This window comes from Neopsephotus bourkii, unplaced genomic scaffold (assembly GCF_033783945.1).
Source record: "Neopsephotus bourkii isolate Nb327-2 ecotype Australia unplaced genomic scaffold, CSIRO-AGI_Nbou_v1 NB_1783, whole genome shotgun sequence".
NCBI lineage: Eukaryota > Metazoa > Chordata > Aves > Psittaciformes > Psittacidae > Neopsephotus > Neopsephotus bourkii.
This window is the reverse complement of record NW_026902257.1, coordinates 716,270-838,165: the sequence shown is the minus strand read 5'-3', so window position 1 is coordinate 838,165 and position 121,896 is coordinate 716,270. Positions and strand designations below refer to the sequence as shown.

At 40.4% G+C, this 121,896-nt stretch overlaps 1 protein-coding gene across 1 annotated transcript; it reads right to left on the bottom strand.

Annotated features, from left to right (window-relative positions):
- Window positions 1-2,221: 2,221 nt before the first annotated feature.
- On the bottom strand, window positions 2,222-113,298 carry ZCCHC24 (zinc finger CCHC-type containing 24). The gene is made up of 4 exons (XM_061380044.1): window positions 112,657-113,298; window positions 95,365-95,565; window positions 14,108-14,272; window positions 2,222-3,597 (listed from the first exon to the last, which is right to left on the bottom strand). Exons 1-4 carry the CDS (start codon window positions 112,894-112,896, stop codon window positions 3,484-3,486), a joined length of 720 nt encoding a protein of 239 aa, XP_061236028.1. The 5' UTR covers window positions 112,897-113,298; the 3' UTR covers window positions 2,222-3,483.
- Window positions 113,299-121,896: the final 8,598 nt, after the last annotated feature.

The window sequence follows — 121,896 nt, the reverse complement described above, 5'->3', positions numbered from 1 at the left end:
GGTGCAGAGAAAGTAAAATAAATCATCTACAGTTTTTAATCAATCTCTTTTTTCTTTTTTGAAATAAAAATTCAGAAACTTCCCTTTTGTGCCATTAACAAAACACCAATGGTCATAAGCTACTGTATGTTACGCATGTGGATGTGTTTTCTTTCCAGCAACCCACAAACTATATACAGACGAGCATAGAGTAAATGCCCAGAGCTGAATGCTACAACCCTACAAGCAAAGCTCATGCAGGGAGGGACAGAAGAATGCTCCCCTCTCATGAGCTTGGCACTGCTGCTGGCCTTTAGGGAGATGAGGCTTCAGCCCTGTGCAGCCAGGACTGAAAACAAAGGGATGCCCCAACACAGCTGAGGGGAAGGCAGAGCTGAGCCACATGGTTGCATGGGAAGCAGGGTTGTTGCTGCTCCCCAGGGATCTCCAGCCACTCTCCCCCCACACCCCACTTTTGGCAGGGATGACAAGGCATGCAGGCAGCTTCCAGCCCTGGGGTGCCCAGGGTATCACATCCGCATCCCACACTGGGATGAACTTGCAGTCTCTGAATTCGGCAGAACCAACTACAGCAGTGTTGCTTCTTGCTTTTCCACGTGTTTTGTTCTTTACCTGTTTTTCCCCAGCATAAGTGCAGGGGAAAATCTACTCTTTATTTCAAATGTGCTAAGTACTACTTAAAGACTTTTATGTCTGCTGCCTAGGAAAATATCAGTGATATAAATATTGAACTCTTACAAATATGCTCTTAAGAATTATTATTCTACACCTATAGATATTGTGTTAAAGTAGTTCACATGTATTTTTAGTACAACCTAAAAATCCATAAGCTAAAGGCATTGCCATCTAGTATTGAACCTGGATAAATAATTTTTTAATTGGGCACTGCCATGAATATAGCATGTAATGGTATCTTTTAGTTGGCCTTTGTTCAGAACCTGGTTGTGTGCTGTATGCTGATGTAGCTGCATCAAGGGATGTGTTATTTTACTGATCTAGTGGTTATCACAAGATGGGAATTATTTCAACACGGAAAAAAAGGATGATAGCAACATCTTGGTTTCAGGGAGAAAATAAAAAACATTTTCCTTTATCTTCATTTAAGGGGGTTTCTCTACATGTCCTTTAGCTGGATGTGAAGCATCAAGGTGTTTTGTTATGTACTATTAAGTACTGAAGAGTAAAAAACAAACCTGGTTTAGTATGTGGCTCTTCCAAAATTACTTGTGCTTGAAACAAAATATTGATGTTAATTACTAGAGGTCAAGCTTTGAAAAATCTACCCCTAGATTTGCCCATGTATTTTCGTATATGTATGGGCAGATTAGTATTTTTGTAGAGTTTGTCTCCAAGGTAATTTCTGAGTTTGTGCAAAAGAATGTGTTTCCATGCAGTAATGCTAAAACTGCATATATTCACTGAGGCAACTATACTGTTATTAGTGTTAACTTTCAATAATAATATTTTCAGCTATTTTAGTTGATGGAATTGCTGGCTGGACAAAACTAGTTTTGAAGTCATTAATTTAGTTAATACTGGTTAAGCATTACGTAGCATTTTTCATTCAGTGATGTCAAAACACTTAAGAGATACTAAGTGAACCTCACAACTCTCCTGTGAGGTAGGTATACTAAAGTATTATTATCCCCATTTTGCAGCTGGGGAAACTGAGGTTCAGGAGGATCTTGTGACTTGCCCAAAATCAGGGAGCTTATGGAAGAGCTGTGGTCAGAAGCTGGGAGTTCCTATGTTTACTCATTGCTTCCGCCAGTAGGTTGGGTCATTTGGGCTACTCATAAATAATGACATTTGCAAGATATGTACGTGACCACCTGAACAAGCAGGAACCAATTTGCCCTGCTTATAACAAAGCAAGTAAATGGCAGAAGTTGCACCCTAGAGCAAACTTGTGAAGAGATTCACATTTCCTGTACAAATGCTCACTAAGTTTTCAATTAGCTTTACAAAAGAGCTTGACTGTACATCCTGTTATCAACTGGCATAAACCCTCTGGTGTCTTAATGTTCTGGAATTAATCCTCAAAGTATGTTTAATTCCTATCAAATTATTTAAAGTATTTCCACTAAGTAGCATTCACATAAATTGATCTCTCTAAAGGAAAGTTCATAAAAATAGAAATTGTTGATTAAAAAAAAACACAAACACCAAAACACCAAACCAAACAGACATCATCCCTGTAAGTTTCTTAGTGAATGCTGCAAGTGAATTGCTTGTTGTGTCCTTTTGCCAATGTACTCTTACGTAGATGTACAAACAGGGTACTGTCTCGAGGTACTTTCAGTTCATGATATTTCCAGTCCCTGATGAGATACTTCTTTGCAGCAGGATGCCCCTGTACAAAGTTCTCCCTGAAATGGGACAATGAAATATAACTCCTATATCTCTCCTCAGGTATGTAGGTGCTTCAGGAAGACAAAGAGGGAAAGTTAAGGAGTGTTCTCCATGCCTCAAAACACTAACTATGGCTAACAAGTTTTATAATAAATTTGTACAGTAGAAAACAGGACATAAAAGTATTTCCAGAAAGTGGCTTTAAAACTATTATAAGTTTGGCTAATCTTTCAATTAAGGGCTTTGGGGACAGCTTGAAGTGTTCTTATCCCCCCTTATTCACAGTAAATTTAGTGTCCTTGTGGCCTAATAAGCAACCCATACACATACAGGGACCATTTCAGTGGGATTATATGACAAGAGAAGGATCAGTTAGTTGCACAAGCAAGCCAGTTTTGTCTCCTCCAAAACCTCTTGGAATCCTTCCTGATGCTCTGGGTCCCATTATGGCATTCCCTTTCTACCCAACCCACACCCTCAAACAATTGTTCACTTTTTTTGCCACATTCTGCAAAAATGATTTTGCCTAGGCCCTGTGCATGCGATGGTGACAAATAGAAAAGGTCCAAGAAATCAGCAGCACATAACTCTCAGACTTTCTAAAGCTGGGAAAACATTTTTCCTTCTTTTATGCTGTGGCTTGTTTCATCTTCCTTTGTCTTGTCATATAATAGGAATAACGTTCATGTTGTGGGTGAGTGCTTGCAATTAGCGGCCCCACAGTTATTTAACCTCTGCAAAAGCCATACATATAACATATGTTCCTTGTGAATGTTATACCTTGCCTATTGAATAGTACTTCATTCCACCTGGCCATGATATAGGATCTGTGTAAACAATCGGCAGAACCTGCAACCGTGGTTCTGTTGTGAACACTATCAGTAACGCTTTATATATGTGTGTGTACATATATATATGTATCTATACAAATCATAGTCCCCTAAATACCTGTTGCATGTGTGCACATGCACAGGAGAAATGTTACATTCTATTAATGGTAAGGCATATTATTAGATAGGCAATATTGGCAATTATTTTAGCTTTTATCTTGATTTGTTGTGTTGCTGTTGATCGCATGCTGCCAGAGGATCTTCAAGGATGATGGGGATGGGAAGAGGCCACTTTGAAGGTTTATTGCACACGGCGGCAGTAGTAGCCCAAAACTTTGCACTTCTCACACAGATGCTGGGGGTGTTCTTTGCTTTGATCTGAAACATCCAAGCCATCCGGCTTTTCAAGGGGTCTCTGCAGTGAAGGAAAGGAAACAAGATTAGATCCAAAGTTTTGTCACTGTTACTCTTTATTATGAAGCCGACTTTATGCTTAACTGAGCTTCTTGCTAGTAATTATAAAGCTACTATATTTCTTCCCTGAAAGGATGAAATATTTTTTCAGCTCTGTATTGGTTCAGAGTTGCCTCACGGTTTAGTGTCATTCTTCACAAAGGTGATGGCAACTTTTTTGGGGACAAATTACTAAAAGAATGAATTGGGGTCTGTATTTATAAAAGCAGTTACACAGAAGAGTTTATTCTCTTGGCTCCAATAACTGAGATGTCCCAAATGCATTAACTCCTCAAGCATGGGAATCCCATTACCCAGCAGCGCCAGCAGGGGTTACCAATGTTGGGATTAGCTGCTACATGAAAACTTAACCATGCACAGATATAACTAAATGAGGTTTTCCCAATACTTAGTCTCATATTTCTGAGGCTGAGACATTTGAAGTACAGCAGCTGCAAAGCTATTAATTAATCAAAAAAAAACCCAAGCCCCCACACCAAAAACTCACCAAAACCCAACCCCAAACCAATTTCCCAACACAACCCTTTTCCCTGAATGTGAGTAATAAATTGAATATGTACTTTTAATAATATTTGTTAAATCACAGTTTTGGGGGGTATAATTGGTTAAACAAGGGAATGGAACTGCTTTGCTTTTAGTAGGTCTTTAATTTTTGATAACATGTAAAGGGTTTTCACAATCATTCTAAAAATAAAATACTCAAATCCTGCAGTAAGGTTAAGTGTTTGGGACGTCTAATAGCTAGAGGTGATAGAGACGTGAGGTAGAATATCATAAAGTGCAGCATTTGTTTGAAAAAGAAAACAAAAATGAACAAAAAAAATTAAATAACCCATAATTCTTTTTTTTTTTTCTTTTTTTTTGTGAACTGTGCTTGAAAGACTACTGCATTGCACAGTGCCTGCCCATGAAGATAGCGGTTGTTCTGTGGGACTGTGTTAGAGGCAGCAAGTGGTGTATAATCTGAAAACAAGTCATAAGCTTCTCACTGGTACCACAGTGATAATAGACTCTTGCTTATTTCTCCAAAATATGATTCCTATAGTAGGGAGTGCATAAATATAAATTACAAAGTTATGGCCATTTTTTCTTCATGCCTTTCCGAAGTCCTAAAGACTTTCTATTATCTGTAAAATCGTAAAGTACATCTGCCCAGGGAGGTTGTGAACGCTGCATCCCTGGCAGTGCTCAAGGCCAGGCTGGACGAGGCCTTGGGTGATATGGTTTAGAGCGAGGTGTCCCTGCCCATGGCAGGGTGTTTGGAACTTGATGATCTTAAGGTCCTTTACAACCTTAACTATTTTATGATTCTATGATCACCTAGGTTTTTATTTCTAAGTTCTTCATTCCAAAGCCATACACTTTAGAGCCTGTGGACAGGAAGAACAGACGCATTCAAAGCTTTTTCATTTGACTATGTAACACTGCAAGAACGCCTTATAATCCAGGGAATACAGGGGTTTCTCAGATTACTGAATAGCTAAAATGAGATGAAACATATTCTATTATCCTGAACAAGAGATGCCTTCAAATTCTTGCTTGTTTGTATTGGGTTATAAGTGCAAACATTTCTTATAGTGCACAGCTAGTAAAGACAATATATGGGAATAATTCAGTGGTGACTGTCAATGGTTTGTTACTTGTTCAACTTTCTTGCCCATGATGTTGTCCCAGGCTACCTATGTCTTTGAGTTTAATTTACAATTTAATTGCAAATAAAATTCCCTGTATCAAGCAGAGGATAAGGAAGGTAGATGGACCCCTCATTTGCTGTAAATCCTTTAGCCTCCTCCTGCAATCTCACTGAGGTTTGAATGACCTGTTGGAAATCAGGATGTTAGGACTTATGATCAGAACCAGCAATCCACTTTCTAGGCTTGCAACCCAACCACTGGTGAAGGCAGTGCTTCTGCCACAATACAGACAAGTTGAATAAACTGATCTGGTCAGAAAAACTGCCCATTTGCCTTTTCTACCACTTATTTCGCTAGCATCTGTCCACAAATATTCTTTAAGAACTTGTGTTTCATAAATGTAATAAAAAATGGTGTTCAGGTTCAGGAGTCCCAGGAGTTCATTTATGCTCCCCTATGGAGGATCTGAGAATTCTGAAATGCTACACTTAAAACAGGCTATTCTGCTCAGCTCTGATTGCTTGTACTGCTAGCTGTGCTCTGATTAAAGAGAAAAACTACGGCAGTTATCATGTTTATTGATATAAGCCAGATTTTTTTTTTTTTTTAATATGCAAGGCCTTGGGAATAGTTTTTCCTGGAAATAGTGCAAAGGACATTAGGAATGCCTTGAAGCGCCAAAAGTTTTTTGGATGGTTTTCAGAAACAATAGCTCTCCGTGGTTTGCTTTCCCCCTGTGTTGATTGAGCTCAGCTTTTTGGCCTGAGAAGCATTTTGATTTCAGAAATGTTATTGTTACCAGTGTATTACGACACAGAGGATGAGGAGAGAGGGGTTACAAATGCAGGAAAGCAGGTTGCCAAGGGCCAGCTGGAAAGAGTGGAGCTGAGCAGAGCCCAGGATGCATTTCTGGTGAGGCAGTGGAGGGCTGAGGCTTCATAGCTTGTAGTGTGCTTGCATGGTTTGTGTCCCCAGAACACTTCAGTCCAGCTTTTGCATAAAATGAAGACCATGGCATCTCCATTTGCTGTTTTCTCTTTACGGGTTTCTTGTAAGACAACCCTGTCCCCCCACCTCCAAACACCCTGAGAGGCAACTGTTCTTGTCAGGTCGCTCTCTGTAAATTACTAATTGTGGAGGACATTAAAGTATGAACCTCACATCCTTGCAACCTTTCTTACACCCTGCTAAAAGGGGAGGACTTTAGACAGCTGAAGAGCTGTGTGTCCATCAGGTTGGACTTCTGCGGTGCAGGCTGACCTCAGACAATTCTTGCCAGCTTTGGTGTGGTAGAAGCAGAGGGGAAGGTGAAAATGCCAATGCAAGAGGGGTGCGTAGGACCGGGCAGCTGGAAACGGTGTGCTAGATTTGGGCATTGCCTGAATTATGCAGAAGATCCAAATAGCTGAGGAAGCTGTAGGAGTTCTGTGCTGCTGCTGAGAGGCTGGTAGCATGAAAACTCAGCCATGTGGTTAGTGAGGGAGAGGAAAAGGGGACAGGCTATTTCGCTGTAAAAATAATTCCTTTCCTTAGCAAGAGATGAAATGGAGCTTGTAAAACAAAAACCCCTGCTATGTTTCTCTGGGAAAGGTATGCTTTTCTCCATTTAACAGAGATTTTAAATTTAATACTTCAATTTTCGTTGTCTTTTTAAAATGCAAGCATCCAGGATTTGGCAGTCTGTATTTTCAATAAAAACTACAGGCATGGGCACTCTTACATTCTTCTTTTTTGTCTGTCTGTCTTTAATTTTCTCCTGGTAGTTTCTGGGTGGAAATAATCTTGTGCAGCCCACCAGGAAGCATTTGGTGGTAGTGACTAAAGCTGTTGCCTCAGGGGAATGAAGCTGAAAGAAATTTATATAGTAATTCTTGTCATTCAAATTAACTTTTGATTGTGAACTACTGCTGTCCCAGTCTACATGTATTGAATGAACTCTGCGTTTCCCACAGGTCAGTTGAAACCCCCAAACCCTCAAAACAAAAAGCTCAACCTTATGAAGTGTTAGGTGTCAGAAAACACCACTAAGCCATCCTTGAGGAAAATTGCCTCCATTATGAAGCAGAATGGAACAATGTGGCTGCTTATGTTTGTATTTAGAAGGTTGATTATTTTTTTTTTCCTGAATAATGGAAACGTTTGATTGCACCACTGATGGGTAAAGGATCATATAAAAAATTGACATGCGAAACCCCACTTCTACATCATTTTCTGGACTCATCCTAATGAATCAAATGAGATGATTAAATGAGAGATTAGATATGTGAACAGAAATGGATTCTACAGCTATAGCTGGCAGGATAATCATTAGGTTAACAGTCTTAAGAAGCCATAGGTAGTTATGCTTCCCTCAAGATACAAATGCTATTGTGAATTAGTAAATTTTTAGTCTGATAAAAGTTACGCACTGGGGAAGAAGATGAAATGCAATGTACATTCTTGAGCAGTAGACCCTCTATGTTCTGTCTGTGGGGAACAAGAACATTAATGAGGCCCTCAGTTCTTGCTTGTGGGTCTAAGAGGCAGTGATAAGAAGGCTGCAGATCAGAGGCATGGTGCTCAGAGACAGCAAGCAGCCTCTGTCAACAGCATACCTCTGGGTCAGGCTAGCTACAAATGAATGATAACTGTATGAGCTAAATGGTGTAAGTCTCTTTTTAGACCTCAGAGAAGCAGCAGTCTGGGGTGATCTGTATTCCCACTGCTGGAGCACAGAAGTACAGACATGTGAGGGAGGGTTTATTAAATATAAAGAGTTAAAAGGTTGTAATTGTAGGCCTGAAACTGTTGAAAGGCTTACTGGGCTTGAGTGGTCAGACCCATCCATCCTCATACAGAGGTGGCTGTGGATGCACCAGTGTATGGAAATTGTGATGAGACCACTGCATTGCCCAGGGAAGTAATAGCTTGGATATTACAAAGAATGTATTTACATACCAAATTATTTCCAGTCCAACAGTAAATTCCTGACAGCTGGGAGAAAATAGTGTCCAAGAGGACAAGTCAGTCACCAGATGGCTGGTTCTGCACCAGTGCAACAGCTGTCGTCAGAAACAGCACTTGAGTTACCCACAAAGTCAGAGAAGCCTTGATAAGAGGCCAGCCAGGAAGCAACCACAGGCACAGATATTGCTGCTATAGCAGGCAGGGGAAGAAGATGAGAATTCAAAGCTTGGCATCTGGGCTGTTACGGTGCCAAGAACACTGATGAATGGCTACAAGAACTGGCTCCTTGCTGGAGCAGGGTAAGAAGGAGCATAAACAACTACAAAATCCAAATTCCTTGGAAGAATAAAAGGTAGGGTTAAGTCCAGTCTAAGATCCCTGGTTATGTTTAGAGTAGCTAAAGTAACTAGTACTAGTAGACATGGAGAAGCTTTGTCAGGGTAGTTCTTTCGTCTCTTACTCCTCAGTAAAGCTTGAGCTCAACAGGCCTCGAAGTTTTGCCCCATGTCCTGTGAATTCCTGTAAGCTGTTCCACAGGGAGGTTTACCACTTGAGGGACATGGTGGAAACACAGAAGGAATGGCACAATTTAGTCATGGAAACAAAAATGCACACGGAACTTCTTTGGGATAAGGAGCAGCTCTACAGCTCCGGTGCAAGAGCCACCTCATTCCGTGCTCCATGGATGAGCTGGGGAATGAATTGCAGCAGCCCTGTTATCAGGCTCTTCTGTTACTTCTTGCAATACATTCTCTACCACCTCTCTTAGACAGAGAGATTTAGAGCTGTATTTATAGAGCACTCTGAAGTATATACACAGCTGTAGAATTGCTGAGAAGACTTTTCCTGCCCCAGAGAGATTAAAAGCTCATTCTCACAAATAGGGTATGTGGAATGAGAGCACAGGGCTGAATTGAGACATTCCTTGTGGGGAATTGGCACGGCATCATTTCCTGAAGTGAAAAGAGCCTCCAGGAACAAAGAGCAGGTGGCAGGGAAGTATGGCTGCTTTCCTCTCCAGGGACCAACTAACGAAAGGTATGCATAGGAAATCAAGATTTGAGCATAGCTGCACAAGCCATTCACAGACCCAGCATATGTGCTTCAATGGCTACCCCAGAGCTATCCAGAGTGCAGACAGTTATCTTCAGTACTCTGATATTATTGCCTGAACCACTTACATGAGAGTATTCAGGCAAGAGCCACCCCTTGTGAGAGAATGTGGACAAACTCTGCAGGACTGAAAAGTCCACAGACTCAGGAAAGCAACTGGGGAAGATGAAATAGAGATGGAGGCCAGGACCGGAGAAAAGGGCAAGCCCGGCAACTGAGAACAAGCCCATAGTTCACTGCAATGAGTATCAAGCAATCCTGAAATAAGAATTTACATTTTTTTCCTCCTAAAATGGACAAAAGCATTCCTAATCTCTAATATTCACACAGCAAGGCTTAGTGGCCCATGTGGTTATAACCCAGCTATCGAATAGACTCTACAGAGGTAGATCTATTTGGTGAGAAACTAGAGGACTATAGAGATACTCACTTGGCCATACCAGAGGATGGGAAAGTATCCTTGGAGGTGGCTGCTGTGTCTTGTCTATATCCGCATTGTCCTGTGTCAGATGTGGATCAGAGGAGGTTTATCTGATCTGGTGTGAGTTTTCATGCTGTATATACTACTGTGAATGTAGACTTCTTTATAATATGCCCTTGCCAGGGAAATCTGTCATCTGAATGGTTTTAAACATGGTCAGAGTTGTTTGCAGCTACATAGGGTTTGTAGTTTTGCGAGTTGTTGTAACTTGACATAAGGATAGTTAATGTTGAGAAACAACAGTGACTTTCATCTGCTGATAAAATGACCATTAATTTTTTTTTTTAAATAATGTTCAAAATACCTCTTTATCTGTTAGTCACAATGATATATTTACTAAATGGTAGGGCAAAGAAAAAGAAAAGGAGATGATGAATTTCAACACATTGCAGAGAAGACATATTGACAAGATTGTTTGGAAGTAGAAATAATTTATTTCACTAGAGGTAAATACTGTCTGAGCTTGAATGGAGGTCAGACATCTTCTGTCTGGCCAGTTCATCTGGGTTTTGTTAAAGTGGAGGAAAAATATGATCATAGTGCAAGTAACCATAAAAGGATTATATTGCATAGTGTAGTGATTTGTAGTGAAAGACATTACAAAACAGCAACATCAATTTCTTTTTCTTGAATGGACTTAAAATGGCACAAGAGAAACATGGGTTCTATGGGAAGGCAGCATCTTTTCTTAGATAAGTTGTTTAAGCTGATAAAAAATGGCTAATGGAAGCTTCACATCAGAGTGAAAATACTCTCATACCATATAACAAAGTTGGAATGAGCCTGTAATTAGCTGAGGACATCTATTAATGCACTGAAGGTGGGAGAAGGGATTGCTGAAATCTTCTAGAAGTACATTGAAACTCAAACATGAATGAGAACTCTCCTATGGTAGGTGCAAAGTAATTCAAGTTATCAAAATCTAAAGAATAAATAGGAAATGTATGCAGAAAATGTTAAGGTGGTGTAGCAGTGCTAATTTAAAAAAACCTGGTAAAACAATCTTATGTGAACAATAAGATTTTTTTTTTGTGCTTTTAACTCTCAAACTACAAATACTGCACTTATTTAATTAAATATCTTTCACTGTAGATTAACAAAATATTATCATTGGTGTAAAAGTACTGGTGACTGGATACACCACATTTTTCAAAATGGTGCAGAATAACACCACACGGATAGATCTGACAAATGTTTACAGAGGGTCTGGTGCGGAGCTGGATGCTTGGACAAAAAACATGTATGGGTTAGCAAACACTAGGCTCTGTCAAGAAGCAGTGCTGACTTCATGCAGCCTGCTAGCTCTCATTTGCTGCTGGCTCTGTGCATAAACTGATGCTGTTTTCTTTACTGTCTGGCTATTGCTGGTATGTTTAATCAAAAGCAGCACAGGGCACCTCTGGAAGAATGAAAAAGACTAGGACGAATCACTATATTAACACTGAGAAATAGAGGCAGATGGGTATGAGGCAGTGACAATAGGATGTAAAGTCTTTTAGTTCAAGGTTGTTAAGTTCAGATTTTGGGAAAGACCACTAGCAACTGGCTGCAAGTTATTTATATCTGGAAGCCTAGCTGAGATGCATTCTTGTCTTGAAGATCTCGAATAGCTGCAATACATAGTAGTGGGACATGAACTGAGACATGTCTCAGATAGATAAGAAAAGCAAAGCTTTTCCACGTCCTGAGTTATGGTGTCTTTAAGGCATGGGAACACAGTGATTGTGGTCAGTTGTGGAAACCTGCACTGCACATGCTGCAATTATTATCTGGAAAACACAATGTATATGGCTTCAAGGTAAGCACAACTTATGGAAGCACTGTAGACCACAGTGCTTCCTCAGTATTTCTTTGACTTTAGTACTATTAGATTAGGCTCTTTTAACCCTGCCACAAGGGGCAACTCTGCCAAAGAGACTACTTTCAAACCTTCTTTACTACAAAATATACATACACCCCAGGTGATAATGCTTCTTGTGTAATATGGATTGGGGTACCTCAAGAGATTTCTTGTGACCCTTTGAACAGTACCATAAATGATGGAAAGAATTTAGAAGAACAAGGTAAATATTTATAGACGTGTGTTATAAATCAATGGTCTTGCAATTTCTCTCACCCTCAAGACCGTACTTCCATGCATGTGATAAATGACTTCATTGCTCTGCCTGGATTTTGGTGCAGTTGTCTACACAAGCTGTATAAACAGAGGCAAGGAACCAGAGATCTTGGAAGCTTTGAGACTGTCTCATATAAGTTAGTGAAAGAAAATTGCTTAGCTTTCCTTCCATATATATGCTTCCACAGAAGTACAAGGGGTCCTTGCTTTTTTTCACTTGCAATGCAGTCTCTAGTCACACTTTTGTCAGGGAAATTAGGCTTCAGTTTCTAAAGATGAACTCTTGTTTTCTGGTTTGGCACGAGTGGCATTAGTCCAGAGAGAGGGGAATGGTTCACATTTCAATTGGCCAACAGAAATGCAGATACTCACTGGCTCAGCCAGGGAATTGTACAAGTTCATTGTGAAGTAGAAAAACTCCCATGATAGAAAGAAGGAATGATCATCTTGCAGTGAAGTATATGAATTGTAAACTAATGCTTCTGCCACGAGTGTGGCAGGCTTCAAATGCTACCTTTTAACTGCAATTCACACTGCTTCAAGGTACTAGCAAGCGTAAGTCAATATTTTGGCTGCATATTGGAATGCATTGTTGCTGTAGAGACTAAGCCAAATCTTGCCCTTAGAATTCAGTGAATATGCACATGTCTGCAAAAGGAAGAAATGCAGCTGATTTGATGTTCCTGTGTGGGATAAAGCTTAATAAACTCTTCTTCATGTTTGCTGCAATGCATTTCAATATTCCTCTGTCTTTTCATCATAATAAAGTCACAGTATCTGTTTTTTTTCCTCCTGACACCCTTCTCCAAAATATTAGTAACTGGTATGAATGTTCCTTGTGAGCCCATGCAGAGAGCTTTTTACGGGAATTTTGGAAGCACTTAAGTAACTAATGAGATGCCTAAGGCTCCTGATGGAATTCCTTTGCACCTATTGTAAGTACATCTAAATGATCTGTCTACGGTTTCAGCAGTCTCTCTGAGTGTGCAGGAGGTAACTTGACCCATGCAGAGCTCTATTATTACTGAGATTTAGCTAGGATGAATTACACCTGAGGTAAATCACACCTTCTAAACTCTTTAAAATTAATTCTCACCTTTTCCATCCATAACACTTTTCTGCAATATCCCTCAAATTTTTCCTTGATGGACAAATTTATTTTTTCATGGGGTTGTCAAAGTCAAAAGTGACTTTCTGTTTTGAAAGTCTTTGAAAAAGAAAAGTCAGCTTTGACAGCCAGTCTTGTAAGCATGGTTTGTTGGGGAAACAAGGTGTATGAACTCATGCAGTTGGTCTGTCTGCCTCCCGCCAAGGACTGCTGGATTGGTTGACTGCTTGTGACTGGTTGCAGTGTGATACAAGGGGAAACTGACAGTCAGTTTTCCTATTGTGAGCTGGAAATGCAGGAAATTACCTCAAGAGATAGAGGAAACTGCAATCTGCAGGGAGCTGGAAAGAAGGCTGTGTGTACCATGTGAGTTACGGCTGACAGGATGGCAGACAGAGCTTTCCCAGCAGAGCTACTTCTTAGATTTGGCCCTTTCAGCTTAATAAAAGGCCTTCTCTTGACGTTCTTTGCTTGAGCGTCACTTGGTAATATGTAAACTGAGAAACCTTTAACTACGCTGTCTTGATTTACTGTCATTAACCAAAGAGTTCTGTAGGCAGGAGTCATCTCAGTATTGTTCTATTTTATCAGTAATCTTTATAAATAGATGTGATCCCTTGACCAAATCCAATCTTTTTTCACCTGTTGAAAAAAGTAGTACACATGGGAAATAGCTCCACTGACACCAGTAGAATGAAACGTTAAATTAGCGTAAGCATGAAGTGAGTCAGAAGAACTAGGAGGCCCATTGCTACTGCTGAACTTGGTTTACACCGTATTTGTTTATAAGGCCCCATAGCCTGTTTTTATAACAAAGGCATGTAAGGATTTTGTTTTGGAGGCATTTTTTCTCAAGGGTAGAACACTTGAATTTTGCAACTCTGACACCAGTCCAGGCTCCAAGGGCTGAAAATAGCAACTCATCTGGGAAACAAGCTTTTGTGACATGTTGTAGTCTGTGTCAAGTCCTGTTTAAGTCTTACCCATGCTTTACAGAGTTAAAAGCATTCTTAGTTGCAAGTCCGTATGCCAGCAGGTCTGCATTTCTCCTACCTGTTTGTGAGGATAAACATTAATGTGGCACTTGATACATTCTTGTCCCATGTTAGCCCAGGAGTTTCCGCTCATCCATTTTCTCTTGCATTTGGGGCACTTATATTCACCAAAGCAGCGTTTCTTGCCCTGGTATGGTGTCAGGCCTTCTCCTTTTGGACGAGCCTACAAAACAAAGGGAAGAAGCAGTGAATGATCAGTGAATCTCCCAGGGTGTGGGAGAGTAGTAGTAAAGTAAGTAGGGTTTAAATTAATTCTGAAGATTTGGGCAAAATATACTGGTTGCAGACATGAAGGTCGTATCCCCTCAATGGAGAATCTGTTGAAGTTAGTGTTCGAGTTCTGCAAGTTACTTCCGTAAGAAGTATTCAAACATTAAAGAAGACTTGTGACACTGAACATAGTATTTAGGAACATGCCTATACCCTTTTTGCAACGAATGGTTTTCATATCCATTTCAATATAAGATCATCTACTGAGTACATACTGCTAGTATTATGTATAGCATCTGTAGAAGTACATCACTAGTAAAGGACTATATTTCTTAACTAGATTCTTGTTTATTCCCTGTTAGAACCTATAACTAAGAAAGGTTTCTATAATTCAGCTTTGCACACTCTAAACAATAAAATATTGGCAATTTATTAGTATGCGGATACATATTATATGGGAGTGCACAAACTGGGGTTGATTATGAAGGAAAGATGTGGCTTTGATCAGTGGAAATCATTAATTTGAGGAACTTAATTTGGTTTCTTGTTCTTGGTAAATGTTTTCACTGATTTCTGCATCTTGAAGGAAATAGGAAGGGATTCTCAAATGGACTGTTGTAACACCTAAATGTTATACGTCCCCTGTAGAAAGCCTTTTTACCTAGGGAAGGTAGTAGAGTAAGCAATGACCTTATGCGAATACTAATTTAGTTTTTTCCTAAATGCACTCACTAAAACTGTTGTACTTAAAAATATAGTAAGGTACATAATATGCCAATAAGGTGAAGGTGAGAGTATTGCATACAGCTGTACTGAAGACAGCTGTAAAGATAAAGACATTTTCTGTAGTCTGTAACAGACACTTTGCCTGTGGCAGAATGGTATGATTCTTTTTTTAACATTCCCGGATGAAATTTAGAAAAATGAAATGACCCATCCTGCTGGGAAAGGGTTTGTTTTTGTTTTGTGAGCTTGTATGATTTCTCAGTGTGTAGGTCCAAATTGCTTTCTATGTGAAAACAAGGGTTGAAGAAGCAGGTGGCTGGCAGAAGACCTGAGCTTGGCAGGAGCTCTGAGAGTTGAGCTCCCATGGCTGATGGAGATGGTGTACATTGTGTTACCTCCAGGGTTGCGTGTGGGGCCAAGAGGGAAAGGAACATTGAGGGTGCTCCCCCCTGCATGCTGACAGGCGGAAGAGAGGACATTAAACTTACTGTGGCCTTTCTTCCCTCCCTTCCCCCTATCTGTAGTGTCAGTAAACAACATTCTCTATTTTTCATGCTTATTCCTCAGCATAGTAACATTCTTTAACAGATCAGATGCGGTAGCAAACTCTGTTACAAATAGGTAAACATCTATAATAACTTGCTTCATGACAATCTGACAAGCCACTGTAAATATTCTGGTGCATAGTAAAGATGAAGCTGACAACGGGTCACATATATTTACAGAAATATTGCACAAAAATGATAATTAAAAAAAATAAAGTGAATTGGTATAATGAGAAACATTTGTACTTCTGTGACTAAATAAATGCTGGCAGGCACCTGGAATGTAACCCATGGTGTCCCTTGAAAAGGATGGGAGATTATAGTCGAATGGTGGGCAGGAAAACATCAATTTATGGAGACATCCTTGCTCTGGACACTTACCTTGACTTTGCCTCAGGAATTTGCACAACTCAAGTCAGCGTAAGAAGGAGCCACCTGAGAAATTTCATTTAGAAATTTGAAGGAATTGAACAGGAACCCTGTGTACAGACAGCTCCCATGATTCAGAGATGTTCCCCGTCCTCCTGAGGCATCAAGAGACTGCTTTATTTGTAGTTTCAGTTGGGGTTATGCTATTGAACAGAAGATGACTTATTTTTGATTCTCAGTTTCAGCTGCACTTGACTTAAACTCCTCCTGCAGTCGAACCTGGCAATGGAGCTCCATTGCCCTGCTAAGAAGCAGTCCTTTCAGAAAACAAGCAGGCCACCAAGTGCATTATTTCCAAAACTGAAGCACTGACTTTAGAGACAGAGGGTGTCTGAGAACTCTTGTAAATGTTTACAAACGGTGTTTAAACATAGCACTCCCACTGCAATATGTTATGCCAGCCATAAAGAGCATTTAAACATCAAACTCCCACAGCAGTATGTTGTGCCAGACACAATTTACTGGCAGGGGAAACTTTCAGGGATGGCCACTTTGAGCTGGCCGGTAAGTGTAGCTGACTGGAGAGACACCAATGGCCTGAAATGCTCTGCCCGCACAAATGCACAGGACACTGAAGGTGCTAGTCCGTGAAGTTGTCTGTGTGCATAGCTGGGCATCAGAAATGAAGGCTTTCCAAATCAGAAGTTACTTTTAAAATTTAGCTTCCCCAATTTGCTCAGTAAATCGGAAGCAGAACCAGGAAGAGAGTGGAGGAGCCCTGACTCTGGCAGTAATTTCCTGTTTTAATCACTAGACTAAACTTCTGATTTATTTTTATTTTGACTTTTTGGCTGTCACAGCTCTCTCCTCAGTCAGTGAGACGTTAATTAATTTGCTGGCAAAGCTACAACATACTCTGTAGGTGTTTCACTATTCTGCTTTATGGCTGTTTATACTTTGCCCTAACAGATATTATTTTCCTTCCCATATCTTCAGTTTCCCAAACTGTGCCCCACAGGGAATTTGGATTCTCAAACAAACAAGCTCATTTTCTCTAGTGAGAAACACCATTAGGAAGCATTGACAGCAGAGAAGGCAGCTTGCCAACTCCCTCCACCCTTCAGGTCCAAACAAAACAGAAATCTGACAGTATTTGGTGGAAGGCAAAACCTGAGTGAGATACACTAATGACCTGAGAGGTTGTCTTTCCCCTTTTTTAGGGTCTGTGGCTTCAGGAGCAGCACAGTTGAATTACATAAACATCTCCAAGAAACAGGCTGCTCCTTGGCGCAGCAGCAGCCAGCCCTGCCTGGCAGGGTGCTCGAGCACTCCGTCACTCTGCGACAGAGGTGTCTCAGTGCTCATCCAGCTGGAGGGCAGGAACTTGTTTTGACCCGACGTTTTTCTTAACCAAGTGCCAAAAAAAGAGCAAGAAGACACATTTTGCCTTTTGGTACTAATCTAAAGACTCTTACTAGGTATTAATCAAAAGACAAGTTTTTACAAAATGTAGGATTTGCCTTGTTTAAGCCATTAACCAGCTATTCTCACCCCGCCCTGGCTTGATCTGAATGGTGTTTAGTAATAAATCCTGATTGGTGTTTAGGTCCTGCAATTCCCTCCCTAAGCACTACTTTTTCTTACCCTTTCTGCAGATAGAGATTTTTTCATGTTCCAAGTCAACCTGGGAAGGTTATGTCACTATTTATAATGGCAAAATATTTCATTGTTACCATGTTAACGTATGCTGTCCTGTTGCCTTTATGCTCAGGTAGTTTTTGGCCTGGTTTCTACTCTTGGCTGCAAAAGCTTGGTGGAATCTCTGTCTTATCATGTTTGAAATAATATTCAAAATATATTACAAACTGTAATGTGAACAAGATTTTTACTTTTTCAGCATTCTTTTGTCTGGGGAGTTGACAATTTTATGCTTTAAATGCTGATTTGAGAGACCTACTCCGTAAAACCAAAGCTCACAGCATTTCTCCTGCTATATGTCTGTATAGCTTGCCAACATCTCTATGTCTCTGTCTCGTTCAGACATTTCAAGGATCATTTAATGCAGTCAGGACGGGTAGGCTTTTGGGGATGATTAAAACCAAACAGATTTTTCTAGAAGGATCAGAAACTAGCCATTACTTGAAGCATGTCTCAATGTCCAGATCTATGTCTATGCAACACATTTTTTGTGCTGCTTTGACTTCAGAAACCAGCAGGGAAATGCAGAAGTGAAGAGCCTTCCTTCCTCAAGGTACTGCTGGGGGTGGGAGCTGTGGTGGCTCAGAGCCCCTCCTACCTCATGGCCCTCAGTCACAAACTGAAGCCGGTCTTGGACTGGTGGTTTTAGTGCTGAGGCTGAAGGGTTCTCCCTCTGGATGTGAATTTGGAAAGCACCACAGATTCTGCAAAAGCCCTGTCTGGGCCCTCTGTCCACTATAGCTAGCCAAACAGAAGGTCCTTGCCCTCTGATTAATGACACAGTGATCCATCACCTTGGTGTTCTGGACAAATGGAATCATCTTTGCAGGTTTACTTAGCACATGCTTGCCTTAGCTAGATCCAGCATATGTACAAAGTCAGTATTTTTTGGGGGCGGCACTGCAATGAAAATGACATCAATGTTCCACCCTTCACTGACACCCAGCTGCCTCTATTTTTCATTCTCTTCCTTTCCTCAGCCAAATGCACAAATTGGCCATAATAAGATTTTAGAAGTCTTTTAAGTTGAGCTTTTCTGCTGGTGACTTGCCAGCCAAGTGCGCTCTCAACCTATCGGATTGTGCATCTCATGGAGGAATCTGACAAATCGCTTGGTAGTGATGGACATCATAAAGGACTAGGACTCTGCTTTCTCTAGACAATTCTCTCCAAGTATCAGTTTGCTGAGTCAGCAAAACCAAAACAAAACAACCCCCCACATGCCCTGCTTAAAGATTCATTATAAACAACAAAGGACAGATTTACTTCCTAGTGAAATGTTGAGAAACAATTTGGTTAACACTCTTTTTCTCCACATCTTCCCAAGTTTGTTACACAGCTGAAAGGCATACAGCACATGGGGAAGATGAAGTCGGCATGACACTGGTGAGTGGATCGCCTTCCTAGAAGAGGTCTGTAAGGGTGCTTCATCAAATAAAGCAGAAAAATGATAATGGCAAACAACAGCTTGATGTACTGACTGGCTCCCATGTGGTTTGCAGGAATGGGAGGGCCAGAGTTATATTTTGAAATGTCATCCCTCAGACACTCTCAACTTCAAGTCAGCACATGTAGAAGATGGTGTTAAAAAGCCATAGCACTCTGATTTTATGCTACTGTACGTACATAGTTTTGAGAAAGATGAAATGATGATGATGAGCCATACCAAAAATGTTCCATTAGAAAAGGAAAAATAAAGTATTAGGCCTGATTTGGCATACTAAGTGTCCCGGCATTGTAGTCCTGACTCTGCAGCAAGTTGCAGAGTGCTGGGAAATCCAGTGAAGTCCTTTGACCTTTCTCAGCTCTGTGTAGACTGTGCAGAGAATGAGGACATGCTTACCCACTTACGCCAAAATGGCACACAAAAGGGAATCCTTAATGGTAAATGATTTTCTTTGTCCTTCCTGACTTCCATATTCACATAAATCTGAGTATCAACAGAATATGTAGACAGAGAGGTTATATGTTCAGGAAATGAGTTCTAACATAGCTAGTCTAGTTTTCCTTGCTGTGTGTGGTCCATGTTGCTGGTGTATGATACTGTGTATGTGTGACCCTTTGGTCACTTTCAGAATATTAAATGAACTGTCACTACATCTTGAATTAGTACATGCAATATATGAAGAACATCTAGGGGATACAGAGACCAAATTAATACTTTGCTTCAGCCTTCTTGTTTGTAGTATAATTTTTGTATTAGTAATACGATGAGAACTATTACCTGATATGGGTCAGTTAAAGGAAAAGAGGGATAACAGTCAGAAAGCAAACTCTTTGTTATAGCATTACTATTTAAATAAGAACTTCAATTTGATTTAGTGAACAATAGATATTATGGAATTTCTACATGCATTGGATATTACAGACTAAGGATTTATGACAAGTATAATTATATCTGAGCAAGGCATGGCTGAAAAATAAAACTTGAAAACTTGTTCGTGTAGCTTAACAGAGGAGGCTAGTATGTGCTTTAGACTGGGGTTTTATTGAGTAGTGTGTTCTCCGCCACAAAACTTAGGGCTACTTCAGCCTCTGACTGGAGAGGGTACCGTATGGCTTTTATTGTCATTGGAAGTATTAAGAATTCACACCACTGCATTCGTAGAAACAGACTTGTTCTTCATGGTAGTTATTGCTGCTAACTTTCTATCACACTCGTATCACTCTTACTCCTAAAACCTGATCAAGGGAGGATGTGTTTTTGTATTGAGGTCCCAAGTAATTAAACTATGGCATTCGGGCATCTGATAAAGCTGGTAGGATTTCTCAGCACCTCTTCTCTAGGGCAGCGTATGTGTTGTAGCCTTCCTGCTCACCATCAGTACACTGAGCTGTGGAAAAGGGAACAGTGAGTTGATGGAGCTGATGCCTAGCCTCCCTAAGAGATGTAAAATTAGAAGCAGGTAAGGCTGCTTAGGCTCTCTGCGTGTCTGCTTGCTGCTCCTGTGGATCACCATATACAGTGCTATTCCTAATACTATATTTTATCACCTAATGTAGACAATAATTTCACAGTCAAGTGTATATAAAAGTTTGTTCCTACACACATTTTTCCTTTATTTCACTTTTATACCTAGTACTTCTACTGACCATAAATACAGTCCTTGATTTTCTTGGCCCTGCAGTCAAGTGTATTTCTAGTGGAGTGATGTTCAGAATGAAATATGATTCTTGAGGAACAGAGCATTAAAATGTGCAAGCTTGTGGCACACAATCCAAAACAACATTAGTCTTTTTATTTTACTTGAACAAATACCCTATTTCTGCTGTTAAAAACACTTTAATTCCCAAGTCTTGCTCTTTGGGAAACATGTAAAGGTATATCAATTATGCTGTGTCAAGGAACTTTTACGGGTAAATTTTGAAATGGCAGAAGACCAATTTTATATTGTCACTTTAATATATGAGGATGTATCTCTTGGTTGCGTTGAAAAATTAGTGTTGTCAGCATATTGTATGTTAACTGCAATTCTGATCTCGTTTCCACAAGGATAAACCAAAGGTAATATTTGGCAGTATTTGTTACTAATAACATACACATGGTTTCTGATGATGATTAAAGCAATAGGCATGGTTGTCATGGACATGCTGATCAAAGTCTAGAAATCCAAGAAGCTAGCTTGGCAAACATTCCAATATTTAAGTCAAAATCTGGTTTTGCAGATTTTTCAGAATCCTAGCTGTGCTTTTTGGAACACAGGCTTTTCTTCTGCTACAGAATGCCTTGTTGAGCTGATCATTAGAACCATCCTTGGGCCAAAGACACATAAAATTAATTTCTGTGCTAAGTCAGTTTGGAGCATATTTGCAGAATTGCTAAGTATTAGTTACTGTATCATGTGTCAATTACTAAACACTGAATGCTCAGAGAAGTTGATAGTGTGGAATGAGTTCTTTGTGAATCCCCTTCATCACTCCACAGACAGTATAGTGATAGAAAACTTGCAAAAGCTCAGTACTGTACCATCTGAGAAAACAAGTGTATTAAGTATACTATGTTGTTTTCATAGGCTGCTGTCTTAATGAAAAAAGGACTTCACACAAGAAAGCAGTGTAACAGAAAAGTATTCAGGAATTCGTGGTAATGTGGTGACAGGACTTGTGTTACAAGTCCAACAGCTGGATCGTGTATGTGGTCCTAACAGATTTCTTGTCTGGTCTTGGTCAAGTCATCTAATGAGACTCTACCTCAGCTCTTCGTTTGTGATGTGGAGAGATCCTTTTGCTGTTCCTTGTCATTTCTGTGGTTCTTGTGGCATTGTATAACCACTTTGGGCTATATATGGTAACATAGCTTGTGTAGCATAACAAAACCTTGAACTTCATCTAGGCCATCTAAGTACTATTATAACCTATCAAATAACGCTCACAGAACTTCCAGTCTACCTTTTTCATAGAAGAAATTTTGGGTGCATAGGGTATTGCACAGAAACATGCTGTCTCTAGATGAAGCCTGTTAGCAGAGTTTTAATAGAACATGAAACTCCCCTTGCATTGACAATTCTAACTAACCTCAGATATTTATTTTTTTCTGCATGTTGATATGACTTTTCCAGGTTCTAGAATTTCAAACAGTATACTTTTATATTCAGTTATATCATGTGTTATATAGAGGGCAATAGGCAGTGATCAAGCGTTTAATGTGTTTGATAGACTTTCAGAGCTACAGAGCTTGACTAACCCTACCACAAGGAAAGCTGCAAATAATTATCTCAGTTAACTGTACTTCAAGGACTTACTTTACCTGTGCATGCTGGTCTTTGCTTGTTGAATGGCTGTGAAAGAGCCCCCAAACTGACTATCTATACTTACAGCCAATCACAACTTTAATATGCTTGTTCCTGTAGGAACTTGAAAACAATGGAATTATTTGAGCATATAAATAGCTGCCTAATGAATCTTCTTTTGAAAGTGTTGCATAACTCAGCCTAACTCAGAACCTAAGATTTCAAGAACAGGGAAAGAATACATTTCCAGTCCTTACACATGGGAAGATAACCATCAAAATGTGAACCAAATGTTAACTCATGCAATGAAGCAAGTGTACTGAAAAGCATTATCTTAGGGAATTCTGTAGTGAAAACTGTTTTCAATATATTGTTTAATGTAATATGAAATAAAAGGGGGCAGGGCTAAAAAGTGGTGATGAATGATGTCTAAATGAACCTGAGTCTCTGCTAAGTATTGTGTATCATACAGAAAATAAGGATTTATATATCAAATTATGCATGTGGAAGAGTTAAAATTGCACTTGCCTGCTGGGATACAGTGAGGCACTTCTTTTCAGTGTTACAAGATCATATTCTTCCAAGCAGCTTGAGATAAAAGGAAGTGGTTGAAATCTTTCTTTCCCCTTCTCTGATACAAAATTTGCCATACTGAATTAATTATGAAGAAACTGGGAATGTATTCATTTTAATAGTTTCCTGATGTGTGGACTCTTTTGTCCTTCTTCATCTGTTGCTTGAAAACATACAATGGCAATACCCTCCTCCTCTTTCCCTCCCCCTTCTCCTCTGGTAGCACACTATATTTAATACGTTGGCACTTTTTTTTGCAAGTTGGAATCAGAGTTTTGGAGCAGTGAGGGTCACACCATTGTTATTTACAGGCATTCCCTTTTCTAAGCTGAGGTCAAGACCCATACTTTTGGACCTGTTTATTTGGTCCACCTCAGATGGCTTCATGTGGGTTTCAGATTTCTCCTAGGGTTAGTGTGGCACAGCTGGGGCACTGCTCTAGTGATGAACTGACAGGTCTAAAGATTATGATCTTCTGTCCTTTAAAAAGCAGTGCAATAGCTCTGGTGGACCCCTGGCCTCTTCACAGGTCATGGGATGCTTCCAGAGGCAAAACAGATAGGAAGGCAGACATTTCAGTGGAGGTAATTTTATTCCAAATCTGAGTGGCAGGTGCTTTTGAAGCCCCATTCAAAACATGGGATGTTGCCTTTGCTTCACTGCTGTTCAGAGATGTGCTTAATCAAAGTATCCAACTGAAGAGAAGATGTGGACTGAATTATGATGTTGAGATGCAGCTGCAGATCTCCAATTGAGTGATAGTTATACTTTCCTTAAGTGTCTAGGTAAAGAAACCCCATGAGAAGACTCTGTCCAGATTACATTGGGTGTGCCACTACTTGGTCAAAGCACATTTTCAAAAGAGGCTTTGGATAGGGAATTTTCTAATTCCCATGGGGCTTGCATTGCTTTTTGGTTTATGTTTCAGCTCAAAATCAGAGACTTTTTTCACATCAAACTACATGCAGAGTAATAGTGGTTTTCCTACTATTTTGAACTGCTTGTGAAAGCTGCATAGGAACTTTAATTGCAGACATGGCAATCTGCAAAACATTTAGTGCTTAGTTTTTGTGAATGACTGTAGCTTAATCTTATACTGGGTGCAGCTTGATTTAACTTTGGTGTGAATTTACAGAGCGGAGTAGAGAAAGGGCCTGTATTAAATATAAAGAGGACTGTAGGTGCTGATGGGAGGCAGCTTCCTTTACTGTTACAGTGGCTTTGTAAAATCCTGCTGTATGACTATCTGTATCTTTAGGGGCCTTTAACTTTTTATAAATCTGGATCTGTTGTGCCTTTCCTCCATGCCATATGTCTGCTGGGATACATTTGCTGACAGTTTAGAAGGGAATTTAATAAATCAGTGATCTTAAGAAGAAACCTCGACTTGGGAATCTGCTACTTCTGCTTGTTCACTGGAAACAGCCTGTTGATGTCCAGGGATCTCATGACAGACCTCTGCTTTATGCTGTTACTTTTTCCTCTGAGGCAGAGTGGTTTGTAGTACTTGGATGACATTAAAGAGGTAATTACAATAAACTATTATTATTATTTTGGTTAGAAGCTTTGACATAATTCATCTATCAAAAATAACATTAATTTCTTTGTGTAGTTTCCAAATGAAACTGCTTAATCCTAGAGCATCATCTGTTTTAATTCTGCCGTAACAATCTGTAGCCCACAGCAAGGTCAACCTGATACAACAGGTATTTTAATATCCTTAGTTAAGGCAGATAACCTTTAAAGAAAAATATCAAGTTCCCATGCAGTTTCTTGAATAGACTCTGTCCTGGGCTTTGGTGGTAGCCAAAGAATGAGCACTTTGCTCCCTGCAGATTGGGCAAAGGGGTATGCAGCAGGAGGTATTGCACTCTGAGGCTGAGAATGCATAGGGTGGGGAGGAGAAGGCAGTAAAACAGGTAATATTTTAATTCAATGCAACTGCATACTGCAGTAGAAATGCAACTTGAGCAGTGTTACCACTCACACAATGGCTTGTTTTGGTCTGCTTTGACTTTATGCTGCTTGTTGCACCCTCTGGACTGACACATTCTTGTTTCCTTCATATGGGTACGAATCATAATAATAATGTATTTCTTTTAGCCTGAAATAGTAATGCCTTTGCTCTTGTAAATGCTTTATCTCTTCAAAACAACTCTTGGAAAGCAAAGGAAATATTGTTAAGACGATAAGGATGAGTTTCAGGGGAAAGGATGTTTCTAGAAGAACTCAGCCTTCTTCCTTCCTTCTGCTCTGAAAGGGACAGGATCTCTTTCAACTACCCACTAAATCCTTAAGGATTCAAGACCTGGTTTGTGGCATATCCTGTGCACTGCATAAGAAGAGGTGTAACCACAGTAAAAAAAAATCCCAACAGGAGAGTTCATGTCACAGGGAGAAGAATGCAGTCTTGTGGTTAAGGCACTGGACTGGACCTCATTTCTAGCCTGGCTGCAGCCTCCTTCTGTGGGTTTGTGGGCAAGTTACTTGATATTTTTGTGCCTCAATTTTTCATCTAGAGTACAGGCAGTACTAGCATACCTCACATTCAGGGAATATAATTAATGTTTATTACTACAAAAGTAAGCAGTACGCATGAATCCTGAGTTATACAACTCCCAGATAAAGGTTTGGAACAAGGACTGCTATGAGCCTGTCACCAATGACCCTGACCTCACCTTTTGAGCCAGTTTTTTGAACACTCTGCTTAACAGATGTTTTCTTTCATACATTTTATGTTTTCTCTACAATGTGGTTCATTTAAGTAGTCAGAAATGTCATCATCTATTCATTCCTTGTGACATCTCCACTGGTATATGTTTTAAAAAAGTAAACAAAAAACACATGGCAGAAGGTAACTCAAGTATGTTTATTGTTGTTATAAGGATTTATAGCTGGGATATTCTTTATGCAAAAGATAAAGCATGGGCCCTCTTTAGAAATCTTCCCATTGTAACAGAAAATAATGCAGTGACTGTGCACACCTCCTCTCACCTCCCCACCCCAAAGCAGTGTAGTGGTGGAGGCTCCCAGGACGCTACCACACACAGCAGGCTGTGGCCTCTTGTCCTCCAAGATGAAATACCACAGCATTGGTGTCATTGCTCTTAGCTGAAATGGGCCCTTTGCTTGAACTATTAAGAAACAGGCAAAGGAAATAAAGACCAGATGAGCAACCACCCTCCCTTTCCCCACCTCAGCCTCCTTCCCTCCACCTCCCCCTGCCCCTCCATGCTGTCTACAAGATGACATACAAAAACACCGGCTGAGTCAGTCAGCCTGCTTTAATTACAGCATTCTTTTTGAGCCTGGAAAAAGACATGCTATGCATAGTCCAAAAATGAAACATGACTTCAGCTGCTGATGTCTAAACTACATAAATGTTTATCATGTTTAATAATGTGAGAGGGAAGTTTTTTTTTCTTGTTCTAGTATTCTTTCCCCTAGAAATATTCTGCCAGGTTACACATGAACATAATGCATAGAAGCAAGTTTCAGAAACCCACCCCTTCTGCCCAGAGCAGGCATGGGTAAGTCCATCTACCTCAAGAACCATCAAATCCCAGCTTTCTGACTTAGTTCATGTGCATGACATCACTTGAGAGCCCCTTGCTTACTCACTTGCTTTGGACCCATGTGCAGGTGCCTGTGAGAAACTCCTTGCTAGTTTTCTACTGTAGGCTCAGTCTCTCTCTTATGGAAGAGCAGGTTTTTAACATCTTAACTGAAGTGCATCAGAATCATAGGATCACAGAATCAGCTAGGTTGGAAAAGACCTTTAAGATCATTAAGTCTGACTGTTATCCCAGCACTGCCAAGTCCACCCCTAAACCATGTCACTAAGGGCTTTGTCTACACATTTTCTGAACAGTTCCAGGGATGGTGATTCCACCACTGCCCTGGGCAGCCTGTTCCTATGTCTGAGCACCCTCTCTGTGAAGAAGTTTTTCTTACTATTCAGTCTAAACCTTGCCTGGCACAGCTTGAAGCTGTTGCCTCTTGTCCTATTGCTTGTCTTTTGGGAAAATAGACCAATCCCTGCCTCACTACAACCTCCTTTCAGGTATTTGTAGAGTGCAGTAAGGTCCCCCTAAGCCTTTTCTTCGCCAAAGTCTTACTGCTTAAAATGTAAACATTGGTTTGTAGTGAAAACTTACAGGCATATGCACCTATACTTCAGATGAACTAAAGACAACTACTCTTTGGTGTGAAGTTTGTGATAATACAGTATGAATCTGCATTTTTAACCTCTTCCATCATTCCCTCCCTTCTCATTTTTCTCCTGCAGTTGTGTTTGTACTTTCTCCTTGCTCTTCTCCTGTTTTCTTTCCACTCTGTGCAAAGTTGTCTTGAATCATCTAAAGAATCACTTGTGTCATGTTACCAAAACAGCATCAGCAGCTGCCAAACTATGTGAACCATTCTGTAACATTTGTGGTGATTTCTGCAGTGTTACAAGAAGTTTGAGCATTTGACTGAAACTCTTGTGAAAAGGAACTGAGGCAAACAGGTTCCCTCTGTAATATCTTCCTTGATCACATGCAGAAATATGCAGTGCCTTGAAGATGAGAAAGGATGGAATACAATCAAAATGTCCAGACTGAGAATGCTAATAGGTATCTGAGGGGTGAGAGCACAACATAGTCAAAGCATTGGGTAAAGAGGGTATCTCACATCTGATTTCTGGCTAGACTGAAAGAAGTGGCATCTAGGAGATGACTGATGCACAGAAAATATACAGAATAAAATTAATAGCTTTTTAAGTGATTCAGATTCTGCCAAAATGGTAGTTAACTGACCCTCTGTCTTTTCACTACTAATTATTTTCTTCTAATCTGTCACAAAACAAGACAGGAGAAGGACTGTTATCTGAAACTTTTTGGGAAACAGAAAGGTCATAGGCTGAATCAGGCCGTGGATGTTGTGTGCCTTGGTCCATAACTGTGGTCTAAAGAGAAATAAAATCTCTCATGTGTTGAAACAGTAAACTCGCGTCTGACTCATCAGGCTGTCTGGCTGTACTGTAAGAAATTAAGTCTTTTTTGGACACCTATGTTTTTAGCTTGCTCTGTACAGCTGTGTAGCAGGAACTTGGAGATTCAGAAAATCATTGCTGTTAAAATTTTTGAATGGAAACTCCGTTTTGACCAGAGTACAGTCAGAAAAGTGAAACAAAATGGTACTCTAAACAAGTGAGTTCTAATCACCATTTCTTTTAATGAGAGTCTTCTATTCCAGTTTTTTCCATTACTCTTTTTGCCTATTCCTTTGTTAAAAAAGCAGAACTATTCAGTTGTTTGCAACCTTCACCATATGTTTGTACAGTGGTCTCAGGCCAGCGTTTTATTGTCAAAGACACTCACACACAGTGTTTCCTTATGGATACCTAAAATCTCACTTCCTGAAAGTCATTACTTTCCTGTCTGTGTACAGAGAGGTATTTGTCACCACAGGAGTCTCACACTAGGCTGCTCTGTGGACATGATGTTCGTAGTACCCCAGATCTGCTGCTGGAAGCTGACCCAAAATGGGTTAGTAGCCTGAGGTCAACTAGTAGTTCCATATTCTTTGATATATACTGACCCTAAGCAACATCAGGGGATGAACAGGGGGATGAACAGGCCTTACAGAGTAAATCTTTCTCCCAAAAGAAATTTGTTTCAACAAAAACACCAAGCCAAGGCCAAACCACCGAGTTGGGCATCACTTACTAGTGAAGAACATGCTGTCTCTCGTATGTGTTCTAGGATCATTTTTTTCTAAGGCTGGGCTTAAACCATGACAGGTACTGGTTCTATTTTACAGATTATATCCATCACCTTGTTAAAAATATCTGACTGCGCTTCTGTCCTAGCAGACAATTTCAATACCTGCAGGCAAGTAACGTGAAAAGTTCATTACCAAACAATAGGAAGGGTGAATGACTGCTCTAACGGAAACCTCATGAAAGCAGAGGATCCACCAAGGGGATGTAGGGCACAGAAGGCATGACAAGGCTTTGTGCTATGTTCAGCACTTTTCATGGGAACATGTTTGTGACCAGGGCCATCTTCAATGTGTCTAAAGTCTAAGGCAGCCTTCCTGACACAGACAGTGAACAGGCCACAGCAAATATCTTTACTGGATGCTGTCTCTTTGTTTGCTTAAGGCTAAGAAAATATTAATTTTTGAAAGGGTATTGTGCAAGAAGCATCTGTTATAAAATGCTTGCCATAGTGTTTGCAGCAGATGATGACTGGAGAGGTGGGATAAAGATTTGGGGAACGTGTGGAGCTCCCTATCCCTTTTGCTACTGGTTTCTCTTTCTTCTTTCACACTGATACTCTTTCCATCAAGAGACACTAGTCTAAGGACAGACTTGGGAAGCCTGCTCTGCTTGCAGAGATACAGTAATTTGTATCTCGGAGGGGAAGAAAACATCCCAAATCACTGAAAGAACCCTTATCAAGATTATATGATAATGTTTTTCATATTAAGTTACTTCTATCTGTTGCATGGGGCTTTTCAGCAGTGTTAATAACAGAAGAAAAAAGAAAAAGAAAAAATTAGTATGGAATGATAAAATAGAAGATGAACAGAAACATGTGTATCCCACCTGACTTGCTGGAAGTTCTCTAAGGGTGTTATTTTCCCAAATCAAGGAGTGCGATCAAGGCTGTGCTGTTCAGATAAGCCATGGATTCAGACTCTTGTGCGGAGGTTGGCACAGCAGCAAACCTCTTTTAGCCCCTTGATTTATTTTTTCCAGCCTTTCCAGGGCCCGGTTAACTTTATCCGCTCTGCGTTTCAGGGGGATGTGCAGTTCAGTGTGTGCCTGGTGAGAGGCTCATTATCCTCCACAGGCTCAACACAAACCCTCCATTTTTGAAAGGCGACAAAAGAGGCGGCCGGTCCCGGTTTCCGGTGCCCCTGGCCTAGCCAGTGTGCCGTGCTCCTCGTGCCCAGCCCCACTGCAGCTGCCTCTTTGTATGATCGGGCATAATGTGGAGGGCTCAGAAGGAAGCTGACACAGGTGTGCCACCGGGCTGGGGACTTGGCTAGGGACGCTGCCTCGAGTGCACGCGCACGTCTCCCCACACACAGGTCTTGTGTTCAGTCTTGGCCGCAGCCTTCAAGGGCCTCCTTGTCACAGCACAAACAACGGCGTTGCGCAGCCTCCCTTGTGAGCTGCCTCCTGGCCAGTGCTGACCAGAATAATCCCCTTTCTCAGGCCTAATACCACAGCAGAAATGTCATCCTTATTCTGTAATGCTGGCATTTGTCAACTCGATGGGAACAAAGAGAGCATTCATCGAGCGGGAGACAAGCGGAGGGCCTCAGGAAAATCCCTTGGAGGGGACAGAAAATGTTCTGTCATACTTTGAACTCCACCGGAGCTGCTGTTTGTCTTCAGGTCTGACCGGACTGGAGACAGAGGGCTGCCTTACGTTGATCATGTCTTCAGCTGGGGTTGCAGAGGAAAGTTACGTTTATCTTTTTAGGACAGCTGACTAGCAACAAATAGCCTTTGTCTCAGGGCAACCCCACCTCTCACAATTTTAGAGCTCTTCTGCTCAGCTGGGTTCATTCTTGCTTGGCAAGATCAAACCTATAAGTAACTATGGCTTTGATTTATCTTCACACATACTTTATCCACAGAGGCAGTTAGTCTAATATCAGACTTGGATCTCCTCTCCAACACATAGCAATACAAGGCCCTTTCCAGCAGTGCAGGACAGCTCTATCAAATGTACTAGTGACAGGCAGCAAGGCAAAGCAGAGGAAGCCTGCTCTTCCTTGGACATTTTAATAAGCCTGCAGGATGCCGAGGGACAGTAGACATTTCCACTGGAAACAAATATTTCAACAAATATCTCTGTGGAAGAGATGAGCCCTTTTGCCAGTTTGCTCAATGAGTCAGCAGACTCCTTAAAACAGCATGGTCTCCTATTGTCCTTGTTGTAGAATTAAAGTAGATGGCTTCAGGACACTACCGTGTAACCAAGAATACTTCACTCTGTTGAAAACAGAACCACTGGCTTTCTAAATATTCCCTAACCTGCTAGCTGAGCACAAGCACTGAGCTCACTCAGAAATCACTCTAATTAGAGTGATGAGCAGAGGTGGTTTGTGTTATGAAGGCTGCTGCAATGGCGGAAATCTGGGAAGGCTTTAATAATTTCAGGCAATCTTATCTATTTTAAATTACTCTCTAACAAGGCTGTTCTAAAACTTCATACCTCACTGGAGAGGTTGCTATGTTTTAGTGAAAAGTTGAATGAATTTTGTGGGCCATTAATAACAGACCCTGGGCTTTTTCCCACTTGCTCCCATTTCAGAGCACTCACCAAATTATACAGAGCATATCTACCAGTATGGAACCTCTGCGGCCTTTGTGGTGGAGAGCAGTACCAGTCTGCCCTTTGCATCTGTCCTGGATTCAGCTGTAACAGTTCCTTTTCTCCTTCTTAGTAGCTGGTGCACTGCTGTGTTTCAGCTTTAGTGTGAGAACAATGCTGATAACATACCAATGTTTTAGTTGCTGCTAGGTAGCGCTTACCCTGGCCAAGGACTTCTCAGTCTCTCATGCTCTGCCAGTGAGGAGGGGCACAAGAAGCCGGAGGAAGCAGAGACAGGACACCTGACATAAACCAGCCAAAGGGGTACTCCATACCACAGCACGTCATGCCCAGTATATAAACTGGGGGGAGTTACCCAGAGGGGACAAATGGCTGCCCAGGCTGGGCTGGGTATCAGTCAGCATGTGGTTAGCAATTGCACTGGGAGGGGCACCAGGATTTGAACCTTGCTGCAGTAAGTATCCTGAACTCCACCATTTCATGGCCACTGCAGCCAAGGCTGCCCTCAAGCTTCACATTCCCCACCTGTCCCTTCTGGTTGGTGAAAAAGTCTAGCAGAGCACTGCTCCTCTTTGGCTCCCCTATCACTTGGAGCAGAAAGTTGCTATCAATGCATTCCAGGAACCTCCTAGATTGCTTATGCCCTGCTGTGTTGTCCCTCCAAGAGATATCAGGGTGCTTGAAGTCCCCTGTGAGGGGGACAGGATGCATGGAGCTCCACCTCGGGATGGATGAGGAGCCAACTGAGAGCTTATGGGTCAGGAGGGCAGGGACAGGGGCCACTCCAGTTGGGGTCTGTTAGAGGCGATCCAACCAGGAAGATGAGTCCATCTCTAGATAGATAAGAACAGCCTCACTTTCACAAGCCCTGGTGAATGTTACAGTCCAAGTTTATAATAACATTATTGCTAGACGGATCAGCAGTGAATCTGTAGTTGACTAGCTTCATACTAAATTTTGAGAGCTGAGGGAAATTCCCAGAGAAGACTCTGAGATGGTGGGATGGTGTCTCAGGTGACCCTTTCCTAAAGGCTGGTGTAGCCAAGCGTGCCTGGGAGAAGGAATTGTGCTCTAAGCCATTCCAGTTCCTTCCTGAAGATAAAAGAAAGAAGTATGTGTCAAGTATGTCACTGTTAATCTATTCTGAGGGTTGTGGGGAGTGCTTTGGTTGTACAACCAGATGCTACAGCTGTCAGACTGGCCTGTGGGCAACAGTCTACGCTGCCAGAATGCGTTCAGGGAAACATGTGCAAGAAATCATTTTAGAGATTGCCCATCACCCGCTTCTTTTTAAGGATATGGTTCTGCACATGAAATCAGAATATAAACAGGAAGGGCCTCCTCCTTCCTCTTATCTGTGTATGCGTAGAGTCTTAGAGTGTCTTCACCTCTCTAAATCATCACAGTTAAGTGCCTTATTCCTAAACCATCCCTCAGGATTTGGGTTTAAACCGCATAAACTGAAGTCATGTCCTCAACATCAGGCAAAGTAGTACTTGAAAATCCTTTCCATTGCCTGTCCTGTGATCCCCACTGGATACAAAACAGTGGAGTGGATATTTTCTTTTTTTCTGCTCAGAAATATATGAAGAATGAGTAAGGAGAACTCTTGAGAATGCATGGACAGGGAATTTAAGGCTTTAAACATAATCTATTGAAGTCAATAGAAATATTGGATTAAAATAGAAACATAACAATGTGTTATGAAGGAGAGGTAAGAAAAAAGTGTGGAATCACATACTGACTGTAATTGGCAGCCTAGCAAGGACGCGGAGCGTTAATGCAAAACAAATTTGCATGGAAGTTGATGTGCCCATCAATCAGAAGTACATATCCATGCTCTCTCAGCAGCTTCTCCAACAGTCAGCAGTGTTTCCTGCTTTCACTGATTATTTTTTTTTCAGTAGTCTCTATTCTTCAAATACTACATATTAAAATAATGCTGCTTTTGAGAATGGGGGTGAAATGGTGACCATCCAGTGTTTTAAAGTGAAAGTCACTGATAATATAGCTCTCAGCTTTTCCTTCCTGTAGATGTTTGAAAACATCCTAGAGCCATTGCACACAGTGAATCCTTATTACTTTATTTAGGTTTATGAGCTAATAGCTTATTCAGCATATTAGGGTAGATGTATGTGAACTGGGAAGGGATGGTGCTCATTTTCTACTATGCTTGTCTTTGTGCTGTTTTTCTTAGGCTTTATCCAGGTTATTTAACATAAGGTTCTTCATAGAAAACTTGGAAAGCTTGATTAGCATATAAATATTTTCTGGAAGCAGGGGTAGTAGGTAGGGAAATACAAAAAATTTAGCCAAACCTTTTAATAAGAAATTTAAGTCTCTAAGTTGGTATTACTTTCCAATTAGTTTATATCTTTGACACCCTGCAGTTAGTGCTAGTTGTGTGATCATTATGACTAAATCTGTTAAACCAGAGGTTGGTTGGGTTTTTTTTTTTTTATGTCTTTGTTTTGTTTTGTTTTGTTTTTTTGTTTGCTAGAAGACTGTAACCATACAAGGACTGTCTTTCAGTTCTCTTATGAAGATGTTTCATTGCTTCGTATAGATGAACTAGAGTTCAGCTGGTTATCTCATAGGTTGGCCTAAAAAAGTGAGCATGCTGCTCCCAGTCAATGACTGAGAAGTGGTTTAGAAATGCAGCTTAACCTGGGGAAAGTGGCAGTGGTGAATAAGCAGCTTGGAGGGGTGCTTGGCAAGAAGGCTGGGGTGACAGTATATTTTTGAAGGCACCATGAAACAAAGATGTGTTCCAAGAAAGGAGATATGCAAAACAAATTCCAGGGCAGGGGAACAGCTGCAAGAATTTTTTCTGCCATTGTTTGATCTCTGATTTTAAACTGAACTGCTTTGTTTCACAGTGCCTGCAAACAGCTGAGCACTTCTAATGCCGCTATTCATACCTGTTTGTAGAAAAGCTGGAGCTATCTGCAGCCATCTCGGTGTGCAGATGGAGCTGCATTTAACATAACTTTAACCCAGGAGGACAGGTATTTCAAATTATTAGTTCAGATTTTACAATTGTGAACTCTGCAGGTCCTGTCACATCTCTCGATAAGCACCCACCATACATGGTGGAGCCAACAAGCACCCCTGCTTTGGTGCCACTGTCCCACAGCCAGACCAGGTGTGCACACAGCAGGAGGCATGCTATTTGTGACGCAGATGTCTGCAGCTCCTGATCAGGTAGCTGGGTTAGGCCACGGCAGCCTTGAGAGCTCTCATAAACGCTGGGTGGTCTGCTAACACGTACAGAACTTTGCAGCTTTTTGCATGGGATGCCACTTTCAGAAATAGTCTCTCTGTCTGTATTCACTGGCAACTGTTTTGGTACTTTGTTGAATGATACCTTTAAACACTGTCTAATGAGAACTGTGTTGAAAATTTAATGCAGCCCTGTTGCAGCAAAGTCAGTTTCGTAAACTTGCACAAAATATTGCTTTCAACCACAACTTAGCAGTAGTCTGTTGAAGCATGTGGGGCCAATTTGGGATTTGCATTCCCTCCCCCCAGCCCAAACCATTAGCTCAGCTAAAAATGGGTTATACAACAGGAGTTTAATCAAGAAAAAAAAAAAAGTAATGTTTCTTCTGCTAACCAATGGTATGGATTACAAAGAACAGAAGTAAAATTGCACATGAAGCTCCTGCCTGGCAGTGAAAGCTTTTCAAACTACAGTTCAAAACTCCCTAGAAAAGCAGTGATCAGGATTGCCTGGAGTTGAGCCTGCATTGCCTGTGTTATGCTCAGTAACAGCTGCTGGCTCCTGGCTGGGAACAGGACTGGCAGGGGGATGGGGACAGTGCAGGGCTTCCAGCAGCTGAGAGTAGGTCATTTTAGTATTTGTGATAGTGAATAGAAAGGACAGAAGAGGAGAGTTAGACCTTGCCAGTAAAAGGGCATATAAATAAAAGATGGAGAACTTTTCTTCTGCTCAGGAAATAGAGACTAACTAACCTCAAATCTGTTTACTACAATAACTAAATAAAAGCACTCATTTGAATATGATAACTATATTCATGTCATTCAGATTGAGATTAATATCCCTAAAAATAAAGGCTATATTCATTCCCTTAAATGGAGAGAGCTGAACAGCCCCTTACACTGAAGACAAGACAGAGTCTGCAGATGGAATGAAGCAACCAAGGTACACTTGACTTCTTATGGTTGCCTTGAAATTCCCGTACTAATGATGTACTACCATGGCAAGGTATGTAATAGGAGGGAAGGGCCTGTGCCCATTTTGGTCAGTGTGAAGATGAATTTCCCTCTGTAGTGTCTGCACTGTTTGCACATTTGCTTTCTGTAAGTCAAGCACTTAGTCATGTAAATATGTTTCTGAAAACAAACAAGCCTATAAGCTAGCTAAACTGGAGTTATGAGGTGGCACTGTTTAAACCAAGGCCCTAAATCCCAGTATATTCTGGTACCTGACTACAGAAGCAGCAAACTGAATATTGTTTTAGAATCATAGAATAGTTACGGTTGGAGAGGACCTTAAGATCATCTAGTTCTAACCCCCCTGCCATGGGCAGGGACACCTCACACTAAACCATGCCACCCAAGGCTTTGTCCAACCTGGCCTTGAACACCGCCAGGGATGGAGCATTCACAGCCTCCCTGGGCAACCCATTCCAGTGCCTCATGACCCTTACAGTAAAGAACTTCTTCCTTATATCCAATCTTAACTTCCCCTGTGAACCCGTTACCCCTTGTCCTGTCACTACAGTCCCTAATGAAGAGTCTCTCCCCAGCATCCCTATAGGCCCCCTTCAGATACTCGAAGGCTGCTATGAGGTTTCCATGCAACCTTCTCTTCTCCAGGCTGAACAGCCCCAACTTTCTCAGCCTATCTTCATATAGGAGGTGCTCCAGTCCCCTGATCATATTTGTGGCCCTTCTCTGCACTTGTTCCAGCAGTTCCATGTCCCTTTTATGTTGAGGACACCAGAACTGCACACAGCACTCCAAGTGAGGTCTCACAAGAGCAGAGTAGAGGGGCAGGATCACCTCCTTTGACCTACTGGTCACACTCCTTTTGATGCAGCCCAGGATATGGTTTTCTCCTATCTTTTCTCCCATGCTACATGCAATGTGTTATAACCTCTTTGTTTATTCAGTTGTTACATAGTAGAATTTGCAGTGTGCAGTATTGGATTTTGAAGAGAGTATTCTGAAACCTTGTGTTGCAGACCAAATGTCACAAAATAGATACAAAACGTACACTTGTAGATGGTAGGAAATTTGGTCAGCTAAATGTAATACACAAACTTTTTATTTCCATCTGAAGGAGAAATAAAGCTGTCTGAAATGCTGACTGCTTTTAAAGGCAGGTGTGACTTCGGTGCCTGTCTATCCTCAGCAGAAACAGTGTGAGCAAGGCAATGGCTTCTTTCAGCCTCACCTACATGTGTGTCCTTGAGGATCAGCTGCCTGAAATCAGTTCACTTCCAGAAAACACAAGAGTAAATGAGGTGGAATGACCAACGGATAGTCTGTGCTTATTAGTAATTAATAAAAAGTTCTCTCATGCTTTTTTCTCTTTCCTGCTATGACTCTTATGCTCTTTGTTATTCTTTTCTTCTTCCTTTCTCTTTTCAGGATCAGTCTTCTCAATGTTTAAAAACTTTAACAGTGGGGGAAAAACCAAGTATGTGTAAATCTCCTTTGAATTTGAATTATTCTTCCATGCAGAAATGAAGCACTCTGTGTTATCTACAAATGAAGCTTTCTTTCCAGTTACACCTCTCTGCCCTCAGCACTCTCCTCCATCCTGACTACTTGCTCCTTTTAGTCACATTATGATAAACAGACTTCTCTCTGTGGGGCTCAGTGGTTAGTAATAACTCAGCCCCATGAGGTAGAAGTATATAACTTTATAGTCTATGGGATCTATCAGAAGTGGTGATATATAGGACTGTACTGCACATAGTTGCAGGAAATGCAAATTATGGACCTATTTATTAAAATCTGTTGTGGAAACAGACAACAAACTGTAGTAATTAATGAAAAAAGTTGCAGAAATCTGACTGCATGCAACTTACAAATTATTTTTAAATACAAAATTGCACCAGTAAACTGTTTTAAATTAGTGTTTACCAGTCTCATTTAAAGTTGAGCTGGAAATCCCAACTCCATGTAGAAACTGCAGTAGATGGGAAAACGTTGCACACTGGCTTTGGGTTCTCCCGAATTTCAAACCATAAATGACAGTAGATGATGGTTTTGTTTATAATACTAACAACTTGCTGGGAACTTGAAAATTTGCCTTTTTATGTCTCTTACAACATCAGAATTGCAATCACTTTTCCAGACTTGACTGGGAGAAAAAAACAAAAAAAATGCTCCTGACTAATGGAAAAAGATTCTCTCTAACAGGAAGCAACCACAGACAAATATTAACTCATATTAAACATGTTACTAATACATGTGAAGAGACCAAGAGCTGAAAGGATCTGCTGATTCAAAACCAGCAGGAAGATACGCATCCTTTAGATGATGGAAGAAAATATCCTAGAAAGTTTGTAATCCCAGGATAATCAGTGTTAAAACCAGAGCACTTCCACACAGTACATTATCTCCCACCCTTCTTTAGTATGGTGGCTATCTTGCTCTAGATAGGACTTTTCATTTTTAAATATATTGTAAACATACATACAATACCAATACATACTTATTTGAAGAAAAGCTCAAAATGTGCACACCTTAGGGAGGCTTCTGGTAGCCCTTAATTCCAGTGCACCCTTACTCCTGAAGTCACATGCCCTCAATGAAAAGTTTGCAGTCCTCAGAGTTCAGTGCTAGTGAAATTGCTGGTGATTCTATTAGTACCTGGTATATAATTACCTGGTACCCTTAGGCAAGATGGCCCAGTTCACGAAACAACTCAAAGATGAGGATTTTATGGACTACATAATCAAAAGTATTTAGAATACTCAATGAAGTCAGTGCAAGTGTCTGTAAGATACCAGCATGTGATCCAGCCCGTACTTTTGTTTTGCAGAAAGCTGTAGAACACAATTGCTAGGGACACATGTTGCACTATTCTTGAATTTCCTTAATTTCCAAAGAGGTGTAGGCATCATATTTGGGTGCATAGTATTGCACTTAACCAGAGAGGTGAGGAAGATGTGAATAAACCAGGCTAGATCATAACCCATAAAGAGAAACTAAACTACAGTATTTGGAGAGGGGAAGAAAGACATTGAGAATTATAACAAGGTAGTCTCAGGGAGTAATACTATAATAGTCCTAAAAGAGTGACAAAATTTGATCAAGATTGAGATTGCACCAGTCCTAAAACATTTCCAAAAGCTTTCTCCTCTGTCTGCCAACATCAGCTCTTATTCTTGTTCAGCTTCAAGCAGCTGTTTTTTATCCATGAATTCAATTCACTCCACTAAATGTGGGCTCACTATGTAGAAGTGATATGGTTTGAGGCAATGAAAACCAGTTAGTGCTGTGTGTGTCACACATATGCATGTTGCTGGTATTTAAATGCAACCATCTTACCTAGTAAATGCAACCACACAGATACTGTAAGAGATGGGAGGGAAAACTGATTTTTGTGGGTGCCAAGTAAGGGAGACAACTGTTGGAAGTGCTGTTCCTGTTGAAGACTGAAGCCATCTTAACACATCACTCTGGTTGTCTGCCACCTCTTACTACAACAGCTGTATCTCATGGCCAACAGTGTCAAATGCTGAAGAGAATGGATATGTTCTCTCTTCATTGCCAGAAGGTCATCCATCAGTGCCATTATAGTGGTTTCATCTGTGTCCTGGCTTACATCCAAGCTGTGCTGGGACTCTTTCAGTTAGCTAAGGCAAACTCTCTTAACTCTTGTAAAACATATTTCTTGCTACAGGCAGAGCAAGCCTTCAAAGAACTGTATTTTTATCTATGCTTTTGTGAATATCTGTCAGCCAGACAAGAAGCTGTCCAAGACGTTCACATAGGGAAGCAGTGGATTGATTTGAACTTATGCCATACAAGTAAGCAATCCTTTCATATATATTAAAAGTATGCACTGTGCTGTTTAAGTTGCTACTGCATTATCTTAACTCTCCCCTTCCCCTGCCTGCTTCTGCTCTTTCAGCATCATGCTAAACAACTCTGTTGATATTTGTGACCAAAAACCACTGTCATAAAAGGGGAAAAAGCTTACCTAGTATTTCTGCTGAGCTAAAGGCTGGATCTGGGATTTCTTTTTTTTTTTTTAAGTATTTCTCCTAGTGGCCGCAAAATGGCTTAATGCCTAGATCCTGCAGTAGGAGTTCCTCCAGCAAACCCATTTAGTGGTTCATCTTCATCTCTCTTAAAAGAGATATAACTACAAAATTGTACACAAAATACACACTGCAGTTCATTCAAAGGGGAGGAAGATTCCAAGCATCCATCTCATTAGTCTTGGGCTCAGCAGCATCTCTTTAGCAAGTTTGCAGGTAACATTTTAAAGCATTCCTTGTTTATTTAGCCTACCCAAGTGTTCTGATTTGTTTGCCTTTTAGGTTTAAACTTGTCAACTTTCATGATTATAGTTGGTGTCTGCAGCTCACAGCAGATGTGTTTTGTTTCATATTGTTGGGTTGTGTTTTAATGTGAGGTCATTATAGTAATAATATTTTCTGTATATATCCAAAGACGGTAAAAAAAAAAATAATAATCTCCACTACTTGCTGAAAATGGACATAAATGGACAGGGTCCTAAGTTTCTTCAGATTTCTGTAACCTTAAAAGAAACTAGGTGGTATAGTTCAATATAGCACCTTGGAAGTTAATAAAGTGTGCTTAGCGCTTAGTCAAGATGTTAGGGCTTGAGCAGCTAACCCCCTGCAGGCCAGCCTTGCCAGCCAAGCTGTGGAGGTAGGTTGGTCCAATTCAGTGCAACAGCCCTTTCACAGTGGGCAATAGATTTGATCAAAATAGCAAACACTGTGAAACTGGTTGTTGTGAACAAGCCTCCTGAACATAGTGCCAACTTCCTAACGTTTATAGACTGATTTAACTGTCTTTGCTCACCAGATAAGCAACTTGTTTAAGGTCAAAGCTGATGAAGCTGAACGCCAAAATGCATATAATGCCACATCTCAGGATGCACTGCTAGTTGCAAGGTTGGAACTGCATGGCATGTCCTTGTTTTATTCCTGTCTTCTAGGTATAGCATTACATATGCACCTTTCTCTCAGAAATAAAATTATGAATCTGGGAACATGTATGATTATTTACCCATGAAATGCCAGCTGCTTTTCTTCTGTGTGTGCTAGAAATGTTCAGCAACTTTAAAGGTGATTTATAAATGAAGCCCTAAATCTCTCACATGATTCCATTCTGTTCAGCATCTCCACTTTAAGTTGGGATGTTAATGAAAGTAAACCACCCAGAATAAAATGACACATCTAAATGTAGTATAGAAGTCTTGGCTTGCGTGTGGTCAGTAACAGTGGACTGTTTCACATAGTTCAAATAATGTCTTTTGAAACAGAAGCCTGGAAAGAACAAGAACCTGTCAGCACCCCTGCCCCGTGACCACCAGCTTCAGTCTCGGAGCTAGCCTAGTTAATCTAGAGTGTTTATTTCACAGCAGTAGAAGGGGCAGGCCACCTCAATAGTCTTTAGTTCTGAGATGACTTTAGCTCTTTGCAATTGCCAGTATAGCACCTGCACTAGGAACAGATTTTTAAAAGTAGGTCACAACTGCACATGCAATTTTTGAGTGCACAAAACAGGCAGGCTATAAAAGTGTCCTGGTGTATCTGCTTACTTTAAGTGCTGGCACGCAATGTCAGGAAACCCAGAAAACATGGGACCACCTGTGGAGTCCTCATTGCAGTATGATCCTGTTAATACTCTTGAGGCTCTCTGCTGAGTAATACAGACAAACATTACAGCCAGCCAGGATTTTAATAAGCGGGACACTTTTACGCAGGGCACATGCCAACCCGAAGCTTGCTGTGGAAAGCAAGCACAAAAGCAAGCAAGAGGTTAAAAAAGAAAGCGTCTGGCTTTTTCAACAGCTGGGTTCCATTGTGAAAGGGTCATGTGGTGCCAAGGAAAACAGAGAATAGGAAGGCACACAGATTTGTTAGTTTGAAGTAATTGACCACATGGTGTCCAATGGTTTGTGTTCTCATGTTCTCCAGAGCGAGGTCCCACGGGAGCTGAGGCAGGGGTTCCAGTTCCTAGCACTCTATTGTTTACCCTGATGGTTTCCAGATGCTGGAGACAAGGACAGTGAAATCTTTGGGATGCTGCCAAAGAACAAAAAGACTAAAGAAAACACTAGGGTATTTTTCTCTTTTATTTTTAAAGAGACAGTACTTCTTTTCATTATAAGACCACCTTCATTTACAGTTCTCCTGCTTTCTCACATGTACATGCTGCTTCCCTCTCTGCTCCCCTTCTCTTCATTTCTCTGTCTTTTTGTATTTAAGCCACTCTGTAATACAACCAACCAAATGAAAGCAATGTAAGGCACTTTTTTCTCTCCTTGGCTTCTGTAGCTCGTTTAGCTGTAACATAGTGGATGTGCAAAAATGGTCAGAAAAACCCAGCAAAAACTTCATAGCAGGCAGATCACCAAAAGAGTGTCAGCAGTGATGGGAAAGCTTCAGAAGGCTATGAGTTCAAGTTTGCTTTGGCACTGGTGGAAGAAGTTTGCAGAATTCTCCAAAGCATTTCCAAACATCTGAACCATGGAAATTGGGGAAGGGCGGCATGAACAGGAGAGCGGTAGGCACTTTCACCAGCAAAGACAGAAAGCAGAGAAGAGCAAGGGAATGTAAAATTATGAAAAACCAAAAACACCACTCCCATCCCCCAAACAAGCCCCTACTAATAATTAATTCTCAGCTTCCAGAAAGATGAGGCCTAAGAGCAGAACTTCACTGTTTGGAGACCTGTAGTCCAGTCATGTTTAGCTGCTAGCACTCTGTAAGTCAGCGCAAGTTTCTACACTGCACTTCTGCATATATGTATGTACTTGGGGTTGAGTAGAGACTCTAGAAATCCATTAAAGAGTTAGTGCTGTTGCCTTCAAAAGGTGGTGGATGAGACAGCTATCCTGTTCAAATGTTAGAAATATCAGATTGTGCCTTTCCTTTTGTTTTAATGAAGGGTATCTGCTATCATCATGTCTTTGCAGTCTTCTGACAGTGCTTTTCAGCCGACACTGAAATTAAAAAGGATTTAAGAAAGTGACTTCTCAGCTGAGGCTGCAAACATGACTTTTAGTGTGAGAGTGTGCTTCAGAAACTGAGAGCAGGTTATGTTTGTACGTTGACTTGTACATGCCCCGTTCTTTGTATCACATGAGTAAAGGACCATGCTGACACGCATCTCAATGCACCCACTTGGTAAATCCATTTAGAATCTGAGGCACATGATGTAAGTTCATGTATGTTTGATGACATGCTAAAAACATTAACTGTCTTACTTTGTCAAATAGTTGTGCTACTTTCCAACTCTAAAACCAGATCAGACCATGCTGTATGCTAAAACAATGCAGCCTTTTTATTGACACCAATGCAATGAAGTAGTCTCAACCTTCATTTTCCTCTTTAAAAAAAAAACACAATAAAATCTAAATTGTATTTTAAAGTAAAAGGTTCCCGGCGACTCTCTAATTAACCTCTTCCTTTGTTCCCAAATAATATGTAATAAATGAGCTGCAAGCCTGTTTTCTTCTCCATAAACTGTAAATAATTTCTGAGGTTCTTATTATCTAGTATTTGAATCACATCTTGAATGATGCCTGTTATCAAAAACCAGTCAGGTGGTTCTGTGTCAAGAATTTGTTTTACAGCATAGCACGCCTAATACCTTATTTTTTTCGTTAACGTAGATCTGATGGTAGCTATGGGAACTGTATTGTCTTCTCTAGATCTGGACCTTTATTTATTTTTATTGTAACTAAAGGCAGTTGGTTTTCCTTCATTTAACAGCTGCATTTTGCAAAGGCGTGCATGTGTGAGAATTGCTGCACTGGGCCAGAACAAGGTGCTAGCCCAGTGCCTGGTAGGGCCAGCAGTGGATGTCAGAGGAGAGCATAAAACCAGCCTAAGCATAAAACACTATTTACTCCAATATGCTATCATAACCTCCACTGATGCGTGAGGGATGGATGTCCTGAGCCAGAGGTGGTATCTTTTTCCAAACTGTATTCTGACCTTGCTTCTCAGAAATATAATCTGAGAATACTGCATCTAACAGAGCAGGGCTGACAAAAGAATGAATTAATAACCATGTCGTAAACGTGATAACCAAGTGGCAGTGACAGGTTGTAACTCACTTCCACTGAAAAAATCACAAGTGACTAAACGCTCCATATTTCTTATTTCAGGGGAGATAATGAACAACATGACTGTAAAACACTATGTGGAAATCTGTACGCTTGCCATGCTTTGCCTTCTAATTTGACTGATGCAGATAGAATCAGAATGGCTTACAGTCAGCACAGAAAAGATGTTTTTGTTTTCAGTCTTGCACTTTTTGGAGGCTCAAATGGTATCAAGTAGATTAGCAAGAATGTTTTTATAAAAGGCTCTGTTTTCTCTGTTGAAGTGTCTTGGTTTAAACATGTTGCTTGTGTTGGTGACTTATCAGGACATGCTTTTCACTCCAGTTCCTGAAAGACAAACTCCTGCAGACAAAGGCCGTTATCAGAGCTCATTCTCTTCCTGTGCACTGATCTTAGAAGGGCAGAGAGAGGAACTGCAGGCAAGGTTCCCCTTGGATCTCGGCTGAGCATGGGGAAGAAGTACAACTGTGGTACTGCCACAGAGATTGTACGGTCTCTGAAGACAAGCAGAGGAGCTTTTCCCAGGGGTGGTCTCATGACAACTTAAACCTCAACCAGTTTTTAATCTTGTTACTATGATGTAAACAGAATAAAATACAGGAAAATTGCTTTGAAATAGAAACCATAACTTTTGCTTAAGTTAATACACTAAATTTGTTTGCTTATTCCCTTATTTTTACTTTTCTTTGAAGATTTGTTTACTGCAAAAGCACAGACAGAAAATTAACAGTTCTGCAGGGAGACTGTATCTGTTTCAGAGTGTACCTTGCCTCCTTAATGTTTTCTATCTTAGCAGACTTGAGATGAATAGGTGCAAAACTGAAATTAGTTCTTAGTATACATGCAAAGAATAAAGTGTGTTGGATAACAGATGATAAAGTGGACAGAGCTTAAAGGGACATTTAATATAGGATATTTTTTACTATTTATTTTCAGAACAATAGATTTGATAGAGACAGTTGAGCTCTGATCCTTAGCTAAGCAGATATATATGGGTAAATGAGGCTTGATGGCATCATAGCAGCTTCAATGAATGTAGCTGCTAGCATTTCCCTCTTAAGCTCTACTATGGAGATGAACTGTATGAAGGATATTAACTGTGATCCCCTTAGTACAGGTCCTGCAATTTTGACTAGCTTTTAGGTACTCCCTGAGGGGTATGTTACCAATGCCCTTGTACCGTCTGCTTTTTTGGTGAATGAGTTTCAAAAGCTTGGCAGGAATTAGTACACTTGGGGCTGCAGGTCTTTGCCAAAGCAGTATGACTATCTCACACACTGTTAAAGCTTAGCGGCAAGATAGGAAACCTTTCAATTCTATTGCACTTTCAACCACTGCCAACCTGGCACTGCAGCATGCAAGTTTTGAATCAAGTCTGCTGTATTTTTTTCCAGGCAGATATTTTCCTTACTGTAAAAGCTGACTGCTCTATTTTAGAATAACATTTCTTTTATGGTATGTAAAAGATGGCTTGAAAAAGCTCTAGGACAAGTCATTGGTGGCTTTAAAGAGGAAATAATTTCTCTTTGTCTATATAGACATTTTTGTTATTGGAGAGATGAGATTGAATCCTGGGTATTTATTTGCCTTTTCTTTATGTGTGCTACTGAAACAACAGAAATGATTTAAGTAATGAGCACAAGAAGGGGCACCAAATGCTTTATAAGCAACTAGTGCTTTGGTGAACCTCTGGATTGGGATGTTCAGTTTCAGGTTGACATACATTGTTTTCACAAAGTACAATTTATCAGTCCGTGTTTCAGGTGTTCAACACACTAAATTAGTATTTTATTTTTTTGTATCTTTACTTCCATGATACACTAGAAAATGAGAAGGATACAGTACAGAGCAAACTTAGTAACTACTGTCAAAAGTAAAGATAGTATTTTGTTTTATATTTTTTCTTTAATTACTATATCTTCAAATTCAAACATTTAAGAGTTTGAACTCTTAATCTAATGCTCTGCATCAGCATTGGAGATAGAACTCCAATCAAGACAAGAAATTTTAAATGGGATATATATGGATATATGTGTTTGTTAGATGGAAAAGGAGATATCTTCAACGTTTGCTGTAACTCCAGCATGCTAATGATGTGCTTGCTGCAAGCAGCTGATTCTCTTCAAGAACATCTGACCCAGCAGATGTCTTAAAGTTAGGGAGCTATGACCTCAAGCACTGGCTTATGGATAGGTTGGCTCCCAAAGAGGAGCTCCCAGAGAGACGGTCAGAGAGAAAAAATAAGAAAGAAAAATGGTTTTATTTGTTGCATCCGGTTAACCGGTAACAAAACAAACAGAAAAACATACACAATTATATCCTGGATTTCAAGAGCTTCAGTTCCAAACTTTGTATGACCTGGTTACTCTGGGCTGGCTTTAGAAAATGAAATGCTCTCTTTCCTCCTAGGCTTGAAAACTGTTTCCTGTCTGGGATTTATTGCTAGTGGTGGACCTCAAAGGACTGCATAATGTTCAGTGTCATAGGAAGCAAAGTAGATTTAGCTGTGAACACAAACTGAAAAGGGGATTATCAGCAGATTTCTGCAGCACTTGTGTCCATCACGTGCAGCAGACTCCAAGGAGTTTTCTCCCCTTTTCTTTTGGCTTGTTTATACTCAGTAAATTGCATGTCTGGGGATTGTATGCTGTGGTCAAAATGTCATCAGTTAAAATGTGAGCAGTTTTACTGCTCTAAAATATTCTACATTAAGATACTATCTTGTTCCCATACAAAATATGGATGCTGGCTATTTCTGCTGCAACTAATGCCTTTTTTTTTTTTTTTGAAGTTTGGGCCTGAAAAAAAAAATAGTGGTTTATGCTGTATGGCTTTTGAGCTGTGCATTTTCTTGTCTGAATGCATGAGCAGACTATGGTTCAGGCAAACCATGCTGATTATAATCTGCAAGGAAGTCAGATAGCACAGCACTGAATGACCCATGTGGTTTCAAGTCGTGCTTCACCAACAGCAGCAGAAGTTGCACTGTAGAAGTCGGTGAGAATGAGATATAGCTGCCATTGGGATGAGCATAAATAGAGGGGCAGGAACATTATCTCACAAGCTGTAGCTGGTTTGAGGAGAACTGAATATATAATGCTAAGAGGTTAAGAGTTTTAAAATGTATTGTAGCTAGAACTTTGTAACTGATACAGAACTTATCACTACCAGTAATAATTTGCATTTTTTGCTACTGTGCTTTCCTTGAAGTACTGTGCAAATATGACCTAGAATACCCAGTTCTCCTGTGCACACTGGAATAAGCCTACATCACAGAGCCTCAGCTCCTAGGAACTTGTGTTGTCAGCCCCTCCCAAAAGCCTGATTTTTTTGGAAGTCACTAAGCATCCTCCCCCAGACCATCTTAAAACTGTATAAAACAGGTCACTTCAGGGACAAGAAATAATCATTCAGAAATCATGGTCTCTTAACACTTTTAAGACAGTGGCAGCTGCCAGGAGGGAGAGGATGCAGCTTCTTCATGGTATGGAGCTGCACTGCAGCTGCTTGGGTAGTATCAGTGCAAGGCAGGTTTCAAGCCTATTACCCCTCCAGTAAAGTTGGGCCTGTGGTCTTGGTACATCATTAACACTTTGTTTGCCTCTTTCTTTTTTCGTGTCTATTCCTTTCTAGTGAGCCACCACTGTTTCTCAGGTTATATCGCAAAACAAAAGCCAAAACTTCTACTCTGAAAAAACTCCTGCAAAATCCTGAGCAACATCATTTCCTGCTTCTCTCCATAGACCTCTGCCTTCTTATATTTTTTTTTATATAAAGCACAAAATATGGCTGAAAAAGAACCTGAGTTAAGGGAAGAAAAACCTTTCCAGAGCTAGAACAGGAACCGAAAAGAAGATTTAATTCCACTATAGCATTTAGCACATGTCATCGCCTTTCTTATTCCTTGCATTTCCCCATGGATTACTAGTTACTCTTGGCTTAACAGGAATGTGGAAAGGCAGAGTTAATAATTTTAGACAATTCATATTATTGCAGTGTGTGTCAAACAGAATAAAAAGAGAGTGCAGGAACACAAATAGGAAAAATGAATTAAGCTCTGTTTCTGAACAAGAAAAGCTCTCTTTGAGCTTCAAGATTAAGGACTGCAGAATATGGCAAAATATTTGAGAATGTAAAGGCTGTCTTTGGCACCTGATACCTGAAGTTGTAGGCATGAGAGCTGAGATCTAAGTGTTTGGGTCTATCTTCTATCACAAGCTTAATCATCCAAGCAAGCAAGTTCTTAAATACGTATTTAACTTTGAAGGCACATGAAAAATTATAGTGAAAGCAGGTAAGTCTTGCTGGATTGTGGTCTTATGACTTCAGTAGTAAATGTAATTTGAAGGAACCTGAATGTAAACTGTTTCTTTTTCTTAAGGAGAAAAAAAACCCCGATATTCTTATCTCAACCCAGTTTCATTCCTCTGTGTGAGCTGTGTATCTAGAGAAAAGTTCAGTCCTTGTTACTTTTCCTAACACTCAGACTATTTTAGAGCAGACAAAAGAGAAGAGAACCACTGCTGAATGAGACTCTGTTTCCATTGCTTAAGATGGCTCTCATCTTGCTGTAGAAATACATGTGAAAGCAAAAGAGACAGCTGCGCCAAAGAGCCCAGTAACCCAGAAATTTCCTGTCCCATTCTTTCCTATTGAGAATGTGGGGATTTGGGAGCTCTTAAGACAAGCATGCATCTATATTCCCATATAAGATGCCAGTACAGCTGCCAAGATTGTAAGATGCCACAGAGTCTGTAACTGTTTCTGAGACAAACTGTGCTAGGAATGGATAATCCTGCCTTTTATTTATACATAAAAATACATTTAAAAAAGAAATCCCTTATATCCATTAAAGTCAAATGGATGCTAGGGTAAACAAACATGAAAATGGCTAATTCCTAGGCTCTCAACTGTTTCATTGAGACTGAGATTTTGTGATGGTTTTTGCTGTAGTGCTTTAGAATTCTTACTCAAATGCATGAGACACACCATCAGAAAAGACTGATTGGTGAGGGTGGGTATCATCTTTTTCCTCTTGCGATGCACATATAGAGTTACATCTCAGTAAACAGTTGTCCATCACTCAGGACAAAGATGTTTTTCTGCTGAGTTCACTTCAGATGCCATTAAAATCAGAGCTATGATACTGACTGGGATGAACAGTTGCAGGAGACCTATAGTGTTACTGATGTAACACAAGCTTTCCCGGCAGCTGTGGAAGTTAAGAGACTCTATACCTACGGTTTTGCTTTCATTTGGTTTGAGAACTGGCAGGCATCCCATTTTTTGCCCACGCAGCACCATGACGCCAACTGTGGGCTGTCCTCTGCTGCAGCCGCTGCTTCTTCTTGGGAGTGCTGCTCTCCAGAAGCAGTGTCTGTGCACAAACTGACCAATTTACTTTTCCACTTTATCTTAATTTTTAAGCTGTGAGAAAAACACAGCAAGTACAGAAAGCTCTTTCAAAGTGACATTTCCTCTTCTGATGTGGAGCGCTAGGGCATTGCTCTCTGAATCCTGACTAGAGATAAAACATTATATACAAGACTGACCAGAAGAACTCTGAATGTGCCTGAGTGGACTAGCCAAGGAAATCCGTTGCTTCTTTCTTTTTCTCTTCCTCCTTCCCCTGTACCTTTTTCCACTGTATGTCAATGGCAGAAAGAAGGAAAGTCAAAGAACGGAATAAAAATTAAAGCTCAAGGACACTGATATCAGACTAAGTGATCACTTTTTCCCATTTTATTTAAAATCCACGCATTAAAAATTTTGGAAGTATATGTCTGCTGGCTGCATTGATGTAAACTGAGCTACTTTGTTGTGACTTACTACTGGTATTTCTGCATGAGAATACTCCATCACTAGCATGGACCAGCTTGGCAACCAGTTCTGAGAAAACAGTGGTTTAAATATTACCTTATTAATACCTTGTGTTTGTCTTCATAGTTGTTGGGGTTTGGTTGGGTGGGTTGTTTTTTTTTTCCTTTCCTTTTCTTGGCAATAGAACTGCAGTGTTCTGATTTCTGAAAACATGTATTTTTTTTTTAAAGAATACTTAGATTCTACAATGGAGCTGCCCTCTGCCTTTCAGAAGTTAAAATCAGTCAGCTGGAGATTTTGTGGGGGAAAAAAATATAATATTAGGTTCCAGTCTTGCAGCTGGGTTCATGCAGCATGACCTGTAGTAGTTAGAAATTCCCCTAAAGTTTAGGGGAAATCTTCATAGACACAAGGATCATGACCTTGAATATGTATATTTTGTCACTTACTCTAAGATCAGAGCTGTAGCCACATGTCTTGATATCTGAAAGGGAATGCATTTAGAATTCAGTCGTTTTCCTTTAATGGAATATCTAATAATTTTTTAATTGGAATAAAACGTCAGCCTTTTCTCCTGTAAGTACTAAGGCAAACGTGGCCAGAAAGACTTGATCTTCCAGTATGAGGAAAAGAGGATAAATAAATTTGCTTTCTATTGTCTTGGGATCTTTTGTATCAGTAGAAGTACAACAAAAAAATATCCCTTCCACCATGTCTCCAAGAACCAGGCATGAATCCGATAGAGACATCTGTGACTGGAAAATGTGCTAAGCTCAGGCCAAGCTGCTTCTGCAGAGTGAAATATGGGGTAAGTGAAAGTACTGTCCTGGAAAAGCAAGTACTTGTAAAGCTATACAGATGTGAGAGAGAGGCTTCTCTTCTGCTCAGGGATACATCCTGCCAATGTAGGCCAGTGGAAGAGAGGAGAGAAGAAGAAACACTCAGGGATGAAAGGAAAATAAGGAGGAGAAAGTATCAGGTGGCAAATGAAAGACGGCAGAAAACACTATGAAAACAAGGCCAAAACCAGTATTTCTTTAGCATTCTTTTTTTTTTTCCTTACATTTCTCACTTATAACACATTTCTATCTTGCCCTGATATGTTGGCCAGCCAGCCACTCCTGGAGTAAATAACTGGCAAAAAGGAGAATGATGCATTTTAGGAATGGCTGAGCAGAGCACAGTGTCTGTATGGAAAACTATAAGGCCATCTTCAAAGAGCTCATTTAGTCTACACATTAAACAAATGCAATTAATATTTCCTCAGACTTATGACTGAGCTGTCCAGCAAAGATTTCCCTCTTATTTGGCAATATGTTTCTGGCAAATTCCTCCTGAGAGGGCTAAAATCTGCGTTGGCTATTCTGCTTGTTGTCGATTAGGTCTGTAGAGACTCTGCTATCCCTTGATTTGGGCTTGGCAAAACCAGAGAGTATATCCTCTTGAAAGCCACTCTGGGTACATGAAGGAGGTCACAGAGAATACTCAGAATGGATTTACTGACGGTACGTCATACCTGATTGCCTTCTATGATAAAGTAACTGGATTTGTGGATGAGGGAAGAGCAGTGGGTGTCAATGACTTGACTTGAAGCAATCTGTAGACAGGTAGCAATAAAATGTAGAGACTCAGAAGACTGTTACAAAGGACAAATAAAACACTGGGACTGTTTAGACACAATAATAGAGTACGTGACAGAAGTGCAGAATGGGTAAACTGGAAGTTCTAGCTTTTTTGCAGAGGAAGATGTTAAACTGAATTTGAAAATAACACACTGAAAAGGTTTAAAGAAAATACACACTATACCATGTAGAATTCCAATCTTTGGCACCCACTGAGTCTGAGAACCAAATTGGATTAAAAGCCATAATAAGGGATTTATAAAGAGTGAGAATAATTAAGTTGGGTATGGTAAAAGCTCTTCTGCCATTAATAAAAAACATTCTGCAGGACATCTGGCAACTACAATCTATAAAAAGTGTATCTTTGTCTCACAGTGTTTTGAGATTTTACATCCACTAAAGGGTTTTTAAAAACTGCTTGAAGTATCTGTTCAGTCACTGTTCTTTAATAAGAGTGATCTCTGTTTTGAGGTTGTTCCTGTCTATTAGTCTGAGAAAAGGTGCTGGTTATCTCCAGGCTTTTGTCAGTGTTGGCAGAACTTGCACAGCAGTAGTGAATCTGATGGCAGAAGATGATGACTCTCTGGAAAGGGTTAGAAGTGTGAATCAAGCAATACAGAGTACAGGGTGCCATGAGAGTATAGTTGCAAGCAAAAATTGGGTTGTAGAGAACTTGGTGAAAACAGAGATGCTTGTACGAACAGGACACTGACAAAGATGCTAGTGTTGGGTGAGGGACAGAAGAGTATGGAATCAGAATAATAGAGAGATCTGAACTCAACTAAAGTGGCATTTTGCTGCAGGCATGCTGCTATTTTAGTCCATCTCCTGGAACTGGAGGGTTTTTTACTGGAAATCTAGCCTCAAAATGCATTCTTTGTGTAATGCTCTAAGTAGGAAGCCACCCCAAGGGATGTGAATTACCAAATACTGTGACACACTGGTGTAGAACATAAATCCAAACAAACCAGGACTCTCAAAGGCCTATAGCTAAATATTTATTTCAGCGTCAATTTAAAAACAGAATTTTCATCCAGCAAGAGCACACAGTAATCCTGCAGGTCTGTCTTGGCTATGCTAATTGCTCATATTGCGTTCCCATCCTGAGCAGATTTTAATGTTCAAAGACCTGGTGTCTGCTGTGGGGTCAAATCCCGTCTGCATCAGGGCACTTTTCACAGTGTTCAACCTACTCAACACATTATGGAAACTAACCGTAACTAACCCAAGTTTGTTCGAAAAATTACATGGGACATGATTTATGATTTACACTAGATTTACACAGATGTTAAATAATTAAAATACCATTTAATTCAAATTAGGATTCCCCAGAATTCATCCATGTGGCAAACCTACCTTTCATGAATTTGAAAGATACTCTTACCAGAAATCAATCTGTTATTGACAAACAATTTTTAAAACATTTGGATTTCTTTAGGGAAGTTTTGTAAGTGTTCATTCCTCCCAATGAATGCTTCTTCATTCATGAATAACCACAAAGATGCAAATGCAATTATTTTTTGAGCATGTGGTCCTCCTGAATTTCATAGTTTATCGTCATCTGTGGGCACCAATAGAACTGTGGTGTCTAATTTTTCATACCTCACAGAAACTCTTATGTTAGATAAAAATGCCATGACAGCCTAACAGCTGACCTAAAGTCTGGAGTACCAAAGTAAGGAACAGTAGCACACACTTCTATTTGTGTAATTTGGTATTTACACAAGCAGAACTTTTGCTACAAAAGGCTGATCTCTTTTTGGCACAGCAGTTCAAGGATGAGCAGCTCTTATGAATTTAGTGGTGGAAATCTGTTATGAATTTTCTACATTAAAAAAGTATTAGGATCACAGTGAGCTCCCCAAGACTGGCTATGAGATTTTGGTCATATCCTTAATGCGTTTAGCTGGTTGTCAAGGAAAGTCAGTTGTAGGTGGCAGAGTTGGTAGGTTTCAATAATTTTTATTCTAAAGAAAGGCTTAAAAAAGTTATGGCTGATAGGACAGTCCACAGAGAAGGGTTTTTATGAGTCATTATAATAAGCAAACCCAGAGGCTGCTTTACAGAGGTGAATGTCACGATCCCCATTTTACAAAGGAGAAACTACGGCATGGAGGAACGGAAAAGACGTGCAGGGCTAGGCAGAGAACCCAAGTGTCCTTCCTCTTGGCTCAGCTCATGATTTTGGGTATTGTATATTTCTTTTAGACACAGACATGCAGATGCCTGTCCTGACAAATTGCTTCTTATGCCTATGTTGTCACTATTAATGCAACCCCAAGGCAGGACTCTTCAGTGCAAAAAGATTGTCTATTAAGTTCTCTACGTTTGGGGCCTGATTTATTTTCTATGAAGCAACTGCTTTTGTCTTCCTGTTAGGATTGCTGCCACATGGCCCTTGACACTGCTGAATCATCCCCTGATGCTCATATGCACTGGTAATATTTATTAAATGAAACACTTATGTCAACAATCAATGCTTGGTAGTGGAGAAAATATGACAGGCGGTATCTTTAGTATCAAAAGGGTTGTTACACAGCAGGATATACACACGCTGCTTGAAAGTCAAAGTTTATGGCTGTTGAGCTGCGTCTTTACTGATATATATCTAGAGAAAAGACCTAGATTATAGATAAGGGACCAATCTGTGTGTTAACATCCCAATCTACCCTACTTCTTTAAAGCTCTGCAGATTGTTGTAATCCTGTCTGGAACTATTATGTTCAGATATAAAATCAGCAGCAACTGCAAAAATGCACGTACCATTTTGCTTACTAATAAGTATTATGGCAGTACAAAAGATGTATCACTTGAATACAGAGAATAAGACACAGATGTGGTGGGCTCATAAACTGGAAGAACTGCAAGCTGAAAGCAAGACAGCTGTGGGCAACAGTAGGACTTGAGTGTTCAGTTCCCTAAGGTTCCTTCAGGAATTTTAGCGAAGTATTGGAAGTTTATTGTATGTAAGCATCATTCTGAAACCCGGCATCTCTTGGAGGCTTTGTGGAGAATATGGAGTACTCAGCTGCCAAAAACTAAGAGCTACAGGCTTTAGGCTGGGATCTGGGTTTCAGTCTTGTTCTCTAGGGAAAACCAGAAAGCCATGAAGCAGAGACCAACTGGAGAAAGGAAAGGCTATTTTAGCTACTTTAGGGTTTGGGTTTCCCCTCGGGAAGTGGATTTTCCCAGAGAAATGCTTTGTTTGAAGGGAGAAAATAAGCAACAAAATACCCCCCAATTCATTAATCTCACCACTTGGATGCAAAGCTCTTCTGTTCCCATTCTATCATGGTAAGCTTTGGTTCCTATTTTGCAGTCCTGGAGTCACAAAGTGACCAGGCTGCAAGCTCTTCCACACATACTTTTCTGTCCTATTTGCCTCCCACTTTGTTCCACTGGGATGATGAATTTTTGCTGAGAGGGAAGAATGTCACTGGTTATGTGCAAGATGAATTCAGAACCTGCTTGCTGGAGGTGTACACCTTAAAGATAAACATCCTGTAATTGTAAATCCCAGAACTGCCTTTTTTTCTTGGGCATGCACTTGGTATTTGTGGAAGAAACCTCTGGGTGCTCAGATCCAGACTCACTACTCAGGGCTTTGCTTAGTAAGCATTACAAATATTTAATAGCATCCCAACACTGTAAGTGAACACATGTGAGGAAAAACCCAAACCAGAATGTGTATATATAATTAGGAGTGGGCTTAGGGTAAAAAAAAACCCACTGCATCCAGAAATACTGAATGCTCAGAAGCTTTTGAGCATCCAGGTCCATGGTTTGGATTCTGTCCTTTTAATAACTGCAAATCCAGAGTTGGGCTAAGCTCAAACACTGAATGGTTTGCTCAGGAAGGTTCAAAGATTGTCTGGTATGGAGCTGGGGATCCAAATTATTTCCAAGAATAACTTACATTTTTTCCCCTTGTTCTCCAAGGGTCTAACCATATTGTTCTTGGCATATGGAACATGCATGCACATCAAAGGGGATTTTTCATAGTAAGACAATATGTATCAGACTTTACACAAAAACTGCAAAGAAAAAAGTCCTTTGTGTGTTTTTTTGAAATGATGATCTAAATTTTAGAGTGAATTCTCTGGATGTTGCAGACTGGTGCTGCTTGCTGCTCCACGCTGCAAGAAGTGAATGAATATTGGGTTATGTTATCCCTATCCTTGTTTACCCTATTTCATGGGTTTCAAACGCTATTTCCTGAAACTAGAAATCTAGCATAAGAGATGGGACAAAATCCAGAAACAACAGTGAAGTTATCAGCCATACCTTTCTCTCACATACCCGCACTACTTCATTCTAATGTTCAGCTCAGCCAGGCTGAGGTGACAGTGGTGAAGTGTAGTGAGACTGCAGAATTATTTTTGTTAGCTGCTAGGATATGGTGGATATGTGTTAGGCAGAATATATATTCTTCCAGGCATGTCTCAAAGGGCCTGCTCATAGAAGTGTTTACATGGAAACCACAACTCCCAGAGGAAAACAAAATTAGGAAAGAAAATTTCTGTCCCCTTGCTAGAATTTGCTATAACCTATGGCACCAGATTGTGTTCCAGAAAGAGGTGATTTTTTTTTTTTTTTTAATGATATATTAGAAGCTGGGGAAAGCCATGCATTTAAAGCACAGTCCTGTGCTAACCAGGTTTTCATCTCAACTGCAGGAGAGTGTTGTTCTGTTGGAATATATCCAACAGATCTGTACTCATTTGGAGTATATCTAACTGAAAGATACATAACAGAGACATAAAAAAGATACACCCATGAAGATGCATTTTAGCCAATGATGCAGCCACCCCGCTGACTTAAGTCAGTGCATGCAGCTGTTAAGAATGGGTTGCTTTTAGGTATCATTGCACAAGGGAGACATGAAAAGTTATCCTTTCCGGTTAGTGGAGGGTTTTTTCATACTGTGGAAAGAAAGGCAGAAAGAAAGGAAATCTCTTTTGAGTTCTCCCTCAAGGTGTTGTGTGTGGGATTAAACAGTTGTCTCTCGAACCGCTAGGAAAGCACACGCAGAAGTAGATGTTATGGGAAGTTCCTGGATTTTAGGGAAGTGGAAAGGGCTGGGGCATCAAATGTCTCCCCATCCCTTCTAGTGAAATGGCCAGTGCAAGAGGAAATTAGAGATTGAGCAAAGCCGCATACTGGTAGAACAACACTGGTATGATGGCAGTGACAGTAATCTCACATAGCTACTGAGCAGCAACTAGCTTGACTGCAGTTACAAGAGGGTTACACATATTGTAACAGCTGGCATTTTGGAACAGGGCCTACAAAATACACTGGTGAGTCGTCTCAAATTTCACTTGGACATTTTACGCGTTGATGTGCGCCCAAGGCAGGTTATTTGCTGTCTCCCATCTCCCCATCTGCTACAAAAACAAAGCCCAGTTGAATTTACCTTAGTCATAAATTTGCATACCTTCACATCCATAGTGATAGAAAAAGGTTAAGTCTACTGAAAGAACAGAACTAAACTGAGAGGGCTCACCAAACACACTGTGAACAGTACATCTCACCACCGATTACCCTGCTAATCTTCCAGGGCTCTGAAATGTGAGACTTGGTAAACTACAGCGAGATTTAGAGCTTGTGCATCAAGCACGACTTAGCTCCAGTAGAAGGGCCTGTTCTTCTGAAGATGATTCTTTCCCTCTTGGTTTTAATACATTTTCAGTTCTAATCACAATTAGAGCCCTCTTTTTCTTCCTGTCAGGCTTTCCCCCTTGACATACACAGATTAGGTTTACTTCTTAAAGCCTGGGAATATATATATAGACAGATGGGAAAGAAAAAGCCCAAGAAATAAAGCCCAAATCCAGCTTGAAAGCTCAGTTTCAACCAAAACAATGGTTCAGCCCTTTATAATGAGACCCTTAATTTAGAAAACCGAACTCAAGATGAGACCCACTGTTCATGTTTTGCAAGAACTCATACAAATAAGTTGAATGAAGGTTCTGTGCTTACATATAGTTTTAAAGAATTTCAAGACAGTTTTGTTCCTTCAGTTCAGGGCACAGAAGATAAATTTCAGTCTAGCCAAAATATTGGTAGGAGAGCAGTCTCTACAGAGAGAGTGATAAACTTACTCTCAGCATGCAGAGCTGGGTCCTGATTATGTATCTGGGTGCTAGAATCATTACAATGAAAATGAGAACCCCCAAAAGTCCTCACTATATAAAAGAAACATTGCAGAGTGCCATTTCCTGGAGCTGGCTTTGAACAAGAATCTCTCTTCTGTGGATGAGACTTTAAGAATTCCTTTAAACATGACTTGTATGAGAGGCATCTGCAGAGCATTAGTGCTCAGATCCCTAGACCACCACTTCTATGTTAAGGATAGCTTCAATGAATACACTGGCTTTTTGTGGGTTTTATATTCCCCTGATTTAATGTACCATCCTCTCTTCACCAAGGGAGTGGTTTCCTCATGAGTGATGTGGTAGCTTTTGCCAGTTTTGGAAATTCCATCTTGAAAAAACCCCCAAACCCAACACATCAGCATCTGCAACATGTTGCTATAATTATGTTTGAAACAAAACTGTTTGCGCATTATCTAGTCAGAGGGAAGTTCCTACTCTGATCTGCGACTGAACTTTGCAACTTGACTGGTCCGCTTTTTTGCATCCCTTTTCTATGCCAAGATCTTTTAGGGGAAACTAAAAGCTACTGGTACAGGATAAATGATGCAGCTAACTGCATGTAAATGGGGGTATTAGCAATTTATTTAAATGCACTTTCATACCTGACTCAGCCCCAGAAAAAGAAGGCATTAAGCTGCCCACACCACCATGTTCATATTAATGTTTGCAAGAAGGCTTCCTTTCCCAGGGCAGCCGCACGAGCTATGGAAAGAATTCCCTGGCTGGCAGCAGCCTGGGAGGCGGCAGGAAAACACAAACCAGAGCCGCTCTCAGCTGCATGGCCCCTCTCTCTGCAAGGCCCACTCGGTGCGCAGATAAAGTTCAGTGCCGTGCGGTTTCGCAACCGGGTTCACCGTGGGGACTGCTGTTGTTTACTTTTGGGGAAGATGGAGGCGTGCAAGGGAGAAGGTAGTCGCTGCTCCATGTGCTGCCAACTGCTCGACATCCTGCTGCAGCCCTGTTCCTAACGATTTATGCAGCTGCTGGATGGGGTCTGGTTTCAGGGGATGTGAGCTGCAGGAGCAGGTGGGACTCACAGACAGGGACTGCAGAGCCGGGACAAAACAGAAAGAGAAATCTGTCCTCTTCCCAGCATGGTGAGAGCTCTGACAAGGAAGTACTTTGTGAGTTTAACTTTCCCCATGATACTAGCCCCAAGGATCCATGCAAAGCCACCTGCCACTTCCAGGGTAATAGGAGCATGTGTAAAAATGCAGGAGAACTAGTCCAAAGTGTAAGAGCAAATGTTGTTGCACTGCTCAACATCCAAGTTAATTACTGCAGTAATTCTTCTGTGTGCTAGAAGTTCTTTGTTTGGGTCTGCATACATGCACATCCTTTCAACTCATCAATTCTGACATACAGCAGTTGCCAAGCTAGGATTTTATATCACCTCCCACATTAACTGTGGTATAAAGATGGACAGGATGCTCTTTATTTACTGTCATTCTGGGGATTCTTCTCCAGGGCTTGCTATCGATGTTTTTACAGTTTAAAGTAATTTGTTATTTAAAGCCACAATACCCAGGCCAACGATAACAACAGTTCTCCTGTTGAGCTCTGTGGAAGTTCATGTCCTCGGCTTTGTATTCCCCCTCTCTCCTGCCCGCACTTGATGCATTTTGCCAATAGGCTGATATCGGATGTAATTTTCAAAGAACAGAAGCTTCTGCAATATTCATTCAAACTGCTGTTTTTATTTTGCAGTGCAAGCTTAGGGGATATCATTCTGGGGCAAAAGAGATTGTGACTAAGGTTGGGACTGCAAAGAGCTACCTTCCTGCAAGACGCCTGGGACTGAAACTGGCTTCTCAGTTCTGACCCTACTCCTCTGCATGTCACTTTAATAGTCTGGGTCTGGAATGATGTGCTGCCCTCCTTGGGCAGGGGCTCTGATGGAGGTGAATGCAGATGGAAAGCCCTCTGTCTCAGTTTGTTTGGAGTCAGTGGGACCCTCACACATGTTTTGGGCTCTGTGACCCTAGGCCTCCACTTAAAACTTGCTGGTATCTTTTAAAAAATTATTCATTTTCCAATAGGGCTAGAGGCCTCCATGTATGACACATTCCTTTAAACCTGGAGATTTTAACTGTTTCTTTTGGAAGATTAAATGTTATTGGAAGGAAGTCTGGGCTCAGAAGGAAAAAGTGGAGAAAAAAGCTTTAGACCACAATTTCAAAGTGACCTCATTAGCTCCCCTCAAGTGAGCAGCTCTCCAAGTCATGGCAATGATAGACTGTAGGACACTACTAAGCGTCAGGCCTTCCTGGCCTTAGGCATGCTGTATATACTTTTCCCATAGCCTTTTCTGCACTCTGGCCAGGCCAAGATTTGTGTTTGGGAAAAGTTCTCAGGACAATTGGAGTCCACTTGAGGCCAGCTCGGAGCTCATCTTTGCTCTGTTAGTTTTGCTGACGCAGACTCTGGGGAAAAGCTGGCGTGAAGGTTACTGAATGAAACTTGTGAAAGGAGTGGCAGACACTGAGCAGTCTTTGTGTATGAACAGAAGTTGTAGCTCCTTTGCCTGCACTTATGCTGAAGACAGAGGAAGCTCTTAGCTTTATGTAGTAATTTTTCCCACCCATATGCACAGATACGGTTTGATTTCACTCTCAACCACTTCAAAGCACTAAAATTCCTTTTTTTCTCATGCTTGATGCACACCTGGTGACTGGTCCCTACTGGTGTTTAAGAACTGTAAGTTTTGAAAAGAATTTACCGTGTGTACATGTTACTCTGTTTTACGACCCCCTGCTAGCACTCTAGCAAAAGGGATAGGATGTTTGTAGCAAAGTTGTGCAAAGCCCTGAGTTGCCTGCAGGCATCTACACACCCTCATCTACAGGTTTCCCTGTTTAGGTGGGGAAATAAGTGGGACACGGGGGAATGGAAAACATGCCTCTGTCTCCAAATAGCCCACATTTGCATCATAAATATGATTTTTTTAAAACTACACATCCACCTGCACTAGTTATTTTCAAGACTGCAACCTAAAGGATGGGATCCTTTTCATACAAGAGCATTGAACATAGCGCCTAAGACTTGGAGTGACGTGGCTGGGCTTTGTTTTCCAAAATCAGGAAATCTTTTTGGAAACTTAGGTGCACGCATCCACATCATGGCTTCTTGCGTTTCACCATCCTTCTAAAGTCAGGTAATTCCACAAAAAACAGAAAGCAGAAATTCTTCACAGGCATCTTCCATGTGATAGGTGATTGGGTTTTGAATCAGTTCTTTGCATATATCTGGATTTCCTAGTAGAACACTATTTCCAGGTTATGTATTTTGGGAAGGGGATGCATATCAACAGGCACTTAACAGTTACTTCAATGAGCTAAGCACCTAACTAACTACTGAAAATTTAAGCTACAGGGTTTATAAGTAAACAGTTTCGAGATGCTATTTCTAAACATGCTCAGCAGCACATAAGCCTAGCTGCTGAGATTGTTCTTGGTCTAGTTCAATGACCTCCAACACCAGCTTTTGTTATACTGGTCTGTCTCGTGATTATCTTCTCCTCTTAACTTTGGAGTCCTGAGTATTCAGTTTGAAGATGACAAAAATGTCTGTTTATAGGACAGGCTCATCAAAAACAAAATTAAATATCAGAGTTGTGAATATCTGAAAGCTTTATATACTTTGGCCTTTTTCATGCCATGTCTGATTCTGCTCCCTAAATATGCACTGTCAGAAACACCATTTGAGAATTTACAAATTTTATTTCATGGGAATTTCATGCACAGTATCCGCACTGAGAACCCTGGAAAATGAGGTCTTTGCTTTATAGCTTAATTCCCTTTTGGTTTCCCTGGCAAGAAACATGCAAATCTGTTTTCCTGCTTGCCAGGAAGAAAACAAAAGTCTAGTTCCTCTCTTTTCTAGAAAATTCCTTACTACTCATCTCCTTCCATGTAGCACAAGCCATCTGAAGCCCTCTGATCAATAACGTAAAATATGTGCTAGATTAATCCCAAAAGCATCATCCCCTGCATTAATGGATACTTTTTCCTTTGCATCCCTCTGCTGGCCAGCCTACTGGCTCCCTGCCTGCTTTGCACATCAAATGGTGCAGAGGACCATTGGTCACTGGTGTAGTAGCTTGGTATGGCAGCAGCCTGGGCCAGGTGGGGAGGAAACTACTACTGGAGGATAATGTTTACATATTTTTTTTTCTTTATTATTTTTAGTACATTGAAAGTTAGGATTAATGAGGGTTTCATTCTCCCTTTTCCTGCATAGAGCAGTGAACTTGAATCTTTTTGATCTTTGCTTTCTTTGTCTTGATATATACTTGATCTCTGCAGTCAGATCATCTTCTCTTGAGAACTATTCACGCTAACGATGTGTACCTCAGGATTTTTTCAAGAAAAGGAAAAGGCAAAAAGAAGGGACTATCTCTTGCTTCTTCTTTGTATTTTAGTTCTGCAGCTAAACTTGTTCCCACTATTACTTGCTCAGACCAAGATGAACAGCACAGCCAATACATGTTGCTGAAGTTGAAGTATAGGCAGAATATTACCAAGCCTCCTAAGATTATGGGATAAACAATATGACCAATCAGGTCATTTCCAAATGAGCTATTTCCCATGTTTATTGCTTTTTAATATTTCCTTTCTAGCACAACAGAAATCTTGCTGCTCTTTGTCAGGCCAAGCTTCAAACAAAGGCAGAGAGATAAAAAATAGCCTAAATGTTTTAACCCAACACTCCCCCCTTGTTTTTGTTAGTAGAAAAGTCTAGCTGTGATGAAGAGACTGTGCTCCCATGCTAGCAGGACCACAACAGAGGAGTATAAAACAAGTGATCATCGGCTTTAGCTACCAAGCAACAGCATCATTCTCTTTAAAGTTTCCTTTTAAATTCAGTGATCAGGTATGTTGAGACACACAAACGGTATGAACATGAATAATACTAACAGCAGTAAACATGAAGCATTTCAGCTGAGGACTGAACGTAAGTCTCATACGCCAAGTGTAGCTTGAAGCCAGGGTTCAGTAATAATATCTCAGCCCACATAACATCTCTTCACTCAGGCGAGGCTTCAGATCCGATTCTGAATTGAAAACATTTAGCTCTGATATTTATACATGAGCAATGAGGGTGACACATGTCAAGAGAAAGAGCTGGTACAGTTGTTCTTCACTATGCTGGCAAAAGAGCATTTCATTCTGGATCACTGACATTCAAAGCCTTGCACAAGTGTTTTGAGGAAATGTAGATTGTGGCTCTTTCAACTCATCAGAAATGCATGGAAGCAGTTTTGTGTACATTTAGAGGGAGAAGCAGGGAGTGAAGCAGATCTGGAGAATCACTGTTACAAAGGCAGCTTCCACTTTTTGTGCACTATTTATGCTTCATGCTAATTGATTTTATTGGAATAAAAAACTGGATGATATTAAGGTTGTGCCATTCAAAGAAATGGAAAATACTTCTAAGCCACATCAAGTTCCTGAATTGCTCTTGACAATGGCAGCATAACCGTATATTCATCTAGCATCATTCAGATAGTATACTTGTTAAATAATATTATATAACCTAACATTGAGAGGGAAATTCTTTCTGAATTATGAAGTGTTGAAGATGATGCACTGTATTTATAGGAATTTTTCCTGTCTTTTAGTATGCTTTGTGGTTTGTCTGTGCTACCTGATTGGAACATTTATATCATTGAAGCCTTAGGGATATTGATTCTTTTTTAATGTGGCTAAAACAATAGATTTGCAAGTGCAAACATGATTAATAGAATAAATATATACTATAAAGAGAGAGTATTTGAACATAATATTTTAATTCTTGCAACACTGTCCATTAAAGTATGAATGTATTGTAACAAGCGCACATGTACAGATTATGTCTATTTAGTGTGTCTGATCCATCCGGGATTCACTTCAAAACCTGCTGGAAGCCAACGGACTTTCCATTACTCTTAGTTAGGCTTTATTATTCCTCACTGGTCGTTTAGTGGGATTATTTGTGTGAGTGGTAAGAAGTAACGTCCATGGCTCTTGTTTTTTAACAATGAACCTACCCATTTAAGATACGGGGATCTGGATTACATCCTTGCTGGCAAATCAACAATACTGATCCTGATTGATATGTTCCATTGGAGTGAATCTTTGGTTAAAAGTATAAATAGTCTTGACCCTTCTAGGAGGTGCATAGTAGTTAAGTGCAATTTTCTTTTTCTCCAGAAAGCCTGATAGCTACCTCCTTCCTGACCAACCATGATTGTGACTTGTATTCCTGAGACACAACTTGGGCTACTGCAGACATATCTCTCTGGCAGGCTGCACAGTGTTGTCAGTGTCAACTGGGATACTTTCTGGGTTTCTAAAGACATGGCCTGTAATAAATCACGAAGATCTGTCTTGTAGTACCCTCCCACATACAGACATCTCCTGAAAGGCTTTCAAATGTCCAGAGCCAGCAAAGCCCAGTAGCCAGAAAACTCCCATTTGTTTGTAGCAAAAGATAATGGGGAAGCCTCTACATGTGTTTTCAGGTCACCTATTTATAACTTGCCAGATCAGTAACAGCAACTGAGGAAACAAGGGTTGGATCCATGATCCAGGGACAGATCTTGTACACTACTAACACTGCCCTTGTACTGTAATTACAGTTAAGGTGGAGACAATGGTGAAAACAACACTCCCTACAAAAACTGTGTCACTGTCTAATCATCAAAAATTGAAAATGCAAGTTCCACATAGACTCTGTTTTTCACTAGTGGTTCATACTGTATACAAATAAAAGAAGAAATATCCATAAGTGATGCTGAGGCTTGCAGAGCCTGCATTCATGATTCAAGGACTTGCTTTGCCCTATAAAGCTAAGAGTGGAAGCTCTCTCTTACTCCCCCGCTTTGATGTCACAAGTCACATCACTGGATTTAGAAGACAATTTGTTGAGCTATATGTAGGAAAGGACTACTATATAAGAACTACAAGTGACTGCTTTGGGTTTCATGGTTTTGGGAGCTCTGTAGTTTTGTGTGACAGTGCCAGTCTGCTGGCAACCGCTCTCTCAGCAGAAGTAGCCGCTGGCCAGACTTCACCATGCTGTTCCTTAAAAGTGACATAGCCACAGGAATGGATTTGTGACAAGATGGCAAAAGAACAAATCCCACCATAAAAGAACAACAATGAAAGGCTGTAAGGGGCGGGGGGGGGTGGGGGAACGAATTCCAGAGTGGGCTGATGTGCTTACGCAAGACAATTTACACAATCACAGCATTGTACAAAGAAACAAAGATATTGCCTTGGGGAAGCCACTGCCATTTTGTAAGTAATAGTTAAAAAATGCTTGCACTGACTGTACCAAGAAATGCCTGTAGAGGCAGGGGCCCTAATAAGGAGCAGCAGGCAGCACCCCAGTGGGTAAACAATAAGACATGGCTCTCTGAGCTAAAGACTGGCCCCTCATAAGTACAAAAGGCTTTATGCAGAGTTGCATGGTCTGCTTGTATCTCTGAGCCATGCAGCCTCACACTGGCCTTGGCGTAAATACTTCTGGCCTGGATATATTCTTCGAGATGCACAGGACAAGAGGTTTCACAGCAAGAGCTTCCATCCTCACTTTACATTATTGTTTGCATCTCTGGTGCTTTGGGAACTCAGTGTGTTCAGCTGTGTTTTTAGGGCAAGTTCTTCCAGTATGGTTTCTTTGTTCCTATTCTGCGCCAATCTGCTTGTATTTAGGCTTCCCCAGCAGGGTTGGAAAGCTCCACAAGAGTCAGTGAAATATTAGGTTTTGCTTTCTTCTTTCAAGCTAAGTATCTAACAAATGATAAAAAGTGCTTTGGCAAGCAAGTATTGTGGGAAAAAGGTGTTTTTTTGCAGATAGGAATATAAATTATTGGTGACTGATTTGAGAAATTGGTAGCTGACATTTAAAACATGCAGTAGTTCCCCAAGGTCATCAAAGAAGAATGCCTGACTGGATGAAGTGGCTTTAGAGTGCTGCACAGAGTTTCCAAAATGCTGGTGATTAGGACTTCAGACCATGGAAATCCTAGTTTGATGAGATGACTTATGGCAAGATCTGTTAGTGGTCAGAATTTCTTTCTGTGTTAGCACAGATTAAGATGTAAGCAAAAAGGGATTCTTATAAAGTAACAAAACTTGGGAAAATGATGCATAAGGAAAAGGTTTTCTACGGGAGCCTTAATGTATCAAGTACTTGACTTCATGGAACTGCAGCAGGATTTGGTGGCAAAATCCCAGTCTAGATTATGTTTTGCTAATAAGAATATAAACTGTAGATTTCAGAAGTAGAATGATACTTCAAGTATCAAACACAAGTTCAAAGGGGGTGAATCATAGAATGGTTTGGGTTGGAAGAAACCTTAAAGATCCTCTAGTTCCAACCCTCCTTGGCATTGGCAAGGGACACCTTTCACTAGACCAGGTTGCTCAAAGCCCCATCCAACCTGGCCTTGAACTGTTTCAGTGATGGGGCAGTCGCAACTCCTCTGGGCAACCTGTGCCAGTGCCTCACCACCCTCACAGGAAAGAATTTCTTCCCAGTATCTAACCTAAATCTAACCTATATTATTGTGGGCAGTTGTAAGTGAAAGTGTCAGGCCACTACAAAGTAAGTGGTGATAGGCGTTGTTCTAGGTTTTAGTTTTATTATATGTGAGGCTTCAGTTTAAATGTCTAAGAAGTACAGCTGTCAGGACAGGAAATGGCAGACATGAAACTCTTTCACCTATTAAAAGTCAAACTGCATAGAGCACTTCAGAATACACTGCCTGAAACACAGCAGCACCAGTTGAGGAAATGGCAAAGCTAACTCAATCGGCTGTTCCATTTTTGGTTGTGACTGTCACTTCCTCCAACAGTATCCTTCTTCTCCATCCTGCTTAGACTTTGATTTACAGATAGAACGGTGGAAATATCTGCTACAGTAAAAGAGTGGGAAATTTCACATGTGTCTCTACTTTCTGATTTACTCACTGTCTAGTCAAAAGAGACAAAGACTTGCCAATGAGATGACAATGCTTCTCATGCTCTTAGCTGAACAAGATGTACAGTTATGCTTCTGTTCCAAGTCAGTAGGTTCAGCATCAGAGAGGAGCAAACCATCTTGACGTGGCTATGTTTTGTGAAGGTTAGGTGAGATTTAGGTTTATGAGACAATGTAAAAGGAACCACTAGTTTAATACTACCCGATAGCATTTAAGATAGCTACACTCATGTAGTCTTAGATCTCCAGCAGCTCCCAATTTAGCAAATGTCTAACTTTAAGCCACTGCTTTCTCAATGTGTCATCTTAAGCACAGAGCTTGTTGGCATGGTGCACAACAACATGAGGGAAGAGCACTGCTCTCCTGGTGCTCCGATCTCTATCATCTTCAGATTCTTCTGTGCTAACAGAATAAAGCTGTCTTTCAAATACACAATTCAGCCAAAACTGTAAATGTTTCTTCTCCACTGTGTTTTTTAAATAATTTGGTAGACAAATATTCCTGTGTCTCTGAATTTAGGTCACTTTATTACTAGCCTGCCTGGTAAGGTACTCCAGATTGTACCACTGACCACTTGATTACATATGGCTGTTTTGTTTCAGTTTTTGTTTCTTTCACTTGAGTGTAAATCTTCTAGGATCAAAGGGCTCTATAATCAGAAAGAGGTTCTCAAGAAAATGTTTCCATCTCTTCCTGCCATGTGCCTTAAGGCTACAAAAGCAGTTCTCTTTCAGCCATAAAAAGAAATAATAATAATAAAGTAAACTATGAATTAGAATGTGGAACTGACCAGTGTAAAGCATGGAAGCTTCATCACAGAGTCATTTAAAATGGGACAGTAAGGAAGGGAAAATCTTGCATTAGGAGAAGATTGCACTAACCTACAGGATTGAGCAGGCGTTCTCTGGCAGGATATCTAGGGTCTACTGCACAGCAGATCAGTAATAAACCCAGGAGGCTGTTGTACCAGCTGAAACATTAATGCATACCATGAATATATTGAAACAGATTATGTCCTCTGAAAAGAGCTTTCTGGGGGTTGCAATTGTTTATTTTTGTAATTCTGTAATGGGAATTTCAGGTTTGTGTATAAACAATAGGAAAAGTGAACTAAGCAACATGAAGGAGTATCGTACTTACTTTGGAGAAATCTTTTCTAAAGCTTGATGTTTACATGACAGTTAGCACTGTCCTCCTGCCAGAAGATATTGAAAACAAAGGAAATGAACTGTGCTGTCATTTACACCCCATGAAAAGACATTTGATAGCTTAGAAAGATTTCTTGGTTTCTCCAGTGACTTGTTTCTAATGTAAGCTTGCTGTCTTTATATTCTAGTCACGTACAGGGCCAAACAAAAGCACCACTGGAAAAAAAAAAAAGGATAAACTGTAGGGCCAAATCCACTCTAATGTAGCTTCACTGCAGTCAGTGGAGTCAAGCCAGGAGAGAATTTGTCCTGAAGACTTTGGAACAAAACCCAAGTATTAAAATGAAGCCTAATACAGCATTAGAGCTGACAAGAGTAACAGGAATTTATCTGCAATTAATTTTCACTCAGTATAAAGAAAAATGGCAACAGGAAAACTTTCTAAAGCTGCAATGAGCATGCACAACCTCTGCCTTCCCTGAAAAGGAAGCTGGTCTTTCCTTTAGGTTTCCATAAACATATCTCCCTATAAACTGTTATCTCCTGGTTTTGTCCAGTTAGGTCCGTGCAACTGCTAATTTTTAAAGCTGTGTCCTTGCCAAAGCTGTCTGTGCTCTCAAAGTAAAACAAAACATTGCACATCTAAAGAAACAACAACAACAAAAGTGTTGCTGATCAAGACAGTGATAGGAATGACCTACTAGGACAGATGCACTCCACATCACATAATAAATATATCGTTACTGCATATGGTATGACATCACAGATGTGCCTAAACACACTTCATGATTTAGTACCTTTTGCTGTGAGATAAAGCTGTGCCAGATGAAGGCAGAAAGCAACCAGGCAGCTGAACTATGAAATGCTTTCACAAAGACCATAAGTAAATAATTTAATAAAATGGTCCGTTCTTTTCAATATTGCATGTTCAATACTAAAAGACAACAGGTGCTCCATGATCAAAGATCTCCAGTTACAGAGATGTGTAGGATATAGAAGCAACACTCTGGGGAGGGGCAGGGGTTGTGGGTTTGGTGTTTGGGGGGTTTTTAACCCTATTTTTCTTTTATCTTGTGTCTCCTATCAAGAGGCTCTGGGCATTTAGTACAACTTCTTTCCATGCAATCCAAGCAATTTGCTTTTCTAGAAGAAGGATTCAAGAAACATTTAAGCTGATCCAGGGACAGAAGTTAACCTGATATTCTTCATTTTGATCCAGGCAACATTATTTCTCTTTTCTAATCACATTTGATAATGGCAGAATTTGCAGAGGTTCAGATAAACATCCACGGGTTTAGATTCCTACTAAAAACATTCTAGGCCTGCTAATGGGACCTGGACATATCTAGATGAAAGACCTAGCATCACCTGTACCCTGGCTGCATGGAATAAATCGATAATAACATTTCCTGTACTACCTGGCGTGCCTATTTCCTGTCCATCTGCAATTCAGCTTATCAAAGACCTATAAAAATGAAACTGGATGAGGAAAAGCCAAATATCCATACTCTTTCAGAGCTCCATAAAAGCTTAGCTGGGACTTGGTTCAGTAGAGTTTTGCAAATAGTAGTATTTTATCTGATTCAATTAAATCAACTGTTTCTAATTCTTGATGAGTATTCTCACTCCTGTGACTGAAAACAGTAATCTCTTGTGCTGTCTCCACAGTTAGCACCTAATGATGCATGAAAACAGCACTAGCTGTTGATTAGGCTACTAGTCAAGTTTGAGGCATGCAAATGCAAGATTACTCGAGCCTCCCTAGTTCTTTCCTAAATTATGATTGATGCTGTTGTCCTGCACTACTCCAATAACCTCTAGAGAGGGTAACACCTACACTACCTAGAGACATTTAAGAACAAGTACAGTATTTCCACTGAAACTGAAGTCAACTGAAAGCTTAGTTTCAGCATCTTCTTTTGAAGGTGTAACTGCAACATTTCTAAAACAGTACAAAAGGCTTATAAGGATGACTTCTATAGAAAGCAAATTCGTCAGTACTGGAATTAACAGGGCACTGTGCAGAGTATTTGCCTGTCTGCTCCAAGAACAGATGATGTATGTATTCTTTAGACTGGGTTCATCACCCTCTGCCCAGGCTTACCACTCTTACTACAGTACAGTTTTGCCATCCTACTCCCTTCCAGTTCTGCCCATTACGAACCCAGCTCTGAATGTGTGGAAATTCTTCTGCTCTTGCTTGATACAATAATTTGAGAGAGGCAAAGACCTTGAGAATATCAGCACTTGGAACAGAATAGTGCAGTGAACACGACTGCTTTGGTGAGTCCACCTGAAGCCTGACACAGTGATTAGTGTTTCGTGGTATCTTCTGCCCAGGCTGATGCCAGACCTGATTCCAGTTCTGAACTCCTCCTTGGGTGTATTGACAGTGATGCAAAACTGTGCAGTGCTATATTGTGCTTGTTTAATGGACAAGCAAGGATCAACCACTGACCTCCCCGCAGGCTAATGGTTTTGTCATGGCATGCATCTTTCTTCTATTAATGCATACTTAACAATTGAGACAACTGCAGTGTAGCATTCTACCCAGTGCAATTTGCAAACTCTAGAAAAGGCTCTAAAAAGATTTGTGAATTAATTGTCCGTTTCTTGCTTGTTCATTTTCCCCTCAACTTCCCCAAATTTTTGCTAGAAAGAAAACTTTACTTCACCCTTCCTTTATTCTGTATCTTATGGATCAGAACAGGATCTAGTTGTGCCTTGTTTAATCAAAATAGGCAGTGATAGTACCAGCATAGGAGCCTATTTTTGTCATCTGAGAAACAGCTGTAGTTAAAGCAAGAAATAAGTTGCAGGCTAAATGAAATTTCAGTGGTCCAGAGTATGGTTATCACCTGTCTCTGGAACACAGCCTGAGAACATATGCTATAGAACACCCCTACATGTGTTCTGGCGTGAGAATGATTAGGTGAGGACAATACTTTGTGATACTCCAAAGAAAGACTGAAAGACTAAGTCCCTGCATCTCCTATTCCCTCCCACTCCGTACTCCAGAAAAAACCACAAGGTTTCTTACTATAAATCCGCCAAATTTCAACTTTTGGTTTTGGCAGATGATTGCGCTGAGCAAGTGTTTGTAGATAAACAGGGTGAGAAAGAAATCAGGCAGGCATGCTGGCAGAAATGTCATTGTGTTTAGAGTAATGCTGCAAATAGACATAAGCAGGTTAGATAAGAAGTTCATGGGAACAGTGTTATCAGAAAAAATGGAGGGAGGGGAAGTGTGATCTTAACTTTTTTTTCTGATTGCTAGCCATACTCAAGACCATCTCCTTTGTCAAAGGGAAAATGCAGAGACACTCTGTTCATCTGGGTAGAAGCAAAGCTTCCTGGTAAGAGAGCCAGAAATCCTTTCCTATTAACCATCATGTGTTCCATGATTCATTCATTACATGGAGGGTAAAAGCTCCAGAGGAGGAAGGCCAGCTATTAACATTATTACTCAGTACTTGTAGAAAGCTGCCTGTCACACTGGGTCTGGTAGGAACTTGTAGGTAGAGGCAGTTCCTGTTTTAATGAGTTTATCCTGTAGATGATGACATAGACTGAGGACAGAAAACCTTGTAGGGTTGCTTTTGTTTGAAGTTCTTTGAGGTTTTAAGTCTTTGAGGTACCACAGTATCAGCTCTTGTAGTCCTGTTGGTGACTACAGTGGCTAAATCAAGTTTGCACTCAAGCCAGGCACACTGTTCTGGCACCAAGTGGGGAAGTTCTGGGATAAACTAGACAGTGGTGGTAAGGTAGCTTCAGGGTTGGCTTTACGTACAGCACAGTTTTCTCCTTAATTCAAATTTGTCTTTTTAAAGATTGAGACTGCATTTTATGCTTGGTGGTTGTTTTTTTTGGTTTTTTTTTTTTTCCTATGAAGAATGACTAAGTCATATGTGAGGCTGCAAGTTTACAGCAGCAAAGGAAGGAGGCATAAGTTAAAAAACATTTAGACCTGCAAATAACAGTTGGGCATAGATAAATATAAGAACGTGAATCTTTTTAAGCTGTAGCTGAAGATAAAACGCATTGAGAGAAATTGCTTTTTCCATTAGTGTTTTCACACGGCTCTGCCTCCAGGCTTCAGGCAAGACCAGAAGCAAAAGTGCCAAAGTATCATGAGAAAAGCTGCTCTTGCAAAATTTCTGGCCTGACCAGAAGTGGGAAAATCTCATGAAAGACTGTTCTCGTCTGCTTTCCAGCCCTGCTTGGCATGCCCAGGAGGCTAAACCAGGTTCCACTTGGAAGGTTTGAACCATATTTGATTTCTTCTTTGGTTTCTCATGCCTTTTGTAAATAGTACTCTGTAAACCCGTGGTATGTCAGCTGTGCTGAGACACTTATATCCAGACCTGTGCAGACCAGCAGTGATGAAGAGTTTTCAACCCTTGTCTGAAATTCATAATTTACTACTAAACAGAGATGCTGAGTCTATTGTAGTAGGAGCTGTACAAGAGGACAGAAAAATACTTTGGGCACAAGAGCTTAGAGTCTAATACGTAAGATAGGATTTTGCTGTAGTTCCTTATCTATAAAACACAGATAGACATTATCACCAACCCAAGTGCATACAACTAGTAAGCATTTAACCTAGATTTTTTGAATCCCAGTCCAGAGCTTAAACCATAAGACCATTCTCTCACATCCAAATGAATATGCTACACATTACAAGAAGTCTAAATGCAAACAAAAATATCTGAAAAGCCTGTTGTACAGGAAACTGGCTGGGATTCAGTCTGTCACCTCAGTGAGCTCACAGTCAGCCTAGCTTGCTCTGACCACATAAGTTTGTATCTTCTATCATTGTGCTTGTGGTACACAGTACGCAGACCTGATTTTAAAGTCAATATGCACAATGTCTGTGCTTACTAAAAGAAAAACCAATATAACTCCCAGGTTCTGCAAATAGTAAAATTAATGATGCCCTGCAGAAGAAAAAGATGTATCTTTGAGAATACATGTAAAGTTGAGTGCTGAAGCTACCAAATACAGTGAAGAAATTTGGAGAAGCTTGCTGACTAAGCAAGCCTTCATGCAAGTCAAGTTCTCCAGGAATTTGTCCATGACTTCATTAAAGCCATGTTATTTTGCTCACTTTAGAACTCACTATTTTGGTTGCTATAATGTAATTGAAGTAGCAATGTGATTCCCATTAAACAGCCCCCTTCCTCAATGCAATAAGCAGTAATGGTTGACTTTGATGAACCACAGATACTTAGTCCAGTCACTTTTTATATTAAAGAAATAACACAAACTCCCCATGCTGTTTACAACCTATATATTACAGTTACAACATGTAGCCAGTAGCAACATGCTGGACTGAAGCTCCAGGGACACACACATTTATCAAGGATGACCTAGCTATGATTTTGAAAAGCATGAATTCCTTGGGGAGATTGTGTGGGGTACTCCAGTGCCTCGGGGCAAAATGGTAGAGCCAAGGAATATATTTCTGACTGTGCTAGAAAGATGCCCCATGCAAAGTCCATTAGGCAGAACAAACACAGCTCTGTTTTACATGATGCAAATGGATTCTAAAGGCGCATTACCGCCTTCTTGTAAAAAAGGGTCTTCTTTGTGACCAAAATTCCTGAGCATGCTGTATACTGCAGCTAAACTGGGGAGGTCCACACACAATCTCTCTGTTGTATTTCTGTGGTGAATATGTGGTACCGCAAAAGACAATAGCAGATGGGACAGTCTTCATGAACAGTGAATGGGACTTTCTTTAGGCTTATAATATTTTCATAATTTAGCAGAATCTAACAGTCTCAGTTCTTATATGAAGCAGTATCAAAAAGCAGCTTCTGGACCAAAAGTATTTGAAAGTAGTCCACAATTTGGCCTGAAGATGCTGTGATGTAGTGCTCCACACTGATGTAGTACAAAGGCAAAGCATTGCTAGTGGATCTTATATGCAGGATGGCACAAAAAAGACCAGAGTTTGTCAAAGGAAAATGGAGGTATTTTAGGAAGGTTTCTAACTTTTATTTTCCCCTTTTTTTTTTTTTTTAATATAAAGTAGTTGTCTCTTCCACTGTTGCCATTTCCTATCCCTGAGACTAGGGACCTTTGTGACAACATAGAAGAACAATGCCTAGCAGAGTGAATCCAAGCAAGTGTCCATGCCATAAATAACTAATAGTCTTGTTCTGCTTCTAGATAAAAGATTACAATGGCTGCAGCAAGTTAAGGAAAAAAGAAAATAGTGTGATAATAGCTTTTGTTAGCTGACCAATGCATCCCAGTATGTTCTTTATTTCATCTAGTTCCTGAGGATTGCAACTTCTCTCCAAAGAAGTAACAAAGATCTAACTTTTATGGCAAAATAGCAAACCATTGCCTTCCAGAATCTTTCTTCTCAGTTGGTTAACCATCCTCAAGTGCTTTAAGCACATATTCTCTGAAGTAGAAGGGTCTTGATGGAAGCATATTTTCCATAGACCCATCATAGTTATCCACCAGCTGTGATTACTTTCTTTCCAGAAATACACCATTAACTAAAACTACATTATTAGTACCAAAACAAATTACTATTTGAACACTTACTACCACACCAAAGAATGTAACCAAATCCTTAACGGGCAGGACTGACACTAGTTTGAATGTCACTGCATCTCAACATGAAATGGGGAGCTTTGGGACCTCGTAGAAAGATGGGACAGCATTTATCTCATGTTTCAGCCTGGAACTATGCCATGTAAAAGCCAACCATGTTATCAAAGGGACAGGCACGCATGGGAATGGTGTAAAAGTACTTAGCTAGATTTAGTTGGCTGAGATAGATTAAATCACAAAGAATTGTCAGGCATCTTGCAAAACTCTTTGGATACATACAGAAACACATACAGTACATTGTAACTTGAGGATAGCTTCTGCAATACACAGCTTTTAGTTTTCAACCTCCTATCCTTAATGATGTGCATGGTAGTTTGTTACAGGCAAGGCTTTCTATATCGCTTGCTACAGCACAAAGAAAGACAATGTCTTAAAGCCCCATCTTGGTTGAGCTAGTTATTTTGAGAGACTAGACTAGTAGGCATATCGCACCCCATTTTTTATACAGTGCACCTTTAAAAGAGCTGGTGGGGGACAGTGTTTTTTCCATTCTTGACCTTTCTACTGAAGGTGTGAATAATGATGCCGCTGCCATACAACAGCCTGTATGTTAAGGATGCCGGCCCACAAATAAACGGACTTATAGCATCCACATTTATACCAAAGGCCATCAGACAAAGTGAATGCTAGTGACCCTCTTTCAAACTTGAACAATAACTTTGTATCTCTTTCACATCCACTAAGATTTTCAATGTTGTGTTTCAGTGTTTTCTGGTAAGATAGGCATTCAAGGGAGTTAATTTTTGGCTGCTGAGTGACAGCAAAGGGAAGTTCCCTGTTAGATCGGCAAACAAGAAGGAAGACTGCATTCCCCTGCACAGCTCCATGCAGCTGGCAGGAAGCCCCTCTCCTACTTTTATGTCTGATTTCCTTCTCAGGGAAGCTGAGAGAGCGTGCTCTCTTTCCAAGCATGGTTCCCTCAGCACTCCCTGCCCCCTCACCACCAGCCATCCACCCACATATGCGTGCAACACGTACACATACCATCTTTCTTTGGGTGTTGTTTGTTTTCTTAATTTAGATTTTAACCACTTTGACCTGTCAATAGAAGTATGAACAGAGCTGGGCTGTAAGGCAGTGCATTTGAAGGTTAAAGCTGGATGTCATGCAGCCACTGAAGCTTGTGTTTATGTAAACCATGACAGATGCTGATCCTACCAGACTGAATCATACGATATTTATGGCAATTTGTGCTAAAGAGACAATTATACATTCTGGGTGGTTATGTATCTTACTGGAAGAGAGCACTTTTTGCTGTTTCCAAGTAACAAAACACGTAATACGTAATCTGAGGCAGGTAATCAGGGTATGATCTTCCTTTTTATTTTGTCTTCTTGTGACAAGATAAGCATAATATTGATTTTATAGAAATTATAGTTGGATTTGAGCTCCGGATTTACCAAATGCCATAGACTGTTACATTATGCAGAGCACTAAAGATTAAAAGGAGGAAAACATCACTAATACAGTTGGTGAAGATAATACTGAGATTCTTGCCTACAGAGCAAGAGTTCCTTGTGTCATGTACCTCTGTTATGGGGGAATTCACGAGGACAAAGCCTGAGCACAGGACATGCAGGGACCTCTTCAACAATATAAAAGGACCAGCAGCTATTTTTAAAGTTCACCAATTCATTGATAACTCTAAAACACTTAGCACGCTGCTTCTGCTAACAGCAAATCAAAATAAGAAGTGAGGCATATCGTACAGAGAGGATTATTTGCCAGAAAAAATGCAGAGAGATGGTGCTTTAGAAAGACGGCTGACAAAGCCATCTATCAACCAGAAGTGAAAGTTGTCAGTGCAGCTTTTCAAAGTGTCCTTATGCAGGGGAGTACAACCTGCTTCCACCTCCTCCTCTACAGGTATTTCAGACTGCGTTTCACTAGAGGTATATAGTTATTTTTTCGATGTAGGAAAGATACTTTTGAGTTTTCTTGCTGTTGTCTTCCCTTCTCCATCTTCTTGTTCATTGAGAAGCATTACTTTGGCTCCTCCTTCCAGGAATCACAAGATAGGTCAATTGCCCCTGTTTGCATAAAGTCACATTGCAATCAGTGCTCCACACAAACAGAGCATGGATACCCTGATCAATCTGGTGTCAGGAAAAGATCTAAGGAAAAAATACTACTTTCTGGTGGACAGGAGAAACTGAGTAAGAACAGAAAATTATACAAGAGAAAGATGTTTGTTGTACCCAACTTTTCATGACATATCTGGCAAATGCTATTGCAGTGTGGTATAATGCAGGATGTCAAGGTTTTGATGAGAAACAGAATCTTAAAGCAAATAAGATACTGCTGCTTTGTAACACTGTCCTCTTTGTTCATTCTCCAGCCAGCATTCTCTACATGCCCTTGCTAAGGTTGTCATGTGTAACTAAGATGCACTACAGAAAAATAGCTTATAATGTATTTTGTCAAATGTTAACATACCCTTCCTCACTTTCCACAAAGATGGAAAGAACTTGCCCACACTCCTGGGCAGAACAACACTGATGCCCATTCTTTTGTTGACTCATAGAAAGGGTATGATCTTGTAATATGATGTCCAAAAAGTGAATGATTAGCTGCAAGAGGTGGATGGGGGAAACGTACTTTGACAGTAACTAGCATCTTTAGGCTGGAATTTTTCAGAAGTGGACTTCTGTCTTGAGACTGGTATCTTTAGAGACGTGCCAGAGAATAATAATCCGTAAGTACATACTGAACTTTGCTACTGAAGGTATTCCCTTTACTGTTGTTGATTATGGTGGTGGAGAGTGTCTTCTAAAGAGGAAAGATTATAAGAATCAGAATCACAGTAAAATGTGAAAACTCCAAGACAACATTTTTCCCATGGACTAAAGCAAGATTGTGAGGTTGACTTTAAGGAGAAATAAGAAGTTCCAAGACCAAAAGGGCACAAGAAAGCAGCATTTATTCAGACTACTGTTCAAATGCTCCTGCATCTGCTGCTTGTAATAGATTTTAGTTTTGCAGTCCATCAAGTTATCTGCTTTCCCTCAGACTTTGTCAGAACAGAACTGTATTTGCTACATGTTTAACTTCTCTTTCTGAGGTAGCCTTCTTCAGAGTGTAACAGTGTTAGTTAAAGATGAAGATAAGCGATGAAATAAACAGTCTCATAAATGTTACAGAAGAAATGAGCACCATGATACAACTCTTACCAAAATGATGTGCCAAAATATGGATGCTCAGTGTAACTGTTTCTTACTCTTTCCTAGTCCTTAGTTCCTATATGTCTTGACTAGCCTAAGCCACAGCTCATGAAAATACAAAGTTGAAAGGGAAGTCATAGTAAGGTTGATTTAATAGTGAGAGAGAAATTAGAACAGTGACAACAACTTTTGCTGGCATGTAGAAACCATTAGTTTGAGTGATGATATATACTTATGGGTGTAAAAGGTGTTCAGGATTGATTTGTAAGACTTAAAAATGAGATCTTGGCCTTAATGTAAGCCCACGAAGTGTGACTGAAAGTGTAAGAAGCAAATAGGAAAGGAGGAAACTTCTGTACCAGAGAAACTCCTCTACCAGAATAGCAAAATAACTAGCATCACATATTCAAACACCACTGGGTGACCACAAAAGCCAGTGAAATAACTTTTCTCAAAAAAATATCTGAATAAAAAACTGTTCCTAAAATAATTGTTGACATTATTTGTAAATGTTTCATTAGTTTGATAAAACAGAAACTGTTGTTTCATAAGCCAGTTTTTTTAGTTTTGATATTTTCACCACAGCATGATTTTTCATCAAATGCAACTTTGAAGTTATTTTCAACTAAAAACTTTTTTTGCAGAGGTTTTCCAGGATTTTTATTTATTAGTCTTCACATTTAAACCTTTAAGACATTATATTACCTGCTTGTGATTATACAACGTTCCTTTGGAGCAAGGGACCGTAAGCAGAATTTTAACTACACTAATACAATTTTATAGATATGGTTCAAAGCCAAACATTCAAATTTAAATAGGCTTTTATACTTTGGAAAAATACTAGAACAGCTTTGACTCTTACTCATAGTGATGACTAGTAATTCAGTCTCACAAATTCACCATTCCCTGAATCATCCCCATAGTTGAATTTGTTGTAATGAGGTGGTTTTCACACTGTCAAAGCAGTTTAGAGGTGAGCTGAATCTGAAAAGAAAAATTCATTATTTTTAATGTGGATGCTGAAGCAACATTTTTCTTTTCTTTCAGTTTCATAATTTTACATTAAATTGTACCCAAAAAGAGGAACAAAGGTAAAATAAGGAAGGACTAATAAAGCGTGCAGAGGACAGAGTGTTTGGAGTGTGGCAAATAATGAAAAGGCCAGCTAACTGATACATGTCCAAATATAAAATTAGAGGCATACAACGTGTTATCATAAGCACACGTTTCTTCTCACAAGAGTGATCCTGAAAATGACCTTGGACCACCACTGATAATCAGCTAAACTTGAGTTTCCAGCATGACGCTTTGAAAAAAACCTTTTCTTCATTGCTGATGGTCTTCAGCACTACAACAATGTCTTTTGGTTCGGTTTTTAATCAAGACTAGTCATTACAAAGAAAAATGCTCTAATGCAGTTCTCTGAGCAATTAGGTCAGCTGTGCAGAAGCAAACAGAAAGTTTACTACTTCCAAGGACCTAAGTGGGCAGTAAAATGCTGGGAACAGAGCATGCATCTGCTGCAGTCCAGCTCTGCAGCACTGCTGGTACATCTGATCCAGGGGTCTTGGTGTCACTTAAAATGCACGTATTCAAAATTTGTGTCTCCAGCCTTGGATGAGAAAGAAGCAGATAACTTTCTGATGAGAGGCATTGTACAGAATGAGAAATGTTTGGTTTATGTGGAAAGGCACAGAAAAGTACAAGGTACAATAAATGGTCAAGGCAGTTGCCTTGCCACTTCTGACTCGAGAGGCACATACCCATTGAACAATTTGAGTTCTTTTCACCACATAAATGCAACAGCTAAATAAAGTCAGAATGCCATGGCAGCTGAAATTCTTAACTAACAGTATTACCTGGCTTTTCCTGTTTGTTACTGTGGGCCAGATCATCCAATATTGCAGATGCATCCCCACAGATTTGAACAGAATTACACTCATTTGTCCTTGAGCACTGACCATGTTAGATTTGCATACCTTCAGCCTTAAGACCTAACACACAAAACACTGCTGAAAATTTAGAGGAGATTGTGAGGTAAAACTCAACAGAGAAGAGGGAGTAACGATTTTGAAAATCCTGGTCCTGTAATTCTGTTTAAAATGGAGAACTAATTGCAGACTTTCTAACTACAACACAAAATCTGCAGTGCAAAGAACGTTCCCTGGAAAAAAACTTGATAAAAATGCTAAACCCAGTGTAGCTTAAGTAACAAAACGTTACTTTGGTCATCTTTTCCTTCTAGATCATTACTTTTGCATGTTTTACTCCAATATATTCAGAGCTTCATTGCCACCAGCATCTGTAATGTACTGCCTGCCTCAAGAAAAACAAAATCAGCTCAAAGATTTGTCTTTCGGAGATGTACAGTGTGGTACTTCTTACACTGTCCAAACTCAGTAATTCATCCTGGCTAGAACTGCCTTAACTGAGAAGAAATTAGGCATTTTGTTTATTTTATTTTATTTTATTTTATTTTATTATCTTTTAGGAAGCAGTATGGAATACATCAATGCTACAAGGAGATGCTAAATATTTACTGCTGAATATTCAGTTGCTGACTGACAGTCTCACTTATGGGGTCCTTCTAAAACCTACTATGGGCTTTTTCAAGAACTTTAAGTTGCTCTTCTGTAGATCTAAATCTATAGATTTAATTCTTGGGGCTCGCTGCACTTTGGTTATGTTCCTTGTAACATAACCATCCAAGATGTGCTAAAAATATCCAGAGATGAAACCACTGTCTGAACTTGCAAGATGTGCTAAGCAGATAAACAACAAACATGTTTTCTAGTGTGACTGATAAAATGACAGGGATGAATGAAATGACAGCCACTGGAGATTAAAAGAGAAAAATATCAGAAAAAAGGTTGAGTTTGATAGATACCCAAGATAGAGACACAAGATAGATAAGGCTTGTGTCTCTGGGAACTGTCTACAAGGAATACAAGGGTTGTGCTTTGTGTTCCCCATTACATCTCTTTTGGTGTACCATATATCCATTCTTCAACCTTAATTCTCCTACATCAGTGGAACGCACCTTGAAAGGGAGACTGAATGGATCAAAATATTGATCTTAGATACTCTGGGAAAGGAGTGAGGGATTTAACTGTAGCAGCTGGATAAGGAGGGGAACTGACTGGGGAAGAATCTCAAGAATGGAGGTGAGATAGAGAGAAGGTATGAGAGGATACAGAAGGTGGGGTCAACAAGGTCAGACCCTCTGAACATGCTCCAATAATTCTTCTGGAGCAAGACAACAGCCTGCCTCTGAAGCCTGACCATCCAAAGTTGCTTATGTCTGTCTCCAGCTCCTACTGAAACAAGCAGGACTTTTCAACAGACATAGATGGGAGTTAGGCTAGGTCCTTAGTTAACTAACCTTAGAGTGATGCTGTACAGTGACTCCTCTGATTATTTTTCAACAGCTGGTAGTCTTCAGGCAACAGCTGTCTTCTCACTTCTCACACTTCCCTGACTCTTATCTCTACTAGCTTCTGCTTTTGGCCCTTATCAGCCATCAAATGTATTAGGGGCTTGTAAGAGAGAAGGCTATGGTGTAGAGAGAAAAGACATGGTAAGAAATGTTTATGAAGAGTGATGCTTTCATAAGATACTGGTCTTCCTCCTGAGATAGATGGTCACAGTCCAAGGGATTGCATCAAGATAGACTGCATCCTTTATGAAAAGGATCATACAGCCCTCCCCAAGAGCAGTGACTGATTACAGCTCTGCCACTGGACCCTGTTGTGGTTTCTGTGCACACTGATCCTGTTGAATCTCTGTGTACAATCACCAGATGAACCAGTTAAAACAACACAGGCTCTAATTCAAAATCTGCAGACTGCACCCAGCAATAACCATCCATCATCACAAGTAATCACCAATGTGAACTAGGGTTCAGATAAGACCAGCTCATGAATAATGAACAGCTCGATAACCTGGGCCAAATACATAGTAGTGAACAAGTACTTTGAAATGCCTGTAGCTACAGAGTGGTTTCTTTTGTAGGAGGCACAAATTTCCAATAGCTCTGTTCAGTCTGACAGCAGATTGCTCTGGAGTCTGCGCAGATGCTGAATTACCACTAAGCAGCACCCATGAGTAATTCTGCCATTTCCTGATGGTCGGAAGATTTATCTCTATCATAGTAGGTCTAACCACAGTCCTCCATGGAAAACAGTACAACATTCACAGATGTGAAGCTGTACCATTTGAAAATCCCAAATGTACAGAACACTGTATTACATCTCAACAAGCATGGTTACAGGACTTCTGAACTAGAAGTAGCCTGGGCCAGCTGGCTGAGAGCAGAGGTAGAATTTGCCCAGGTCTTCAAGCACTGTGGTCAAACATGTCTGGGAGAGGTGCACCCAGTGAGAGAAGGCTGCTTCCGTGGACTCTCTTCTTTCTGGCACAATAGAAGCTTCCTCCGGCGGAGCAGCAGTCACTAATAAGCAAAGGAAAGCTTTCATGGGTTACAAACTGAACTGAGATATGTTATATGCTCTCACAGAAACTCAAGCTCACCAGGAACCTCCTCACATACCTGGTGCAAGGTACATAAAGCTAAGCTCGTTTTCCTGATGTTTGGAAAATAGTTACTACACAGAAACAGTATGTTGCATGTGCAAGACTGACCGTGGGAAGTCTGGGAGAGCAAACCTCAAGCGTTTGAGAATGCTCAGATGCTAAATTACATGGAAGGGGAACGGAAGGGGAACAGAAGTGAACAGAACAGACCAGAGTGACTGAGAGGGAGCTTTCCTTCACAGTGAGGCCATCAACCACCACCCACAGATCGGGAAGTGCCTGTGTAGAAGTCTGCTGTTGCAACAGAGTTGGCAGAGCAACCTATAAAACTTTTCTCTATCTTGCCAATCTACAGGAGTGTGGCTGTGGAAACATAGATGCAAAAGTAGCATAAAAGCAACTTTGAAGCTTGTTTTTTAAGCCAAATAGAGCTGAAATGAGGGAAGTTCACAGTAACTCACAATCTGTGCCTATGGAAACACGCTTCTCAGAGTCAAAGCAAACCCTGACGCATCTAATGTTATTGGAAGTACAGAAGACACCACTTTTATTTCAATTATTCGCTTATTTGAAAATTACTGGGAACATTCCTTTGAATTAGTCACATAAAAAGCTTGGGTAAAATTGATTTTTATTAAGTATTTCCTCAAAAAATGAAACAAGTTTCTTTTTCCAATTGGCTACTTGCTCAAGTCTTTTGTACAGAAATTTCTCACCCCTTCGTCTCAGGCGTAAAGTGCATTAAACTTCAAGAATTATGATGCATTCCAGAAATGAAAAATAATACAAAAAGCTGAAAGCTTCAGTTGTAGGAAGTTGCTGTGTCTAAAGCTTAAGTTTATGGTCAGGGTAGACAGAAGGAAAAAGCCTAAACCCACAGTTCAATTTGGGCTGGAAAGAAGCTGCCAAAAAAGCTGAGGGCTGTGAAAAACTTGTTCCCTGAGGACAAATCTTGGTCTTGGAAAGGGCTTGGGCACCTTCTGTACAGCTCAACCCTAGGATGAGGGTTAGTTTTAAGGTAAGGGTTGAAAGAGAAGAAGCCCAGAGTCACAGCTGGGAGATTCTGTAAATAATCTTTGAAAGTACACTGGGGCTGATATAATTCCTCCACCCAGGCTAATTGATTCTCCATAGGGATTGGGACCCTGAAACAGCAAATCAAGACTAAACTAATTTTAATAATTTACATCACATTGGTCTTCACATTTCTGACTCAGAACTGCTATTTGTGATGCTCAGTGTAGCTTTTCAGTAGCAGCACTGAATTCAGGATATACTAAGTCTGTTTAGGGCTCAGAGTAACTGATAACATAACCACTCCGTTTCTCCTCACTTTTCCACCAAGAATCTTGACTTGCTATCAATTATACCTCCAAACCACCCCCCTGCTTCCCTCTGCTTTCTGAAAACACACCAAAATCTGAAGTTTCAGACATTCTAGGAATCTTTACTGATTCTTTTTTCCAATCTCTGCGAAACCTGATCCACCAGATGGGTGGGAGAGCTTATTGTTTTTTTGTCTGACATCTGGATTTCATTAGCAGACTCATGCGTGCTGAATCAGGAATGGAGCTCAGAAGAAAGCAGATGAGAGTGAAATTATGTTAATGCTAAAAAAAAGCCCCGTTCTCCTCTCCAACTTTGCAAACAAATACAACATGTGAGTCACGTTGTGAGCTCAGTATAAACAGTACAGCCCTTATTAGCTGTACTAACACTAATATTGGATATGTTGTGCTTTATGCAGCTATAGAGAACACTGTTATTTACTTACATATGTCAATGTTATTAAAAAAGAAAGCCTTTCCAATAGCTTCACATTAATACCACCACTTTTCATGTTTATAATAAGTGTCTCCTGTCTTCTATTTAAATAGATTCAGTATAGTGTGCAAGGAAATAATTTATCCCAAACCAACCATAAAATTACAGTTAAGACTTGCTACTCAGGAGACTGCCGTAAATGATACCAGAGAGACAATTTTCTTGAAGTTTAATGGGAATGTTAGCAGTGGCCTAAAAGTTAAGACTGTTATTAATTACCATAGCTTTCATTACTGAACAACAGAAATAGTAATACAAGCAGTAACTGTCTGTCAGTCCTGTATGTGGTGCTATGCTAACAACCTCTCTGCATGACTGTTAGGTTTCATCATGTTGTCTGCTGAAGCTGACAGTTGCAGGCATATAACATCCATCTTTACATTCCACCTTACCCTTTCTGTCCCTTCACAGTGCACAAGGACCTTTGGCTGTCAGATGATGACTGCCATGTTATCTAGCCCATCTTCTAACAGCACTAAGTGGAGGTGAGGAAATTCAAAGTATCATTTGTGACTGGGTCACACAAAGGAAGAGGGATCAACAAAAAGCTTTTGTCTGTGTTTTAGACGATCAGATCAATGATAAGGAACCAAACAAGATTACAAAATGGTGAAAAGCTGAGATGGCAGACAGATAATAAAGCAAAGCTGAATGTGGAAGCCAGGCCTTCACACCCCCCTTGCAAGCCACCTCAAGAAAACTTCACACATCACTGCACTAGCCCTCTGTCCCCCTCTTCAGAGCTTCAGCCTTCCATATTATATCAAATAGGACAAAACTGTATAATATGCTTAGATGAGCAGAAAACTGTTAGAAACTTTCAGTTGCTAATGCAAAAATGACTAATGCACTCTAAAACTGGAGTATGATCATTTCTTTTTGTGTAACAGCACTCTGTTCTATCTCAAGAGATACGCGTATCAGCTATCCTGAGAAAGTTATACTCCTATGACAGGTGGAATGCAGGTGTCACAGCTATATAACAATCTCAGGATAGGAATGAACCCCAAAATTTACATAAGTCACCATTTTCAAGGAAACCTGAAAATTCCTGGGCTTGATTCTCCACTTTCTCATGTTTTGTGTAAACACTTTTGACAAGTGGCAAGTGCAGCATAAAAGCCAGTGCAACCATTTTGGTGGTGGATTGCCCCCATGTAAAGTATACAGAGAATCTTTCCTAGGGACACCAGGAGGAGTTTTTCATAATTCTTGATAAGAATAATGAATACAGCAGTGCAATTTTGTCCTTAATCTATTAAATCATCTTAACTAACATCTACAGAAATCTTTTAAGTAGCAGAGCTCTAACTTGCAATAAGAGATACAGAAAATGCAGGTCTGGAATGAGTACTATTAAGTTTGGGAGTTCACTATAAATTTTTGGGTCTGTATTTAAACCAAAGCCACCTTTCTACTTTAATGATGAATCTTTTCATTTTCTAGTAAAGTCTTTTGGTTTGCTGTTTCTTTGAATGGAGCCTTTCTCTCCCGCACTTCTTGCTCTTCTAATTTCCTCAACTGTGTAATCAGGTGTTTCAGAGTAAGAGCTGTATAAACCATCTCAGAGGTTATCTCTGCTCTCATGAAGCCTTCTGAGGGTCTCCTCACCTACGTAAGACCCATGGTGCAGTGTTTGGGAGGTCTGAGTGCACTCGGGCTGGGTGTTCCTGGCTGCCAGATGGTGTGGGTAGGCTGGCTCAGGTGGAAGTATTGATTTGTCTGGGCTCTTGCAGAGTTTTATCTATAGTTGCACACCTGCAACATGCGCTAAAATTAGAAATGGACTTGAAACCAGTATTTTGTAAATGAAACCCTTGAACCTGGGAAATGTTCGGTGTTGCTCTGAACTCACGTCCAAAATTACAGCTTGAGACCACGTCTAAGTCTAGCTGAAATGTGCTCTTTCCTTGCCGAAGGAAAACAGAACTGTTTACAGGACTCAGTAACGTAAAAGATTTCAAGAGGTGCTGCTGTACTCCTATATATGTCTCTGCACATTCAGGGAATGGGTTAGAAACAAAAGGTAGCGAGTATCTTGCGACAAATCAGATGTAAAGATGAACCAATAATCAAGATTATGTAATTTCCAAAATGTCTGCTCTTGCTGCTAAAATCCCCAAATTCTTCAATTTAAGTGCCTGCCCATGGGCTTATTGCCTTAGCTGATAATTTTGCACTGACTGGGCTCTGAAACAAAAGGCTTATTCTTTGTTTTCTCTAATAACAATACAGACATTTTACCTTTTCTGCCCCTTCAACAAAATATGTAAGAAAAAGCTTTTTTTTTTTTGGAAAAAGAAAAAAACCAAAACCAAAACCCAAGCTTTTACAAACCTGGAAAATGTCTCCTTAAATAACAGTCTTTTTATCAGTAACATGACAGATACGTTCTAGTGTAAAATAGAAAACATTAAGGAACAAAGTTTACAGTAAGCTTATTCTGAGCTTGATGTCCGTAAGGCTGACATCTATGCATCATGCAGCACCCAGACTTGTGCTCCTGATGCATGCAGTCCTGCCTTCTCTTCTGCTTCTGATCTAACTTGCTCAGCCAGTCTGAAGGGTATAAAAATCCCACAAGGCATAGATGGGAGTTAGTTACCTGAGACAACTCATAGTAGACCTTTTTATAGATATAAAAAGGGTCGTATCAAAATATATGAGGCTCCTTTTACATTTATTGACATAAGCCAGATAAAGCACAATCACACAAATACTTGTGCTGTACCAGGGAAATGGAAAAGGGATTAATTTCCATTTAGTATCTTAATTTCCTGAAGGAAGTGATGTAACAGGAGGGAAAAGCAGGACTGACTGGACTTCTTGTCAGCAGGAAAATTGTGAGGGGCCCCCTGAGCTGGATTTGTGTCCTCACACACTACAGACCGTCCTGGGACAATCAGAAAAGCAAGCACAAGCTAAACTGCTGCTGAGAGTTACTGCCAGCAAAACTGCTGCTCTGCCTTTAGAGGTTTACTCTTGTTCTTCACCATCTTTGCTATCTGCTGGTTTCCTACACCGTGCAGTAAAAGGAAAAGGGAGGGAGGGACAAGGCAGTTCACTCTCCCATTTATGACACCACCCAGCCTCTGCTCAGACCTTCTAGGCTTTCTTTAACTTGGTATGGAGATTATCAGAAAACACATTTTCATTTTTGAGGAACAGGGAAATGAGATTCTGTTAGAAATGGGAAAGAGACCTTAAATATTAACACATTTGGCAGATGTGAAAATCTTAAGAATTTCAAACCAGAAATGCCAAGATACAAACATTCGTTTGGGTAAATGAAGCTTATGAAATGCTGCAAAACAAATTCAGTCCATTGCAAAGTGGTTTCCTCCACATCAGATGTCCACTTCCACCCTTTTTTTTGCTTTTTCAGCTTAACACCTTATTGAAATAGATATTTTTCTAGAGAAAATTCCTTTTAGGAAAAAAAAAAGTTATTTGATTTACTTTCTGAATGCAGTTTGAATTAAGCTACATTTTTACAGGAAGTGTTTCTGCATGGACATTTTGACAGGTGTCATTTCTGAGGTTTAAGGTCTTCTGTTTTCCATATTTGTTGTTGTAATACTGCCTGTTTGCTTTAACTTTTATGTTTTAGCCATATTGTATTTTGCAACAGCTTTCTATTTAAAAGCACAGTTAGAAAGGACTGTGGTAGACATTAGAACTGGGAGATACAGAGATCTTGAAGAACACTCACTGGTCGCTTATTGCAGAGCATGAAAATGTAGTTAATTATCATAGAATCACTGTATCATCAGATTTGGAAAGGATGCTGGGAGGTCACCTGTCCAACCTCCTGCTCAAAGCAGGACTAACACAGAGTTCTGGTCAGGTTTCTTAGGATTTTGTCCAGTCAGATATTGAACGCTTCCAAGTATGGACGGGAATTCCTGTATTTCACACTAAACCAAAATACTTTTACGAAGTGAGAAAACATGGTTCACTTAATCTTCCATAACGCCTTTCTTATCAGCGTGAATGAGCAATTGATAAACTAGTGTAGGTTTGACCTGGTAGTTCTTTCTCTACCTTATCTAAAAATCAGCTTATGGAGGGCTGGAAACCAGACCTTACTTTCCTTCTCCAGGGCAATGCTCACAGTGTCAATTCCAAGCTAAGCACTTAATTATGGTTTATCAGGAGGTTTACTGCAAACTAAGCAAATACCAAATTGTTAGTAAACAGAGTTCAGATTCAGAACAATGCAGTGACTATGTTCAGTATACTTCAACAGAGTTTATAAAAGTCTCTCAGTGATTTGCACAGGATTTGGATCTCTTTTTTAAATATAAATTATTCACGTTTAAGATAATGATTTGTATAATTAGTACAGGTATACAATAGTAGTAACATAAGGCTGGGAAATGCTTTGGGATGTTCTCTCGCTTATCCATGGACAGAATAAGTCATGAAAATCCTGATGTATGTTTATCTATACTGTTCTGAAAGTCTTCCAATGATCAAGAGTATTCCAAGGCACTTTATTTCAATGCCTCACAGTTAGAAAGAGCAGCCTAGTTGAACTCCAACACTCTGGACTCATTTGCTGTCAATCTGGAAAACAAACTGTGCCCTTCATGTAAGGTTTTCTACATATTTGTACATTATTAATGTGTCTTTTTGTGGGAGCACACAACATTGGTTCTTCAGTCTTTCAACAGAAGTCATGTTTCAGAGACCTCAGATTAATTTTGTGCTCAGCATGGACCCAGCTGAGGCTTTACCAGTGATGAAACTTTAATAAGTTTAATGCCAGGTATCCGTAAGGGTTTACATTTAAACAGTGCTCTTTTTGTGATACCCACCTTGTGGTCAGTGGGCATCTGGCTTGAAATTATCTGGATATGCATATGCAAATGAGATTCAAAAGTAAGTAAAAAGAAGTTACAAAACCTCCGTGAAATGAAATCAAATTCTGTGGTGGGCAATCTTCCAATACCTATCACACAGTCAGTCCATTGGTAACCTTCACACAGGACCTGAGATTCCACCCCAAGGTTGACACAAGGACGAAGCATGCATGCCCTTTTACAGTATTTGCCTTTATCACATCTATTTACATTGCATTTTCCATGGGGGGCACAAGACTGAACTTTGAACTTGTAACAGGAATAAAGAATGAACCACAGCAACAATGGCTCAGTGATGGTGATGAAGGAGGAGCTTGGTTTTGGCTGGACTTCCTGACTTTTGGGAATGTAGTTTCCACTAGTGTGCTACATAGGAAAAGGGCACAGGCACAGCTCACCAGATTATTTCTGTTTTCTTTTTCACTAAGTGCTCTTATTCTGGTATGTTAGGGTTCAGTATCTTCTTTCCAAGCACCCAGTTTATCAAACAATTGGATGTAAATGCCACATATTATGGCCAGAGTTTTAAAACTAGTACTTAGGGAGCATGCTTTTCAAAGCAGTGCTGTTTGGATCCCCTCAACTCACATACAGCTGCCTCCCTGATAAATGGTTTAAATCCATGACATGTACAGCTTATTCAATGTTTACAAAACAAAGAGCAGTGGGTATTTTCTGATGCTTCAGACTCTTAAGCAGCTTAAATCTCCAGCAATAGAATGGATGTGACCAAATTAACAGCCCACCATACTTTTGTTACAAGATTTCTTCAAGTCTTCCTAAAGAAAGCAGAAATTATCTGGGAAAATATATCCAATTAATCTCAGAAACTCTGAGAAAATGTGGCAGGGCTAGTAAGTTCAACCACATGAGGAAAAAACCAAAAACCAACAAACCAAAACAATCTGCAATAAATTCTGCATTATATTTGATATCATGGAGTTGTCAAAGAGGTTGCATGTGGTAAAAAATAATTTAAAAACTCTTAGCCAAGTCCAATCCACCTAAAATAATTGTATCCAGGTTCTGAGTGGAAAAATAGAAATAAATGAAAGTAGTATGGTATGTACAAACAAGACTTTTAAAATCCTCAAATTGTTCCACGATGTTTTAATGTGGAAATTTAGTACCATCTAATGAATGAACATTTAAGAGTTACACTTTCTTATAGAGATATGTTTAGGTGAAGAAATATGCACTATACGAAATGGGTTAATGTATTAAAATGTATTGCAAAGCCAGAGAAACAAGGGTCTGTATATACATATATATTTTTCTTCCGGAGTGCTACTTTGAAAACACTCATACAGCAGAGAGCTTTTTCCTCTTGTAATACAGGCAATACAGATTTTCTTTCAGTATTGGTCTTACTAAAATCAGTGCTACTGCACCAGACATGAATTTAGCTGTCTTTTTCTTTTATTATGTGCCCCATATTTCATCTTTACCCCTGTAAGAGGAATACTAATTTTGTCGATTTGAATACTACTTTATTCATACCAGGGATTCCACTGTCAGGCCTGTAGTAACACTCCAAGCAAACAGAATTGAAGCATAAACAAGAAAGACCCGTACAGCACCAGATCACATGCTAGCAAATATACTTTGATCAAAACCTATGTGGACCTACAAAAATAAGCCACACAGGACTTCAGATTTCTGAGAGACTGGGGAAATTGACCCCTTGTTCTATAACTGAATAACAATACTGATACTTTGCTTGGTTCAACGGAGAAAAGACATGTTTATTTGCAAGCCATTACCTGATATCTGGAAGACTACGGTAAAATATCTGTGATCTCCTTTAATTCTGGAGCAATTTGAAACATCATCTTCCACTTACAAAGAAAAATAAATCTCAAGAGGTTTGTGTTTGCTTTGCTTTTTTTTAAACAACAAACAGCATTAAGATCTCTTGGCTAAAAACCAGAAAGGTAAAATCCTTCTGTCTTTGTAAAGATGGAAGCTTGTTCCTCATTGCCATCTTAGCCAGCTTTTGGTACCTGGAGAAAGCACAGCTGTGGACTCCTTGGCTGTTGTGGATATTTGAGATCCTTACACAACCATAAGGCACAAGACAAATCAGATTAATGTTTCAGGCATGAGAGTCACTGCAATCTTGCAGCCAAATAGCTGCCTGCTGAGCCAACTCTACTGCCAAAGATCCACTATATCTGACCACAGGGAGGGACAGCTTCAGGGCAGCATGATCTGGCAAACCAAGCTATGGACTAAGAAGAAAGGACTAAGCTCAGCTTGACAGTGATTTCTTCCACATCCTGCATGAAACCACAAAAGCAAATCTATACAAAGTCAAGCAGCCACAATTACCTACTACTCCCACTGACCTGAATATGTGTTCTCAAGGTACTTTAGTTTTACAGGATCTGCTTCAAAGATCACTGTTGGCAATGGAAAGACTCCCACTCCTAGCCTCATGAAAATAGATCATGCCATACATTTCATTCACAGATTTGAAAATGCAGTGCAAAATAAGGCCAATGTTTCAGGTTACGTATACGTCTGTGGTAGTATGACTGTACTTCTGAGCATGCACATGCATTTTCCTCTGTGAGTATACTGTAAAATTGGGAAACACACTGTAACAGTTCTGTCTCCCAGAGACTGGAGTAAACAGCTGCAGTGCACCAGGGATCTGACTGCAGAATGGTGATATTTCCCCATTAATTTACTTCGTTTTTTAGTACCAAGTCTCCATGATGTGAGTTCTTTGCCTGTATAGAAATTTACAGGAATTGTCAGGAAGTTTTTTCAGAAAGCTTAGCACTGGACAGGGATCAGAGCAGTCTCCTTATTTAGCATTCAGAAAAATACGGCTGGAACTATGTATTTTTTGAGTGAGTAGGCCTGCACATATTTTCACAAAAGGATTTGACAGCACTTGAACAAACTTAGGACAGAGAGACCAGTAGATGGAACTGCTGCTTGGCAGAAATAAGGTACAGCAGTTTGGAAACTTTGAATACACGTATACTTAGCTGGAGCTCTGAGCTTGGACCTCTGCAAGTACATTGTTGCTGCCTTTGCTTTTAATCCATTACTGCCCAAAATTAACGCAATGAATGGCATACGCAATAAATCAGGTCTTCCTTCCCAAAGACTCTGAACCATGGCAAAGCTTCAGCCACTCTGCAGCTTCCTGGAACCTGAACTAGGTTCCCCCATACTGTAAAGGATCAAGAGTCATTATGTATACACCATGCATATTACAAACACAACCACTTTTTCTATTTTGTAGGATTAAAAACATAGATGGCAGTGATAATGGGTGAAAACAGACAATGTAACATTTTTAAAAAGATCATCTATGAGTTTCTGCATCTGACAGATAAATAAATGTTGTAGAGAATCATAGATCTTAACTATTACTGGCCCAGAGCTCATCATTATTTGTTCCAGCAAGGGAAAGAAAGCCTATGGTTATCATGAATAGATAAGATGTACACTGGCACAGTACCTTTGAGTACACAAATAAGTAAAAAAAGTTTTGACAAATTTACATATGTATGTATTTATATATCATACAACTAACCACTACTAAACCAGACAGGAAAAGCACTCATTTCTCACCTTCCTTGCTATTTAAAGAGAACTACTTTGTATATTTGATGACACAGTCTATGATAATTTACGAGCACCATTATGTTAAGTTTAAGAGCATTGGTTTTAACCTTTATTCTCGAGATATTTTCAGTTCATTCACATCAATGATATTTCTGTATGTGAAAGAACATCAGAGAGGTATCAGTAAGATGTTACCGTCTAAGCCACTGAAACTCAAAATTAGTTGAGAGAAAATGTAGGCATAGTATAAAGATGACACTGCAGACAAAAAGTACTGTGCTTTGCAGATATATAATAATTGCTACAGATTTTTTGAAGGTAGACTGACTGGAAATGATGATTTGCAGTTATAACATTGCTCTCATTTCTGGTAGTTTCTAAAACAGAAAACACTTTCTATCACTCAGATCACAGAAACCGCAATCTAAGATAACAGAGGTTTGCTAAATCCCATTTTAACTTCCAGACATAATTTTGGACAGGATATTGGACAAACTGCAGATACCTGAGGTATTCAAATACTAAAGCTGGCCTTATTTTGTTTATAGTTATTTAACCTCTTAAAATATGATCATCTCTTATGATACAAATCTGAACCAATGCATGTGTTTTCATCAGTGTGGTATACCATCAACTTTTACAGTAACAGCAAAAAAACATGTCTTTACAGTGTTTATAACAAGCAGAATTAAGGGAGGATATAAAGTCTCAAAGTTGTTACACAATTTCTTTGTTATGCAGGAAAAACTCCATAAAACACAGCATTTCAAAATCTGTTTCTTATTAAGCAGTTATATAAAAAGAAAATAAAAATACTGAATGATTTACTGATTTGCATTTTGTCCAAATCAGATTAGTGTATCTCTTTTCTCTGTCCAAATTTAAGCACTTTAAAAATGCATAGCTACAGCCCTGGTTTTGGTAGGATTTACAAAATAACTTTCATTTTTGACAGCAGTAGTGAAACTAAGCATCAAAATCTAAGCTGTTAAATAGTGCATATGATGTTAAATTAAGAAATCACTTATCATCAAAAGCAGTGGTAACAAATGGGTTCTTTCTGACAAAAGCCTGATCCTGCCATTGGTGATCCCTTCTTGTGCACACCATTTTGAGCACAACTCTTGCACAGAGGGTCATCTCCTGTACATCTGTCCTCAAATCTGGATAATATAAGGGAAAGGCTTAAGTTTCTCTGAATGCTTAAGTATGCTCTTTTTCGAGAAAGTACTTACCAGACTAGACCATAAAATGCTCGTGTTAGAAATCTCCAGTAAAGCAGAACTAATATCCTATCACCTGTTCCTTAAGTGGCATAAACTTTAATCTATGGAAACAGCTACGTGCACACACAGTGAAAGGCACTGATGAAATCTATTCTGGGATGCCATGCCCTAGGAGACGAAAAGCACAAGAGGACAGCCATGAGAAGGACTGAGGAATACAAAGCCTGTATACTTTTTGTGAAAAGACTGAGAAAACCTGGTTTGGTTAGTCCTGCAGAATGAGTGCTGAGGGAGGATATGATTGCAGTCTATTAATACATCCTGAGATAAACACCAGGGAGGTAGAAGAGCTATTTCAGTGGAGGACAATTTTGGCAGGAGAGCAAATGACTATAAAATAGCCCTCAGTTACACTTATCCTGGAATTTGGAAGATTTCTAGTTAGGAGAGGACTGAGGTTCCAGAGCAGCTTCCTACATCAGCAAGGGCAAAACATTCAAATACTTCCCAACTAAAACTTGATCAGTTTACAAAAGGAGCTGTGTCATATGGCTGCCTGTAACTGTAGAAGACTGCATGCAGTGAGCAAGCAGATGCCTCCCCATCCAGTATTCCTTCACTCATTACTCACTAGCTCATAGGCCAGCCACAGAGTATGCTCTGTCGGAAGTCTTCTCATTTCCTGGTTCACAGAGAAACTGAAGACATGACTAGTGAAATCTTAGAAAAATTACATAGGATGTGCAATTTAAGTGAGTTAATCTTCCTACAAGACCCTTAATTTGTTTGCATCTCCTGGGATTTCTATGGGTATGTCTTCAGTTGTCATTAACTGTTCTCTAATCCCTAGTGCCTCAAACTGTAAAAATACCTATGAAATAAACAATGCATTACTGCTCCAACATTGACACATTTGCTTGGAACCATCTCTGTTTCTATCTCCACGATTTGCTGTAGAATGCTAAACTAAGTACATTAAATACAGGAGTATACAAACCAGAGCATTTTTGATCTCCTAGCAAAGAAAATTTCATCATTTTTTTCCTAGAGAAAACTGTCTTACTCAACATATACTGAAATAACACAAAGTAAAAATATTTTCAAGTGCCACACCCAAGACTGCAAATGTACTTTAATTTCACATCTTTCATTAGAATTAAGGAGAGCTATACAGCTAAAGCCAATGAAGAAAACAGTCTAGTTTATGCGCAACAGCAGGAGGAATACATTCAGTTAAAGCTCATCTGATATTAGACATGATTTCATGTTGACCTTGCAGCTGGCAGATGCTTTTCTGCCTGTGTTTTGGCTTATATATGTCTGACATCCATAACTGCAAATTAATTGTACTTAATTTTGTTCAGATTAATTCTGCTGAAAGTCACATACTAGGAGGGTAGCAAGTTAAAGTCATAGTGAAGTGGATGACAAAATTCCCTGCATCTGTATTTTTAAAGTACTGGCAGCACTTTAATTTCCTTGGGACTCTGCATAGAATATTGTTGGAGTTGTGAAAGTTTCAGCCAGCAACATGACTGCATCCAGCTGAAACTTGAGAGGATGGAGAAAACTTGCACTGTGGCTTGGAGCCCCAGAAAAAAATATGTATAGATTGGTGAGTGGTTTTAGTGCACACTGGCTTATACCTCTTTTCTAAGGAAATAAATATTGCCAGCTTTGCCACTACAGAAAAGTTCTAGGAGTCCAAGACCATCACATCTTGCCAAGCATGGCAAACCTATGAGACAAAAGACATTTTACACCAGAAATACTTGAAGCTTGTGTTAAACACTGATTTAAAGTTCTCATTCAGTTTAACAATTTCTTCTTCTTCTTCTTTAGCATATGTAACTTGTTTTACTTGTTTTTACTGAGTACCATTGCAAACAGACTACAGTGTGCTGCTTGAAAACATATTTTACACAATTTTGCACAATAGAAAATTACATAGTACCCATTTTTAAAGTCTCCAAAATTTACTTATTCATGTGCCTAGATTAGTATCTTTTGTAATGCTTATTAGGCAAATGAAGTAGCATGTTTTTTTCCATCAGCATTGTGATAAAGAATAGATTAAAAGAACACATGGCTAGCTTGGCACTTTGTCAAGATATTTCTTCAGTGATACTCCAAAGAAGTATTTTGATCAAATTCTGTGTTACTAAATTAAGGAATGGTGAAAATTTTCATGAAACTGTATATTCCTTACCTGTGGGCAGTCTTTGATGTAGTGTCCCTTATTAAAGCAGAGGTGGCACAGGTAGTTAGGAGGTGGCCTCTTGCTAGGTTTTCTGGCTTCTGAAGAAAGGGATAGGTCAGAGAAATGCTCAGTGAGGGAGCTTAACCCATCCACAATGTTATTAAGTGAGCCATAAGGTGATGCACTCTTGTACAGACTGCTGCTCAGAGCCTGCAAAAGAAAAGAAAAGAGTCACATGAAACATAGTACTTTATTAAGGATTGCTATGAGACTGATTTGAGTAGGGGAAGGACAAAAATAGCAGGAAAAAAAAAAAGCTTCTTGGTTTGTTGCTTTTTTTGTTGTTTGGGTTTTCTTTTTTCTTCTCTTGGTTTTGTGTTTTTTTAATTAAGAATATGGCTCTATATTTAAGAGAGCAATATACAGGTCATTAATAAAGAGGCTTCACGAACACAGTGCAGTGGAGCTGGTCAGCCCACTGCTGAGCAAACTACTGAGCTTGCCATGGTTCACTTAGTCCAACCTCTCCACTAAGCAACAACTGCTTTCTTATGTTTGATCATACCACATTCATGGTACCATTAGAATATGCAGGCAAAAAGCTGAAAAAAGAAACCACACAAGGGAATGGCTTTGTATTCAAAACTACTTGCATGAACAATACTGAAGTCAAGGAAAGGAAAAGAACACCAAGAAAAATGTAAAGCAATTTTTAATTTCCAATCTGGTTAATAATACAGTCAACACAGAGTCCCGTATTAAAACAATAACAAGAAACATTCAGATCAACATCTGTCTTGGATTTTCAAAAGGGAAACCTGCTGTGATTTAAACATTTCCTGATAAAAGAGTAAATACCTAGTTTTTGTACTTTACCTCAATAGGGTCTTCACTCTCTCAATCTGCAAATCAAAATCAAGAGCTCCTAATTTTCCATTCAGTAATTTTGAAACAGCAGGAAACCCATAAACACCTAAGTAGCTAATCTCCCTAATGGAGATTATAAGGATTCATTTATTTTAATGTGTTAAGGCTCAAAAGAAATTGTGTAGTTTGAGTTTAAAAAGTAAATCATAACCAGCTAAAAAAACCCCCAACATGGTAATGAAAATCTGTAGAAACAGGACCAGCTATTGACAGTCCTCTCCACCCTGAAATGATGGGACACATTTCACAGGGCGTTTCTGTGTTAGGTCTGATACACCTCACAGTAATGCTATGCTCATGTAATTCTCCTGGCATCAAAGAATTACTGCTTACTTACGGGAAAGTGAGGTAAGAAGTCCAGTATGTGCCTCTGGAGACCTTGTTTTTCAGTGCTGTTAAATCCCAATATTTCAGCAAAGTCTTTACATACATCATATATGTTTATATATGTATATATATTGAAGGCACGCATTGGAATTGATTTAGAGTTTTTGAAATATATCTGCAATGGAATTACATCTATTTCAGAGATCTCAAACATTCAGGATGTCTGCATAGACAGTGTGTTTTCTTGGCGACTGTCACATACCAGCAGAATCATACTGAAGCTCTAGGTACAATTTCTGGATGAGTCCCATCTATCACTGATTCCCATCCCACTGCAGCTGGTGTACACTGCAGACAAGAATTCAGCCTAAGTGGCAGGCCACCATCATACAGATAATAATCCACTTCACCCACCCTTACAACAGTCAACCAGAACACGCTGAGCTGTGCTAACCCTTTCATATGAAGCTGAAGCTGGTGCAGATGAGCAGGGTCAGTTCAAAGAGCAACAAAGTAGATGCTGATCTCAGGGGCAGGGTTAGGACTTCACACAGGTCCTGACACTGAAATGCTCATCATTATACTCCTACCACAGCATAGTATTATGGTGGTGCAAGAAGTTCTGGCTGCTGAGAGGAGAATCAGCCACTTTATTTCAGGGGTTAAACCCAGAGATTTTTAAAGGAAAAGCTATTGAAAAAACTAACAAAAAGGTTTTAGCTGCTTTAGCCATCAAGCAACAGAAGATACTTCCAGCAGTCACTGGAATTTATTTTCTAGGATTTACTGGACACATTGGAATGAGAAATTCTTGGCATCAAATTGTTAAAAGGAAGGGGAAGTGCTATGGATGCCAAAATAGCATTAATTAAGGGTCTTCAAGAAGTTCTTGCCTCCCGAGGAGCCGCTTGCTTTCACGTACACTTAGAATAATACAAAATCTTTCTTTTTAAGAGCCACTCTTGCCAAGAGATTCTTAAAGCACTTCACATGCATTACACCCACCAGTAACTTTGCAAATTCCCTCTTATCTGATTTTTACAGAAGGGTGGTGTATGGACACACAGAATGTGTGAAATCCCAAATTCTTTGCCTATTGTTGAAATCTGGAACATACCCTGTGGATGTAGAATATGTAACTCCTGCCCATTGGGAAGCTACTATTTCTGCTCCCAGGACCAACCCAGTGACAAAAGAAAACATATCTATCTGCTGCCTTCAGTAGGCTTTGAATTGGACATATGGCTTGCAATGGTGACTATTTTCTTTTCTAGATATCCTTTACACTGAGCTATTACACCCATTATAAGGGAGCAATTTGGCACAATGACCAAACCTTCTTGGCTATTTCAGGTGAATGCAAAAACATGAGCATTGCAATGACCACAGTTTTGCCCACTGTAAGCAAACCTTTACAAACTTTTGTTTGTTTTAACTATGGCAGCCAGAAGCTTTGTCAAAGGCCAGGATCCCATCAGACTATGGGCTATACTGGCTCTAAATCATATTCTTAGCAGTCACCAACAGCTCTATGGCCAAAGCATGACACACAGCTCTGAAACTGGCACCTGGTTCCGCTGGCAAGGTATTTGTGCGATGCATGCCAAAGTTGGACATGCCAAAACATCCAGTCTACGCACACTACCATGAAATACTTCCTTATAATCATAGAATCATAGAATAGTTAGGGTTGGAAAGGACCTTAAGATCATCCAGTTCCAACCTTCCTGCCATGAGCAGAGACACCTCGCACTAAACCATGTCACCCAAGGCTCTGTCCAACCTGTCCTTGACCACCACCAGGGATGGAGCATTCACAACCTCCCTGGGCAACCCATTCCAGTGCCTCACCATCCTTACTTTAAAGAATTTCCTCCTTATATCAATCTATACTTCCCCTGTTTAAGTTTTAACCCGTTACCCTTTGTCCTGTCACTACAGTCCCTAATGAATAGTCCATCCCCAGCATCCCTATAGGCCCCCTTCAGATACTGGAAGGCTGCTATGAGGTCTCCACGCAGCCTTCTCTTCTCCAGGCTGAACAGCCCCAACTTTCTCAGCCTATCTTCATACAGAAGGTGGTCCAGTCCCCTCATCACCCTTGTGGCCCTCCTCTAGACTTGTTCCAACAGTTCCATGTCCTTTTTATGTTGAGGACACCAGAACTGCACACAATACTCCAAGTGGGGTCTCACAAGAGCAGAGTAGAGGGGCAGGATCACCTCCTTCAACCTGCTGGTCATGCTCCTTTTGATGCAGCCCAGGATACAGTTGGATTTCTGGGATGTGAGCACACACTGCTGGCTCATGTTCATTTCCTCATCAACCAACACTCCCAAGTCCTTCTCCACAGGGCTGCTCTGAATATAATAATCATCTTGAGGGCCATATAATCATCTTGAGGGCCAATGTTCAAAAAGAAAAAGACACAAATATAACATCCCAGAAGATGACAGCAAAAGAGAAGACGGACACTGTCAACATCACTGGTGCTTTGAGGAATAATGAATTCATTAAGGAAAATTCCTAGACACTCCCAAGATGCAGCCGATCTCTCCTGCTATAGAGTCAGGCAAACTACTTCAGCAGTTTCTGCCAGTCTGACCTGGAAAATAGTCTTAAATCAATTTAACTTTGGGTCCATGTGAAAAACACATCAATCTGGCACTTAAAATATACTATAAAGAGCACCGGCACAAATGGTGTTACATCCTGTTGCTAGCTGTGGAAATCTCCGGTTCTTCAGAAGGAGATGAGGAAAAAGCCATTCCAGAAAGCCAAGTTATATAATAAGGGTGGTGGTGGGAAAGTTCAGCCCTGTCCTTGGAATCAAATAGTGAAAGCTCAGGAACGTGTAATGAATGTGATGAAAACAAATTTAGTCCACTTTGTAGAAGACAAGCGGTGAACGAATATTGCTAAGATACATAAAATAGGTTGGGGTTTTTCCTGTCTGGGGACCTTAACTGAGCAAATCAGCAATTCAACCCTTACTAAGTGTTTGCAGTGCTGCAAGGTGATTTTTAAGAAGGCTCTGAACAAAACCTTGGAATTAGGTTCGCACTCTAAGGGGATGATCAGAGTGGCAGGAAGGTTGTTGACGGTCTCAGGCAGACACAGTAGAAAGGAAAACAGAGAGGAAGAGGGAAATGCATTTTCTAGATCATTCTGGTCTCAAGTGTATTGGTACACATCTGGAAGGTTGCAGGGAGACTGTTCCTCTGATGAATTCCACCAAAAGCAATGACTACTCTGTGTTCACAGTGTGCCAGTAACAAAGCAAACCTGTATCTTCGAGAAGCAGGTAACAATACCTCTCAAATGGAGTCTCATTTTGAGCTGTAACAAGATGGAAAGGATTTGGCAGTGAAAGGGTTAGTCTCTCCAGAAGTCGAAAGACCACAGTGAATGTCCTAATTACAAGGCTCATCAGGCCAGCTGCAATGAATTCAGGATTTCCTTATCTTTCTGTATAGGGGGAAGACAGGGTCTCTGGTAGTAAAACTTAGAAACTGGCTTGCTGTGAAGTTCGAGCTGATGATGTAAGTTTGTTTGTCCTTCCTATGAAACTTGTTGATTTAGCTGAATATGAACTAAACCGAAAATCTGGTATTGTAATTTCTGAAAGTAACCTCTCTGTTTAGAGATCTATAAACTCTATCTGTTGGTGGTGTTGGGAAGCAGGGCTTCCTTTGTTACTTGTTTGCTGTTTCCAGTTAAAGGGCACGTAATCTGTAAGGTTGCAGTGTGGTCCTTTGTGAAAGAGACAACTATTGTCTTCTGTAGCTTAGTTACTCTGATTTCCAGTTGGGTAACATATGTGAGTGACTCAAGAGTTCCAGCATGTTGCTCACCTCTAAGAAATTCCTAGTTAAGTGAATGATTTGGTAAATGCTCTTGATCCTCCTGCCTAGTGCCTGCCTTTCAAAGATGGCTTTTGTGCCTGATGTGCCAAGAGGGTGGATAAGGAAATGCTGAAACAGAATTTACCTCTTCAGCTTCTTTTTTACCAATGGCTAATGTTCAAAATAAAGACAATGGTACTGGTAGGAATATGCAATGAAACATTTGAACAAATAGGTGGTCTTACTTTTCAAGTATGAACACCAGTTACCTGAAGCTAGAATGACCTGTGCTGATTGATATGGTTTATAGCCTGCATGTGGGTAGTACATTTGTTTGGTGGTCTGTAAGACAGTATGATTTCTGCTAGTGATTCTCTTCATGTTTGTTTTAATTGCACATACTGAAATGAGGTCCTTTAACATTCCAATATTCCTATAACATAGTCCAGTCATCAATTCTTCCACTACATGAAACAGTCTGTAATTGAAAAGCGATGAGTAAAGAAATTCTGGTGACTTATTTTTGCTTTAGTATGTTGCCAACCTAATAAAGCAAACAAAAATAAAGCCGTCTTAACTTCTGGAGTTGAGTTTAAGTTATCAGGCGCCATGGCTGTTTGATGTTTGTTGGAAGAAGGAATTGGGTTGCCCTATCATCAGTGTGGGAAAAGTAAGGTTTTCATGTACTGTAAATTATAAACATTCTCCAGTCTGTGAAGTGTGTATGATGGTAACCAGACTAGCCATGCTAATTATTAGCCCTGCACTGAAATGTCAAAAGGTGCTTAAGTTATCAGCTTGGATTTCCATGAAGATAAGAACTGAGTAAATCCCTGTGCAGTGTCATGGATAAAACTCCAGGACAGACAAGTCATTATGCTCACTCAGTTGCTATTTCCATGTTGGAGGAGAGAGAAATCTGAAGCTACCCAAACAGAAATTCAGTGGCTTGTATGTGCTAATATGTAAAACTTAACTTGAGGGCCTACACCTGTCTTCTCTGATAGTGCACCAAGGCTTGCTTCTGTCATGGGATTTATCTGCGGGGCCGTGCAGTATGTGTGAAAACACAACAGTTGCACCTGGAGATGATCATATGAGGAGAAAAGCACTCAAATCTGTGATTTTTTCTGTGCTTCAGCTCTTTATAAGTGGCCAAATGCAGAATCACTGATTACAGCCAACCCCAAAGCCTTCTGAAAACAGAGGGATTAAATGAAAATACTGTCATAAATTTAGCTGTTATTAATTTGAGTGCCAGAAGAAATGGAGAAGTTTAATTACCACGGCTGAAATGGAAACCCTCAAAAAATGCTCCTGTATGGCTTACATCTGCTTTCCCTCCTCTAGTAAATTATAAATACTTTTACAGAAACCAGTTTAAGAGTTTACTCAGTGACATTTTGTCATTGGATAATTGCAAGCAAAGCTCATCGCTTGGTGAAGAAAATGTTTGCCTGTAGGATGTAAAAAAGACTTGGGTTTCTGTTTCCTTCTGAAGTCAATGTCTAAGTTAGCTGTAAAAAAACTTTAGGTTTGGGTTGACTTTAGTAAAATCTAAATTACTCAAGTTTCTCATCTAAAATACAGATAAATATAAACTACTCAAGTAAACCTTAATTAATACATTCCTGGCTAGTTAGACTAGCCAAACATACTTTAATTCATCCTTCTTCTATAGGAGTTTTTAGATAAATACATGATCATATTAAACTGCTAACATTAGTGCCTACTTCTGAATATTGTCAGATAAATGGCACTAGGACCTTCCTATTGCAGAAGCAATGTGTTAGGGAGACAACTAAAAATGTGTCCTGACTTGCCAGTAGTTGTGAGGCAGGTCAATGGTAAGGTGATGAATCTTTAATCCAGCAGATTTATCTAATCTATTTATTCCAGATCTGACAGCTCACCTGGTTGTGGCTTCTTAGGCTGTAATTGCTCACTACTGCTGAGACTCTGCAGGACAGCAAATGGGTGCAACACGCTTCCCTGTATATGACTGGCGTACCTTCAATTCATGGCAAGGTTGAAGAGCAATGTATGCCACCATCTCACCGTGCTGTAAATCCACTATCTCTAACATTTTGATCCAAAGCTTTCAATGAGTTTCACAAATTTTTGGATCTTAAAAAATAAAAATAAAAAAAAATGCTGCTCCCCATGTACTATACAGTGATATAGAAGTAAGAAAACATTGACAGTTAATAAATTGATAAGTCACCATCTTCAGGCTTGCTGAGTCTCAGGTAGGCCTCTTGGCTCTCTGCTAGTACTGTGACCCTCCTTATTCCAGCCTCAAGGAAAGGTTTGCTATAGATCTCAGCGAGGACATTTACTTTACACAATGTATGGTGACCTCGCAAAAAAACCTTTAATGGCAGATACGGAAAGGTGGGAAAGGAAAGGATAGAGATTTCCTCTGGTCAGAGATACACAGTCTTGGAGGAACCTTCTAAATCTCCCACCAAGCCCTGCAGGGATCCTTCTCATCTGCTGAACACTCAACAACTGCCCACTTACGTTAAAGAGAAGCTCTAACACATGAGCTCTATGTTGGGGACAACGGAGACCATTCATGTTGCAAATTACTTTAACACATCCCCACAGGAGCTTTCATTTCTCACCCTGTCCCTCGACTGCCTGCAGCTGAGTCTCGACCCAGGTTGTGGGCTGCCAACCTCCCTGACCTTTGCAAGAGAAGGCTGCGGGAAGGGCCTCTGCCAGACACCTCAATCCCAATGCCTCCTCGCAGTGTAAAAAATAACCCTATTTTGTTGAGAAAGGGCTCTCAGACGAGGAGGAGGTTATGAAGGTTGTGTAGCATAAAGTGAGGGGAGAAACAGATGGACATGTTTTGACCCCTGCACTTTCTGTTAACATCTCTGTTTCCTGCAGGAAATCTTGTCTCAATCTGACCTGCAGTTTGAAAAACAAGAGTCGGGTTTCCTCTCATTTGGTGGGTCTTTTGACACTCCAAACCTAAGAAAAATAACACCCGGAAATAGGTATGTGCCTGTTCAAGACACACTTAGGAAAGCATTTACCTCCTGTGCAGCTCTTGCGTGATGAAAGGTTTTGCTATGAAATGTCCATTTTGGGTTAGATTGAACTTTAAGTCTGAGACAGTTTTGTTTATATCATTTACATTCAGTAATGCCTTCTTGGCACAGAAACCTCTGCGATGGCTGCCAAGGTTTAAAAGAGGCAAAGCTAAGGTCGCTGTCAGAGGTAGAAACAATACATCATCCGCCCAGAATGGGCCCCTAGCAATGCGCTTAGGGCCTCAGTTCCTGCACTCATAGGAAGACAAAAACTTTTATTAAATTGAATATAGTGAGGAAAATAAATTATTTCCATGTACTAAATGACAGGCTGGAATTTCATTTTGTGACTCCAGCTTTTAAAGCTTTTATCTACTTTTAAAGCCACACTTTTAATCAGTTGTGATACAGCACAGCCTGGTATATCCAAGCAAGTAAACCTAAAACTAAACACAATCTGCTTCAGATAAATTATAACAATTGAGTCATCTGGTTTCCAAGTAGACTTAAGGATTTTTTTTCCAAGTTGGATCTGTTAGGGGAATGAATCTATTACTCTATTAATTTCAGTTGCAATGTATGTTGGAGAAAGATACTGATAAGAACACCTTTATTTCAAAGACCACTGGTGCTTGAATGCTCTTAAGAGTTCTTACCAATCTCCCATTTTCAGGATGCAATGATGGTACAATAGTTCCTTTGCTTTCTGTTCAACGACAGGTATTCACAACCCTAATACACACAACACAGATAGTTGCCTAGCAGGCTGGCTTAGTGTGAAGAAATATAGGCCCCAACTCCCCTGTTTCAATTGCAATAAAGTTTAGAAACCTGGAACCTCTATGCTGGCAAGAAGAAAACCTATGGGAGTAAGCTGATCCCATTAAAATGCTTGGTTGGCAGTTAGCTGTCCGACATGTAAATATAGATTTCCAGATTCCCGTGATCCTTCTCGGGTATTGCACTTGTGTTCATTCAAAAATGATGCCAAATCGTGCCATGTGCAGGGAGGAGGTGTGGGTGGCTGTTTAATACAGCAGGAATGCATTTCTGCTTTGGACATGAGAGCTAAAGTCCTGGACCATGAGCTCACTGTCTTATCTTCAAACTAAATCTGTAGAAATACAAGATGTATTTCCTAAGATACAGGTTTGGAAGACCAGGTAGCAGATCTCCTATCAGCAGCAGCTGAAAGAGCTAAGAAGAACAGCCTGCAAAAGGCTCCTTAAAATTCCTCTTAGTCAAAGTATTGGACTTGTTAGTATTTGCTTACACCAAAACATACAATAGAAAGTAATGGGCTGGGTTTGTGACATGTTAAAACTTAAAAACCACCAAAACTCCCAACAGCTGTGCTGGCCTGGCTAGACAATGAAAGACATGGACAAAGCCCAGGCCTTGTAACCCTGCATTTATTCTGCTTTCCTCAAGTCAATCTGTGTATAATTTTAGGTTCTACTTTTAGCAGATCACAGATTGTCTGTAATGTTTCTGAGAATAAAAAATGACCTGCAGGAAAAAAAAGGGATCTAAGTTGTGACACTTATATCATCTGTCTGAATTATGTCAGCATTACTGTAAGATTTGAATAGCTTTGTAAAACTTAATTGGTTCCTTTGATCACTATAACTTCTCTGGAACCCAGACTGAACCAAGTAAACTGCCATAAAGCAAAGACTTTCATTCTTCCCATTTAATTTAATCATTTCTTTGTGGCTTTCTAAAAGAGGAAGAAAGGCAGTTAAGGAGAGTGGCAAAATGGGCATCAGGCTGCTGGCAACTGACCTGGCAAAAAGAAACTGAGAAGAGGTACAAATAGTAACTGTTGTATTTCAAGAAACTATTCAGAACCTTTAAGGTGATACCCAGTATCACTTTTATATACATTTATATGTGTGCATCAGGTTTAGATAAGAACACATTTGCTTTTGTTTCTATGCAAATCATATTATCACTACTGTATGATTTAGCTTTGCAGTATCTGTGCCTGCACCTTTCTGCAACTGCACTGTGTCATTATTTTTCATTCTTCTTAAAGAGTATGGAAAAAATCCTCTAGTCTTATATTTAAATATTGCTTAAATCAGGAGACAGAGGCCTCTTAATGGCCCATTTAAACTCTGAATTAGAATCTTTTCTTTGCATTAATCCTCATCACTGACTGTCAGTAATGTGATCTTTTCTGCTAATTGTTTATTACCAAAGTAACAGGACCATTAATAAAAGTCGTTTGCTATCTTTCTTGTACAATTCCACAAAATCCCTAAACCAACCAACAATATTAAAAAAAAGGAGAGGGGGTGGGGCAAGATTGGCTTTTGGATAAAAGCAGCTTTGTCTATCTTTTGGTTATCCATTCATTCCATACACTTCATAAATGAAGTACCGCCTGGAGAAGAGAAGGCCCCAGGGACACACCTTAAAGCTGACTTCAGTACCTAAAGGGCGCCTATATGAAATCTGGAGAGGAATTTTTTCCAAGGGCATGTAGGGATAGGACAAGGGGGAATGGCTCTAAACTGAAAGAGGGTAGATTTAGATTAGACGTTAGGGAGAAATTGTTCACTATGAGGGTGGTGAGGCACTGGCACAGGTTGCCCAGAGAAGCTGTGGCTCCCCCTTCCCTGAAGAGTTCAAAGTCAGGTTGGACAGAGCTTTGAGCAACCTGGTCTAGTGGAAGGTGTTCCCAGCCATTGCAGAGGGGTTGGAAACAGATAATCTTTAAGGTCATTTCCAACCCAAACACATCCTATGATTCTATGAAGTAAGACTTGATTGTCTGCTTATTTTGTGCAGTTCACTGGAAAAGGCTCTTCCCTTTGTATTCTGAATAACTGTGTCTGCAGAGCAAAAGAGATGGAGGGATGAAAAATCATCACTCAACACACAGTTGTATCGTCCCTTTGTCTGGGTGACTTTGGATGGAAGAAACTGTAAACACATAATTGGAACTGAAATCTGTATGTACAAAACTGTAACACGAACTCTACAGGCTTCTGCCTCCAGTTATGGCTTGGGGGTTTTTTTATGTGTATTGCTCATCAAGTTTTTCAAGACATGGATGTAGGCATGAGACAGAAAGTGAATGCTGATGCTCTTCTCCATAAGTTGTTTGCATAAATACAAAGTCTCAAGAGATTTAGAAGAATTGGTAATATTTTCAACTGATTAGGAAGAACACATACAATTGTCTTTCTCCTGCTGCTAGTTGAGTTTTGGGGTTTTTTTACTTGTCAAAAAGAATTCAATAGTAAAGCACAAAGCCTATATTCCTCTTCTGGAAGACTTAAGTTCAGCAATTAATATTTTAGCTTTTGCCAGCTTTCCAAACATGGTTCAGCTTTTGACGTGATACTAAGTAGCTGCAGAAGACTATGGTAATACTTTTGTTGCTGTAAACTAGTGTAAGCTAGAGGTAATGCAGGTGTGCTGCAGAGCTACAGTGGTATTTGCTTAGGTGTGGGGAGCGTAAGGAATCAACAAAGGAGGCTCTATCTGCTGGAGTATAACTTTGACATACCTTCTCTTCTTATTTCTGGGAGCTTTCTGCTATTCTTACTCGGGTAATGAAGCCTGGCAAAAGCAACGTAACTATTTAGAGTACTTGCCTGAGAGAACCAAGCTCTTGTGTATTCCCTTCTGGAATCAAATAGCTTTTGGGTAATTTAGCCTCAGTGACAAGAATAAGAAAGGTATCTGCTATATGCAGCCCACAACCACAATCCTAGAGAGTTGAGAAGTCTAAATCCATGCCTAGGGGATACAGTGTAATTTGTATGATAACTTGAGTCTCACTTATACAAAATACAGACTCCAGTTCCTGCAGTATATTCACTTATGGTTGTTTTTTCCTTCCCTGGCAAAAACGGGTGTTTTCTAAAGACAGAATTAACAAAGCATGAGGCCATGGATGCAGAAATAAAACCGGGAAGCAAAAAAGAATGCTTCTAAATTTTAAAACCCCCCAAATTTTGCATTTTAAAGCACACATCCAACTGGAATTGGAAATAGAGTAGTTGTTACCCCCAGATAGCTGTAATAGGATCTGACAGTTTGAGTCCAGAATAGAGAGTGGGCTCTGAAAGCTGCACTTTGTGTGACAAGGCAATATCGTCAAAAGGGCTGTAAAGCTGGCTGCGTGGGAGGATGGAAGAGGCCAATGCTGCTAAGATCCCCAAATGCATGTTGTCTTCTGACTAACAGAGATTCAGCTCCCTGGAGTCTCTTACAAGGACCAGTAAGGGAATTGACATTTAACTTCTTGAAAAGCAGTTTAAAGAGCTGACTGGCACTTCAAGTATCCACAAAATATCTGTAACGTACAATCACCTTGAGGCAGAGAGCACAAGTTCCCCCAACACAGCAATAGCCCAGCAATTCCTTTTTCAGTCAAAGTTGTAGAAGGATGAGGGCACTGAAATGTTAGTACTTACATGAATAGTGAGAAAAATGAAAATGAGATCAATCAAGTAATAATAATCACTATTATTAATGGATACCTTCATGTACTGCAGGCAACCTGTACACTGCACTACTCTGACTGTCAATAACAATTCTGAAATAAGAGTAGATAATACTGCGGTTGTTTAGATTGCAAGTGAGAAGCAAGAAGTCCTGACTGCAGCGCTGAGCACATTAAGCACTCTGTGGATCGTATATACGCTCTGTGTTAGAATAACTAATAATATTCCACAAAATGAATGGAATTGGAAATATTTTGGAGCATACGGCAATTTCTGCTAATCAGCATCTCCGTTGTATCTGCCCTAGGAGCGTACTGGTGGTGAGCAGCTTCTTGCCAAGTGTTTTGTTCTCTCTTTTAAATCTTTTAACCATGGCTGCTCTCAGAGATACGACCATTAAGTGGGTCAATGACCCGATTTTGTATGGCAGTCCCTGTACTGTTCTGATACTACAAGAATGATGAATCTTGTCATCATCCTTCAAATTAATTCACCTAGGCTATGTATCAGCTCTTTTCTCATCAAGTATCAGGCTAGTGTGTATTCCTCTAATTCTATCAAAGACAGATAGAAAACAAGTTTGATATAAAATGTGGGTTTTTTTGTAGAAATGCCAAGTTGCTTCCGCAGACTTTTGTTCTTGACAGTGTTTCATGGGTTTTTGTTGTTGTCATTAATATATGAATGTCACTGTCATACCAACTTTTCTTTTTTGGGAAGCTTTCTAGTAAGTGCTACCTATCCCAGTGCTGCAGACCTGCTGCTGTTTCACAGAGGCTGGAACTTTATTTTCCACAGTATGTGCTGGTTTTGTTTTGTTTTGTTTTGTTTAATTCTACAAAATTGCATTTCTGAGTGACCTTGCACCTTACTATAGTGAACTGAACTAGCCAATGTCCTCTCATTCCCAGTTAGCTCCCCATTTGCCTATAAGGACTGGAACTGGAAATTCCTGAGTCAGAAACATGAATTACTTCTTGAAAACAGTGATTATTTTCTAATCTAGTATATGCAGTTATTTGTGTTTAAATAAGATCTGCTTTAGATCCCGAAAGTAGCTGCCATAGAGGTTTCTGGAAGGAATTCTCTTGAAAGACACACAGAGTATTGCAGATGGTCAAAGAATTCATTAGGACGCAGGCTCCTTCTCTTGTGTAAATACTGGCTTCTGCCAGAATTACCACTCTGGGTTCAAAGAACCATGTTTGATTGCTATAATATGGTAATTCCTAGTAACTGGTTGCTGTCTCTTCTTGACTGAAGAAAGCATTGATCTGGTAGGATGCCTACTGTGAGTATAGAAACATACCATGAATCTCTTACACCCTTATTCTAGGTTTCTCAATTATAACACTCAATGACACAAAGCCACAGTTACCTGGCTCTGTCTCAAACACATTAAATCCTCTGTAACCAGCCCCACAACAAAACCTCAAATATTTGGCTCTGATGGATGGTGTTATAATGAGGGTGGAGCTCAGTTCAATAGCCAGTTTAATGCATCTTAATGTTATAACATGCTTTCGTTTCATATCTAGGACAATAAAAGCTGCAGTAAAGTTTTGTTTAAAGCAGGTCTGTTTTGCAAAATGAGTCTTGCATATGGAACAAAACACTCATTGTTGCTTTACTGTTTAAACCTTTATGATTGCTTTTTTTTTCCTGGTACAATGGGCTTTTATGCACCAAACAGCTGTGTTCATCATGTTTATTTAGAAGGCGTCCATTGTAGTGGAAAAAGTCTGGAGGACAAAAATCTTGGTGAAGTGCAAGACTACTCTGTGGGTGCTGGCACTTTAGAGGTTTTTTCTGTCCAGTTGCTTTGGTCAGCATGCAAGTCACATACACAGGCACTGCCATGCAGACTTGCAAACCCTGTATAATAGCAACTTTTCACAAGTGCTGCCTCTTGTTCCAAGTGTTCTCCTCCAGAAATTTTCAATTGCAAGGTAATGTACAGGACACGCGACTATTTTACACCCTATGATCCTATCATTTCTCAATCTGTTGCTATTTTGGCTGCTCATTAGATCACTTTCTAAATATTGTGTGCAGCTATGTGTCAATCATTGTCACTGCTCAACTCCAGGCTAAGCCAACCCAGGACAAAACTGGGAGGGGGAAAAAATACCAACCAAAGCAAGCACTGTGTAGAAAACAGTCAACAGTTTAACTATGTGTTGTTCCAAAGATAGCATAAGCCCACTATAGCATAAGCAGCATACAATACTAATGTTCCCCAAAATAATTTTATGCATTTGAAATACGTAGTGTATACCCAATGGCATCTGCAAATAAACAAATGTTAGCATCTCAAGAATTAAGAGCATGACACTTCTAAGTGACTCCTACCAGAAAACCAGTCTAGTTTCCAGGTTTTGGAAAGAATGGAGCATCAAACATACTGACACACCTTTTTTTGAGCAACAGTATTTCTTATGCCTTCTAAACCCTTGAATGAAAGCTGCTGTATAAGCAGGCAGCATTAGCCTATGCAACTAAAGGGTCCCCTATTTTCCTCAGGGTATATCCATCAGGGGAAATGCATTCCCATACCATATGAGATGGGTGCCTCTTTCCCTCCTTTCAGGTTACCCTGTATTAACACACAGTTCAGGTAAAGACTGGAAACATAGAAGTAAGTGTCTCTGTTGGCCACTTAGTGAATGCTATTGTTGTGACAAGCTGGAAAATGAACTGGAACAAACTAACATGCTTGATCTTTAAAAAATATTACAATATCTGTATAGGATGAAATGAGTCTTTTATTTCCTGAGCGGTAAATGCCGTAGGCTTGCTATAGAGCTCGCATTCTCAGCTGATGTCATTCATGTGCCTCGCAAAAGTGGAATGAGGTTAAAAAGAGCAGAATAAAGTTGCATCCATACAACTCATGGATGATAGGAATCTATATAGAAATGCAGCAGCTAAAGCTACTGCTGGCATCCAAAAGAAGCATGGCCGGGTAAGGCTTCAAAAGGGCTAACTGCTCAGAGCTGGGGCTGAAACAGGGGCATACCAAGGAAAAGATTTTCCAGAAAGAAGGAGAAAAGTTCTGGAGGGAAAATGGAAAGAAATGTGAGCCAAATGGAAAGGGAGAGAGTGTGACAAAAGGATTAGCCCTACTTGCAAAGAGCATAGTAGAAGCAGAAAATTAACTTGGGGGAAAGACAATTTAAGAAAACTGTTTCTCAAGAGACTGTCTCAAAGGCTTCCTGAATGCAGCCTCCATTTACTTTTTTCTTTCCTTTTTCGCCCAAGAAGAAAAAGAACCCGCTGTAAGCACAATGTGTTCTAACTTGAACAAACACAGACTTGAGCAGGGTCCCAATCTGAAGAGCCCATGCAGGCCAAACTCCTGGCATCTTGTCACTACCTGGGCACCACAAAGCTTATAAGCCAAGCAGAAAGGGGCAAATTTGCTATCAACAGGTAGGTAGCCAGAAGTTTAAATTACACTGCCTGATCACCTTTTTGCAAAATCGATGTACTTGGTAAGTCTACATGGGTTTAAACTGGGTATGTTATGTTGTGCTTAGTAAGCTTGGGTACACCAGACTGAATGGATCTTGAACTACACACTTTCAGAAATAGTGTGTGGATGTGCTTTGTGAAATTCTTAAGGAAGAATTTCTAATTAAGGAAAAAAGAATGTGTATATATAACTCCAACTCTTAACTGCTAACAGCTATAACACCAGAGCAGTTGGGGAATTTGTTTTTAATTAACAACCCTGTACCTTTGCTGACAGAACAGGAATGTGTATTTTGACTGAGAACACTTCTTAAACCTCAACATAAATGGCACTGAGAGGACTTCTGTGGGAAGTGCCAGGGCAGGTTGGATGCATAGTCCATCTAACCCTTGTCAAGTGGAGGCACTGCTGAATGCGTTCAGCAAGAGCCCCATGGTAGGGAATAAATATGTTGTTGCATCTCTTCTGGAGAGGTTGTGAGTTACGGTGTTCAAGGTGCCACCTCGCCTATCCCCACACATGTGAAATGCAGAAGTGCTCGACCTCAACAACTTCCTGTGACAGGGAGTTCCACAGTGAATTATCTTTGCATACCTTAGTTTTTTAGCCTCCTTCCCTTTGGTTTCATTTAGTCTTGTGTTATGAAATGTGTGCAAAACTTCTTTTCACTGTTTTTGTCACGTTCCCTTTCAAATAGTGCTGGTCTCCGATCTCTCTTAAGCTATGTATATTCTTTATATTAAGCTTTTAAAGTATCACTTTGTGGAGAAATATATAGGCGGCGAGTGGAATTTCTGTACGTTCTGACGGATGTAGCACTCTTTTTGTGTGTCCCCCGTCCCTCTGGCAAGGGAAACCGGTGTAACCATTGACCAGACTGTCAACACGGGCGCCTTTCGCCGCTCGTCGGCTGCGGGAGGAGGCGGCGGCGGGCGGCTTCGCCAATGCCGCTCCGGCTGCGCCGCCTCGCCCCGGCCCGGCCGCCGGCCCGTTAGCAGGACGGGCGCTGCCACCAGCGCAGAGGGGCCGGGACTGGTGGAGCGGAAGGCTCGAGGAGGGAAGCGGCCGGGAGCGGGGCTGCCCAGTCCCGCCGGCGGGCTCGGTCCCGGCCAGGGGAGGCGGGGGGAAGCTGCAGGGGCATCATGGCGGTTGTGGCCCGGGGGGGGGCCGGGGTCAGCGGGCCGGGGGCTGCGCGCCGGGTGGCGGCGGCGGGGACTCACCTCGCTCCGCTGGAGCTGGAAGAAGCTGTTGAGATAGCTGGAGCTGAGCGAGGAGCTCAGCTCCGGGGTGCTCTTGGTGTAGCCGAGGTCAGGGTGCTGGGACGAGGAGGGCTCGGGTCTAAAGGCATCGAAGGCGCTGGCCTGGTGCGTGTCTTGCAGCGAGAGATAGACCCAGTTGAGGAGCTGGGCGGGCTGGTAGACGGACGCGGCGCTGGTGTCGATGGTTGACAACAAGCTCATCTTTCCCCCCGGGCTCTGCCGGCGGCGGCTGTCCCCGCGGTGCCGCTCCCCCTCCCCGCGCTCCGGCCGGCGCCTCTTTTCCGTCCCTGCCCGGCGTGCTTCCTCTTCGCCGCCCGCAGGAGAGGAGAGGAGAGGACGGGCCGGGCCGGGGTCTCGCTGCCGGGCCCCGCTCCGCTCTCGCTCCCCCTAAGGCCGGCGGCGCCCGCACAGCGCTCCGCGCAGCACAGACATTGCTGCTGCCGCCCGCGGGCTCCGCAGGAAACTTTCTGCGCTCAGCCCTCCCTCCCCGCCCGGCCGCTGCCTGCCCCGCTATCTGTCTTTATTCCCACTCGGGCAGGCAGCAGCGGCGAGGGAGGGGCTGCCGGCGCTCCGGCAGCGGCGCCGCGCCCCCATAGGCCTCCCGCCCGCCGCGGGGGTGCAGGGGGCGGGTGGTGGCTGTGGGTGCACGGGAGTCCCGGAGCCGCCCCCCGCCCTCCCCGGCTCCGTGTGCGCACATGTGTGTGTACGTGTGTGGGTACAGGCGGCGTCCCCAGGCCGCTGGCCCGGGGGTGTCCCCGGGCCGCTGGCGGCTCGCCCGCCTGGTTTGCGTCGCTCGCTCCCCGGCCTTCCTTTTCCTTCTTCCTGACGATTTTTACGCCAAACACGCTCAAAGCCCTCCCCAGGGCTTCTCTCGGGGCCGCTTCGCGGCTGTTTTTAACTCCGCGAGTTTCGCTCGGTACCTCGTCAGCCTGCCCTCGCTTAAAACTCCTTTTCTGGGGTTTGCCCGTGCTAGGAGCTCGTCGTAATCTGAGGCTCCTTCTCACTAAGCGTCTGTCAGAGCTCCAGGTTTATGAAGGCTTGGTCGGTCACTGAGGTTGTGCCAAGCCTTGCAGAGTTAGGGTTTCCCAAATAAGGCATGCAAGGGGTGTGATGTTCCCTTTGAAATCCATCTAGGTAGCCCTGGCGCAGGCTCTTGGGGAGCCTGGCTGCGGTAGGATACTCTGGAGTTAAAGCTGAGTAGGCCTTGTAAGGAGTCGGTAGCACAAAAGAGGGTGATGAATGATTCTCCTTTTAGGAAGAAGCCTGAGTGGGTAAGCTGGTAATTACGGTTCATAAACTCTTCCCTGCTGCCTTCCCTGCAATGAGTGGAGTGGAGCAGCTATTTCTCGCTTTGGTACAAACACTGTAGCAATCAAACTAGCAGTTTTCTTTTTAAAACCAAAGAAACTCCCAGGAGGTAACTTAAAAACTTGAGCAAATCTCCTGGTTCTCTTTCCTGAGTGACAGAATACTAAAAATTAATGTGTCTTCCCAGTATGGTCTTGGAAAAAAAATGCCTGCCTTCCTTAGATAGCAGAAAAAAAATCTGACCTTTGGAACATCAAAGTTGGCATCTAGGTTTGCCTTAATGAGCCATACATCTCTGCCAAGACTGAAGAAAAATCGCTGTTCTGAAAAACATGGTTAGAAGCAATAGCAAATGCATGTCAGAATACACACAGCAAAAAAAAAAAAAAAGCTATTAAATTGTCAGTTGCAAACACCAAAGATGGATGCATTTTACTTTTGAGAGCAGGTAGTTAAGGCAGCACAGCTATCTACTTGCAGGAATGTAAGTGAAGATTGCAGCTTTCCAGAACTGCAAGGCGAGGTGAAATTGGGAGCAGCTCAATCAAACTGAATTCCTTTAGTGGTGCTAATATTTTGTGTTTTTAATGACAGAGTCCTTGAAGCATGAATGCAGTTTGCTCATTTGTGAGATGTCTTGGTTTACAGGCCCTTTGGAGTGCATCTGCACATGTGTGTATCAGCATGAGAAGGAACACATGACAGCAGTATGAAGGATCTTTGTACCCCTGTAACTGTGCACAGCACAGATCATAACAGCAAAAGAATGACATGAAATAGCATCCTAAATTCAAACAGTTGCATAATGTTTTAAAGAAGCAAAAAGGTGAATAAGGCTTAGTGACTTATTAAGCTGTGGTGGAAGATTGTCCAGGATTTTAAATGGAAAAAGAACAGGAAATACAGATCACATCTGAGGAATTTACCTTTCTGGCAGATGGTGATAGTAAAGTACGGATATGGTAGAAAGTCTATGAGGGGGAACTAGGATGAAGCCACTTATTGCTGTGGATTTTTTGTAGGCATGCTAATTCCTTCCTTAAAGACAATTTCTATTTCTATCACTTCCCTCTTTTACATGATACATTAAAACAAAATACCTGTATTTTTATTGGACAACTCTACTGTTCTCTCTGATTAGCAACATGCTGTGAATGAAATGGGAGTTCTGAACAAGTAGAAAAGACAACAGGGTTCTTGTACTAACAAGAGGCCAAAATACAGACTGGCTGAGATGATACAATGTTTTGGATTAACAGCTCTTGGTATATTTTGATACTTTTTTTCCAAACTGAGTGTAGCTGTCATTGTAGACAGTTGGCTTGACTGCTTTAGTCAGATACCGCAGTACAGATTGCAGCTGGGCGAGAGAAGGCAGCATTAGAATGCGTTTATTACAGCAGCTGCATTTGGAAGTGTAGCATCTCCCTGTGATGTTAAAGACATCACACTTTCCACCAGATACATTTGAACATTGGAAGGTTGTGGCTGTAGTCTCCTCTTGATAGCCCTGGTTGCTTCAAGCAACCACAGAGAGTAATGAGTGAATTGAATAGATGCTTCACTTTGCATATCAAGAAGGGAAAATGTTGCAAAAGCCTCTGCTATGCATGCCATAGCTAAAAAGGACTGACATTTTGAGATTTAGTTGTCATCCTGGTCTTCTGCTATATTTTCTGGAAAAGAGTTTCTAAGCAGTTCCCCTCCCTTTCTGAACTTAATGTCGCTCTTAACAAAATGCTGCTGACACATCTGCTGCTTGTCCAGTTATCTTCAAAATAGTGATTTGATTTGATTTTATATTTTATTTCATTTTATTTTTCATTGTAAGCCCCCTCTTTCTTCACCTCTAGAAGTTATAGATTAGTGAAGATTGGCACAAGTTGTCTATTTAGCAGATACGTGACAGTAGAGAAAGAAACTTGTTCAATGAGACAACCCTATGCCTGCAAGATGTCTTCAGGGCATGTCTATAGTTCCTACTAATTACATGGGGGTGGACTATGACATCAACTCTATGGGTTATACAGCAGCTTTATGGTGCTGAAACAGTTTACTTTTTAATCCTCCTGTTTTTTTTCATGAATAGCGCTAACGAAGTAAAAACAAACAGTCAAACAACTGGACCTGTAACATGAAACTCAAAATAATCTGCATGGTTTAAATAAATTGGAAAATAGAAGCCTTGAAGCAGGTCAAAGGCAAACACAGAGATAGGATCCGACACCTTCACCCCTTAATGAACTGGGCCTCTTGAGTCTGCTCTCTTCACACGGCATCTTTGCAAGAGCAAAGAATGTAATTTTCCACTTCTGGTCAGGACTAGTTATTTCTTAACCTAGTGTAGTTATGTTCCTGCTTTCAGTGTTCATACCTTGGATGATGTCAGCCTTTAAACTACATATCTAATTTTTAAATATTTTTAAATATATTTTTATAGAACTCCATATTTTAAAAATGAATGTGACCTAATAGGAGTATCTTGGATTCTCATGCTTCTAAAGGTGCCGTTGTGTGAATTGCTGTAATCTTACCCATCTTCTAAATTGGATGGGACTCCAAAAGGAAAATAGAATGAATACCCAAAACTGCTAATAATACTAGTGAAAACAGGTGATGTGAGCCCACTACTGTGATCACTGGTTTCTGTAATTGGGATATAAGTAACGCAATGGGCCATTCAGCTGCAGTTTACATGGAATATTCCAAGTGAATGTTTTTCATATGCTGCAGCAGAGATTCTTATCTTATTATGAAATAATCTAGCTATGCGGTGGAAACAGTGTGTAAGCGCTCTTCAAATTATGAGGAGGCATTTCAACAGAGTTGTAAACTGTAAAAGTACATCTGCATTTGGCATTTCTGAGTTATGGACATTACAGCCACTTGTGCTTGCTATGTAGATACAACAGTTTTGCTGCCAGCAATGAAACGCAGCATAACCATAAACCAAAGTTACTGAAAGGGAATCTAGGAAATGTATGTGTGTGGGTCTGTTACACCATGTATTTTTGCACCTATCAATAGCTCAGCTGCTACCTAGTGCTCAGATAGAGGAAGAAAACATGAATTTTGACTTTAAGTGACTCTCCTATAGCTTTGGCACAGAAAGTTCTGGAAATGGATGAATATGAATTTATAGGTCACTCATATGTAGAATTTTGGTAAATATATACCAGACGCAGTAATGGTTTGCTGTGGGTAGTGTGTGAAGCACAATTCCTGCAAGGCTGTCTCAAACCACAAAGTAGGTGATTTATGTAACAGATCCTCTTGGAGAACACAGGCTTTGCACCTGGCCAGTTTATGGTTTCAGGTCTTGGGGCCTCCTCACTCACTCTATGTTAAGATGTCAGTACATGGCTGAGTATTTGGATGAAAGATGCTCTGGATATGCATAGCTGTGTGAGAAATACTGTTTGATTTTTGCATTGCTTTGCAAAGGTTCCTGGAGACTCTTTAGCTACAGCACAGGTTTCTGAAGTGTTTTAAAAGTAGCTCCGTGTCCCTAGTACTGATCCAGAAGCTCATTATCCCTGTCCAGAACATCTCATCCTTTTTACTTACCCTGTCCTAGCCCCTTACTCTTGATTGTCCCAGGAATCCAGGAGAGGAAGTTCAAGGAAGAGGGCAGAGTGGAGGAGCAGGGCAGTAGTAGTTAGGGAGAGGAGAAGCGGGCACCAGGGCAGCCCATCTGCCTTACCTGGCAGTGTCTGTGTTGAAACTGCTACTGATGCTGGCTTCAACAGCCAGAGAAATGGCATGCGACTGGGGAGGCCCAGGGAGTTATTATCACCTGGGAAATCCCTCCAACCTACCTTATGCTGTAGGAGACTCTTTACTGAGGACATTTCTTAATGTCATCATTGCTTTGTAACTGGCTACAAACTGAGGAAGATAGGTGCTGCCTGTGGAGCTCTTTAAAGACCTTGGTGTTAAAGCATGAAATAAAAATACTCAAACTGCCCAAGCAGGAAAACAATGACTATTACTGGATTTATTTATTTATTTATTTAAGCATGGAGAGTTTAATTTGTGTCTTTTTATGTGTACCTTTACTGCAAGTAGTATCTTTTCCCATCTCCTTCTCTCATTAAATACGTGGTACAGCAAGCTCCAGGAGCCGGAGACATTACCTAATTGTTTGCCATCTCTATGCTTCCCTGGGAGCTCCACCAGATTTTTAATTCCTATACTATAAACTCTCTGAGTGTGCTTGCTGAGGTAGAACAAGGCTTTGAGAAAGTAAGAGTTAGAACAATTGCAGAAGACAGAAGAGAATTAAAAAGATAAAAATAAATGAAATGGTGATTAGTGGATGGCACAGGTTATAGTGGTTAATAGGAGAGGAAGAGACTGGTGGGACCTGTGAACAGAGTGGCTGCAGTGGGACTGGAAGCTGGGACTGTATCTACAATTAGCTTTTTATTAATGGCTGCTTTTTGTGGAATTGCTGATTGTCCTTTGGTCAGCTCAGATCTGGTAGCAGTATTTGGTCTGGGAATCTGTTTGCACCACACAGTTGTCACCAAGAGTATTACTACCACCTCCTTCAACACTTCAGTCTCATTGATTTTCTTCTTAATGCCTTCTTTACACACCCAGGATTATCTGTGGGTTTACTTTTTCTCTTATAGTCCTGCTTTCCATTAGGCTGGGTAACAGGATGAGTTTATTCATGATTATATGCATCTTATCAATTCTGAATTGCCATGTTGATTCTGGAGTGGGCATTTCCCTTAAGCAGCAGTAACCCTGTGGCAGGGAAGCTTGTTTCCTAGTTACTCTGAATCGACACATTATTTATATGAGAATTGGAAACTCTCCAAGGAGGCTTTAGGCTGTTCTTTACATGAAAGGAATGAACGGCAGATGCCTGAAGACTGGAGTTCTTTAGTTTTGTGTCTTGAAACTTGGAACTCTGTCTTATATTAGGGCTTGATTCTTGTCTTGGTCAGCACAATTCACATGCCTATGAAATCCTCCAGGATCATCTAGAACCTGTCTTGTGTGTTACCTGTTTTGGGGTTGCCTGATGCAGGCAGTACTGATATGATTACAGCTCTGGACAGGAAGAAGCTGTCACTACCATCCTATCAAGGGCCTAAAAGTCATCAGCTTTTATAACAGGTACATGGTGTACAGGTTTTAAATCGTATTTACTACATCAGTTCTACTGTATGGTTTTATGAGAGAAATGATATCTGTGCAGGCATAAATATGGACTAAACTACTCTAGCAAAAAAACCCAGACTTTCCATATATGTATGTTTATCAATTATAGATAAAACCCACAGTGATATGGAAGCTAGTTCTGCTGATGGAACACTAAAATCCCTTTAAAACTTTAAACCTGTCCTCTTCCTTTTTAAGCCAATCTGTTTTTTTCACCTCAGTTAATACAACTGACAGATGTCCCTCTCACATATGTTTCTTTAGTAAAAGCACTGCAGCCCCATCTTCACATGATTTAGTCCAATCACTCACCAATAAAAGATTCACCAAAGAGAAGATTCATATGGGGGGAAAAGTGCTGTTCCAAAGCCTATGTAAAAATGGAGTTCTTGGTATAAATTTAGTTGCTTGTGATCAAATTCACGTTCATGTTAGCCCTGTTTAATTCAACCGAAGGCAAGATGTTAACTTCTAGCAAGACATGTTTTCATTTCCTTCAATACAATCCTAAATAAGAAAGATGAATTCATAGTGGAGATTACAGTAAAGTTAGTTGTCATGGTATAGGTACTCATGCTTTAGGGAAAAATATACCCCCCTCTTTGATATAAAACTGGAATATTTTGAGCCATACCATTCTTCTGGAAAATTTTCTTGCCTGCTAAACTGAAACTTTATTTGTTGGTCTACACTCTTACAGTGAACCTCCTAATACAACACTGGCATCAGCCTGCAAGTATTGACCTGACCCTTTCCCATTTAATGAGGTAAGTAGTTTCTTCTTGTATAAAGGGCTGAACAAGCCTACCAGTGTCTCTATCTTAAACACAGCTGTTAATTTGAAGGTGTTAACATGTACCACCTGGTTCTGTGAGGATGGCATTAGCCAAGGGTATCATTAACACTAGTAACTTGTTGAATGAAAAGTAAAAATGAAAGCTGGGGAAGCCTGCAAGGGTGTAACTGCTCCAAAATTAACTTTCCAGTGTTTTTACCTTATGGAATGTCATATTTGCTAGGAAATGTGAAGAACCAATGAACAGACAATATATTTTTTGATGAACTAGTCAAAAAAAAAGTGTGGAGTTTATTTCCCCACCCTTAATAATGATCGCACCTTGTTTTCTTTCGCTTGTCTCAGACCAAGCTCTAGGCCAGGGACAGGTACAGAGCGTGTATGTGACTCTAGCTCAGAAACACATTTTCCAGCTGACATATGTCCACCTCACTGTTTCTGCCACTGTAAATCTCTGAGTAAAAAACTCTCATCCCCATCAATGCTCAACAGTCCTCAAAAGTATGTAAAAATGGAATTGCTAGGTAAATAAGTATCAAGAAATGGGTGGATGTCCCAGTATAATCTTAATGCTCAAACAAACATAGCAAAGTGTCTTGCATGTTTTTACATGGCGAAAATATAAAGATCAAGTGCAAAAATATCACAGTTTAAATCTTTTTGTGGTGGCATTCCTCTGCACTGGTTGCCTTTTACGACTCCAGGTGGAACATCTTTCAGGAAAGTGGCTTTAGCTCACCAGCACAAATGCCATAAGGGTGCTGTCAAAGGTACTGCGTGTTCCTGTCATTGCCGCATTCCAACTTTCCTAATGGCACAGTTAGGTTTTGTTTTCATCAAAAATATTTTTACCATCCACAAGCAAAGATTTTAATAAACAAATGTTACAGAGAAAGTTTATTCAGCAACCGATGCAAATTTTGGTCTTTTTCTGGTCTGAAAGTAGGGGTGCAGGGTGTTGTCCCTTGTTAGTGAGAATCGAGGGGTCTGGGGCAACTGTAGCTTCTGCAGAAAAACTTTCGTGTTCTGCTTCATTACTACATGATGTTACACATGATTGTCATTTGCCTCTGGTGTAAGCACGTGTGTTTTGACTACATTTATATCAAAATTTAGCAAAATGAGGATGACATATGGTAACATCCACATTAAGGCACAGCTCAAGAAGGGATCATGCTTTTTAGTCAGATTCTTTCTAGGTCATGAGTGACTCGAATGAAGATGTCAGTATCCTGTTTTCCTGTCTTGCCAGATGTCTTGAAGTGAGATAAAAGGATTCATGCAGCTAAGAAAAACTTCACTTATCTGTATTGTGTTTTTTGTGTGTCAGCTGAAAGACATCAGGCATCCCTTGGCAAACCAAGTGCTACCAGAAAGTTTCACTTGGCTTAAACTTACCTATATTTAGTAAAGTATATAACAATATATTAAAAATAATATCATTTGACTTCTTTTAAATCTTTCCCTTTGATGAACTCAAAATATGACTGTGCTGCAAATATTGCCAAAATTATGAGTCTCTTAAACAAATTCGAGAAGAACTGACAGTGACAACTAATATCCTCAGAAAATGTTGGTTTGGCTTTGATTTGTGGTTAACTGTGCCCAGGGTGTGAGCTGGAGGTGCAACTTGCAGAAGTACTTCAAAAATAATATTTCATTTAAATTTGTAGTTGGACAGCTTGATCTGAGTTCAGATTTGGTTCAATTCTCTATTTTAAAATACCTTTACGTTGTACTGTTTCTGCACTTCAAAGATTCTCTTGTTCATTCCACTATCAAAGTAGTGTGATTATAATTCTTCCATAAAGAATGGCTCTAGAAGGCCAGTAAGTAAGTAATTCATTCTGTACCCACTAAAGTTCTGTTTTCTGAATACCTTGAAGACTGGAGGAGGCTTGGATTACGTTGTGACATTTTTA

What these genes read in the sequence shown, in the direction of transcription:
- ZCCHC24 (XM_061380044.1), bottom strand. Translation starts at nt 112,896, where the DNA reads ATGAGCTTGTTGTCAACCATCGACACCAGCGCCGCGTCCGTCTACCAG. An exon ending in ACATCAAAGACTGCCCACAG is followed by an intron (nt 14,273 to 95,364) that starts GTAAGGAATATA and finishes TTTGTTTTGTAG; the next exon opens with GCTCGTCCAAAAGGAGAAGG. An exon ending in ATGTTTATCCTCACAAACAG is followed by an intron (nt 3,598 to 14,107) that starts GTAGGAGAAATG and finishes CCTTCACTGCAG; the next exon opens with AGACCCCTTGAAAAGCCGGA.